General features: G+C 44.9%; 3 protein-coding genes and 2 pseudogenes across 7 annotated transcripts; 3 read left to right on the plus strand and 2 right to left on the minus strand.

Moving 5' to 3' along the window:
• Positions 1–5,384: 5,384 nt before the first annotated feature.
• On the plus strand, positions 5,385–5,501 carry LOC136642577 (5S ribosomal RNA; annotated as a pseudogene).
• A 5,277-nt stretch (positions 5,502–10,778) lies between these two features.
• On the plus strand, positions 10,779–27,417 carry M6PR (mannose-6-phosphate receptor, cation dependent). 2 transcript variants are annotated; one of them, XM_066618407.1, is made up of 7 exons: positions 10,779–10,999; positions 18,012–18,170; positions 19,754–19,920; positions 20,015–20,124; positions 21,730–21,860; positions 23,469–23,595; positions 23,962–27,417. In XM_066618407.1, the coding sequence occupies exons 2-7, from the start codon at positions 18,013–18,015 to the stop codon at positions 24,082–24,084; spliced, it is 816 nt and encodes a 271-aa protein (XP_066474504.1). In that variant the 5' UTR covers positions 10,779–10,999; position 18,012; the 3' UTR covers positions 24,085–27,417. The 2 variants fall into 2 exon arrangements, with proteins under 2 accessions (XP_066474504.1, XP_066474506.1); XM_066618409.1 differs by lacking the exons at positions 10,779–10,999; positions 18,012–18,170; positions 19,754–19,920; positions 20,015–20,124 and adding an exon at positions 19,953–20,014.
• A 1,191-nt stretch (positions 27,418–28,608) lies between these two features.
• Positions 28,609–54,874, minus strand: PHC1 (polyhomeotic homolog 1). 4 transcript variants are annotated; one of them, XM_066618403.1, is made up of 15 exons: positions 54,670–54,874; positions 46,443–46,601; positions 42,496–42,606; positions 40,783–40,860; positions 39,599–39,748; positions 38,619–38,774; positions 36,931–37,432; positions 35,518–36,278; positions 33,616–33,778; positions 33,046–33,254; positions 32,712–32,826; positions 32,058–32,166; positions 31,455–31,602; positions 30,108–30,339; positions 28,609–29,753 (listed from the first exon to the last, which is right to left on the minus strand). In XM_066618403.1, exons 2-15 carry the CDS (start codon positions 46,554–46,556, stop codon positions 29,599–29,601), a joined length of 3,003 nt encoding a protein of 1,000 aa, XP_066474500.1. In that variant the 5' UTR covers positions 46,557–46,601; positions 54,670–54,874; the 3' UTR covers positions 28,609–29,598. The 4 variants fall into 4 exon arrangements, with proteins under 4 accessions (XP_066474500.1, XP_066474503.1, XP_066474502.1 ...); XM_066618406.1 differs by having other exon boundaries at positions 28,610–29,753; positions 37,123–37,432; XM_066618405.1 differs by lacking the exon at positions 38,619–38,774 and having other exon boundaries at positions 28,610–29,753.
• A 5,942-nt stretch (positions 54,875–60,816) lies between these two features.
• On the minus strand, positions 60,817–70,045 carry AICDA (activation induced cytidine deaminase). Its single transcript, XM_066612676.1, has 5 exons — positions 70,038–70,045; positions 63,885–64,032; positions 62,163–62,433; positions 61,250–61,365; positions 60,817–60,870 (listed from the first exon to the last, which is right to left on the minus strand). Exons 1-5 carry the CDS (start codon positions 70,043–70,045, stop codon positions 60,817–60,819), a joined length of 597 nt encoding a protein of 198 aa, XP_066468773.1.
• A 40,046-nt stretch (positions 70,046–110,091) lies between these two features.
• LOC136642283 (5S ribosomal RNA) lies at positions 110,092–110,208 on the plus strand (annotated as a pseudogene).
• The last annotated feature ends 8,304 nt before the right edge of the window (positions 110,209–118,512 follow it).

Genomic DNA, 118,512 nt, shown 5'->3' on the forward strand with positions numbered 1-118,512 from the left:
TACTGGGTGATCTTTGCTTAAAAAGAGAGCTAACAGGCCTCGATGGGGCTGACTAGATTAAGATGAGGAACAGCAATATTTACACTATTGTGAAAGATCAAGTTCTATTTTTCTTTTGATTTTTGATCCTATTTTTCTTTTCATGTTTACCTGATGTTTTGCCCACTACTCTGGTGGGCATTTTCAAAGGCTGAAATAGAGCACACCAGGCCTGTCCTGCATCCTAGACAAACTGACACAACTGCCAAGAAATTGAGCTAACAAGCCCATACGAAAACTGGAAAGGAGAGAAGGATCTGCTTTCTGATTGGCTTTGTAGTAGTCAACTACTGACATCTGGTTGGTTCAGTTGTGTCTTAGCTGTTCATGTAATTGCATTCTTAAGGACCAGTATCCAATAATGGACATGAAATGTCTATTCATTTAGACAACTGAAATTAACAAACACAAACCCACAATACCTTAAACATATAACAAACAAATAATAAAAACAGAAATTGAAAGGTATATAACAATGCAGAGTCCTAAATCTAAATTACTATGTTTTTCTTCAAAGTATTGATCAATATGGGCAGCCCAATCTTATCCCATGCTGGAATGGAGAGGTCGTCTGGCCTGCCCCATATCCAGAGCAGGGTTGGGGCTGCTTGTGGCTCAGTTCAGGGCAAGGGGAATGCATTCCCCTTACCCTGGGAAATGCCGCAGCAGCCCCAATGGGGCTACTCAGATCTACGCCATCTAAAGAGATGGTGCAGATCTGAGCAGCCTGGAGCTGCTCCGGATCACCTAGAACCGTGATCCGGATCAAATGCCAGATCCTGGCCCCAAGTGCTGAATCCTGGCCCCACCCCTTCTGCCCACAGACCTGCCCAGCACCCACCCTCCCTCCTCCCCAGGCCCCTGTTCCAGCCTGCCTTGGCTGGTGTGCTATTGCAGGGCTCCTCAGGGCTCCATGGGGCTGAGGCCAGTCTCCCTCCTCACTCAGTGGTTCAAATGTACTTTATGGGAACATGTACCTGCCTATCCCAGCTGGGATTGTACCCTAAGTATCATATCTTAAACAGTCTCTTATTTCTAAAATACTTTCTTAAATTGCATTAAAAAATTTTTTATTCCTCTCATCAATTATTTAATTGTCAATTCTTTATTGTATTCTCAACAAAAATGTTTTATCTCTATATCAATTACCTGTTTGTCAAATCTGTACCCCATTACACCCATTTTCCCCTTCGCATGCAGCAAGTGGTTTTCAATTGTCCATAAAAGTAAAATAACTTAAACATTTTAGTAATAGCCTGCTCTTCTTCTAAACAGAGTTGATTTTCTAATAAAGACATTCACAGCCCAATCCTATGCATTTTTACTCAGAAGTAAGTCCTGTTATAGTCAATGGGGCTTACTCCCAGGAAAGTGTGGATAGGATTGCAGCCTCAATCTTCAAAACCATATTTTCTTATCCATTTTGAATCTCTCCAAAAGCTGTATATACTGAAACCACTGGCAACTAAATCCTTCCTCTAGTGATTCGTCTCTTTTCTTCAGCATGTATCCCCTTGTGTGAAGATTATTAAATATCTATGTAATAACCAAGTTTCTGTTGAGCCTATGCAATGACCAAAGAAAGGTCTCTTCTGTTCATTCTGTGATATTTGAAAATCTCAATGACTTCTCTGTGTAAACATGTGTAATGGTGGATGATAGTAAATAATACCTGTGTCAGCTTAAAATCCACTTTATACCCAGTTGCCACTGAATGTTCTGCAATAACTGACTTTTCTGTTTGTTGCAGACAACAGTATCTTTCATGTTCTGTTATTTGAGCATGTTCGTTCTCCACACAAAATAGGTTTAAGTTAGAATATTTACTATCATTCATTACCTTTGTTTATTACCCTTGTTTATTTCCCTAGATGCACACTGACTCAATCTACTCCTTCTGGTCCATGCTCCTATTATAAAGAGTGCATGAGAAGGTTTTGTCCAAAACTCCAGAGTGCCAGCTACAAAGCCTCAAGTTTGCATGGGTATTGGGTTATCCAGCCAGATTCTCTGACCAAGAGGACTGGGTGCAGATACTGCAGGGTCACCTGGGGCTCCACACCAGGTGCTGCAGTTCAGGTATTTAATGAGGCTGCCAGTGGTCTTCAGGCCACAACAGGTACCATGGGCTCACCAAGGGAAAATGCCTCCCACCCCAAAGTTGGCCAATCCAGAGGGGAGTGGGGTTCCACACCAGGTGCTGCTGGTTCAATGAAGCTGCTGGCTGGCTTGCTGCCTGCTGCTGTTCAACTTGCTGAGCTGGCTGAACAAACCTGCTGTTTTGGTGGAACGCAAAGGGGGATATAATCCTGTCCAAGGTTTTAATCCTGTCCAAAAGAACATTTTTCATGAGGGACCACATTTCTTGTGGCAGAGAGGCTGTCCAAAGACTTTGTCAAGTCTTTGGGAGAGACCTACCATGAGTGCTTGGCTCTTGAGACAGTTGAGCAACTGCCATTGCCAAGGAAATCAAGCCAGAAACATTCCAAGATGGGTGAAGGCTCTGAGAGAAGTTTTCTAGAGAATCAGGGCAACTGCTGCCCTATGTGGACACCAATACTTGGTTTAGAAGTCTCTGAAAAAGGCTGACGATTTCCAGTCCTTCCTTGAAAGAGGTTGGAGTTTAAGAAAACCGATGCTGTAGTGCCGCCTAGTGGCCCAAAGTGGAAACAGAAAGTGTCTCTTGAAACTGGATTTTTAAAATCTGCCTCCAGAAAACTGGTCTAATCCTGTTCATCTCAAAGTGAAGACAATCCAGTCCCTTGTCAGAGATCTGCAGCCCAAAAAGCATCCTTGTGGTTTTCCTGTCGGCTGATTGAAGCCTTTCAATGAGACAACTGGCATGAAGTATCCAGCTTGGCAGTGGGGGCTTGAGTTGGTGGAGGAGATGCCTATAAACTCCACCAAGACTAGCCTTTTCCAATTAAGGGCGCAATCCTAACAGCAAGTCCCTTGCCATAAGGCATGTTTGCACCTCCTCATGAGTTGGCTGGGCCAGCACAGGGAGGTGCACCGGCCCGTGGAGGTTGAATCCAGCTTCCGCGCTGACATGGGGAAGCAGTTCAGCCAACACAAGGCTCTGGGTTGGGTGGGAAGGAGGCGGGAGGGAGGCATTCCAGGGCAGGGCGAGGGTGAGCAGAGGGCAGCCCTGGGGGGCAGCCGGGCAGGGAGCTGGGGCTGGGACCTGGCACGTTCCAAGCAGCGTAGAGCGGCTTCTAGCTGCTCTGCCCTCCTCGGACTCCAGAGGAGGCTCAAGTTCAAGGAGACCCATAGGGGCTGCAGTGGCTTACCCTGTGGTAAGGGGAAGAGTTTCCCCTTATCTTTGACTGAGCCACTTTGGCGCCCTATCTCGTGCTGGATACAGCGCAAACATCTTGGCCTGCCTGTTCCAGTGCAAGATATGATTGCCCTAAAGCAAAGCAGGTGCAATTACCATTTGGGCCTTGAACATTGTTATTCATGTTTTATCCCAGAATTTCAAAAGTTGCTGCATAAAGGCATCGAGTAAGAGCAAGGGCAGAGGGGTGAATCACATTTTGGATTCTTTAGTTTCAGATATGCTGAGTAGTCATTTTGAGTAATCGGTTGTGTCAGATTTATAACATTTTCTCTTTTTTCCCCCCACAGCTTAATACTGTCTCCTTAGCTAGATTAGGAAGCACCACCCCATCTCATGCATTTGTAATATCTCAGGTCTTTGTATGTTTATGTCATATTAATTACCTTGTTTATGGTATTTACTTTGTATAGAGTGTCTAGGGATGCAATCACAACCTTGCGTCCCCTGCACCAGCCTAAGAGTGTCACAAATGTGCCATAAAGCACATTTATAAGGACTCTTGAGCCGGGTTGGCTGGTGTGATCCCAATCCCAGAACCCAACCAGGCACAAGGGCAGAACAGAGTCATTTTTGTGTGGAAGAGGGAAGGGCAGTGGGCAGACTGGGGGGACCAGCCTCAGGCTGCATCCTAATCCCCCTGCCTGCCAGCCCAGCATTACACATCAGTGTTCTCATTGGCTATATCCTTCCCTCCATATGCACAGACATGATGTTTAAAACACTGCTAGCAGCTATGACACTACCAATTATATGCACTGGCATCACAGATTGCCTTATCTAAGGTCTGTTGATGACAAGCGTGAGCCCATTGTAAAGTAAATAACATATTGTATTGTGAAACTCTTTGAATGGCAGAGTCCATTGTAAAGTGATTTGATTGTAAAGTGAACCCATTGTTAAGTGAGGCTCTACTATATTACTAAGGGATCAATCCAAAGTCCAGGTTGGGCTGGTGAAAGTTCCTTGCGACAGCCCAGAGGTGTCGCAAAAGTGCCTTAAGGCCCTTTCATGCCACCATGGGAGTTAGCAGGCTAGTAAACAGACATAAGCCGGCCTCCAGAGCACCAGCACCTGGTAAATTTGCACCAACCTGTCTTAGCCAGCACAGGTCTGGAGAGGGCCAGGAGAGGCCAGTCTGCGGGTATTCTGGGGCAGGGGAAGGGTGGGCGGCAGGAGGTCCTGTGGGCGGGGTGGGTTCAGGGGAGGGGTGGAGCCAGGATCCAGCACTTAGGCTGGATCCTAACCCCTCTCCTGGGTGGGGTGGTCCAACCTAGTGCCAAACTGCTCAGATCTGCACAAGTTCTTTAGGTAGGGCCCCATGGAATAGCCCTATGCGGGCCACTGCTGCATTACTTGGGGAAGGGGGAAATGATGCCCCTTGTCCCAAATTGCACTGCAGCCAGGCCCAATCCTGCATTGGATACAGCTCAGGCCGGCCAGCCCACCTGTTTCAGTGCAGGATAGGATTGGGCTGCCCAGCACCATGAGTCTCCAGTGCCTTTCAGAGTTGGAATCCTAAAATAGGCTTACCAGGAAGGAAGTTTATTGAACTCAAGGAGACTTACTTCTGACTGAACATATAACACGCTTGTAGTGCAAGCCCTGAAATCTTTCCAACCCAAAGGAATCATGATGCCGGGCTAGAGCCATCCATGAGGCAATTGAAGCTGTCACTTCAGGCTGGCAAACATTGACTTCCCTCCATCTACTCACTTCCACCACTCCTTTTCCGCCTGCTCCTGGGCTTAGAAAGGGAGGGGGGAGATAGAGCAAAAGGAGGTTTGTGGAGGACAGTGCTTTGTTAAAGAGTCCTCTTTGTGCCATTTCCCTTTTCAGATCTAGGGAGGAGGAGGAGGAGGAGCAGCTGCTGCATTTCCTGGTAAGAGGGGACCATAGCCTGGCATGTTGTCTCAGGCTCCAGAAGGTCTTGAGCCCGGCTCTGTTGGGCAGACATAAACCACATACTTTGAATTCTCTTTGACACTGCTTTGCTGGAACTTAGGCCAACAGCAACTGTTACCCTGCACATGCCCGATCGCATCTGATCTCGGAAGCTAAGCAGGGTCAGGCCTGGTTAGTACTTGGATGGGAGACCGCCGGGGAATACCGGGTGCTGCAGGTTTATACCATAGGCTTCCTTGACTGAAGGTTGCTAACCACCATCAGGCCAAGCCTCAAATTCCCTTGATTCCCACACACCCTGGGATAATAATCCCATTTGTGCAAACTCCTGTCTCCACTGGGTGCAATTATGGAAGCCTCCCAGTGCAGTTTCTATGGTCACCACTGAATACAACCTTCCTGTACTCTCGGTTTAACCTGTCTGCACATTGTCACTTGCTTTGGTGGCCTTCTGCTTTCCATAGAATCACTGCCTCCTGCCTGTGCCCCTATACCCACTGAGGAATGTGCCTGGGGTGTTTACTAGCTTAGAGTCACATTTCATTGTGACTCTCAGTGAACCCACAGAGCAGTCTCCTTTGCATAATTGTAACTCTAATCTGTGTATCTCAGCATCCCTGCAAGGGAGGGTCTCTAATTCCAACTATTATCAAAGCCACAGGGATCTACTTCAGATAGACCAATGAATGTAGTACTCTGTCCTTAGGTGTTGTCTGGGGATTGTATCTCCAGAATAGCATGCGATCCACCCCCCCAAACAGAGTGTGAATGCACAAAAAAGTCACCAAAGGTCTCTATGCCCAAATTCTTCATCAAAACAAGTGGGGTTGTGCAACCTGCATGCATACCTTGGTTCTTTTGTTGTGCTAATTATTTCCTTCAAGGAATTCAGGGCAGCAGGAGACTACCAATTTTATTCTTGCCACAAGGGCTCTGTGAACTAGTACAGGGCTGGTGCCACAGGTGAAGCCTAGTGGGGCACAGGCCCGTGGGCACATCAGGTGGGTGGAGCTGCTGTCAGGGCAATAGAGAACTAGCAATAAGAAAGTTGCACAATGATGGACTCTATACTTGCTCATCTCTGTTGGGGGCAAATTAAAGCCCACTAAATGTTTGTTTGTCTGACCATGGAAAATAATCAATGCCAGCAGCGGATAGAGACAACCAAGCTTTTGGTTGCAATTTGATAACAGAGAGAGCTGCCCGAATTGACTCACCAGCTAAATTTTTTTTTTAGCAAGGGGAGAGTAACTGGCCCACCTCAACCCAGTAGTGTCTATTTTAGTGGCTGTCTGCTGGTGTTGCATCTTTTTAGATTGTGAGCCCTTTTGGGACAGGGAGCCATTTAATTATTGATTTTTCTCTGTAAACCACTTTGTGAACTTTTAGTTGAAAAGCGGTATATAAATACTGTTAATTAATACTGTTAATAAATCTCCATTTTTACAACCAATAAATGTATACAGTTAAGCAGGATATTTCGCAGGGGGGGTGGAACCATGTAAGATCTAGAAGCAAACTGCATAAGTAAGACAGTTAACAGCGTCAGCCAATTTGTTTCATTCTTGTGTACTCAGTGCGTCATCCACCCTTCTCAGGCTTGTTTTATATTTACCCCATTGTTTAGCTTATCTCTAGGCACATTCTGACCCCTGGGGGCTGGGGGATAAGAATAGGCCCTCAGTTTGGCTGTACTTGTCGTAAGAGGCGACTAAACAGCCACCGGGTAGATGGGACTCGTCAGCCTGGGAAGGCAGCTCATCTGAGAGAAGGAAAACTCTGATCCCAAACCTCCACTGCCTTGTGGCTACATCCAGTTATGGAAAAGGCTTCAGGAGTCAACCTCGAGGCAAAATCCGGAGCCGGAGTCCCTGAGGCAGTTCATGGCTGAACACAGTCACATTCTGGCAACTCCTGCAACGCCGCTGGAACCAACCGTATTGGCCTCTGCCTTTCCATTGGACCATTTCAGCGACGTGGAGAGGGGGGATTTGCTGCATGGGTAACAGACTATCCTCCATATCTACTCTACCCAGGCTTTGTGCTCTGGAGGACACTCTGTTCCAGAACCACCATTCAGAGCCAAATACCATAGTCTTCCGAGACTGAAGGATGCCAACTAGGCACATTCTACAGTGACTTTCTCACGTAACTTTTACAATTCACGCTTTAACAGCCCAGTCTTAACAAAAGTTGCACACAGTGCAACCTCTGCTGAATCCAGTGTGCGATTAGACGCTGCTGGAGGTCACCTTGCAGTAAGAAGACTTTTGTCCACTTACCCCAGGTAAAGCCCCATCAGCCTCTATGGGACTACCTGGATCTGCGCCAGCGATATCAACAACAACAACAACAACAACAACAGTATTTATATACCGCTTTTCAACAAAAAGTTCACAAAGCGGTTTACAGAGAAAATCAAATATCTAATGGCTCCCACCCCATGGGAAAGGGCTCAGGAGGGAGAACAGGATACAGCAGAGGCTTCCTTTGCCATTCCCATCCTCTCCCAGGTCTGATCCATCCCTCCCTTGTCCCCATTCTGCCCTCCACCCGTCCCCCAGCAGAGCACCTCTGACTGGCACTGGGAGGCTGGTGCAGGCCTTTCCACCAGCACCCTGGCCCTGTGCACTGCCACAATGTACCTTACAGCACATTTGCAACAGTGTGCATACCCATCCTTCCAGCAGGGACCGGCATAGCATTGGGCCTTAAGACTCTTAGCAAAGCTTTCTGTAATTCATGCAGACCAGGATTATTTTCTATCCATACTGATTAGTTTATATCACCTCTCTATGCAATTTTATATACTGTAATTGCATAGTAGGCTGCGCAGGAGAGCAGATCCTTGCTTTGCCCCAGGGCCTGGTACCGGACCCTAATGGGTATAATGTAATTTGTGTGCATGTGGGGGGGGGGGGTGCCTGTCTCTCAGTGTGTTTGTTGAATACTAAGGAGATGGTAAATCCTCATGTTGGTGCTCCAAAGAGAGTTCTGTCTGATGCCACAGGAGCCTCCTGTGTGCTGAATGGACAGCGGCATCATGAATGCAACACCACCTTAGGCTTGCACTATTACTCAATCCCAGGCTCTATTGCACTATTACTCATTTCCAGGAGCTAACACTGACTCACAGTCCAATCCTAGGAATGTTTACTATTTAAGTCCCATTATAATCAATGGGCTTACTCCTGGGAAGGTGTGGATAGGATTGCAGCTTTACGGCCCAATCCTATCCAACTTTCCGGCACTGATGCAGCCGCACTTCAACCTCAAAGTGAGAGAACAAATGGTCCCTTACCTTGGGGAAGCCTCCAAGACTATCCCCCCACTGCAGGATGCAACACATGCCCCATTGGAACACCTGCATTAATGCTTGAAAGTTGGACAGGATTGGGCCCTGAAGGCTGCAATCCTCTCCACACTTACCTGGGAGGAAGCCCATTGACCTCTATTAAATCAACATTCAGTGTAGTTTGGTGCGCGCGCACACGCACACACACCCTGCCTCTCCACTTCCAGTGGGTCCAGCCATGTAGAACTGGTCACATGATCACAATGGCAATGGGGCCAATTACCATCTACCATGTTATGAAATACCCCTAGTACCAGCACTACTAGTTGAAAAGTGCTGCACCCGATTCAGGAGAATCAAAAGAAAATACTTCTTCACACAAAAGATCGTTCATTTATACAATGGACAGGAGATCTGGCTTAGTGGTAGAGCTGCAGTCTGATGCTCCAAGAATAACTGCTGCTGCTAACAAGATGAGTCATCCCAGCTGAGGATGACGTGCTGCCTTAAGTGAGAGTGAAGGAGCGCCATCAGATAAAATGTGGAGGCAAATGCAGCCAGAAAGATACCAGACTGTGAATGATTCCACATGGAATGAAGGCATTCTGTGAAATTAGAACTTGTACAGGTCATGCCTTGTTATCCACTGGGGTTCTGTTCTGGAACCTCAGTGGAACCCATTCTGGAATCCTCAATGGATAAAAAAAAAATCAGTGGATAACAAATCAGTGGGAAAATAGCTTTCAAGTTCCACTTCCAGGTTTCTTACTCTGTACCAATGCATTCTTGGGCAACAATGGAGAAACATGAAACCCAGCAGTTAAAGCTATCTTTAACTCCGAGAAGCTTACAACCAGTGCAGTTTAACAGCAAGATGGGATTTTGGCACTTTTTCCCTTGTTACAAGGCATTTAAAGGTGGATCCTGATATCAGTGGCGAGTCAGTGTTTGCCAAATCAGTGGCTAATGAGGCACACAAAAACCCCTACATGTGGGTTTAGAAAGCCTGCCTATGTAAACTGCCTTGGATTAAAGTCAGAAGAGAAATCCAAAGACAAGAATGGCAGTATATAAATACTGGTATTATTATTATTTATAAATCACTGCCACAAGACGTGGTGGTGGCCACCGGATCAGATGGCTTTAAAAGTGGTTTCTACACAAAAGTCTATCAATGGTCACTGACCATAACGGCTAAATAGAACCTCCCGGTTAAGGGGCAGTCTACCTCAGAACAGAAGACGTAACAGACCAACAGCATTGCCTTCGTGCCTGGCTTGATGCCTGACCAGTGGTTCCCAAACTTTTGAGCATCGGGACCCACTTTTTTAAAATGACGCTCTATTGGGACCCACCCGGACTTTTATAAAGGAGATCTAGAAATAATCTCTATTTATTTATAACAACCCGAAAAAGACCCTCAAACATTTATCTCCCTATATTGACACATCCTGGCAAACTGCAGGAGCTGAGCTCTTTATGGGCGTCATTTTTAGATTGTGAGCCCTATTGGGACAGGGAGCCATTAGTTATTTGATTTTTCTCTGTAAACCGCTTTGTGAACTTTTGTTGAAAAGCGGTATATATTGTTGTTGTTGTTGTTTATTATTATTATTATTATTATTATTAAGCAGCTACAGTAAGTGAGCTTTGATTAACTTTAGGGCTTCAGGCAATTAGTTAGCTGATCTGTCCAACGCGCTTGGGTGACCCACCAAGAAACAGGTGGCGACCCACCAGTGGGTCCCGACCCAGTGTGGGAACCACTACTTCAGACTGCTGGTAGAATTAGAAGGCCAGCTGAGAAGGCTCCCTGATCAGCCCCACAGGGGCTCTTCTGCATTCAGGCCACCCTCAGGCAGGCACCGCAGAGGAGACTCCCGTAAAGGGACCGGAGACTGAATGGAGACACGCAGGCGCGTGCCTCCTCTTACTAAGAAAGCACGTGAGGGTGGGAGGAGGCGTTGGCTCCATTTATCGCCCTCTGATTGGATCAAGAGGTGTCTGTCATGGGAAAGGCCCGCCTTACTCGATTGATGCTGTATAGGCTTTCGGGGGCGGGGCCATTTTCTCCACTTCCCATTGGACAGGAAGATTCTATAAGGCGGGGATTTCGCTGGACAGTTCCATCCCGATTGGAGGAAAGCGTCCCCAACGCGCCCCGTTTCCGCTCGCCCTACTTCCTGCTTCCGGTGCATGGGGCGGCTCGGGCGTGAGAGCCGTTCGGCGGACTGCTGCGGTGACATTTGTTTTCCTCTCTGACGTCAGGCGTCGTAGCGGGGGGGAGGGGCGGGAGCGCCAGTGGTGCGGCATGAAGCCTCGTTAACGGTCCAGCGGAGAGGGAGGGAGGCAGGCAGGCAGGCCAGCCAGCGGTGACGTCACGCGACGCGGTCAAGAGCCCCGTTGGGGCGCCACAGCTCCAGGTGAGCGAAGGGCCCCCTCAGCCTTCGGGGCGCCGTGGGAGCGCGTGGAGCTCGGCCGCCCTGGAGGCCCTCAGGAGTCCCGGGGGCGGGCTGCGCTTGGCATGGCACGTGGGGGGCAGAGCGCTGCCCCCTGCCTCCAGAAGGTCCTGCTGCTGCCCCTTCCCAGCAAGCAGGGGCCAGAGCCAGGCTCAGACTGCCCAGCAGCTGCCTAGACTGGTTCCTAGTCTGGTTGATTGACTGGTTCCCAGACTTCCTGGCACCGGGACCCACTTCTGAGAGCGACCGTCTGTCGAGACCCACCCAGTGGTTCCCACTGTTTGTGCCTCCCCTCCGCCATACCACTTTGCCTAGTCCAGCTATTGGAAGTGCCAGTGGAAGTAACTGGTTATGACATAATCACCAGTCACTTCCAGGTTGGTACGCCAGATGTGACACGACAAAGAGGCTCAGGGTGGGCAGGAGGGCTTTATCGAGCGCATCAGAGCATGCTTTGGAGCTTTGCCCACCAAGCCAAGCCTCCAACTGCTGTTTGTTGATGTGCGTTCCTGGTCTCACTGCTGGGCAGCAGGGGTCCCGTGAGTACCATCAGATCCCACCTCAGGTACCACTGGTGGTAAACATACCACTGGTTGAGAAACACAGACTAGACAAAAAATCTAGAAAGTATTTTATTTATTAATAATAAAGCCAAGAGAGAAATGCTGGGGGTGGCCCCTCTTGCTCGTTCTTAACCTCTTCTGCTCTTAAGATTTCTCCACCCCTGCTTTCTTAGTGCAAGTGGAGATGCCCTTGGTTTACAGGAACTGAATGAAATCTGCATGTGTGCGCTGAGCCTTGACTGTTTGCTACTTCCTCTTGGCCTCCCTTCACTGTTTGCAATTCAGGTACAGTGGTGAGCACTGAGAGTAGGCCTAGACTATTAAAGTTTATGGCATACTGAGCCATGTTAAGGAGTCGGCGGATTCTATATTTACTTGATTACAGTGGACAATCATCCCAAGTTAAATGTTCTCAAGTCCTATGAATATGAATTGAGCATATGCTGAACTTTCTCATTGAAATCAGCAAGTCTTTAAAGTGCTTACATTTGGCTGGATTATACCTGCACTTTAGCAGTGAGAGAGGCAGATCAGTAATGCACTATTGTACCTTACACTGTACGGTAATTGTAACCACTGTAAGTGGTTCTTGAATTTTTAGCACCAGGACCCACTTTTTCGAATGAGAATATGTCAGGACCCACCGGAGGTGATGAAATCACTGGAAGCGACATCATCAAAAGGAAGTGTTTTAACAACCCTAGCTGCAATTGTACCCATACTTACCCAGGAGTAAGTCCCATTTACTATCATTGTTCAAAGCATATACATAGTAGCCTATTAAAAGTACAGATCTGTAACATTTCCCCAAATGCATTCACATACCATGGTAGCATCAAGTCTAATATATTAAAAATAAAACACACATTGAAATGAATTGAACCCACCTGAAATTAGCTTGTAATCCACTGAGTGGTAAACATGCTGAGGCTTTCACAGCTGGAATCCATATTGAACTATAAACAGTTTTTCAGGCTGGGTTCCATGGTCTAGCTCAGGAGTGTCAAACATAAGGCCAGGGGGCCGGATGCAGCCCGCAGAAGCTTTTTATTTGGCCCTCAGGCTCTCAGCTGCTGAAATGTTACTTCTTGAAAGGGCAGCCCACTTGAAAATTGGGCTCTCCAATATCTTGAAATATGATCTAGATTTGTGTGTTTTCTCTTCTGTCATTTGCAATTGATGGGTTCCTAAGTGAGAAAAAGTGCTCATTTTTGGTTGACCTGTTTAATGACATCACTTCCTGCCTAATGACGTCACTTCTGGCCCTCAGCAGGCATCATGAATGCTGTTCCTGAAACATGAAATGAGTTTGATACCCTTGGTCTAACTTTTTTTACCTAATGAACCTAAACCAATCCTGAAAGGGGGTGGCTAACTATCTAAAACTAAGTCAAAAACTGAAAATTAAAAACTAAAACTCAATCTAAAAAACTAGCACTAAGAACTAAGTGTTACAAAACTGAAGACTAAAAACCAAAACCACACTTGAAGCTAAAAACGAAGGCTTAAAAACTAAAAATAAGGGCCAAAAACGAAAGGACTGGAAAACAAGAAGCTAAAAACTAAAACTGAAGACTAAAAACTGAAACCTGACATTTCACCCACAGCTTTGGTGAGCTTCCTCAGAGGCCACAGTTTTTCTCAGGTCCTGGAACTTGGTACTGTTCTTGTACAGACTGTGACTGTTTGCTCACTAGGAACATCCTTGTCAGCTGTTAGCCCTACCTGACTCCTTACTCTCTGGGTTGGGACCCACTAGGTCCTGACCCACAGTTTGAGAAACACTGCCTTACAGGTTTTAAAAGTTAGCCATGCAAGTGTCCTCAACAGGTATTAGCATCCAGATATCTTTAGTAACATGCCTACATTTTAATTGCCTAGAAGAAGGGGGGGTGGGAGAGGAGCTAGATGTCTTCCAGTTTGCAACACTTTCTTTGCATGTGAAAATGTCCCCCTTTTTGTTTGCTGGTAAAATCAACAACTGATAACGCAAAATGAACAACGCTGCTCCTGGTGAATTTGTGATAGTTGCATTAAGGAGGAAGAGTAATGATAGGTACAGGAAAGAAGTGTCTCTTTGCTTCTTCCTCCATGCTCCATGCTCATGGGATCTGGGTGGCACTGAATCAGTTTATAAAATGAGAAGTGCATCTGGTCATAAATCTCAAACAGAGAGACAAAGAGAAGATTGAAACAATGTGTTGGTTAGAGGAACTCTTGATTCAGAATACCGTTTGTGTGTGTGTGTGTGTGTGTGTGTGTGTGTGTGTGTGTGTGTGTGTGTGTGTGTTTGGAAAGTTTTAACTGTTCCAGCTATATCGTATAACTCTTTTGTGCCTAGCAAGGCAGACATGGAACTTTGCCCCATTATAACTTTAGTTTAGATTCAGGTTATTCCATATATCCTATGCATGCCTTTGGAGCATCTAGTCTGCTTCCTTCCTTGACCAGACCAGACAGTATTGCTAGACTTTGTAAGTTGAATAGTAGCATATTGTACTGAGAAAATAACTGCAGTGAATTTGTAGGACTAAATTTCTAAGAGCATTACTTGGTCCTGAAATACTGGTGTGGTGCTTGTGAAATATTGTTCCTCAGTACCTGCTGAGTTGAATCAGACAAAGTTGTAGCCTCAATTCTCCACTAACTTTTCTAATCTCTTTAAGCTGTCTTAAGTTAGTGATCATCCCTGTATCTTGTGACAAGCTTCCATTGCCAAAGAAATCCAAGTTCCTGTGTTCCCAGCAGTTGAAACTAGAAGTCACTTTCAGTCGTTTCAGCTGAAGCATGATATGAAGTCCTGCGCAGTCTGACACATCATTTATTTCCCTAGTTTCATTGGAGAGAAAATGTCTTGAAATGCAGTAAACAATACTTGTGATGCAAGTAAGCATGTGACTACATGCTATTGGCTTTTCCTTTACCGCCTGGAGAACTGTGTAATTTTTGAGCTGCTACGTAACCGTCAGGGAAGACCTCCTTCTCTGAACTTCCTGTCCTGGACTTTAAGCTGTTACCTGTCTAGTATAACCTCTGATCTGAGTGGGATCTGCTGAGACCTAGGAAGGAAGCTAGAGTTTAAATTACCATAAATTCCATTTCCTGTTGTAGTTCCTTTTTTTAAAGGCCTTCCTAGCCTTCCTTCTTTTCTAATGAGGTTCATTTAATTTTCCTCCTTCTCATTTTCACTTCCGTGTTCATACTATACAGCAATCAGTAATTATAGTGTTGTATGTTTTGGCATTTGTAGGTTACTTTCAGATGTTCAGAGCCCAGTGTAGGGGTGTATTGCCCATTTAGTTACTGGAACTAGGCATTTGAAACAAACCAAGTTTAACTCGTAATCTAAGTTAACTTTTAAAAAACTTTTTATGTAAAAAGCAGTTGGAATGGATTGCCTCCTCTGCTTAACGCTTGCTGCCTTTTGTCCCAGGTGTTGTCCTGATTCCACAGAGACCATATTGCAGGCTGATCCAGTACATCTCACACAAGTCAATTCCTTAAGCCTGCGGTTTTCAAGCTCTGCGGGAGTTTGTCCTTGCATGGGAAGGGAGGGAGGTGAGGGGGAGGCAGTGATGCATTCGCCAGGATCCTGTCGCTCAGGGGGGCTACAGGGATTGGGATGCACTCACCAGTCCCTGCAGCAGTCTTCCTGGGGTGTGGGGAGCCCTGCACGAGTGTCTGCAGGGCTCCCCAGCCTTCTAAAAGTGAAAGTGGAGCGCTCGCACTCCACTTCCGGTTTTGCGGAGGTGGTGCGTGATCACTCCACTTCCACTTTTGAAGATGTGGGGAGCCCTGCAGATGTTTGCACAGGGTTCCTCACAGCCAGGGAGGCTGTTGCAGGGACTAGTGAGTGCATCCCAGTCCCTGCAGCCCCATTAGCAACGCAATCCTGGGAATTGTGTTGCTGCCTTCCCCCCTGCGCCTGCCCCTTAAGGGGGCAGAGGCCAGGGTCCTCAGGTTGGGGTGTTGCGACACCCCAGTTTGAATGGTTGGCAACCTTCAGTCTTGAAAGACTATGGTATAAGCCTACAGCACCCAGTATTCCCAAGTGGTCTCCCATCCAAGTACTAACCAGGCCTGACCCTGCTTAGCTTCCAAGATCAGACAAGATCAGGGATGTGCAGGGTAACAGTTGCTGCTTACCCCAGTTTGAATACCACTGCCTTAAGCAGTCGGTTCTCTGCCCTAATGTCACGTAATTCTGGATTGTCATTTATACTGAGCCAGTGATGTTCCAAATTCCTCCCCCCCCCCCACATTGTCTTTGCCTTAATTTAGGGCTGTGTAGTGGTCACCCCAGATTGTTTTTGAAGTCTCCACCTTTTCTTGCAAAACCATAAGTGCAATAATAAGAACATAAGAACAGCCCCACTGGATCAGGCCATAGGCCCATCTAGTCCAGCTTCCTGTATCTCACAGCGGCTCACCAAATGCCCCAGGGAGCACACCTGATAACAAGAGACCTCATCCTGGTGCCCTCCCTTGCATTGGCATTCTGACATAGCCCATTTCTAAAATCAGGAGGTTGCGCATACACATCATGGCTTGTACCCCATAATGGATTTTTCCTCCAGAAACTTGTCCAATCCCCTTTTAAAGGCAGCCAGGCCAGATGCCGTCACCACATCCTGTGGCAAGGAGTTCCACAGACCAACCACACGCTGAGTAAAGAAATATTTTCTTTTGTCTGTCCTAACTCTCCCAACACTCAATTTTAGTCCCTGGTTCTGGTGTTATGTGAGAGCATCTCTCTATCAACTTTGTCCTTCCCATGCATAATTTTGTATGTCTCAATCCTGTCCCCCCTCAGGCGCCTCTTTTCTAGGCGGAAGAGGCCCAAACGCCATAGCCTTTCCTCATAAGGAAGGTGCCCCAGCCCAGCAATCATCTTAGTTGCCCTCCTTTGCACCTTTTCCATTTCCACTATCTCCTTTATGAGATGCGGCGACCAGAACTGGACACAATACTCCAGGTGTGGCCTTGCCATAGATTTGTACAACGGCATTATAATATTAGCCGTTTTGTTCTCAATACCTTTTCTAATGATCCCAAGCATAAAATTGGCCTTTACTGCTGCCGCACGTTGGGTCAACACTTTCATCGACCTGTCCACCACCATCCCAAGATCTCTCTCCTGATCTGTCACAGACAGCTCAGAACCCATTAGCCTATATGTGAAGTTTTGATTTTTTGCCCCAATGTGCATGACCTTACACTTACTGACATTGAAGCGCATCTGCCATTTTGCTGCCCATTCTGCCAGTTTGGAGATATCCTTCTGGAGCTCCTCACAATCACTTCTGGTCTTCACCACTCGGAAAAGTTTGGTGTCGTCTGCAAACTTTGCCACCTCACTGCTCAACCCTGTCTCCAGGTCATTATGAAGAGGTTGAAAAGCACCGGTCCCAGGACAGATCCTTGGGGCACACCGCTTTTCACCTCTCTCCATTGAGAAAATTGCCCATTAATGTGATACCACACTGCTTCTTATTATGCTGTTTCATTGTAGCATTCTTTGTGCAATATTTCAATAATAATAATAATAATAATAATATAATAATAATAAAAAGAAGTTACAATCCATAAAACTGTTCAGAAGTTCAGTGCAGAAAAGTACAACTGTTCTCATTGCAGTTTCAGCCAACAGAAGCTGTTTTCTGGCTAGCACTGTGGTAATCAGAGCAAATTGCTAATTGCTTGCTACCAGGAAATGGTGGGCGAGTCAATCTACCCAAGATGCCTCCTTCAACAAGAAGCCTGCAAATCCCAAAAATCAACTTGGCTCATTCTCCTGGGAGTAGCTTCTCCCACCATCTTCCACTGCTGCTGTGACACCAATGGAAGTGACACTGGTGGTGATCAGTTACATAGTAGGCTCTGACCTAATGTGCTGGTGGCTACAGTGGTATCCACGGGTGATCCATTCCAGGATACCTTGTTGATACCAAATGAAATCCATGGGGGGGAGGGGGGGAGGTGCGAGCAAACTGAAAGTGCTTTCCATTTGTGTTGAAGAGGCCTTCTGAAGCATGGGGAGACCTCAGAAGATCTCCTGGTTGTGACTGGAATGCACTTCAAGTTTGCAGAAAAACTGGAAGTACGTAGCTTCTGGTTGCGTCCCGGAGGTCCTCTGAGGCCCACCAGCTGCAGGCTCGGCATCTGTGAATATTGAAATCTGCGGGTGGAAAGCCCACGAATGAGGAGGGCCCACTGTACAGTACTGTGTACAGTACATCAGAAAGCGTTATAACTGCTCCCCTAGTGCTGTCTCATGTAGTACATTGTTTTCCAGGAATCTGTAGGAGGTATTACCATAATATACTTTATCCTTGGAATTCAGATCTCATGTTTCAGACAAAACTGTTAACTCTTCAATTGCATCTATTCTTTTCTTTGAACTGTATTTATAGGATGTTTCTGGCTCACTCTTGCCTCTATGCCATGCTGCTAGCCCTTGGAACCATTGTGATGGCAAATGAAAAGAAATGCGATCTAGTGGGGGAGGTAGGCCATGAATCTGTCAAAGAATTGGCCGTACTGAAGCGTTTGGAACCCCTTTTCGGCCAAAGGTACAATGTCTTTTCTAATAAACTCTTACAGGAATGGGGGTGGCATTGTGTTAATCAAAGTTGGGAGCAATGGCTCAGTGGAATTTTTGAGCTGTTCGGAATATATAACAATTCTAGCTAGTTTAGATGAGTAGTAATTATCTTAAGATTCCAGCTTGCTCAGGATGTTTCCACTGTAATGCTAAAACATGACTTCTGAAAGAATCTAACAGCTCCTTTACAAATCTTAGAATCTCAGTGGCAGTATTCTGTACCTTAATGAGACCTTGTAGTAACTAAGAGTGAAAGTTTGAACTCCTTGTCTAATGACCATCAATGATTACATCAATGATTAGATCAATGATTAGACCATCAATCAATGATCAATTAGATCAATGTCATTGATCTAATATTCCTGTTATGCTCTCCCACATCACTCTGGTTTTAACCTAGTCACTGCTTCTTCCAAAATTATAAAAACTGCAAAAATAACCCTTAAGGAATTGTGCAAAGTAGATATTCTTTCCTCTTTATAAGTACTCTCACTGTACAGGTTTTCACTCATCCATAGGGCACACATTAAGACCATTCCCCTTCATCCGTACCAAGATTTTTGATATAAGGTCTGGGAATGCGGGGAGAAGTGCCTCATGGAGGCGATGTCTCTCTCATTTGGATACACCTCCTCTGGACTTTCAGCTCCAGAAACAGAACAGGAATTTACCTTGTGTGTCCAAGGAGTTCCAGGAGGTTGAATTGAACTTGCATTTTTCCCCCTTGTGCAAAATTCAAGGTGCAAAAGTGCCCCCTTTTTCCAGTGTGCTCCTATGAACTTGAGGGGAAGAGCTCTTCAGGAGCTCCATGTGAGACACAGTGCCTGATGGCTAGTGCACACCCACGCTTTCAGGGCATGTGCATTACTCATTCCCTTTTACAGTGTGTTTGTTTTTGTGCTGTGTTTCTACGAAATACTGTGACTATGGGTCTTTGAAAAACAGAAGAAGATTAAAAAAAATCATGGGGAAAATGGCAAAACAGGTGAAAAGTAAGAGTTGCTCATAGTCTGCAACTAAAAACTATGCTAAAAACTCATATGTGACACTAGAACTGAAACATTTTCATCATTGACTTTTAACACTTTACTGAAGTTGTATAGTGTCAATCAACTTTGCTACTGGGCATTTAGGGTGATTCTGGGGTGCACTTAGAATGGCTTTGGAACAAATCAGAATTTTTCCCACTGAAAAGGAGTGTAATAATTGTACTTGTTATCCAGGTTTTCACTATAAGGGCTGTTTTCAGGGAATGGATTAGGTATGTATACAGAGAGAAAGGTGTGTGTGCAAAGATGCCTATCTTACATATGTTAAATGCAGTGTAACATTTGGGGCACTTCTAGTTTAGTCGAAGACCAAGTGAGAGGTCACCATGATCAGCAGAGATATTTGTTTGTGGTTGAACTTTGTCTTATGAAGGTCAGCTTAGAGATCTCAGAGGGCCTCAAGGAAAGTGCCAGTGGGCACTTTTAATTCACCCAGTGGATTTTGAGTGTAGATACCCCTAAGGTTTTGTGTCGCTTCTCTCTTTGACATCTTCCCTTGCAGTTTTGAAACGAGCGTTGATGATGGAAAGGAAAAATACACCTATAAATTTCGGGTGTGTCAAGAAGTTTCCAGTAATTACAGCAATGCTGGCCTGTTGCAGATCGATAAGCAGAATGAACATGTGGTAGTGGTGGGACGGATCAACGACACCCACATTATCAGCGGAAGTAAGACACCCTCTTCCCTCCACAGCCCTTCTTCATGGCTCTTTCAACATTACTCACACCTCACAGGCTCTCTCTTGTATTTCTGTCTCGGCAGGTGAGTGGATTATGCTGACCTATATGGGGGGTGAAAACTATGATTCCCACTGTGGGCGAGAAAGGAGAAGGGCCATTGTAATGATCACCTGCAACTCGAAGACACTAGCAGTGAGTAGTCATAATGAGGAAGGGGATAACCTTTAAAAGCAAAAAAAAAAAGTCCAATGATACTTTCAAACTAGCCTGTGGCTGGCAGTCAGTTTTTGCCACAGGACCTCCAGTGTAATTGTATTGTGTAATTGCCGAGGTACTTGTTCAGAAGACGTTTGCATAACCTGGCAGGAGTACTGCCATGTCAGAATGCTGTGTGCACACTTGAATATCTTCTCACTTAGAAAATAAGTTCATCGTGGAGATGGATAGAGCCTTTCATCCTGGCTTGCTAGGTTTCCATGTAGTGAATTTCTGAGGTCGAGGACTATTGACTTGCCATCCTTTGCCATTGGTCAAAAAAACAAGGGCTGCTACTTTCTAGATAAGGGAAAGATACACCTGGCCCTGCCAGAGAAAGAGCAGCTGCAGGGAGTCCCTGCCAGAAAAAACTCTGCTCTGTGTCAGTTGCCTCAGGACAAGACTGTTCTAGCCAGGACACAGACAGAAGCAGCTCCTTCAGGGAGGAGACTGTGAACCAATGAGGGATGCCCTGAACCTGCCACAGCTCCCACCCCCACTGAGCTGCCTCCTTCTGTTCTAAAGTCTTATTCTCACACACTGAAAGCAAGTAAGTGGAGGATTGGGCCAGTGGCATCTCACAACACTGCTGTGTCACTACTGCAAGCAATGGCAGCAACTGTACTAGAGAGAGGAGGCGGAGCAATCCTCTTGATCACTTCCTCCAAGGACTGCAACCAAGAGGATTGCCCCCACTTAACTTTTAACTGTGCCACCTTCTATCCAACCACTACTTCAGAGACACTAGCAGGTCGGAGCATGCTGGGAGCAGAGTCCTCTTCTGTTCCCACCATGCTCTGTCCAGGCTGTGTGTTCAAAGAAGTGGCTAGGTGGGAACTGGCAAGTGGTGGTGCTCAAGGTAAGAAGGGAATGGCGCAGCACTCCCCTTTCCTCCGCTCTCTTCACTCTTTGAATAGCCTGCTCGAAGTGGCCAGGCAGGTGACGAGGTGGCAGCAGCAGGGCTTGCCCTGACTTAACCCATTTTTGCCTAGCCCACAGGCGTACATATTTGTTCCCTGTTATGTATGTGCAACGTTGGGGAGAAATGGCTTAAGTATGAAGAGAAAATAAAGGGGGCAAATTAAGGCCCCCTAATTAAGGGGCAAATTAAGGCACCCTTTAGGTGCCACTTCAACTTGGGTTTGCTCTGCCTAAGAACTGCAGGCCTGAAGAGAAACGCATTTGAAGCATGCCATTAGCCAGGGGGCTACTGTTCTTCCGTTGTCAGGTGTTAAGCTATCTTGGGGGTAATCAAAGTGGGTTATAAACTTTCAAAATTCAAACATAGAACCTGCATTCTAAATGGTACAGTTCAGGAGGCTTGTACCACATGCTGCTTCTAAACATGTAGATAGCCAGTTACTTTGTGTAGTTACTCACTAGCAAGCCATCTATTTCAAGAGTGGGATCAACTATGGCAGAAGATTCTGAAGAAAGCAGAGGATTATGGCTAACAAAATTCGGGACAAGGGTGGGGGAGATTCTGACCTTGTTTGAGATGTATTTTGCTGAGCTATCATGAGTTTATCTTCCCAAACACAGAGTGGTTTCACCTTACTAGGAGAGGAGCGGGAGAAGGAGAAGGAATGTTCCTACACTTTTGAGCTAGATAGCAAGTTGGCCTGTCCTCCAGAAGACTCGCACTTAAGTGTTGGGTCTGTTTTCCTTATCACGTAAGTGTAAACATTTTATTTGAAATATTTAATATCCTGCTCATCATTATGCAGTAACTTACACACTGATGCTTACCGGCATGGGGGGCAGCAGCTACAGTGGATCCTAGTGGTAGCACTTTGTCTGCTGGGCAGACAAGATGGAGGAGAGTTCTCCTTTGTGCCACCAAAGCACCAATGGCTTCAAGGGTTGAAAAGCTGGGTCCTGTGCAATGCTCATTCCTCACTACCGTAGCAGCAGGCAGCACGCAGTTGCAGAGTTGGGCTACAACAGGAAGTTAGAGCATGTGTGCACCACTTGCAAGATCTTTAACTCTCAGTAGCACAACCCAAGCTGGTAGCAGTGACCATCACCACTGCTACTGGATGAGTAGGATCAGCTGCCGACATAGGTGTGATTGCAGGCTATGCTGCAAATAGAATTTACCAATATGCACCTACCCTCTCTTCAGCTTGCCCTTTTGGCCAGACCCTCAGCCTGTGGGTCAAGCTATCAGAGCAGTGGGCCTTGGAAAGGCTCTGGACCATCAACTGGTGCCTGACTGCTAATGCCAATTATGATGATAATGATAATGCTAATTGTTATGACTGTTGGCTTTTGCAAAGAGCCCTGATTTCTTCCTTTTTCTCTCCCCTATATTTACATGGTGCTATATATGATACATGAGAAAATCTCACAATTATGGTCACTACATTTGGGGACAGGAGTAAATTGTGCAAATTGGGCTTTGTGGTTGTAGCGTGTGAGCACTTTTCTCTCAATTAGAATTTAGAGGGGAGTGATGGACTGCTGAATTCTGGGGAGTGGAGATGTCCAGAATGGGAACTGGCAGTCATAAAGGGAAACTGTTTCAGGGTTGGTCAAAATCCACATTGTGCTCGCAGAGGGGCATATTACCACTGGGGTTCACATTGTTTATTTGGGGAATAAATCCAAGAGTGCAGTATCAGCTTCTGAACAATCACAGTAGTAAGACCTCTGCAGCCTCAACCTTCCCTATACATGCAGCCAGTGAAAGGAGGGATCTCTGGACAAGTAGCAGATATTAGTGCCTGTGGGAATCAAGGCAAGAGACTAACAAGGAAGCACATTCAAAGCTTCAAGGGATTTACTGAATGTAAAGGGTTGTAACAAGGGGCAAGATACAAGTTACCTGAGTTCATTGTGTGAGCAGAACAGCCATGCAGCTGTGCACCTCTGATTGAAGCCCTGTGCAACTTTCCTCTCTGCACTCAGGAGCTTGGCGATGATGATCTTGCTGAGTGTTCCACCGCTGCCTCCAAACTGCCACAGTTGTTCTCCACACATTCTGTAGAGCAGTGGTTTTCCAGATCTTATGAGCAGAGGACACAAGTGTTGTGTTGGAGAGAGAGAGACAGGACAAAGGGAAACTGGCAACTGAACTATCACTAGCTTCTTAGCAGTTTGCATAGAACAAGACTTCTCCAAATCTTATTTCTCCTTTTAAAGAAGGTACCAGGTCTTCAGTTTTTTGTAGCATTGGGAACCAAAGTATAATAATCAGAACTCACATCTCTGTATATACTCGTGTTTTATCTCTTCTGTTGATCTCATTGGTGCATTCTTGTGTCAACTTTCTCTCCCAGGTTTGCTTCCGTGGTTGCAGTGTACATCATTGGGGGATTCCTCTACCAGCGTTTGGTGGTGGGAGCAAAAGGCATGGAGCAGTTTCCCCATTTTATCTTCTGGCAAGACCTGGGCAACCTAGTGGCAGTAAGTAGTAAAAGAGAGACATCTGTATCTTGCAATTAGAAGGGGTAACCTATGCCACCTTCAGGGTATGTATCGGATCATACACCCATGCACTTCCTGCAGTACTTGGAAAGTTGATCAGCTGTGGCACAGCAAAGTATCAATAAGAGATTTGTTAGCTGTAAACTTTTTTCTTAAGAAAAACTGTAGATGCTACATGGAAAGTGAAGTGGTGTCTGGTGCCGCATGCTTGATGGGAAAGATTTAATATAATTTACTTCATTCTGAACATAATGAATATTTCTGTATGGATGAGGAATGGGGGAGAGTTTAATACAGCACTCATTGCTTATGGTCTGATTTTAGTATATTAATGTGTGTTTGCAGGATGGCTGTGACTTTGTGTGTCGATCTAAACCCCGAAATGTACCAGCTGCGTATCGTGGTGTTGGTGATGACCAACTTGGGGAAGAATCTGAAGAGCGTGATGACCACTTGCTACCCATGTGATTTCTCTTTTCCTGCCCCTGGTGGTGGTCACACAAGCAGGTGTTGCCCAGCTACTCTCACCCACTTTTCTCTTTTTTTTTTTCTGATTGCCCCCTTGAGCTGCTTACTTTCACCATGGCTGCCCTGTTTTTCCTTCTGACATGAATGACTACTGGAGGGGGGAGGGGTTCTGTTATGAACATAAAGCTGTCATAATGGGCAACATGTTTTTCTAGACTTACTGAGGCTTAAATTCTTCACCACTTGCAGATGAATTGTGGAGGTCTTGCTGCAGCAATGGAATAGCAAGACTGGCGTACTGTATAGGAAGTGAGAAAATAACCTGAATGGATAGGGTAATATTAGTAAAGGGATTTTATTGTTGCTGGGATTGAGTGCTGTTGCTTATGGTCTGCCATCTTTATTCTACAAAATACTGGATCTGTATTTTGAATGAGTCCGTTATACTTTTTTATTGCAAGGAGCTTCCCCAGCATTTTCAGATCCTTTGGAGGTACAGTAACCAAGACCACCTAGAGAATTGCCATCTTTTTACCAAAGCCTGATCTTTTTGCAGCCACTAGCAATGAGACTGCCACTATTATGTATATCTTGTTAAATGAGCTAAAGAGAAATGGAGGAAATGCCTTTTAAAAGGGTTAAGAGGAAAGTTCCTTTCTTACTGGTGTCCTTTTGTAAGTGCAGGCATTTAAGAGACCAATTCCTGCTATGTCACTCCATTCTTTTTTTTATTAAGATGAGTCATTCATCCTTAATTGTGAATGTGATTGTGGCATTTAAGAAGATGGATCCTGTAAATCATATGGTTAGCAGTAGAGCTAGACATGCTAGCCTAAAAAAAGCAGGAGGGGGACCTAACAGCTGTGTGAAAAATCTAAAGGTCTCTCACTCTTTGCTCCAAGCTGTATGTTTTTATTTTTGGACCCAACTATGAATTGGTACTTGAAGGCAGAGCATCAACTGAAGAGGCAATCTTCTGCCGAAGTGTTTGTTTACGACTGAGGGAATGGCTCTCTGCTGTTAATTCTTCTTAGGTGAAAGGTCAATTCTAAACTGTTCCTGTATTTGCTTTCTGGAGTGAAGGAGCAGGGCAAGGCAGTTTGCTAGCTTAGTGGGTCACTTCTTGGCAGCACCTTCTGGAATGGAGGATAGAACTGTGTGCTTAACGGCAAGATTTGAAGACAGTTCAGCAACACTGCTCACTGTTGGAGGTTAGCAGCTACTGTTCAAATAAAGTTTAAGGACTCCTGATTCACTTGAATTTGCTATTATCAGCTTTCTCTTGTGTGGCAAGAACATGCCACTTTTCTACTTGCTACCTTGGTAGAGGAATTGGAATATTGGGTGAATGGATTTGACCCATCTTCTTACACGATTTATGGAGGAGCAGGGACAGGCTCTCTTGCTGGAATGAGATTAATGCAGCCTTGTTAAGCTTCTCCAAAACAAGGGGGAGACATGGGTTATGGCAACTGTCACTTTTTCATGGTGGTATTTAAGAGACTTTGTATAAAAAAGATACAACTTTAAAATTAAAATGGCTTAAGTGCCCTAAACTGTGTATGTGTGCATAAATTGGAAACATTTAAAAAGAAACTGATGAGTAAGGCTATAGTGGGCAACTGCAGTAGCTTTTGGAGGGAAAATATAGCCATAGCTCACTGGCTTACTACGACTGATGTTGCAGTTAGTTCAGCCTTGCTCTTTGTATGCTGCTTGTCAGTCACCAAAGAAGGGGAGGGATCATGGCACACACTTCACATACAGAAGATATCAGGATCAATCCCCTAGTGTGCTTGGTTAAAAGGAACAAAGTATATTAGGCTGACTAGACTGTAAAAGACAGGGTGGTTTAGCTTAAAGGCCACCTCATACTGAGCAGCTCCATACTGCCTTAGCTTCAGTAATCCTAAAGCATTAGAAGTTCCTCTCACTGTTTGAACAAGATCAAATTAAGCAAGATGATCGACTGTTGCACATCTGTTAAACACCCTCCCTTGCGACAAATGCAGCGAGTCTCCAGTCTGAAATAGTGATCATTGCCAACAGGCTACTAGTGCATTTAATAGTCCTGCTGAGTTCAAATGAGAAGTGGGGTCTACATGCATTATAGTGTAATGCTTGAAGTTGTGCTTTGTCAATCCAGAACTTTGCATTCATCTGTCGCAAGGTTATTTAAAATGCACTGATCTAAAAGTACACCTATTTAAAGAGAATGGGTCAGTTAACGTTGTGTAAATAAAAGGGCGTTCTTTGGATCCTGTACCATGAGTTTAAGATGACAACCTTTAGCCACGTGGTAGCACCACACTTTTTGTACCAAAGAAAGAAATATGCTTAAGTCAAGCTTTCTTTCACAATAAGACACTATTTTATCTTTGGAATATGTTAACTGTTGTGACATGTGAAATCTGTACAGTGATTAAGGGTTGACTCTAGTTTTTAATGTATATCAAGAACAGCTGCATTTGTTTTACTGCAATGATCAAATCTTGTGGCATTTTACACACTTATTGCAGCATATGCTTTTCTGGACTACAGTCAACTTCATCATTGGGTGCCATTCCTGTAATAGTAGTTTGTAGGTACTAATTTTTTTAACCCAGGACAGACACACTACCAACTGGTTAACATTGATCTAAAATCACTCCACTATGCATGACCTATAGCCTACACTGGACAGGGGTCAAAAGCCCATCCTTGCTGACAGACAACCCTCCCCATCTTAAACAGCAGCAGGCACCAATAATGTTCCATATCCACTCAAGCATGGATATTATAGAATCCACAGTGCCAGTGATACCATCAAGTGTTTTCTTACCTGCTCTTTGATCACTGTGACAGTTTTGTCTAAAAGTGCAGTTGTCAATGGTCTCCAAACTGTGGGACAGCTGCATTAAGGCCTGCATGCACAGTGCTTACCATTACACACCATTCTTTTGTGTGGGCCTTCTTGGGGGCAGCATCACAGCTTTGAAACTCCCTTTTGAATGCAAGCCTGTGCTGCCCCTGCTAACATTCCGCAGGGGCTTAAAATGTTTAAGGTCAGCTTGCTTTTTCTTAGGTTTTTGTTGCTCTAAGTTGCTGTTTTGTCTTGTGTTTTTATCTGCTGCTGCTCAAGAATTGTTTTTTTATGCCGTTTTGCTGTGTACTGTTTTTATTGCTTTTACTGCTGCTGTCTTGGGTGTGTTATTGCTGGTTGTTTTTACTGATTATATGGTATTTTTAATATGCATTTTTTAAACTTACTGTGAGCTGCCTTGAGCATCACATTTGTTTGGGATTTCAGACAGGACTCAAATGCTTTAAAATAAAAGAACCTAGCAAAGTTAAGGAATTTTATCATCAGCTACCTCTTTTACAAACTGTCACTGCTTATCTGGCACACAGTAGCACAGGCTGTAACTGTAATTCTTGACTATTTTGTGCCAGTATTTGCAGTTTCTCTCTACATACCCACCCCTCCCTCTTCCTGCCAATATGCAGCACAATCCTAACCTGTACCAGTACAGCCAGGGTACATGGCTTGTGCTGTAGCTCACACAGGGTAAAGGGGATATACTTAACCTGCTCTTCCCAGCCATCCCTGTTTATCTGTCACAAATCCAGGAATCATGTGTAGGACAGGGGGTTAAGATATATAGTATGCACTGCCCCCAGCCTCCCCTGTTCTGCCTTAAAACACCCCCTCCCCATCTTGCCCAGTGCATACTTACCACCAGACAGCACAGAGAATGGGGAAAAAACCAGCAGACCAGTACATGCCTTTGTGCTGGTGCTGCCATCTCACAAGTAAGTGCAAACATGCCTTATGAAACATTGGCAACACTTGAGTGCAGAAAAGCCTGTGCCTACTCAAATGGCACATTAGGATTGGGCTGTTAAGAGTAACACTTTATGCAGCTGATGAAGTTGCCTATTAGTCACAAAAGCATATGCCACAAATGTATTAAGTGTTCAAGATTTAGGAAATACTGTGGAATAAAACTGTTCAACACCTTCCCAAACTGTAGAAGAGTCTATAGAATTTCAATTTGTGTGTGTAGTGCAGTGTTGCCAATTTCAGTGGCCTTAATTCAATCTACAGTGACAGAAAGAAGGACAATTTCTCATTCATTGCTAACTGTAGTCGTACGCTAGGCAGTCAGACTGCATCTTGGGACCTTCTCTAGTCATACAGCAGATACTGTACATTTTTGTAAACCTACTCTTAAGGAACCATGCTTCAACACAGTAATGATGGAACCTGCCAACATTGTGGATCTTATTGAGGCTTGCTCCATACAGTTTGCAATATGGGAAAATGTAAGTAGAAAAGCCTATTCTAAGCTGATGGACACAATGTAGAATTTGAAAGACACAGATTCCTGCCACAGCATTTGTTTTAACCTGTATGCCAAAGCACCAGTTAGGACAAGTTGTTCATAGAGGTGACAACTTTTAAGAGCCTCCTGATTATTAAAATGAGCAGCAGTAGTGAAGTTTGTCTTCATTCAGAGTCTGCTATAGGCTTTGCTTTGAGTGGAATTCAAGAAGCTGCCTACTGTACTGATGTCATCTACCATGAAAAATGGGGCAAGAGAAAAGCCACAAGAACTTAATTTTTGAAGCACTTTTTTTTACTGAGGAAGAGTGTATTTGTATAATAAACAAAAATAAACAGGCCTCTGACAGAGGATACAAACCTGCTAGCAGAAGCTTTGTCCCATATGTTCTCTCAAAGGGGGAGGGGGCAAGATACAAAACTGATAAAAGAAAACTTTAAAAAGCAGGATAGAAACAACTGGAGCCTCAGAACATTCGGTTTCTCCTTTGATCTTCCAACTTCAGACAGACATGTGGTATTAAAGATCTTTTTTTAAAAAAGATTCTTCCAATTCTATGCCACAGTCCGAAGTGCTCATATCTTGGGGAAGGTCCCACTAGGCATGAATAAGCCCTAATCCTTAAGTGATCTGTAATGCTTTCCCCTCCAATGTTCTGTATGAAGTAGGTTTGCTACTTACCTCTGCTCAACACTATGAGCCAGGGACTTGGGCAAACAGGGAAAGGAGTAATTTAAGAACCACAGTTCTCAGTGTTCTAAACAGAATCCTGCAGTTTCCTTCCCTCAACAATAGAAAGCATGAGCGAGTTTCAGCACTAACCAATTCCCTGGAAAGCGACTAACTCTGCCAAGAAGAGAAATCCCACAGGAAGGAGAATGTGACTCCACCAGGTGTGCTCTGAGATGAGGAAGGCCTCTCCACAGCCTTTCCTCTCAGGAGCCTCAAACTATTACAGAAGAACTCCTCTTAGTTGTGTTACTTTCAGCAACAACTCAGACGCTAGAAAGAATTTGCAGACAACACCAACTCTTGAAGTTTCAAGGCCTCCTGGGGAGCTTTTCCTCCCCTACTTAGCACCAAAACACAGGCTTACAAACGAGGTCAGTTTCCCTCCATTCACTGTTGAGAGCTTGGAAAAATATGGTCCTGGCCTGGAGAGGACAGGACATGCCAGTTTCTTATGCAATTAGGTCTCTTTGAGTATGTTTATCTTAGCACAGATCTTGAGGGCAGGACCCAGCTTGATGTTCATGGCACTCATGAGGTGCTCTTCCTTCAGTAGGAGCAGGGCCTGACCATCAATTTCCTGGGAGCGAAACTCCTCTGCAATTTCCTGGCAACCTGGAGGATTCAAGTAACAGAAACATTTTGAGAAGCGAAGAGACAAGCATCTTGCTCTATGCCACACATAAAATCTGAGAACAGTTTTCTTAAATGATTGTACAATTCCTCTAGATTTTTATTTTGAGGGTGGGGGGGGAGACTGCAAGAATAAACTCTTGCTTATTAAGGGCACTTAATTGAACTGGAACTTCCTAGGTCACAGCTCCCTTTAAGTCATTCTATGACACACGCCCCACTGTTATTCCCATCATCACAATTCCTCAACATTTAACTGTCTGACTTACACCTACCATCCCATTCCTTCCAGATATGGAGGATGGCGGGAGTTGTGTGTGTGCATGTTAAATTTACCTTGCAGTGATGCAATGAACTCGTACACTTCCTCTACACTCCAGCGGCTGGGGTTACTGGACAAGAAGACTGGGTTGATGCCATGCAGGTCAGGTGTAGGTGGAGTTATGTTGGAGCTGGCAAGGTCTCGCTCTCCATGACCAGCCCTCACCGAGAGAGGTCCTGGAGATGTAGGGGACAGAGCTTCATCATAGCTCGAGTTATCTGATCCTCTGCTAGAGTCTTCTTGGCCCTGCAAAACCCAACAGAGCAAAAGATGATCATTTATGAAAGGCAATGAAAGAGACCCAGGTTACCCAATTCCACAACTGTTCTACTGCATTAATTTCAAATAGCAAATCTTTAGGGAACAGTTGCATAACTGGGAAAATTACATAACCAGACTAGGGCAGTGTTTTTTCAAAAAGTGGGTTGGGACCCAGCCAATTTCATTTGGGTCCCCATTCATTTCAAAGTGTATTTTGAATGTATTAGACTTGATGCTATCATGGGTATGTGACTGCATTTGAAAACATGTTACAGAATGGTACTACTATGTATATGTTTTTAACAATGATAGGGGCTTAATCCTGAATATGTGTGAATAGGATTGCAGCATTTGGGATATTTAGGGGATTTTTTTTAAACAGATCAGCAACTGTTTGGGAAGGTTAGGAGGGGTTTTTCTTTAAATAAATTTCTAAACTTATTGTAAACTTTTAATTTACTTAGATTTGATTTTGTCATAAGGGGGTGTTAATGATGTCATAACCGGCCATGACATCACTTCCAGTGGATTCTAACAGATGGTCATTCTAAAAAGTGGGTCCCAGTGCTAAAGTTTGAGAACCACTGAGAGAGAGGATACACAAGAGATAATCTTGAATTGTGGATCTAGCCTGTTCTTGATGGGGCAGCACTTCCTCTGAAAGTGCATAGCTGGGGGTGCTCCTAGATTCAGCGTTGCTTCTAGAATGCTGCAGCCAAATCACTGTGGGATAGGTGTTGAGGACCATCCTGCAAGATTTACTCCAGTTTCCTTTTCATTTTTGGGTCCAATTCAGTGTGCTTTAAGGTACTGTACAGTTTGAGCCTTGGTTCTTCGAGAATCACCTTCTGCGATATGAATGTACTTATCTACTGAGATCTTTGGAGACAAGAACATTCTTTGCGATAGTGCCTCCAGATGCGGAACACCCTACCTCTAAATTTTAAAAAAGGCATTTGTTCCAGAGTCTTTTGAGGTGAGGCAAAGGTAGAAAGGAGCAAACATGGAGGTGGTCTGGTGCACTGAGTTAGACATGGTTAAACACTAAAAATTCATGGCTGTACCTAATTCCAGTCAAAGAATTAGGATTCCATCCTCACCCGGTGACGCTTGCCCTGAATCTTGGCTCGGGCAATCTCTGAGCTGCTGCGCCGAGGCCCACGTCGACGACGGGCATAGTTTGCTTCCTGGAGTTCCTTCATCTTTTTTCGTTGCAGCCGAAGCTGGTGGCTGCAGCCCACATTGTACCTGACATGATAATGAATAAAGTGTATCCTTTTCTAGCAGAACAGTTTAGTGTTGGTGCTCTAAAGCCCCCATGTATTTGCAGAAAATCATTCCAAGATCAGCTACCTAGCCAGGCCTATTGACATATCTTGTAATCAAGATACAGAAGCAACTCATAGCGTCATTTGCATATATCCCAATTTGCAATGAGTAATCCCAAATGGGAAATGCAACTAAGAGACAATACCTTTACTTGTGAAGGCAGCAGTAGAACCACTACAGTTTGGCAGATTCATTTGCAGGGAAATCATCTTGTTTATCAAATTACAGAAACAAATGAAGTATATCAAGCACTACATAAGAATAAAATAAGGTACTACCAACAAGTTAGCACCATCTTGGAGGCAGAATCACATTTGATTGATCTATAATTTCAACAGTGCACAAGACCCAAGGAGATGTCCAACTATCATTACCTCTTGGCACATGTCACAGAACAGAATCTCTTTGAACCACGGAATTGATTGGCTGGGCCATATTTGCCACAGAACTCGCATTTCAACAGGTTCCCTTTCTTGTCTTGCTCTGAGAAAATCAGAGAGAGAGACGCATTTATTAACTACTAAAGAAACCAACCAGTAGCAACAGAATGCAAGCATTAGATTTTCTAATTGAAAGCAAGTTGCCTACTAACAGAAAGCCAGCAAGTGATTCAGTAGTCTCCCAAAGAGAAATTCTAGGAACACCATTAGTTGAACATTGCAAAACTAGGACCATGCAAAGAAAACATTTCATTTTCTAGACATGCTTCTTTGAGAGTCTTAGTGAATGATCTGGCTACCCTCCCTTATAGGGACTACCAAGTGGGCAATTCTAGGGTATAAAACATTGCAACACAAAATCCCTCCAAACACCTCCATCGAGGTTTAGAATAGAGCACAAGATGTCTTGTATGCCTTTCTTTCATACACCTATTCCAGGAAGTCAGCAACCTAAGTACTTGGTCAGACTCCCAACCAACTACATGCTTCAAAGAGGGGAAAAAGTGGATCAAGAGAACATAGAAAAAAAATTAACCCTAACCAAGCACTGCTCCCTTCCTTCTACTACCACCTCAAATTAAGACTCACCTGCTATCATGTTTTCCTCTCCTGGGGAATTGCCAGGCTGATTCTCAGTCTGTCTTGGGGGAGCCCCAACCTGAAGGGGTTTTTCAAAGTCTTTTAGGAGCTGAGAGCAACCCACCTGCACATGGGGGGGGGGGGGAGAGAGAAAAAACCTCACTTAGCAAGCAGCTCTGTCACTAACGTTCATCCACCTAGTTTCACTAGGTGGAGCTGCAGGACTAAGGCAATTTCTCCCTGGCTTCAGCACACAAGTTAAATGACCAAACTGGTAGGACAAAGAGAAGACAGTGACAAAAGAGTCCTGACCCTACATATTCCAGGCCCTTGATCCTCTTACCGGGAATGGCTCTGCCCCTTCCTGAATGACAAAGCCCTCTATGATGTGTGTCAGAATCTGGGGCTTCACAATGGCTTGTGGAGGCTTAGAGTCTCCTGTCTGGCGTGACACCATGGCCAAGGTAGGCATAGAAGCAGATGGAGGAGTAACTGAGCCTGGATCACTTGAAGATGCATTTGGGGTGGCATTGGAAAGCGATTCCAGTTTCTCTGAAACACAATAAACATTAACAGTTAGGTCCAAATGAATTCTGTAATTATACAAGTCTGCATACATTTCTTAAAAAGGAAGCATTCTGCTTGCAACATTTGAATAATTTGCGAGAGTCAGACTAGGAACCTCCTGTTTCTGTTGACTTCTAGTCACAAGTACTACGCACCAAAGTGATCACACACTGCTCAAAAGCGTACACAGACTGTGCATACGCGACTCACAAGAAAATGGTTTTCCATGAACCAAGGCCTGGCCCAAATCCCTCCCCGAGAACCAGAAGCTTTAATTCAACCAAATTCTATTCTGTGTAAGGACATTCATGTCCATTTATCTAATTGCTGTGAGGAGGCAACTCACCTCTATTCTCTTCACCTCCTAGGCCACCTTTGTCTTCTGTGACTTTGGAATTCTCTGCCATAGGAGAAGACTTGGCAGGCAAGAGAGAAGGTGGTGCACTGGACTCCTCCCTCTCCTCTTCAGATTCTGCCTTGCGCTTGACAGCCAAGGTCTGGGGCTTGTTCTGGGTAGGGAGAACAAGAAGATTTGAATGGAGGCAGAGTAACATAAGGAATGGACTACTTAGCAGAGACTACTAGGGATGCACAGAGGCATGAGTGAGTATAGGGCTTTCTGATCTCTCTCATACCACAGCCCCCTGTGTGTTTACACACACACTCCAACCCACTCCTAAGGGACTGGAGACCCTCTGGAATTATACAGAAGGCAGCAAAAGACTATATGCAGATTAGGGAAGAAAGTATTGACAAAAATCTTGTGTAGAAGCACCTTCCAACTGCACAAGGGACCCTCTTCATCCCAGTCACAAACACCGCTTAATTCTGCCACTACTTGCATACTTGCCAAGGAGGAAGCAACAATGTCAACACTAATATATTCCACATGGACTACCATTTTACACCCCAGTCTCTCAAACAGTTCTGGTGAAAATCTGAACTTCACGCCCTACCTCCCCGCAACAAAATAAAAATCCAAATGCCCATTTTAAGGACCAAGCTTCTCTATATTAAACAATGCTGGCCCACAATACAGTGCTTGAGACAAATCTCTTCTCACTAACAGGAAATGCAACCCACTGGGACGTTTTCCTGCACTGCCAGCACCAAATGAAAAAAGAGCTGCACATGGTGACAGTAGTGGTCTCATACAGGATAACAACTTAGGTCAGAGTTTCCCACGAGGTGGGCTGCAACCCTATGTGCAATGGATCTGAAGTGATGCTCCTGGTGATGCCAAAATTCTTTTTGGGAAGCCCCTGAAGCCTCTTCTGGGTCACACTGGGCCCAAAACCCACCCTGTTGACCTCTATGTGACTCTGAATGGCCCACAGAAGCAACTGGAAGTCAGGTAGCTTCTGCAGGTCATTCTGAGGCCAGTAGAGTGTGTGTGCACAACGAGGAAGAGGCCTCCAGGGTCTCCCAATAAGATATTCTGGCACTACCAGGAGCATCAACTCACAACCCACCATGGATGATGAGGTGGGTCACAGTGCTGAAAAGTTTTGGAACCATGGGCTTAAGCAATGGTGCCCATAATTGCTCCTATCAGTTGATTTACAACATACATGGCTGATTGGCCATAAACTGTTCTAGACTGAGCAATATGATGAGTGAACTAAGAACCTAATTCTATCCCTCCCCAGAGCCACAGGAAACAGCAGCGCTGAAATAGCTGCCACTGTATCCTATGGGGCCAGAGAAGGTGTCAAAGGTCTCCTCAGGGTAGGGAACATCAGTTCTCTTACCCTGTGTTGTGTACAGCGGGTCCAGATAGGTCTACTCAGATCTGCACCAGCCCTTGAACTGGCGCAGAACCAGGGGGACCCATGTTGGGCTCCACAGCTCGGGAGGGGGTATAGGATCCTGCAGCAGCCTCTGCCCACCCCACCCCCCCGGGCCTGATCCGCCCACCAAACCACCCACCCCCCCAAAGGCCTCCCTGCTGAGCAGTTGGGAAACTTACTGCCTGACACCCCAACTACACATCCACTGATGCAGTGGCCCAGCACCTATGGGCGCTGGCCTCTATGCCAGCACAGCAGCCTCACTGCCCCGTGTCAGAGTACCTCACGGCACTTTTATGACAGCCAGCACTGATGGTGAGGCTGGAGCACCGATGCTGGGCAGTGCAGGATCAGGCTGTAAGTCAACAGCTAGCTAATCTTGGTTTCACTCTGAACCACCAGTGTAGGCAAGAGAGGATCCCTCACCTTCCCCACAGCATTACAGCAGTGCCACTTACAGGTAACTGAACAGGCTGCACGTAATATGCTGCTGCTGATGCCTGCGCCACAACTGGAGAGGAAGCAGAGTTCTTCACCTGTGTTGTGCCTTGGACTTGAGCAACATTGACCCCAGGAGTGAGTGGAGGAGGGGTTTCTTGTGGAGGAGGAGGGGGAGTAGAAGAAGAAAATGAGGCAGAAGCGGCCTGGGACAATGGGGGCGTTGTGTGGGTTTGTGACACTGGCTGGACGACAGCTGGCATGCCCCGGGGGGCCTGCACAGCTGTGTTTATCTGAGGCAGGCCTAATGCCTGAGCCTGGGCTGAGCCTTGCTGGCGACTGCCCACCACCTGCACTGGGATATGAGGTGGAGGCTGCTGGGATGCTGACATTTTGGCAGCACCAAGTTGAGGAGGTTTGAGAGGGGCTAAAGGTGGCTTGGACTGAATGGGGACAGGTGACTTGGTGGCTGCCTGGCAAAGACCGTCCTGCTGGAGCTGCACAGCCTGAGGCTGGGACTGCAGCATGGGTTGGACAACAAGGGTCTGGGCCTGCTGTTGGCCCTGAAGAGGTGGGGCTTGCTGCTGCTGGGTCAGAGTTGGGGTTTGCTGCTGCTGGGCCAACTGAAGATGGGTAGCAGTGTGCAAGAGCTGGGACTGGCGGTGCTGGAACTGCTGCTGGTGATGAATAGCAATTTGCTGCTGGATCACCACTTGCTTCTGGAGGTGGATCTGCTGCTGCTGCTGGATGAGCGAGTGGGGCTGGATCTGGGTATACGTGGCTATAGAGCAAAAAAGAAGTTACAGTGCACCATTAGGGTACATGGGACTTTATACAGCAACTGAAAACAGAGTAGTCAAATACTTGCCCTAAGGAGATCACAATCCAGGGAACCATGGGAAGGGGGAGGTCAGGATATCAAGGGAAGAACATGAGTAAGAGTTATTACATGAACTTATAAGCAGGGAGGATTTATAGCTCAGCAGCTGACCTCATGCTTTGCATGAAGGTCCCAAATCACTGACATCACCAGTTGAAAGCAACTCAAGTAGCAGGGCTGGCCAAGACTGTGGAGGAAGAGCCATTGCCAGGCAGTGGAGCGCTAAAAAGGCTAACACAGTCTGACTCTGAACATACAAAACTGCCTTCTGTGAAGTATGAAAACACTACAACCCAGAATGAAGACAATGGAGTGAGAAATAAGTGCTCCTTTCCAGATTGCGCTGACTCCAAGCCAGGAAGACAAAGCATGAACTCTTTCGCTCCCAAGCCCACAGCCCCACCAACAAACTAAAATAGATTACAGTCAGCCCTCTCTGTGGGACCCAGCAGAGGCAGAAAACTGTCACAGTAGTGAACCTCGATTAAGAATAAAAGGCACCAGGCAGCCACTAGAAGGTGCTCCAATGAGGAGAGCATTAAACGTCACCTACCAGAACTGATCAAAGTCTGGCTTGGGGCTGGTGTAGCCGTCCTGGTCAGGTTCATGCCCACAGTCTGTTGGCCATTGCCATCTGCTTCAGCCTTCTTTGCTGCTGCACTGTCTGCCTCTGTCTGACTTCCCTGGCTCACAGTTGCTGCCTGGGCAGCAGAAGCTATAGGTAAAGGCTGAACCACACCAGTACCTTTCCTCTGACAGCTGCCCCCTGGGCCAGAAGAGGTTGCCTGGCTCAGCCCAGTGGTAGTATGACTCCCCACAGAGGATGCCACACTCCCAGAAATGCCATTAGTTCCTGCTGCTCCTTGGCTAAGGTTGAGGGATTGGCCTACATTGCCAGAAGAGGCCTGTGTCACTGTCAAGGTCTGACCAGCATGGGTGGCCTGGGGTAGTACTGAAGACTGGGAATTCCCTGACAAAACAGCCTTTGGAACTGAAGCCTGGAGCTGGGCATTCGCTGCTGAGGTCTGCTGACTCCTGACAGCCAAATTCTGCACCTGGGAAAAAATGCAAAGAAAAAAAGCAATTAACTCAGATGACATTGTCAGAGCCTGGAATCTACTCTGGTTTGACCAACAGTTAACTAAGAAAGAAAAAAGTCATTCTGAGGCTCATCAATGTTTTTGCATTTGGTACTGCCCTCCTTTTACCGGGTGCCCAAAACTGAGTGTTTGCCAATATCACAAGGTACTACTAGGCATGAGAAACAATTGATCAAAAAGCCCACTTTTTAAAAGTAATATTCACCTGAACTTCCTTCTTCCCTCCTTTCAAGGAAAAGTTAAAGATCTCATGGCACTTTCTGGAAAAAGTTTAGAAGAAAACTCCTTCCTCAGTATGAGTTCTAATTTGAGTCTCTCTCTTAGACTTATGCTGCCAGTGCACCAATGATGGCTCACCTGTGCTATCCACTCCCAACTGAAATCAACCTCTTCCCCACCCTCCCCTTCTGCAATATTCACTAGGCTTACTTGCTCTTATCACCAGTGTTCCAATGGGTTTTCTTTCTACCGTACTTTCAGAAAAACATGAAGTTGAATTTGCTGAAGAAAACTAGTTAAGACAGAAAATGGAGGCAGAATGAAGGCGGAGCAGCTAGCTCTGAAATGCCTCTAAATATTCTGAGATGTGATGGGAGAGGACACATAGCAAGCAGCAAGTCAGAGAAGAAGTTGAAACAATACTGAATAACCTGCAAGGGTCTGATCTGAAATCCAACTATTAGTACCCAAAAGCAACCTATAAGTTTCCCTTTACCACCAAATTAATTCCCTTTTACCCCCCACCCCCATCTCTGAGAAAATTCTAGCATGCAGAATGAGGCACCTTCGGTTTCTGGAGCCCAATCAAGCTGGAAGCCAGCCTAAAAACCAGGTGTATTTGTTAATGTTCAAACAGCAGGTAATCCACCATGTATATATTAGGATGAAAACATTAAGGTACTCTACAGAAGATAACCAAAGAACAGCTGTCTGGTTGGTCTATGTAAACTACAGAAATGAACCCTGCTCTCAAGGGATGAAAGGCCACTTGCTGAAATGAGCAGCAACTAAATGGATGCTGCTATTAACCCCAAAACAGCACAAAATTAATGCTCTACACAAAGTTTGAGCTACAGGTACACACCCAAGATTGGGCCAGGCCAGGCTGGTCGTGGGAACCCCAGAAGAGGGCATCACTGACCTGGTCCGTGTCTGTGTGAACACCAGGAGAATGAGCAGGTGGTGCTTCCTGCTGAACAGCAGCCACAGCCCCGTTAGGCATCAGGATGAGCTGGGAGGTAAGAGGTACATTGCGGCCCAAGGTCCGGTTCACCTGCAATAGGTTTCCCAGCTGCGGCTGTTGGGGAGGGTTAAGTGGTGTGGAGATGAGAAGAGTAAAAGGAAGAGAAAGGAGGAAAGAAAGCGAACCACAAGCAAATAGGTTATAATGTGACATGGGGCCTGCGGTCTCTATTGATACGCATCACGTCTCAGCAGTGTCTTCTTCATCATGGCCACTTTGTAGGAGAGGGAACCTAGGAATTACTTGTTTCTAGATGCCAATCACTGCCATATCACTATAATGGAGCAGCAGCATAGATTACCTAGCAGCTGTGGGTTCATGAGTGGCAGGGGGGGGGAAAACAGGAGCGTAGTAGTTTGCTTAGCTCAGCTGAGAAACATGCTATTCATACTGAGACACAACAAGAAATGTGCTTACTACAAAGTAAAAAAGTATGAGGCTAACTAGATCTAAAGGAGATTCAGTCATTTCACAGACAAAAAGGAACTAACAACCAAAGATGAAATGGAGACAAGAAAGAGGAGGGGTATTTCTAACTAGGCTCTTTAACTGCTCTAAAGGACTTGTATTTCAGATGAATACATTAACAGTTTAAAGAGAAGGGATACATATTCCAAAGCATTACACAAAATCATACCAAGTGCCATGGGATCTTTAACATTCACAAAAAAAGCTACAAGTGAAGCATAAGTCACCCAACTACACTGATGTGCCAAGCCACAACTCAAATGTTCAAGGAAACAGAGACTGCCAACTTACAGTCTAAGCTACCTCACATTTAGTCGTGCCAAAGGTGGAAACTGGTGCAGAAACATGTGAGGCAATATAGAACAAGGGAGCCAAAGTGATGAGTCAAAGCAATTGTGTACATCTCTTACCCGAAGATACATCTGAGCTTGTGACTGATTAAGAGGTGGCGAGGTGGTGTTTCCCAGGAGCACTGACTGTGTCAGGGTGGTAGCACTAGGTGAACTCACGCTTTGTGAACGGCTGATTAACTGCGCAGCTGATGTGGTTGCCAAGTTAATCTATAAAAGGAAACAATTCGAGAAACACTGAAGTAGTTTATCAGAAGTCCTCCACTGGAAATAGTTGCAAAAAAGTTACAGTCTATCTCCAGTAATGTGACTAGAGAAACAAGGCATGCCATGACCTAGCTTCCTCAAGACTCCACCAGCCACTTTCAGTCCTTAATTTCACACCCTTCCCCCAGTTTTCCAAAAACCTAGTGAACACCTGAAAGAATTGGCTACAAAGGCTACTCTTTCTAGCAACATTGGTTTGTACAAAAAGGGCTGGGAGATAACAACTGCTGTAAAAAAAACTCTTGGCTCATAATACTCTCAGAATTGTGGGTTCTGGGAGAAAGTCACAGAAGGCTTGCAAACCATCATCCAACTATGCTTTAAATGCAGATTCCTCCTGTATGCATGGAAAGCTGAGAGCAGCACAAATTAACAGGCTCTTTCTCCAGATGCTGATTCTAGGTTTCCCCATTGCCTTTCCCTCCAGCTGCCTCCTCATCCTTATTGATGCTGCTCAGACATCGCACCCACAAACAAAAACTAAGCATCATCTCCTTTCAACAATCCTCAATCTATTCCTGCTAGCAGTACAGGTTGAGCCTACTTATTCATTGATTTTGGATCAGCCCAACCTGAAGTCTCTGGAGGTGACCGGAGGCCTCCACGTGCCTCAGAACGGTTTTTGGTCAAAAACCGGAAGTGCCCTTCTAGTACCTATGTACTAGAGTGTACTGAGTACCTGTGTACTAGAGTGTACTGTACTGTGTGCAGCCTCCACGGGTCTCAGAACGGCTCCAGACGCATTTGGAGCTCGGTGGTGCCCAAAATCTGCATGATTTGGTTTCACATGGAATTCAGCATCCATGAAGGGTCTGAGAATGGAGCCCTCATGGATAACGAGGATCCACCTGTATATCCTTCCCTCTCCTTCCATTATTTCTAGCTTCCAAATCACCAAATCCACCCAGAAGTTATCCATTCACAGCCAACAGAAAAAGAAAAGCACATCACACAAAGGAAGAAATACAGTTACTCACTGAGGCCTGTGTGGTAGCTGTCTGTTGAGAGGCGCTTGTGTTCGGAGAGCTTGCCTGTCGGCTGGCTGCAATTGTGGCCTATAACAAACAAGACAGGAGATGCATCATTTTTTTCTTCCAGAGATAACATTATTAGCTAAGTGGTAATTCTTGCCCCCCATTCCCTTTCTTCTCATCCCACAAAGGGCAAAGCACAGCAACATGATCTTAAGATTCTATCAGCAGAAATTTCCTCCAGTTTTGTTCATGTACAGTCCTTCTGCCAATGCACTGTCATTCTACCCAAAATGCTCCTCAATATAAAACCAAGAAAGTAATCAACATGCAAAGTAACTCTACTTTTCTTATATCCAACAAATTACTATATATGAACAGACAGACCTTGATTCTGTCAGGAGGGAAGCATTCACCCATATCCGCAGTTTCACATAACCACGGGGAATACCAGAACAGAACCCCCGTGGATATGGGGATACGCCTGTATTTTCAAAGAGTAAACTTGAGCAAGTTGTTAGCATTTCTGAAGGTAAGGGACCTGGAGTTCATTTATGGTGTGTGAGTCAAGACCTTCAGTTTTTCATAACAGCCATTTTTAAAGCTATGCTGCTACAAACAAGGCAATGGCAAATACCAGGCAAGACTTAATACTAGAGCTTTGTGTGGGCATGTAGATAAACAGCTGGGAAACAGCTGTTTTGTCAGAAGATACACTTAACTGGCATAAACCTATTTTATCAGTGCCCAGACATTTACCGATTCTAGAAAACAAGACCTATTCAGGCTCATATCTACAAAACCAAGCCAAAGAGTTAAAATCTTTCAGGTAATTTTCAAAATATTGCATTGATGTATAATACCTCTCTAAAATTATATGCACAGCACAAAGGTCGGAGAGTTGGGTAAGGTGTGGGGAATAAGGCCTCAAATAAGAGCTTTTTATTAAAGTGTATAAAAAAGGGGGCAAAAAGTAGAGATGTTGCCAGTGAGTAGGATAGGATTATAGCCTTAAGTCTTACTGAACACAACGGGCTTTTGTTTGAGTAAAACCAACATCATTTTCAAATACTAATAAAAACCAGCAGACGGCACTTTATTATTGTTGGGGGTGTGCATGGACTCTCTGGGTTCTTGTGATCATCCTTCTGTCAATGAGGGCTATGCCACAAAGTATGACGAACTTAGGTTAAGTTCTGCCATTACTGCAACTGTATTCCCAGTGTAGCATTTTATACGTTTTTGTAGCACTGAATTGCAACAACTTATGTAGAAGGATGTGCTTGGGAACATGATTAAGGTAGGAGCTAAGCCTCCTCTCTCTCCTGGTAACTCAAGCCATTGGTCGAGAATCAAGTCTGCTCCCATCGGCATTGTCCAAATGGGTTCCATTTCTCTAATCTAGGTACACACTAGACGTGGATATAAGACAATGGCTTATAGACAGATAAGCCTTAATCATATGTAAAAACGTTATACTGGAAAATCACCATCAATACTCCCTAAAACATTTATGTATGTTTCAGAACAGAAACACCATCCGTGAACATTAAAAAATTCCACTAGAGCTGAAAGTACTGCATTAACAGGCAACTTTTCCCACATTCTTCCCACTCATCTCTACTTTGGCCCTTTGCACTGCAAACCTGGTTTCTCTTTTCCAAACCAGATGAATTTCTCTCCTCAAGCTGCCCCATTTCAAACAACTGTTGACCTCACCTGTTGGACTGCAGCCAGGCTGTGTAGTTGAGCACTGTTGAGTTGCTGTTGAAGCATAAATTGATGGAAATACTGAGCTGCATTGGGCTGTCTCTGCAGTGCTTGAAGAGCCTGCAATAAAAAAAGGAAACCAAATTACGAAAACATAACCTAATATGCCCATAGTGATTTTCATTTAGTCTATAGAAGCCTATGTGGAAACTCAGAATCCACATAAACATCTCAGCCCCACATAAACTGATCTTGGCTATCACATCCAACAGACATCTATTAAATGGAACAGTCACCTGGATTAGAATGATCAGGAGTGCAACACGGAACAGATAAAAAAGAATTAGTATGGCTTCCACAAAGGTAAGTCCTGCTTCAGTAACCTTACAGAGTTCTGAGAATATCAACATGCATATGGTTAGAGATGATACAATTGATACTGTATTCCTGAACTTTCAAAAGCATGCAGCAAAGTCCCTCACTACTCAACTAACTTAGCTATCACGGGAGAACAGTTCTTCATGGTTAACTGGTTAAAGAATTGTCACAGTGGAGAGTATTAAGTGTGGGGTACTCAAGAATTGTTTTTGAGACTGACACTTTCTAACTTGTTCAAAAGTTAAGGGTAAGCAGAAAGACAGCCAAGTTTGCAGGTGACACCAAACAATTCAGGATGGTGAAAATCAACAGATTGTGAACAGCCCCAAAAGATCCCTTCAAATTAAGTGATTAGGCAACAGAATGGCAAATGTGGAGCAATGCTACGGTAATGCACATTGGGGCTAAAAATCTCAACTTTATATATACACATTAATGTAGACAGAGTTGTAAACAACTAACCAGAAAAGAGATCTTGACAGCTGTGGAGGAAAGCTCAATGAAAACATTAGTCCAATGCCTAGCAGCTGAGAAAAAAATTCCATGCCAGGGTACTTAGAAACGGAATTGATAACAAGAAGCTATAACAAAAAACATCACAACTACCAAACCAATTGACTCAAGCACATCAAGTTTTTCTCCCTGGCTGCCATCAACACCAGTTCTGCTGTTCCCTCACCACCACCACCACCTCAACCTTTTCATTTCTGGTTATCACTAAGAATGTGCAGTCCACATCAGGCTTTGTGCACAGGGACAGGGAACCTTTTCTTCTTGTTTACAAATTTACATATTTCTATCTAACTTAAGACAATCAGAGTATAAAGAAACAGTTACCCTGCCTGTGCACTGCAATTACAATGCCCTTATACAACTCTATGGGCTGGTCACATTTTAAGTACTGTGTGCAGTTCTGGTCAACATCTCAAAAAAGATACAGTAGAACTAGAAAAAGTGCAGAAGAGGTCACCCAAAATGATTAGGGACCTGGAGTACCTTCCTTAAGAGAAAATAACAGTACTACATTTAGGACTTTAATAAAGAAAAAAGTCTCAAAAGATGCAAGCGACTTGGAAGTTTAGAGATTTATGCATGATGTGGAGAAAGCGATAGAGAGGAGGTTTTCTCCTAAAACTCTTGCAACTCAAAAACCAGAGATCATTAAATGAAGTTGATTTGCAAGGAATTTAGGAAATACAGGTCGTCCCTCATTATCCGCTTGGGGTTCTGTTCCAGAATTCCTAGTGGATAAAAAAAATGTGGATTAAAAAAAGTGGAAAAATAGATTTAAAGATTCACTTCCAGGTTTCTTGCCCCTCCACTGCTCCTAATGGAATAAGGCCATGCTTCGACATCTGCAGGGGTTTGACTCTGGGACTCCCTGCTGATACCATAAAATGTTTTAAATAAAAACAGTTTTAAAAAATTAAAATGCATCCCTTTACTATTGTGGTTTAAAAACAGCTTTTCTTACTGTTATAGAGAGGCAGTCAGCAATTAGAAATGCAAAGGACCCCCTGCCTTTGCCTGGCTCAGCTGAAGAATGGAATGATCACTTTCATGACTGTCTCTCTACAACAATAAGAAAAGCGTTTTTTTAAATTTAAACTGTGATTTTAAGGAGATGCATTTTTTCCCTTCACCAGGGATCAGTACATTCCTTTTCATTTGCAGTGGCCTTTAGTGTTGAATCAAATCCGTGTACAACAAGGTTGGACCTGTACTTTGTATAGTGCTTAACCTATTAAATTCACTGCCACAAAAAGTAGTAATGGCCGCTAGCATGCATTGCTTTAAAAAGAATTATACAGATTTATGAATGGCAGGTTTACCTGTGGTAACATGCTACTTCCAGATTCAGAGACTGAATGCCTTTGTATAGCAGCTGCAGGGGAGCAATGGCAGGAGAGGTTTCATTTTCCGCTTGTGGGCTTCCCAGAGGCACCTGTTCAACTGCTGTGGGAACCAGATCCTGAACTTGATAAACCTTAAACCGATCCAGCAGAGCTCTTATGTAGATCTAAAGCAGCATTTCTCAACCAGTGGCATTCGTACCACTGATTGTACTTGAGGTGGTGTCTGGTGGTATCCACAGGATCCCCAGACCCCTGCCACCTTACAGCGAGACCAGAAATGCAATGCAACAAGTGTTGGTAGGAGGCTCAGTGGGCAAAGCTTCAACGTGTGCTTCTCGTACACTCAAAAAAGCCCTCTCAGTCACTCTGAGCTTCTTACTGATGTTTGTCTCATCACATCTGGCCTTCCAATCTGGAAGTAACTGGCAATGACATCACCACCAGTTACTTCCGGTGGTACTTCCAATAGGTGAACCATGCAAAGTGGTAATGTGGGGGGCAAATGTTGAGAAACATTGATGCTGAGAAATGCTAAAGAGAAATGCTAAATGCTAAAGCAGGGATCAACTGCAATGCATGGGACACATCCGAGCCTGATTATTGTAGGCCTCCTATCACTCTCTCTCATGAAATTAGGCATGCAAGGCACAGTGCAGCCTCTTAGCTGCCCGGTACTTCTCACTTCTTAGGAGGAGCAGTGCAAGATCAGGACTACCCTCTTTTACCATTAGGAAAGTAAAGGTTGCCCTAGAGCAGTGATTTTCAACCTTTTTCATCTCATGGCACACTGACAAGGCACTAAAATGGTCAAGGCACACCACCAGGTTTTTGACAATTGACAAGGCACACCATGCTGCCAGTGGGGGTTGACATCTCCCATTGGCCCTATTAATAAATGACCTTCCCCCAAATTCCTGTGGCATACCTGTGGACCACTCGCGTCACACCAGTGTGCCATGGCACAGTGGTTGAAAAGAGGCTTTTGCCTCACACCTCTAATTGATCTTTTTCCTGAAGAGAAATGTAACTGTTGGTTTTAGAAGAATGCAACTCTTAAATGCTTCATTTAACCAAGGTCAATGCTGTTGTCACACAGATGCACTTCATCACAGAGACCCCCAAATCAGTCTGTTTGTCCAATGGGAGGGGTGCCTACTGGGTGACCAGCAGCATGGGATTCTCCCAGCTCAGCTTATGTTGCAAGTGCCCTTCACCATCACCTTTTTGAGTCAGGTCCAGAGGGGAGGCAGGGGAAAAAAGATTCTGATCAAGCTACTGGGAGACAACAACAAAATGGCCAGTAGAGCTCCCCTTCGCTCAAGAAGTGCACCCCAAAACAATACCATAGGAATGCGACAACTTTGATTTATTGATCTGCAAGGTTAGAGACAGTCATTGCTCTTATCCCCATAATAATGGATATGAGTTGAGAAGATCACTGGTTATTTGGCCACAGGAGTCAGAAGTATACAGTAAATAGTCTGCTATAGGATGAAGGTCGACTAGTACAGAAAGAATCATACCACTACCACCAGTGCCTTTTCTGGTCCATAGACATAAGACTGGTCCAAGTCTGGTCTACAGACTTGGAAACATAGCATCCAATAGCTGCTAGGTTCTTCTACTATATATAAGTTGGTCATCAAAAGTGGTTATTCTATGAGCATGCCCAATATGTATCAGAAGAGTTCACACATTCCAAGAATAAAAAAAGTTTCTCACTTGTACAGCCTGCCGCTCATAGAGAGTCATCTGCGATATCTGAGGGCGTGTACTTCCTGCTGAACCCGAGCTTCCACTGGCTGAGTTGGAGTTCTGCTCACTTTCTGTCTCCATGGTGCCAGGTCCCAGAAAACCCTGTCTGAAGTTGCGTCTCAAGCTCTATACAAAAGAAGTGAGAAGGTTACCTAACAGCCACACTTGCCTTTTTTATTCTACGTACTAAACGACCTGAACACATTTCCTTCTTGGGTTTCTCATGCCGTTCAGGCAAAGTCTCCGAAAAACCTTCCAAGTTATACAGGGCATATACAGGGCAAACCTTCCATGTTATATAAGTGCACAAATTACTTATATTTAACAATTTCAACTTTTGACTTTACCAGGTGGATTTTTCATCGTCCAAATGCAGACCCTCTGATTTAACACTTGCTCCCTACCCAAGGGGCAAAAGGCAAGAAGCCAAAATACACTGATAGTGAGCTTGGCTCTTCTTGCTCAAAGAGGTTGCCCTATAAATACTGTCAAAAAAAACACATTTCACCAACTGCTAAACAAAATAGGAACACATCCTGCAGTCTTAATTTTTTGAAAAAGTTATGACTGCTGAACAAAAAATTTTAATATTTAAAGTAATCTCCTAACCAAAACAAGAGCTACTAAGCACACTGTACCTTCTTCTTGAACAGTAAGTAACTGTTTACTTCAAAAAGGACATTTTACAAGTTACTCCCTAAGGACATACATATGCACATACTTGGTTCTGAGAATAACTATACCTTCAATATGAAACTTGCTATTTGGAAATAACATGCATTTGGCATGATTATGGAGGCAGGTCCACAATGAATGCACAGGTCTACTGGGAAGCACCAATTCCAGATTACATTTGCAAACACCAGTGTCTTCAAGAACATACTGAAAGAAGCTCTCTGTTATATACAATACGTATGGGTCTTTGCAAACCAAAGTGTAAATCTGTGAGCTAGTATTAGGTTTGAACAAACAACCTGCCAAAGATTTGCACAGCAGGCCAGAGTTGATGGCACAATTTCATCCCTTCTTTTTTTACTCTGGTTCTCCCATCATTACAAAACACTCAATACAGGAGTAGAAGGTCTACAACCAGGATATCACACTCAGCTGCCCCAAGTGATCAGCTTGTGCCTTTTTATGCAAAGCAAGATCCTTCATAAACTGTATACAGACATCCGACTTCAAAAGTTGAAGATACCAAGTGAAATTACAAAAATGCTGCTTACTTCACCAAAAACACCACTAGACTCACAGCCCAATCCTATCCACACTTTCCTGGGAGTAAGCCCCATTGATACTAATGGGACTTCTGAGTAGACATGGGCTGAGTAGATTGGGCTGTGAACCAGTAATAACTTGGGTGTACTGTATTCATATCAACACTCTACCAGAGATTGTTCTGGCAATGGACTTGATTCAGGCAAGAGTGATTATAGAACAGAGACTGATGGACACTGAACGACAAGATGTCAGCAGATCTCCAGATTTTCTTGCTTCTGATGACACAAGGTATATAGCTGCCCTGGCCACTTATCTTCCATTATTACAGCTTCCTGGACAGAGAGCTCTTTTCTTAGCTAGATGGAGAGCACTTCGTTCGGCATTTGTTGAGGGCTGTTTTAGAAAGATCCCCATCTCCGAAAGACTGTGTCCCGGTAGTTCAGGGGAGGTTGAGACAATCGAGTATGTCATGTTCTGTTGCCCATTTTATCAGGGGATCCAGGACAAGTTTATTATTCCCCTGAGCAGAAAATTCTTGGGCTTGTCACAAACTGAAATGGCCAAGAAACTTCTTACAGGTGCTAATTCTCAGCTTATAAGACCAATTGCAAGTTTTTTGGTTGCTGCTTTCAAAACCCAGATGGGCATTATTAATAATGAGAGGAAATTTTCATAGCTACTCCTTATTTGTTCGTAATACTATGATGGTTATTTTATTGTATTTTAATGTTGCATTTTAATGTTGAATGTATTTTAATGTTGAAATTTTAAATTTCACCTGCTACAGGATGGTATTGTGTGTTTGTTCTTGCTGGTCTTTGACTGTAACAATAAATACATACACACATCCATGTTAACACTCTTCAGTTTTCTCCAGTTGGGCCCCTTGCTACACAGGTACTGATCTCTGTTCTGGTACTGTTCAGAGGCATTTCCTCCTCCTATGGAAGCTTTATCCCTTTATAATTGCTAAACTAGCAGAATTGCGTTCATGAATCTATACACAATGAAATCCAAAGCTCAGGCTGGCCTTGGTAGCCAGTAGTCTGGTCACGTTCTCTGGCTTAATTTGAGATAAGTCTTTCAGTTCATGCTGGGCTTTGGAGACATATAGAAGCAGAGAAAATTTCTCACTGCTAGCAGGAAGTAAATGCACGTGCCAGAGATCTTGGAAGAGGGGCAACCTCCCATAAACAGCACATAATTAAACAACCCCTCCTACATACAAGTTATCTGCAATGTGTTGCAAACTCAAGAAGAGTCTACCACCCCCTTGTAAGCAATTGGAACCGATGACTGCTAGAAAGAGATGGTCACTTGGTAACCACATTTGAGAGACCCTGCTGATGCAATATGCCAAAATATATGAGGAGGAGGAAATGGGATTGGGTAATTATCAAGTTCTAGATAAAAGAGCACACAATTCATTCATAAAAAGTAAAGCAAAGAGTTTAAAAATGAGCTGGACAGTGGTCTGGACAAGGAAAGCACAAGATTTCTGTCTGGACCAATTTCAATGATACACAAACTTCTTGCATTAAAAGTTTGGAAGCAGAGTGCCAAACATGATAGGTCATGAGTATGGTCCACTATTTTCTGTAGGAGATGATTAAAGAAACTACTAGTCTGGTTTACTGGAAAATCATCTAGTGTATTTATATTACAGCATATACAGTTGTGCATCACTTAACGGCAGGGATCAGTGCCGCAATCCCCATTGGCAACTGATGCTTGACGAAATGTGGACCCTCTGCAGGGATGGAGATGCTTCACTCCCCTCCCCTCTGGAGGGTCATCTGAGCACTTCCAAGTGCCACCTCTGCAAGGCTCAGAATGAGGGAAATCGCCTCTCTCACACGATTTCCAGTTTCATGGAGGAAGTCAGAAATCGCAAGAAAGACGATTTCCCTCAGTCTGAGCCTTGCAGAGGCAGCACTTGGACATGCGCTGTCTCTGGGAGGCTCAGACAACCCTCCAGAGGTGAGGGAAGTAAAGCTCCCCTCACATTCCGAGGGTATGGGTGCATGCCCCACGACAACCTAATGAGCACACATGGTCATCAGATATGCAATCCTGGTGTTAGCCAGAACATCACTATGGGGTATAATAATAATATTATAATAACAGGTATTTATATACCGCCTTTCTTGGTCTTTATTCAAGACTTTACTCAAGGCGGTTTACATAGGCAGGCTTTATTTAAATCCCTTATTAAATAGGGATTCTTACAATTTCAAAGAAAGTTCTTTTTTTCAAGAACCACTACATTCAAGGTCTTTCATTCCGATCTGGCTTCACATTCTGGCCTCCATCCTCCCACGCTCAGAGCAGACGGAATAGCTCGGTTTCAGCTTGTCAGCTGCTTCAAGGTTGCACGGTGCCGGTGGCCTCGAACTGGCGACCTTGTGGATGTTATCTTCAGGCAGATGGAGGCTCTACCCTCTAGACCAGACCTCCTACCCACTACTAGTAGTACACACCACTACTTTTAAATTTTGTTTATTACGTATAAAATCTGCTAAATAAGATCACAATTTAGAGCATCATAAAGTTTTCCAGAAAACCAACGTAACTGAAAATAGAGACTTATGACGGCCCTAGAATGTAGTCCACCATTATCACAAACAGCAAAATCAAGCTAATCCATGGGAGTTTCCAGATTAGATTAATCAAGGAAGCAAATCAAACTAGAGTAAAACTGAAGTCACAACACAGATTATACAAGCTAAAAAATTAAGCATGTACGTAGTATAAAGCATGAACTTATTTTACAGATCACAAATAGATCGCTCAGATACACACAGGATGTTACCTATCCTACTAACTTCCGCTGCTGCAGCCTGCTCAGTCCAACAATGGCCATTTTACTCCATGAAGCAGGCACCATCAGTGAAAATTCAATTTGTAAGATGCACGCTACTTAACTGACCCAGAGCCCACTTCCCATTAAGTAAAAATTAGAAATTGCATGATCTTTAGGAATAGATTTTCTTCGAACTAGTAAATGAAAGCCCTATGCAAGTTTCTTGAATTTTGGGCATTATCTGAAGTGCCAAAAGCACAAATTGAAAATACTGTCTATTTTGCACAGGCACAAAAAGGGTCCACCCATGACCCTTGCACCTCAGACAAAAAAATTAAACTGCTGTTTACCTTTTTTCACTGACATTTTTCCTGAAAATATGGCCAGATTATAGCCTGCAACTAGATTCACTGTGCCAGATCCAATGCTAATGAGGAAAACTGTCTTGCTTCTATAACAAAATGAATTTTCAGGCTTCAAGTTCCATCACTGCGGGAAAAGTATCAACTAAAATGCACTTAACCCACTTTAGATTTTTTGGGGGGCAAGGTTTTTGACAGTACATGTTTCCAATGAAACTTACAAGTGTGCATGGGATTACAGCCCTGGTAAACTTTGAGCGCCTAAGCATCAAGATAAGATTTGTGAAACGTCAAAGGAAATATTAAAGAGTGTACTGGATAGTTAATCTCACTTTAAAGAAAACAAAGTTCCAATAAAAGCCAATAAGACCACTACGCTACCCTGATATTTAAAGGGAACACTGGAACACAACAGAAGATGTAAGTGGAAGATCTAGGAAAAGTGTTGCTCTTCTCCAGATTAAAAAATCAGCCTCTAGCTAGGATTGCCTTGGAAGATAGCCACTTCCAATGTTATCTTCATTCAGTCTAGTGCTCTCACAAGTCACTCTAACAGGAAAATATAACCATCGGAAGAATTGTACCATTGCCTTTGTATGTACGGCTACGTTAAGGAAAAATGGCTAAAGTCATCCACTTTACCTTACTTTCCTAAATTTGGCTGAAAAATGCTTCCCAACACATGTAATCACAGCAACACACTCATGTGATTTTTCACACACCAGTGAGTTTTATAAACATTTTCCTATGAAAAAAGTGTGTTGAAATTTGGTTTTTAAGGTATTCTCCTGACCTTCTATCCGCTACAAAAGCAATTGTTTATCACCATTTTGGATGCATTCAATTTGAATCTAGGATCAGGTCTCTGCCTAGCCTTGGGGTCAGGGTCAAATCCTATGGATTTTAGGATACTGGATTCAACCCCCTGTGACTGATGGAACTACATGAAACAAGCAGCCATAATGTAGCCCTACAAACTAGTTCTCTTGCAGAATGCCACAGAAATATACAACAAAAGTGACTTCCTCCCACTAAGTCTGAAATTCTTTTTTCTTTTTTTTTTTAATCTATAGAATTGCACTTTAGGCAGGTAAGTCTGAAGGAGGCACCATTCTCTCACCCTCCCCCACAATTCAACAATAAAGTTGGTCCATATTGCTGATGCCCATAGCCCATAGCTATGAAGGGCCATAGCCAGGGAGACAGACCAGGGACAGACTGCACTTGCTCCCAGTGTGGAAGGGATTATCACTCCCAAATCGGCCTTTTCAGCCACACTAGACGCTGTGCCAGAACAACCATCCAGAGTGCGATACCATAGTCTTCCGAGACTGAAGGTTGCCAACATTAATATGCCAAAAAATAGGAGGAGGAGGAAGAAATGGGATTGGGTAATTATCAAGTTCTAGATAAAAGAGCACACAATTCATTCATAAGCAAAGAGTTTAAAAATGAGTTGGACAATGGTCTGACGAGGAAAGCACAAGATTTCTGTCTGGACCAATTTCAATGATACACAAACTTCTTGCATTAAAAGTTTGGAAGCAGAGTGCCAACCATGACAGGTCATGAGTATCCTCTACAAAAGCAATTGTTTATCACCATTGTTTATCACAATTCAACAATAAAGTTGGTCCACCTTTTTAAAGCTTGTAAAAGGATTACTGAAATATAGTACTTTAAAATACCTTAAGTTTGCAAATAAAAAGGGCCACTTCACATTTTGAGGCAACTGTGCTATAGTGATTTCACTGATATTAGCTGCAGTAAGCCCAAAGAATAGAAGGCAGACATGCTTCCCTAAAGACTCAGAAGACACATACCAAGACACCCCATTGCACATATCTGTATTGGCAACCTTCAGTCTCGAAAGACTATGGTATCGCGCTCTGAAAGGTGGTTCTGGCACAGCGTCTAGTGTGGCTGAAAAGGCCAATCCGGGAGTGACAATCCCTTCCACACCGGGAGCAAGTGCAGTCTGTCCCTGGTCTGTCTCCCTGGCTATGGGCCTTCCTTCTTTGCCTCTTAGCCTCAGACTGTTGGCAAAGTGTCTCTTCAAACTGGGAAAGGCCATGCTGCACAGCCTGCCTCCAAGCGGGCCGCTCAGAGGCCAGGGTTTCCCACTTGTTGAGGTCCATCCCTAAGGCCTTCAGATCCCTCTTGCAGATGTCCTTCTATCGCAGCTGTGGTCTACCTGTAGGGCGCTTTCCTTGCACGAGTTCTCCATAGAGGAGATCCTTTGGGATCCGGCCATCATCCATTCTCACAACATGACCAAGCCAACGCAGGCGTCTCTGTTTCAGCAGTGAATACATGCTAGGGATTCCAGCATGTAGATATGTATGCACATATCTACAGATACACATACACAGCTTGTTTACCCATCTCTCACACTAAATTTACCATGGGCAACACTAGTGTAATACCACTGTAGTTATACCAAATGCAATGGTCCTTATATAGAACATTTTAGTATAAAAGTGCTTCATAATGATCCCAGTAATCTTGACAGTGGCTCTGACAGACAAGCCTGCATTATTCACATTTGATTTTTCTCTGTACACCACTCTGTGAACTTTTAGTTGAAAAGTATTATATACTGTTATTATTATTGATCATCATCATCCCCCCATGGGACACTACAGTGTAGTGGTTGTGGGGCTTGCGTGCTTCAGTGAGACAAGGGGCTAAGCTGGTCAGGGCTTAGCCCTCACATACACCATGGCAACATCAAGTTTAATATGTTAAAAATAAAATATTGAAATGAATGAGGACACATCTGAAATTGCCCCGCCTAGTGAGTCCTGACCCACCATTTGAGAAACACTGTGCTACACTAATGATCCCAACCACAGGGTGACATTTCGAAGCATTACAAAATAAAGTGGAAGAAGGGGTTAAAATGACAGCAGGATTGCAGCAAGCCACAAGAAGAAACTGAGTTTCAAAAGTAGCAAAAATAGATGTAGAGAGATAAAGAGGCCAACCCTACGCATGTCTACTCAGACACGTCCCATTAGAGTCAATGGGGCTCACTCCCAGATTGCAGCCACAGAGAACAGTTAGGAGACTCTATCCCTGCCCCCCAAAAAGGAGGCCGATATCTTACATTTCATGTTAGTGGGAAAGCCTTCTAGATCAGCTTACATCTTCAGGAACCTACACAATGTCAAAACGTTATCCTGCATACCTACGAAGTATGAATCTATGTACATGTCTGTGAACGCAGGTAACACTCATCAGGGGACTGGACACGACTCAACCTTGCAGGGTTGGAAGAAAACCCAACTCCGTTCTGTGTTAACATGTGAAGCAGTCCAGAGAAAGAAAGAAGGGGGGGAGTCAGGCTTCAATCCTACACACCTTACCTGGGAGTAAGCCACATTGAACACAATGAGACTTACTTCTGAGTAGACCTGCACAGGAGTGGGCTCTTGGGCTGCAATCTCTCCACCTCTCCACACTTCCCTGGGAGTAAGCCCCATTGACTCCAACGGGAATTACTTCTGAGTAGACATGCATAGGACTGGGCTCCGAGGCTGCAGTCCAATCCACACTTAACTGGGAGCAAACGCCACTGACTCCACTGGGACTTACTTCTGAGTAGACATACATAGGACTGGGCTCTAAGGCTGCAGTCCAAGCCACAGTTACCTGGGAGTAAGCGCCATTGACTTGCTTCTGAGTAGACATGCACAGAACGGGGCTCTGAGTGGGAGACCCAAGACCCGGAGAGGCCCCAGAACTAACGGGCAGAGAGGCTGAGGGGCTGCCCGAGATGGTGCCCGGGCGGGCGGCGCTGGCTTACCTCCGGCTCAGCAGGGCCCAGTGCGAACGCCGAGGGGGGCGCGCCAGCGAACCAGACGCCCCCCGCGAGCAGACGGAGAGGAAGGGGGCGGGGCCGGGGCCCAACGGCAGCGGCGCGAGCGGGTGGCGGCGCAGCAGGCAACCGCGCCCCACTCGCCAGACCGCCCCCCCGCAGAGGTTCCGCCCGCGCAACGCAGCCCCGCCTCCCTCGCCCTTTCTCCTGCCGCCGCCGCGCAGCGTTTAATTTCTTTGGCGGCGAGGCTCCCCCCCTCCCCTCTTTCTACTTCCTGCCACAGGGAGCGCCAGAGGACCGCGCTTCCGGGGCACGTGACCCCACCTCTACTCTCCCCCCTCCTTGTCTCACCTCTCTGAGGTTTGCGGTTGCCATGGAGACCGGGCCTGGTCCAGGATGCCTTCCTTCTTCCAGCGGGCGCTGACGTCACCTGTCCTCACTTGCCTGGGAGTAAGCCCCATTGACTAGCATAGGACTTACTTCTGAGTAGGCATGCACAGGCTGGGGCTCCTAGCCCGCCTAGTCTCGCCAGCAAATGATTCTCTGTAAAAAGTTTTACTTGAGAGTAAAAGCCCCAATCTATACCTGTCTACTCTGAAGCAAGTCCTATTTGAGTCAATGGCGCTTACTCCCAGGAAAGTGTGGAGAGGATTGCAGCCTCAGAGCCCCAGTCGTTGCCTGTCTACTCAGAAGTAAGTCCCATTAGAGTCAATGAGGTTTAATCCCAGGTAAGTGTAGTTAGGATTGCAGTCCAAGCCTATGCATGTCTACTCAGAAGTAAGTCAATGGCGCTTACTCCCAGGAAAGTGAAGAGGATTGCAGCCTGAACCCCATCCTATGCCTGTCTGCTCGGAAGTAAGTCCCATTCTAGTCAATGGCACTTACTCCCAGGTAAGTGTAGTTAGGATTGCAGCCCAAGCCCCATCGTATTTAACTGCGCCTACTGCAGGGGATCAAGTGGGGCAACAGGTTCAGCATCTGCAGTCCCTGTTTTCCTGGCAGGACTCAGCTCACCCCCTCCATGACTTACCTGCTCATCTCCTGTTGAGTTTCTGCCAGGTGCACACCTTTCAAAGGCACATGATGAGCTCTGCTCACAAGACAGGTGTAACCTTACCTGAACTCAGGAACATTCTCTGTGACTGCAATCCTATCCACACTCACCTGGGAGCAAGCCCCATTAACCACAGTGGGACTTAGTTCTAAGTAGATGCACAGGATTGGGCTGTAAGGGCTGCTAAAGACCTTCAATATTTGTTAGACTTTTTATGATGTTTTAATTAATGCTCAGTTAACAGCATTTGATCAGTTTTGGAACAGTGGGATTTAAGCTCTTTAAAATACATACATACATATATATGAGGGTTACACTGCTTCTGTTGCAAACACAGTGGAGCTCAGAGCTGAGCCAAGATAACAGGTCCTCTTACAGGGAGAAAAGTAGCTGGACATGAGCAACACTGAATGCAAAAACAGCCCCAAGGGCTAAACAAGGTAACCACATGCAAACGAAGGTAGGCTTCCTGTACTTCTTATAGTTGAGTAGAAGAGGGAATGACATCCTCTGTGCAGAGGTTAAACGTCTGGGAGTTGCTCTTTATTTCTTACTCTCCAAGAGCAGTACCTAATCTGTGTATGGATGGCTGGAAAGCAGTTTTTTCCCAGGATTAACTTAGATGCCGCAAGATATTAAAACCACTACTTTAGACTTATCCAGTCATGATTCTTTGTAGATAATTACTGACATACTTTTCTGTATACAAAGATATATGCTACAACATGCCCAGTCCTACCCCACATTTCTGTACGAAGACAATTCACATTGTGCATTCAAAATACCTTGAGCAAATCAGCATAACTCTGCAGGTGTTTAGATTTTGCAGAAACCTGTTGAATTTGCCAACTTGTTTCTGAATTCAGTATTTGTATGTAGAATTTGGATTGTTGTTGTTGCAAACATTTGACCAGCCTTGCAGTCAGCCACTCAGCAATCATCAGACAGATGAATGAATGAAAGTGAATGCTTTGGAAGGCAGAATGGGATTCTGCACTGATTGTATGTGTACGTACATACACAGATGATGAGTAGTTTGGATCAGAGAGCACACGGGGAAAATAAACATGTTCACAGGCATATGCATCCACATCAAAGGTTCTAGAGATGAAATGCTTCTGCTTTTTTCATACTGGCATATGTGTGATTGCTTATGACAAAATGTGCTTCAGCCCATTACTTTAATGGTACAGAGTGCTGCAAACACAGTGTTTACTAAAAAGATCTTACCGCCCACTCCTGTACTCCAGATGTGCCAACATATTCCCATGTACACCAGTGCAATGACACTGGTAATGCACCAAGTCGCCATGCAGTCACCCCCAACAGGGTTCCTCTGCATATATTCTCTGGTAGCACCACTCTCCCTTGCAAACACAGAGTATGCATCTCAAGCTGAAGAATAGGTGTGAGTGATGCCACTATCAAGTTCTTGTTTCTCTCTGTTTGTTTCTTCTTACTTCCCACAGGCAGCTGTCCCATCAGTAAAGACATTGTGCAGACTCCAAGGGATGCCTATAGCCAGCCTTCCTGCCTGCAGTGACCAGCAGCCACAGCTCAGTGAGGTTGCTGGCTTGGGGCCCAATCCTGAACCTTCCCAGCACCTGTGCCAAGCACCAGCACCAGCACTGGGTGCCATAAAGGTGCCATAAAGCACGTTTATGGCCCCTGGAGAGTAGGGAGTAATAGCAGGAGGAGGACATGCTGCCACCAGGGATAAGTGTGACTGCTGGGCAGCAGTGCGGCCTCTGTGGGGGCAAGAGAGGGCGAGGCAGGAGAGGGTGGGACAATCTGCCAGATCCTGAACTCTCTTGTCAGGCTGAAAAGACTGAAGGGACAGACTGGAAGAAACCCACTGCGGCCCCCTGCACCCTTACTTGGGGGAAGGGTACAAAAGTCATGGAGTTTGCAAGGGCACAGGGGTCTGACTGAAATGAGAGGCAGCCCAGTCCTATACTTCCCAACACCCACTGGAATAGCGGCACTGAAGCAGCTACTGCTTTATCCAGAGTCTCTTTGGGGACAAAAGTTCCCTTCCCCCAAAGAGACTCTGGGTACAGCAGTAGCCGCTTTGGTGTTGCTGTTCCAGTGGGTGTTAGGAAACATAGGTTTGGGCTGCCCTTTATTTCAATCAGACCCCTGTGTCCTTGCAAACTCCATGACAGAGAGTGAACCAACTGGTGCAGCCAGACCTCATTGGCAGCTGTTATGTGGCTGCCTGTTTGATAACTTGCAATGGCACAACAGAAGGAGATGGTTGGTAACCCCACTTGTGTTATTTCAGATGCTGCAACAACATCAATTAAAAAAAAAAAAGAAACAGTGGCTGGTTCACACTTGTTGTCTTTATGTTAGCCAATAGGGATTCTCTTCCACCAACCCCAGTAGTTAACCCACCTTAGGTAGTGTCAGGATGGGACCATGTGGGGTCCACTCTTCAGCCTCCACTCCCAGGATCTGCAACATCCTCACCCATTGATTATGGGCTCCAGGGCAGACACTTCTCTATGGTCATCAGAAAAGGTTCCCTTACCCTGTGGAGACCTCCGTGACTGCCTCCATTATAAGGTGCAGCATGTACACCATTGGCATGGCTACATCAGCATGGGTGAGTCTCCTTAGGATTGGGATGTTAATTGGTTTTAGGTTTTTTTGCTGTGCAATTTGTATAGAGGAGCTGTCATAAAAGATTATTGTTAAAGGATGTTGAACTTTCTCTAGATTACTTAGGACACAATCCTAACCAAATGTCCAGCACTGGCATGGCTGTGCCAGTGGGGAATGTGCAGCATCCTACAGCTGTGGGGCAGTCACAGAAGCCTCGTCAAGGTAAGGCAATGTTTGTTCCCTTACCTCAAAGTTGCATTGCCCTTACCTCAGTCCTGGAAAGTTAGTTAAGATTGCGCCCTTAGTTACACATACTAGATTTTGTTCCAGTACTTCAACTCTTGTCTCAGCTTCTGACACTGAGTATTATTGCAAAGAAGACTGGCTTTTATATATAGTATTAAGAAGTATTTATTTACATAAATGAATAAGCAGCACAATACCAAGTTACATACAAAGGAATTAATGCTTAGCCTAGAAAATTTCATAGTCACTATGATTCTAAATTCTCCTTTCAGGAACTACAGTAATTAAACTCCGAAAAATGCTTTAAGTGGCAGGCAGAATTAATCCTCTTCCAACTATAGGTGAAGCAAACACAAACTGTGAAATACTCACATCACAGTACTCTATAATTTATAAATATTGTTGAATACTAAGTGCATATGTTAAATACAAAAATATCATTGGATGTTAAACAGAGTCAGAGATCAAATATTTGATGAAACTGGTGATCTTTGATATCAAAATTCATAGAAAATAATATTTAGGAGGACTTTGGGAAGCATTTTGGCTGTGCTTCTGACAACCATCAAGTGGTGGGGCCACTGGCTTCACAGGTAACCTTGACATAGTGTTGACAGTTTTTTTCAAGTATGCAAAATAAGGTAGTAGAGTGAGGGCCCAATCGTATCCAATTTCCAGTGCCAGTGCAGCCAGGCCAATGGGGCATGCACTGCATCCTGTGGTGGGGAGGCAGTCACAGAGGCCTCCTTAAGGTTGGGAACATTTGTTCCTTTCGTTGGGGTTGCATTGCAGCTGCACTGATGTTGGAAAATTGAATAGGATTGGGCCATGAGTTGGCAGAGTTCTTGAACTGTATCTCTTCCATCTGTAGGGGTATGTGTGTGAGACAGAGAGAGGTGCTTTGAATTATCTCCTCATAAGAAAACTAGCACATCAGGGAGAAAGGTTTGGAATAGACCCCTGCCTACTATGTTAATTACTACATGAAAAAGTTTTTCATATGTGGGAGCATTCACAAACATGGCTAATACGACGTTAGGTTGGCAAAGTTGGGTTTTGGCTGAGGACCTATGTTTATCAGAGGGCCCACCTGGCTGGTCTGATTCCTGAACCTTCAGTGCCATTGGTAGCATTTAATGCTAGATGTTAGATCTAATGCAAGAGGCAGAGCAGGAGACATGAGAGGTCTAGTGCAACCTAGTGCCAAACACACCCTTGCAGACTGAACCAGCATGATCCACAATTCTGGCACCTTATTCTGTGTACTGTGCAGAATGGCTCTTGAGTGAGAAGTGATGAAGATCAGGCACTTTATGATTCAATAAGGAACTGAGCTGCCATCACTCCCAGGAGATATTCACCACATAGTTACACAATCATGGCTCTGATATACCCTACCATTCAGCTGTGGTTCCTATTCTACCCAGCCTATCTTTACCTTTCCTTCTTATCACTGTGATATGATGAGACGTAGAAGGAAAGATTGCTAGGTTCTGTCACTTGGGAGGCAAAAAAAAACCCAGAATGCAATGCAAAACAAAGCATCCCACTCATCACTCCCAACAAGTGTATCAAACCTTTGGAGAGCATTTCAACCAACAATTACATTTGCCTGTGGCATGGATCCAGCTTAGATCCATGGCACATTGAACCCCCTGAAGCAGTTGTGTATCAGCACAAAGTCAATTCCAAATCAGCAGTGTTGGCCCATCTGGTGTAGTGGATCTCTGATTAAAACCTGTGTCTCAAGAGGCTTCACTGGTTCTATGTGCTGCTCATTGTGAAACATCAGGATTCAGATGGCACCCACCTCCTGTTCTATATAACGCCAGCATTTTCTGTGGACATTTTCTAAGCTAAGTGTCTAAAGTGAGAAACTCCAATGAAGTTGCTAAACTGTCAGACTCATTTTTCTCCAACTCTGACTGATAGCTCTTTGAATTGTCCATTTGTCTGTCCGCAATGACAGCAGTAATCATTAGGAACAAATGGCTTGGCTGACTTTTGCGGCCTACTCTGGCTCTGTCTCCCAACAAAGAACACAGAGGAAACTCTAGACAGTGTGCAAATGAAGGTCCTGTGCTCAGAGGGTCCTTCTTACTGATTCTGAAAGACACGGTTTTCTCAGGCTGTGGATATTTATAGCAGTAGAGAAGGAAGGGCAGGAACAAAGAGTTGAACACTCCACAATTGGTGTGCTTGTTGGTGTGCCATCCTCTCCCCCCGCTTTAAAGGCCAAGGATTCGGAAGGCATCTCGCAAGTCGTCAATCTCATAAAGTGGCTGTGAAAGGAGGACAAGAGCCATCAGTTTGCAGGAGCAATTTGCAGGGGTGGCGAGGAAGCACAAGAAAAGAGGACCATAAATGAATAAAAAGACAGACAGGAGGAAGTTGAGAAACCAAGGAACAAAGAAGTAGTTGGGAGTATAAGGAAAAATTGAAATTGGTGACGCAAACAATAGAAAAAACGAAAGAGATATGAAGTTAAGGAGGCCGAGAAAAGGATGACTATGAAATGGGAGAGAGACTTGATTTTCAAAAGGACAATGATGGGACTCCCATCATGGGAGGCAGGGAATGGCAGGAGAAAGACAGCTTGGAGGAGAGATAGAAAGGAAGAAGAAAACCCCACCCAGACAGTGGAAGACAACACTTTCTCACCAAGAGGATACGACGGAGCTTTCTTGCAAGACGGACAGAGTTTTCTTGAAGGCCTTCCCATGCTTTGAAGGTCCTGTTGCGGTTGTCTACAAAGGTGTTCCAGCAGTAAAAGTAATCTGACAAAAGAGGTATACGGGAGATTCAAACTCAGCATTTGGTCATTAGGCATTTAAGTTTGGTCATTTAAGCTACACTGCACTCAAGGTGATTTGATATCATTTTTAACTATCAGTGATGCTAGAAACTGTAGTTTTACCAGGAATGGGACTGAGGATTCTGTTAGAGATCCAGAAGGCTGCAACCCTAAGCACACTTACGTGGGAGTAAGCCCCACTGATTATAATGTGACTTATTTTTGAGTAGGCATGCATAGGATTGGGTTCTAGATCTCCAGTTTCCAAAAGTTATTAGTAAACTGAATTAAGAGCCCAATTCTATCTTTTTGCCTCCCACTGCTGGTTCAGGTGGGAGGCTTTGCAGGGGAAATTGGAATAAATCCCCCTACCCCTTCGTAATCCTGCTCAGCAATGGGTCTCTTCAGACATGCACCAACTCAAAGACCCCCTCTTTAGCTGGTGCAAGTCCAAAGACACAAAAGGGCCTGGAAGGCTTTAAAAAGAGGGGATAGGATCCAATGCGCGTGATTGTTGCCACACTCTCCCCACCCTCTCCCCGCTGCTGCCTGACCTACTCTGGTGGGTGCTGGCCATTCTGGCAATGTTGGAACTGTGTTCTGCTGTGCCAACTGCACATGCCAACCAAATCCTAGATAGGATTGGACTGTAAATCTGTAGTGTAGGTGTGCTCGCCATTTCAGCATAGAAGTACTTCTTTCTTTGCCTAGTTGTACTTTATCCTCTCCTCCCTCACATCTGTTTCCACCTCCTAAATTCTCTCCTCTCCCTCATCTCACCTCTGAAGCTCATAACGGCAATCTGTGCTCCTGCGCGATGGAGGCGTCGCAACCCTTCAGGCTCAGCATTGCGATCCTCACAGAAGTACAGGCGGGACGCAAAGATGCGCAGAGTCAGGTTTGGATAGGCACGCAGGAAGTCAGCCACGTGCCGGGCACAGTCGTAACAGGGGCTCCATGAGGTGAACCAGGTGATCCGATAGCAGTGCTTTGGATCCAGGTCCCAAGCAGAGATATAGCGCAGGAAGATAACTTCAACATGGCAGCCTGACTGAAGCAGTGACAAAAAGGAGGGAGGATGTGGCCAAGTGATAGACAATGAGTAGTTAGAACCAGGGAAGCATTAGAAGTTAGCCAGGTCAGGCACTGGCAGAGCTTCCTAAAGCTCCCCAAGGCCCATGTGCTATACCCTGAAGCGTCGCAGCACCCATGTTGCTATGTCAACAGCAGAGTAACATGCTCAGCCAAACAGTTCCATTAACTTCTTGCTCCCAGGGGCACTTTGCTCCCTGGGCACTCCCTAGAGAGCAAGTATGATTGGCTGGAAGGAGGGAGGACTTGGTTCTGCCTCCTTGCTCTACCTGCAGCCAAACTGTTTGAGCAAGTGCATTATGGCAAGCGCATACACTACACATGACAGAAGAGGAGAAACTGCCTGTGCAAGTCTATCAGGCAGTTCTGGCCAAACATTTGAGTTGCATACTGATGGCAATGACAGATGTAATAAGGCAAGTGGAGAAAAGTCACAGGGGGTGGACTTTTCTCTGCCTCCACTACCCACCAACTACAGAGGGGAGAGAATGGCCTTGGGGTTCAATGTACACATGCATGCTTTCTGCTAGCATAAACTATTTTATAGCTGTCACACACACAACTAGGGCATTGCGCAGGGCCTAGCCACTGCCAGAAGGGATGAGCGGCGGGGTCTATGCGATGATGGATGCTGGACATCCACCAGTGCAGGTAAACTGGTGCAGGGGATTGGAGGGAATAGGGGAGGGTGATTGAATAGGGCAGGGTGGGTGAAATGGGGTGGTGACAGGAGCAGGGGGATGGTGGATCAGGCCTGGGAGAGGGCAGGTTTGCCAGTGGCAGTGCGCACCAAATCCTGACCCCCTTCCCAGGCCCAATCCACTTTAACATGGATCAACCTGGACTTGTGCCAGCGATCAAGCTAATGCTGGTCTGAGTTGATCCATGGTGGCTGCTGGGGGTTACCCTGGAGCAAGGGAACATGTCCCCTTACCCCATGAAGGCCTCCAGTGCCCAAAATTTCCCTGTGGGATATAACAGAAGCTGCACCATCACTGCTGCATCACTGTGAAGGAATTTAGTTAGGATTGGGCTGTAAGTCACAGTGACACGGGTAGTAAAATAATGGACAAGAGGGCAAATGTTCTGATGTGCAAGCTGCAGGAGGGGAGATTCTGGTTGAATATCAGGATGCATTTCTTAATGGTAACAGTGGTTGAGCAATGGACTTGGTTACTGAAGGGACGGTTCTCCCACACTGGAGGTATTCAAGCAGAGGCTCAACAGACACCCTTTGGAGATGGTCTAGGATTTTCCTGCTTCAAGCAGAGGATTGGAGGACCAGATGGCCAGGAAAGCTTCCTCCAACTCTACAATTCTATATTGATAATTTGGTGGGTCTGTGAATGGGCAGAAGAGTGTGCCTACTGTGGTCTACAGACAAGAGCCTCATACACTCTTGCTCTGTACCTTATTGCGCAGATATCCAAAGTCCAGGGAACAGGAAGTGGCACTGTCCCGCCGCTTCACCACATAGCAAAGGTATGTTTCATGACGCCCTTTGGCCCAGCGCAGGTTCTTGAAGTGGTAGAGGAACTTCTTTTGTTTCATAAGGACGCTATGGGGGAAAAAACCCACATCACAAGGATTAACAGCAAATATTCAAGTACCAAGGATTGGTTCATTGGTGTTGGAAAGTAGTACAAAACCACCTGGAGGGCACTAGGGGGCAGTGTATTATCCAGGATGCAGATGACTCAAGAGGCTGCCTGTCTCAGACCTTTACTCTTGTCCCCATTGAAATTTGGTGGTGTGTCTCTACCTGCTTTTCTCTCCTCTGCTTTTCCAGTGTGCAAGCAGCTGTCTTCATGAGCTCTGACCAGCTGCATAGCATCACACGTACCTAGGAATAACTCTAGGATTCTCTGTTCCAAAGTTTAGGGTCTGTGCAATCAACAGAGATGTGCATGTTTTGTAAAGTGTTTTTTTCTTCTCTGAAACTTTTTACTGCCTCTCCTTTTTTACCGTTAGTAGCAAACTAGCAAGAGTTGGTGGGGAGTAAGCAGGAAAAAGGGTTTTATGCTATATGAGTCTGCTTAACTTATACTCGCAGACCCCTTTTTCCAACAGTTAGGAGGGTCTACAACAGGGGTGGCCTGTTGCTTTCAACTTTAGGGCTCCTGGATCTTTAATAATTGTGTATAGCTGCAAGATGACAAATTGCACCTGCTGAAATTCCCTCCGCTACACAATTGTTAAAGGTCCAGGAGCCCTAAAATTGACAGTTGACCACCCCTGGTCTACAGGATAGCTATGCTCTGAACTTGGAGCAGCTGTAGAAGTAAAACTGGAGGGAACAAAAACTAGACCATCTATTCACCATCTACTGGGGCAAAAACTCACCATCTACATCTCTAAAAACTCACCATCTACTGGGGCAAAGAAGTATTTCATATGCACAGTACTTGAACTTATAAAGAAAGGAAACACTTGAGATGATGGTTGATCATTAGTGAAAGTGAGCAGGTATAATCAGGTGCAGAGTGCCAGTACAGTATAAAATTTGGCAGAAGCACAGTGGAATGAGAAGGCCTCTGAACTGAATTGCTCACTGATTTTATGAAATGTCATGAGTGCATTATGTGTTGGTTAATATCTACTACTTATCATTATGAAAAGTATTCAATATAATGTTAGTAACAAAGAAAAAATTGAACTGTGTTTGGAATACCATTGAGTCTGTGTGTTTAATTTCTGTAAATCAGTGGCTCTCAACCAGTGGTACATGTACCACCAGTGGTACACCAGGTGCTGTTGGGTGGTATGTATAGCACCCACTGCCCAGCAGTGAGATCGCAAGGGGAACTTCCAATGGGAACAGGAAGCTAGAGCTGGTGGGCAGAGCTCAAATGTGTGATTTTCGAGCACAAGAAAAAGCTCTTCTGTCTGCCCTGAGCCTTTTACTGACCTTGGAAGCTCCCATTATGGTCTCCGAAACCTGAAGTAACTGGTGATGACATAATTGCCAGTTACTTTCGGTGACACCTATGAGGACAGCGCGATGGCAAGTGGTACGTCAGGGGAGCAGCGTTGAAAAATACTGCTATAAAGGAAAGTGCCAGGCCCATTTTGCCTTCTTCCCTGGACAAAAGACCTTCCTCAGAATTCAAAGTCTATGGGGAACAGTTGCAGTTATTCAATGGTTATTGATTTTTATCACATGTTCATCTTGCCTTTCTTCCATTCTGGAACTTAAGGCATATGGAGAGTCCCAGCTAGTCATCCATCCAGGCACAGAGCAGACCAAGATCTTCTTAACTTCAGCAATATGGATGGTGCTGTCACACCACCTCTTCTAGGACAATGGTGCCTAGGATGGTTTTCCCAGTTAGAAAAGGCACATTGTACATGTGAAAGGATACTTTTCTTTATTGTATAATCATATTATTCTCCAACTCTGTTTCTTTGAAGAAACACTTTACCAAAGATAGTTGTGATCAATGGATATGATTAAATAAGGAAAGGTGGGGCTATAAGACAAATGAATCCATTTTTTTTTCTTCCGCACATTCTTGAGAAAATGTTATCAGATGAAAAAATATGGGATAGGAAATTTGAGGAAATTGGATATTTCCTACTCATTTGAGAAAGAGAGGAATTTGTTTGCTTATCTTAGCAGTTGCATTACAGACAGGACAAAACTTAAAAAAAATAGATTATAGGAACAAATTTGTAGTTCCATAAAAGGAAAGAAAAATTTGAGAAAGCAATTAAAGATATTATGGTATCTGCTACAGCCTTTTTCTCTCTAACAGCTGCACAGGCAAGGGAGTGTGAAAAGGATAGCGGGGGCGTGAACAATTGTGCTCACCCAGGCAAAACATACACCACCCCCAAAGGCAATGCAAAACAGGAGTGAAAGGGTTAAAAATAATCCCAGCTCATCATCACCTCCCTTCTCTGATGAATTTGCAGTAGCAGTGAGCCTCAAGTCACTACTTTGGTTTCAAACTAGGGAGTTATTTGGTGACATTAGCTAGTTAGCTAATGATTAATGATCTGGGCACAGGGGTGCAGAATGGTAAGCACTGCTGGGGGGGGCTTTTTCTAAATCCCAGATTCGGCCTGCAGGCTGGGGTTTGGAGTACCCTACTTTAGAATGAAGGAATCAGGAGGTACAGTCAGTGACTCATGTGATATGGACTCCTGTGACAGTGAACAATTCCTACCCTTACAAACTTGAATGGTATATACAAACTAAGAACATAAACTAAGCTCATAAACTAAGAACTGGAACCACTGTGGAAATGCATTCACCAGGTTTGGTTCCAAATATCATCTTCAGTGCAGGATTGAGCAAAAGCAAATTAGTTAGGCACATTTACAGTTGAAGCTGGCTGTAAATAGCATTCATTGACTGGAACCAGCGCCATCATGAACCCTTCCCCCAGCTGTTATCAACATTAAGCAAATGGTTTGTGCTCTAAAAAAAATTAAAGCTCCAAATATATGCATGCACATGTGGCAATTAACAAATATGAATGAAAAGTGGAGAGCCCTTCTGCAGCATACGAGAAGGTGCAGGTCTCTCCATTGAGTCCCCACAGAGTACAGCAGGACTTCTGAGTAAACACACAGGATTATGCTGCATGTTACAAAGGCTGCAGTCATATGAATGCTTGCCTGGTAGTAAGGCCTACTGAACTTGATGGGGCTTCCTTCTGAGTAGACATGCATAGGATTGTGCTGTAAAGTATGTGGTACAAACACCAGCCTTTCTTGCATGAAGCCTAGAGCAGAATTTTACCATCACAATGAACCAGAGAGGTAGGCTAGGTTGAACATAGTAACTGAGTAGTGGTTTGCATGTGAATTTCAGTATTCAAATAAAACAAATCACAGAACCACTCTAGCTGACTAACAATAGCCTGCAATCTCTCATTTCAGGAAGAACCACATCTAGAGGCATGAGCCCTTACAGTTCATTCAAGGGGAAAAATTTATCTTCATCATCATCTTCTTCTTTAGCATTTGTCCCATTTGGTGGTTGGATCCACTATTTTGGATCAGAGTTGCCATATCTCTTGGTCACCGCCTTGGTCCGGGTGTAGGTGGGTGATTTTCATGTCGCCATGCAGCTGGTCAAACTGGTGCTGCTTTGGTCAGCCCTTCGGTCGTTTTGCCATTGACCTCCAACTGAAGGCCCTTCTACACCAACATATCGCTGTTGGCACCCAAAACATGGCCATACCATTGAAACCAGGCTTCTCTCAACCTGTCAGCGATTGGAGTGATGCCATACTGCTGCCAGATGTTGTTGCAGATGTGGTAAAAACGAGTGATACCACTGATCCAACCCAAATCTTTGTCTCCATGACACAAAGGCGATGTTTGACTTCTCTTGTCACCAGCCAGCATTCAGCTCCGTAGAGTGCAACAGGCCAGATGAATATCTGGTAGATCTTTGACCTGAGACAGTTGCTGATCTTCTTGTTACAAAGGACACCAGTCACCGTGCACCACTTTGTCCAGGCTGAATTTACTTGCACAGTGGTTTCGTGATTCAGGCTGCTGTCAGCCCTGATCATCGAACCAAGATATCAGAACGTCTCAGCAAGCGGCAGGTTGATGCCATTTACACAGATTGTCCCAAGCTCATTGGGGAAAGATTTATGCTCTGGCTTTCCCCTCTCATTGAAACAGCTGCAGTGGGACTTAAAAGTTCTTAGCTTTGGGGGATTGTGTCCTAGCTTTCATTCTTCTGTCAATGAGAGGGTCACACTCACAACCTGCTCCAAAAATGCAGGGTGGGTTGGGAAAAGCCACTGGTTGGGAAAGGTGCATGGTGGGAAGGTTCACACCTTTTTAATGAGTTAACTTTCACATTACCTAGATTAATCACTGAAAGATTTACAACTTTTTAATGAGGCGATACTTTTCAAAGGGGGGGGGGGGGAGTCCAAGAACTGGAGACCTAGTCAGATTGCCAGACTGCATGATAAAGTGAAAACTCTAATAACACCTTGTGCTATTTTCAGTGACAGATTGCACAAAACGAGAGCCACATTTGTGACTGTTGCGGACATACCCTAAAAAAAAACATCTAAATCACTTGTACTGCTGTTCAAAAAGAAATTAAGGCAGCAATCCTAGCAACACTTTCCTGAGAGTAAGCCCCATTGAACAACATAGGACTTACTTCTGAGTAGACCTGGTTAGGATTGTGCCCTAAGGCTGCAATCCTATTCACACATGAGAATGAGTGTCCAATCCTATGCATGTGTACTCAGAAGTAAGTCACATTAAAGTCCATGGGGCTTACTCCCAGGTCAGTGTGGATAGGATTGCAGCCTGTGTTCCATTTAACTCAGTGGGGGTTACTTCTGAGTAAACATGTGTAGGATTATTACACTCTAAAATATGGAAGCATACTGCAGATAACGTATGATTCTCCATGCTGAAAGACAAGCTCCAAGTATGTGGGTTGGCATGCTTTATAAATCATGGTTACAGGTTTTGAAATTCTTAATTGAGGAACCTATAGCTCAGATGATGAACATATAATCACAGGAGAAACTGAACAGCAAATACCTATAATTTGAGAACAAAGAGGTGAAAAGAACCAAATTCTACGCATGTCTACAGAAGTAAGCCTCACTATAGTCAATGGGGCTTACTCCCAGGTAAGTGTGGATAGGATTGCAGCCCAAGCCCCCCTCTTATTTAGTGGGATCTGCTGCAGAAGACCAGGTGGTGCAAAAGGTTCATTTCATGTGCATTTTAAATTATTTTGCTATTAAATTCTATTTTAATTGCTTTTAGCTTTGAATTTTTTAAGGTGTCTTGGAGGCCAAATATTGGGAAAAAAATATTGAGAGAGAGAGAGAGAGAGAGAGAGAGAGAGAGAGAGAGAGAGAGAGATGCTTCTGATTCCAAAAACTTGTAATTAGGCCTGTCCACCTATAAAAAGTTTCTGCCATTTTCATGATGAAATAAAATATTCAAGTTAATCATAGTGTTACATTTATTAATGTATGATAAATATAAATTAATATGAATGAATGAATGAATGAATGAAGAGTTAGAAAATTTGCAATTAGAGCCATTCTTGTATGGTCAGATGCACAGTTAGATCTCCAAAGTATAGGATATATTCATTGGACCAACTATTTTTGATGTAAGGGTGTATAAGTTTTTGAATCTTGAGTCTATTTATCTAATTAAATTTTTTCAGAGAAAGAGACATATTCTTCACATAAACTGAATGGGAATTTTCAAAAGCATATAGAGCACAAAAACATATGGAGCACACTAAATGAAAGAGGAACAAAAGCAAGTTCATAAAGTGGGGTCATCCTGGCAAATGATGCACACAAGATAGAAAAAGAGAAGAGAAAAAATGACTGAGAAAATGACAAAACATAATAATGAGAGAACATATTTGTAAGAGAGAGCGAAAGAGAGAGCGGTGACAATGTCAAAGCACTGTAGTCATGAATGAAATGGGAAGACATCTGGACTGCTGAGTCAAATGGGGGAAAAAGAGAGTACAGTAGTATACAGCAAGTTCATACCAAGTGTATTGGAAGTTGCAATGCACAGAGGGAGAAGCTGGCCATTTACCTGTCCATGACCGCACTGGACTGATGTGGGAAACCTCTTTGAGTCACCAAGCTCCTAGCTGTGTCTAAGTAGCCCTCCAACTTGAGGTACAGAAATGAGAAGTGCTTGTGGGTGGGTGCCTCTCAACCAAGCTCTCAACGCCCCCTTAGGAGTCCGTTTGTCTGGGGTGGAGTTACACACTTCACCGGAGCTGTGGGCACTGATTCTAAAAAGATGCTCGACTCTGATTGGCTGCTTCTCCCCCAATTTTAAAACTCCTTTCCCTCCTAAGAAAAACATATGAATTAAACTAAAATAAAGGTTGACATGAAAAATAGTTATTGGTTATACCAGAAAGGCCAAGAACTGGGTTGCCTGGGTTTTACTTCCAGTATTCTTTTTCACTTGTTTCATGACTATTCTTGGGCCTCAGCTGATTTATCAACCTGAGCTGTTCTTTGAAATTAGATAAAATAGGCAAATATTGGTTATGAACATGCATGTCAAGAGAAGCCATTGGGATCTAAGATGCCACAGGAGTAGCTAGCTCCAAGACAGTTTGTGACATGCTTTTCCAACCCACCCATGCTCCAGTCTTAAGTATGACTTTGTACCAGGTCTTATATTCGGATCTTACCTCTAATGTTACAGCCTTCAGATGATGTCCTTGTGGAGCACCACAAGGCTTCTCAAATTAAGTAGCCTGACGTTTCCCAGGTAGGCTCTCACAAATGGTGGTGATGATGATGGTAAGTTTGTTATAAGGTCTCCAACCAGTGTCTGTGGATTCTTGCCTGATGTAGATCTGAAATATGATTCAGGTTATATCCATGACTCTTGCACTGTTCGGCCTACTCAGGGCTTCGCACTGTAAGAACTCTCAGATTGGCTTTGGGTCCTTTTTTGGAGTTTGGATCAGGACTATAATTTTGGTTCTGCCCATTTGCCCCAGACATTTTAGTTCCTAAACTTCGCCAAGCATGCCTTCTTAAAAATATCATGAGCACAAGAAAGGCCAATCATTGCCATAAAGTTTAGCATTTAAAGTGGTGTTCAACAAACAACATATGTAATCTCAGTTAACTTCACAACAATCCTATAAGGTAGGTTAGTGTAATTGTTGCCATATTGCAGAACAGGGACTGTAGCTTGCCTAAGGCTACCTTCACTGCTGAGGGGAGATTTCAAATCAGGGACTGCTGTGTTCACCACTCATCTGCTCAGCCACTATGCTGTACTAGCTCATGCCACAAGGTATAAAAAAGCTTGCATCTCTGATCCAAAAGCTTCTCCTCGTAGAACACAAAAATAAGCCCTGTGAATTAGTTTGCTGTGCAAATTACAGCAGAGGTATTAATTCATGAATGATGTAGGACAGTGGTTCTCAAACTGTGGGATGCAACCCACAAGTGGGTCACGACCCCATTTTTGCCAGGTTGTGGGACCAGTGCAACCTGGAAGCTTCAAGGCATTCTGGGCCACGTTGTGCCCCAGAATACCTTATGGATTCCAGGTAGCGCCAACACATAACCCACTTTGTTGGCCGTGTCATGCCCCAGAATGCCCTGTGGCTTTGCATTCTAAAGTTTGACCTGGAAGCTGCAAATCATTCTGGAGCGCAACATGACCACTGCAACTGACAAAGTGGATCGTAAAAAGTTTGAGAACCGCTAACTTAGGCCCATGACAGCTACATGACCACTTTCCCACATGTGCATCTGTTTGTTCTCTGAGGTGTTTATCTGGCACTGTTCTGTGCATTTCTTTGCTTTCTGAGGCAGGGACACGTGAGAGGGCTTTTTCTGAAGTGACACCTGGATTGTGGGACAACCAATCGTTTGGAGAAGGGAAGGTAGGATGTATAATTGTCACACTTCAGTACCTTTATTGACATATTAAAAGTTTACAGGAATAAAAGCATGATGGATGTATAATTGTATAAATGAAGAAATGAAGCATGGGTAGGGGTGTTTGAAAATGTTTTTATTTGCTTGCAGATTTTGTGGTTTGAAAGGCAGAAAATTTTGTTGTATGTTTTTATTCCAAATTCTCATTCCAAGTTCTCATTTTTATTAATTTTAAGCACTATAAAGGTGTACTACGTTGGTGATATAGTGTCAGCAGATGCAGCCACAATATTGTTTCTATCTGAAATGTAATCTATTTTAATTTCTGGAAAATATCTTAAACACCAAAATGCAGTGTTTTGTGTTTATATGTGTTTCCAACAACAACAACAACAAAAACACCTCTAAGTATGGACATTTAACAGTATCTTGAAAAGACTGATACATGCATGTTTACATCAAGTGATGATTGCAACATCAAGGAATGACTTGCACATATGAATGAACCATTGTAGGTATAATACTGCAGACAGAGATTTAGTTTTGCCTCAGCTTTACCGTTGAATCAGAGCCCAATCCTGAGCTGCCCCGGGCTGCGGTGGCACCGAAAATTGCTGCTGCACACATCCTGCAGCATATCCTGCACGCATAAGGCAGCCACCAGCGGCACCTCAGGAAAAGGGGACTTTTGTCCCCTTCCCCCAGGTAGAGGGAATAGCCGCACAATGGTAAAAAGCCTGGTAAAATGGTAAAAGCCTTCGTGTCAGGTGGCGAGCCCAACACGGAGGTTCAGGATCCCTGGAGCATCACTCCACCAGTCCCTCCTCCCTCCCTCCCCGCTCCCTCCCCCAGCATGCCCCCACCCTGTCCCCACCTCCCACCTCCCTGTCATGCCTCCTCCCCCTCTCTCTGCCCTCCACCTGCCTCCCCACTCCCCGAATGCCTCCTCCCCATCTCCCCCCACTACCCCGCTTTTCTCTCCACTGCTTGTTAATCCATGCAACCGCCAAGCAGCGAGGCTTGGCGCCCTCCCAGTGCTAGCCCAGTATCAGCCATCGCTGGGCTAGCATGGGTGCTCACCTGGTGTTAGGGCTCACCAGTGGTAAGCCGGCGTGCGGAGCTCAGGGTTGAACTCTCTGTTCTCACACACACGCTCACACTCAGCTACTAAACAAGGACAGAGCAAATGGTTCAGTTGGCTACTAAAGCAGGACAGAACAATGATCTATGTATGTGTGAATCAGGCCTGAACCAGTGCTGCGCATTGCCTGAACATAGCCATTTTCAGCCTTTTTTCATCTCACTACACACTGAGAAAGTGCTAAAATTGTCAAGGCGCACTGTCAGTTTTTTTTTTTCAAATTGACAAGGCACAATGCACTACCAGGCAGGGGCTCACATCCCCCAATGGTCCCACTAATATATGAGCTTCCCCCAAACTCCCACAGCACACCTGCAGACCATTTGCAGCACACCAGTGCACTGTACTGTAGCACCGTGGTTGAAAATTGCTGCCTTAACACATCCTTTGAACCATCTGTTCTTGCAGAATGCTGTGCTGCCTGGAAGATGAGATAAAAGGGCTGGGGTAAATATCTGAAAATTAAATTGCCTGTGAAGCATCTGGGGGTGGGATGTTGCCTGTTTTAATCAACAGGAAGTGGTGCTATCTGGTTGTATAGATATAAATAACTGTTTGCTTTCCACTCATCTTCTTGCTCAGATGAAGTCCCATTTTGAATTGCGCGCGGTCAGCTTCAGTTGGCCATTTTTTTTTTCTCTAGCCGCATGTGAATATTCATTTCCTTTCCCCCAAAGTGAAAACCTCAGAGCTAAACTTTCTCTGCCTGCCCAAGGCAGTCACTGAAACTACTGCATAGCTATCCTCTGTGGTCTGATTGTTGCACTATGTTTTGTATGTCACTGTAGATCTACACTGATTTCTTTCATTTACAGTATTTTTCAAATTTATATCCTTCCCATTCTGGCTGAACGTGAGTACTCAAGATAGCCAGTGTAATCATGATAAGTCATCAAATGCCCCAATTTCAATGATAAAATGACAAAACAGCAGCAAAAAGCTGGTCAACCCCAAGGGGATTGAAGGGAATATCTCTTTTTTATTTCTAAAAGCCACAAGCATATGTGCCTGGTTAATTTCACGGGGAGCACAGAGAGAAAATATTCCATCTCTCACCCTTGTCACCCTTACTTCCAAAGCCCACAGCATTCACAGAATCAAGCCCCACTGGGTGACAAAAGTTCACCTGGATTCCAGCTACTTTTTCAGCCAGCGCAAAATGCTGATTTTCATCTTTAACCCAGGTTAAATTCACAAGTTCTGGATGTTCCTCCAGAACTTGCATAATATGTCCCTGCTTCTCCCTGCAGTATATGGGCTGCCATATTCTGTATTCAGATACCCAAGTATAGTACCCAATACATATCTGTGGGCAAGTGCAAATGGAGGTAAAATATGGTGTGTGACCCTAAAGTACTGGTGTGTGTCACTTAACAACCTTCCACTTAATGACAGACTGCATATACAACAGTGATCAAAGTACAACAAAGAGGCTCTTAGTGAGGCAGTCAGGTCTCCCATAGCCTGCAGCAGAGTGTCTGTTTACACAACAAAGAGGTTCTTAACGCAAAGATCTATCTGCAGTAGCCTGTGCAGCCAGCTAGTGTCTGGCAGGGAATGTCTGTTTTCACAACAAAGGCATTAGCCTGGACTAAATGTTCACTTAATGACCTAACTGCATAACAGCAGGGATCGAAGAACATATCCCCATTGTTAAGTAACGCACACCTGTACTCAGAAGGAAGGTGCTATTACTGTATACTCTGCTCTTAGCAGTCGCTTCGAGTCTGACCCTGAGAGGGCCAGTCTTAGGAGCTGCGGAGCCCAATTGGAAACATTTTTTGCAGGGCCCAGGTTCACAGCCAAGGTCTGTAAAATCTTAGGGATATAAAATGATAATAATTTTGACTTTATAGAGACATTATCTCTTTATGGTAGAATGGAGAGCAATCAAAATGTGTGCTTGAAAAGTGCATGTGAGTTAATGGACCAAATGGATCTACGCACATTTTAATATAAAATTGCATACATGTAAATTACATAATTCAAGTACAGCAAAAAAAATTTAAATGGTAAATGATGTAAACACACACAACCGAGTTGTTAAGAATGCAGAAGAAAATTAAAATCATTGGTGTTCTCTGTAAAACCTGCAATGTGGTGTTAGATATCCATTGCAATGTTATATTTGACAAGACTGTAGTAGAGTACAGTGCACAGGGGCACCTTAGCAGTGGGGCCCAATTGGGAGCAATTGATCCAATTGAATTAAAGCAGCCTGTGCCCGGAGGAGTGGAAAGTCAGATCCCACTGAGCTGGAACCTGAGCTCCTAAAGGAGCAAGCTCCCCCAGCGCCAGAACTTGGCACTGAGCCTGCTCCTCAGTGCTGGCAACAGGCCAGGAGAAGTGTGTGAAGGAGGAGTGTGAGCCTCTGGGCCAGAAGACTGACTACCCCTTTAAATCTCTCTGCTCTACAGGCTAGGAGGGAAACTCTGGGCCTGGGGATATTTAAGACTGTGCATTCCTTCTCTGGCCATTGTTGGAACAAGATGCTCTTTCACTTCCATCCCTGCTGCTCCTGCTCTTCCTCACTCAGAGCCCAATCCTGAGCTCTGCGTGCCGGTTTACCACCGGTGCACACTGTTCCAAAGGTGCCATAAGGCATGTTTACAAGGTTTAACGCCAGCCCAGTACTGGAGCTAGTGCAGCTAGCCCAGTCGACGCTGGGCTAGCACCAGTGGAAAGCTGGTGCTCCCTGCTCAGTGGTCGCCCAAACCACCAGGCGGCAGAGAGGTAGGTGGGGGCATAGAGGGAGGCAGGGAAGAGGCATTCCTGAGCGGGGGAGGTGGGGGAGGGTGGGGAGGAGGCATTCCAGGGGAGGGAGCGGGGTGGGAAGAGGTCGGGACTGATGGGGCTCAGATCCACTGGATCCTGAGCCCTGTGTTGGGCTGTGTGATGTGACACAGAACTCTGATTCTGCAGCAGCTCCAGAGCTGCCATAGAATTGCAGGGCTACTTCTTTTACTTGGGGGAAGGGGATAAGAACATAAGAACAGCCCCACTGCATCAGGCCATAGGCCCATCTAGTCCAGCTTCCTGTATCTCACAGCGGCCCACTGTGATGTCCCCTTCTCTGGACATCACTGTGATGTCCAGAGAGAGTCCCCTTCTCTCATGGAGGCGGCGGTAGCTGCCTGGGGCACACTGGATGCTGTGGTAGGTATTTTTGGCGCTGTGGCAGCCCTGTGCTCTCTGCATCTCAGGACTGGGCTGCCTCTCCTCACTCTGGAAGACAGAGCAGGACAAGAGGCCTGATTCCTTACCGGTTGCCACTATTGTATACTTTAAAGTACAAGGGTTGATTCAAATGGTGGTTTTAAACTCAAACCATCCTGTGCACTAATTGACATGAGCAGTGCTCACATCCTTGGCCCCTCCCTTTGCTTCCAACTCTAACATGATTTTTTTTAAAAGCCAACCATTTCATTCTAGAAGTATACACAACATACCGGCAGAAATGCACATAAATACACCAAATTTATGGTTAAAATCTATAAATTGTTAAAAAAAAAAAATCTCTGGAATGTTAACACATGGAATAAATTTATGGTCTGCCAAGGACTATTGCAAAAACCAGACATGGTACAGATGTATTAATTGAAGTTTAATGAAAAATGTATTTTAAAGGGTCTGAGTATAAAACAATATTAACACTGACACTTCATAATTAGAATCAATATTCATGCAGAAAGCAGATTAAACTTCACAGTCTCTTTGAAATGAACAAAGAATAGAATTTTTAAAAACAGGGGAAGAAACTAGGTCAGCAGTACCCATCTAGCTACATTATAATGAAATGCATATAAATGGCAAAATTAAATAGGCACAATATAATAAAAATTAATACTTAGACCAGTGTGGTCCAACACACTGCCTGTTTGGCCCTTTGTGGTGGACCCCAAAAGCCCTGCTGCAGCCCCCACCCACCACTCCTCCTGCTTTCAATCTCCCAGCCACACCATTCCAGCTTCTGGAGAAGGAGAAACTGGAACAGCATGTCCGGGAGATTTTAAAAAAACAACCCACAGCACCTACCACCATCTCCAACTTCCTTCCAACCGAACCTGCCGAGTGCCCCTTTAAATCTGGCATCCAAGTCTCAGCAGCTCAAAACCCAGAAGGAATTGGTGATGACTTCATTACATCACCATCAATTACTTCAGAGTCTGTACATTTGGGAGGGTCACGCCAGGGTTGCGTGGTCCCCCCAGCTGCCAGAAAGAGGACTACCCTGACTTATAGCCCAATCCTATACTTGCCGGTGCCCGCTGGAGAAGTGGCACTGAAACGGCTACCACTATATCCAATAGGTGCCAGGAAGTCGCTGGGAGTCTCCTTAGGGGAAGGAGACTTTTGTCCCGCACCCTGAGGAAAGTCCTGGCCCCGCCAATGGTTCTCCGCACATCTGCATTGGCTATTTTGCCAGTGCAGACACGAGAGCTTCCGTATTGGGCTGACATGGAATTCAGAATCGGTCTCACCCCCTCCCACCCTGGTTCCTGTCCCACCTTGCCCTTATTCCACCCCAACCCCCCAGAGGCCACCACACTACCCCAATGGTTTCATTTACCCCCAGCAGTGGTGCATTCACCTCTTGCCAGTACTGGGCTTGACTCCGGCCTAGTACTGGACTAGCTCCGGCCCAGCGCCAGCACCCCATACTCTCCAGGTGCCGTAAATGTGCTTTACAGCACCCAGCATCAGTGCTAGCACTGATAGGAGACTATGGGATTGGGCCCTCAAAGAATTCTTTGATTCTATGAGGATTAAATACAATGGCACACATATGTATTTTATTCTTGGATGTTGTACCCTCTGACCCTCCAGAAGCCCATTCTTCTCACAATACATTCCCAATTCACCTCAGTCAAGGCCCATCACCCCAATGTCCGCCTATTAGATGGTCCTTACTCAGCCTGCCATTTTAGATTTCAGTGGTAGGTGTGTGAGTGTAAGGAAATTACAAGGGATGAGATTCAGCAACATCCTGATCTCCAATCTTGTGTGTTTTCATTGCAAAACATCAGAGCATCAGCTGTGATTTTGAAATACATACCAACCAGTAACCATAGCAGTGTTATGAACACAGAATTACACATTTAACACTACGTCTGTATTTATGTCAGATGGATGGATAGCATGGATAGCCAGAGAGCTGACCACTGGCCAGAGACAGAGGTGGCCTTGAGGTATAATCAAATGTCATCTAAAATATAAGCCACCCTAAAAGACATCCTTGGCCTCCATGCACCCTGCCGTGCTCCAGTCCTCAACCCTTCATTCCTCCCTTGTTTTGTTGGCATCCTTCAGTCTCAGAAGACTATGGTATCGCGCTCTGAATAGTGGTTCTGTCCTCTCCAGTGCGCGAAGCCTGGGTAAAGTTGGTATGGAGGATAAGCTGTTACCCATGCAGCAAATCCCACCTCTCCACATCGCTGAAATGGTCCAATGGAAAGGCAGAAGCCAATACGGTTGGTTCCAGCGGCGTCGCAGGAGTTGCCAGAACGTGACTGTGTTCAGCCATGAACTGCCTCAGGGACTCTGACTCTGGATTTTGCCTCGAGGTTGACTCCTGAAGCCTTTTGCATAACTGGATGTAGCCACAAGGCAGTGGAGGTTTGGGATCAGAGTTTTCCTTCTCTCAGTTGAGCTGCCTTCCCAGGCTAACAAGTCCCATCTACCTGTTTAGTCTGTTTAGGCTATTTAGTCGCCTCTTACGACAAGTACAGCCAAACTGAGGGCCTATTCTTACCCCCCAGCCCCCAGGGGAGATACTTTGTACTCCACTTCCAAGCACAGAGCTGTCTGCCCTCAAAATTATGCTGCTTATTCATCACTGGGGAGAATATTCTTTGGGCCCTGGTCTACCAATAGGGGGGGAGAAGGGGCAATCAAAAGCTGCATGTCCTTGCTGCAGCACAAGTGTGGGGGAGGATGTGGTTTGCGCGGGATGCAGCCTGCTGCCTTACCAGTAGATGGCTTAGAAGCTGCATCAGTTCTTTGCAAAACAGCAATGCAAACCAGAAAAACTTGACGGGTGGATTTTCACCTAGGGGCTACTGATCTGTGGTAGAGCATGCGTGTTGCATGTCAAATGGCTCAGTTTCAACCACTTTGCAGTTAAATTACAATTAAAAAAGAATTTTAGGTAGGCATGAGAACCTGTTGGGAGCAGACAATATAGTAAGTAGACAATACACTGCAGACAAGACAGATCAATGGCCTGGCTTGATATAAAGCTGTTTTGTATGTGGCTAGATGTCACACCTCTCCCCTTCTGGAATGCAACACTTGCATTCATTTTAGTAGGGCTTGTGCCTTTCCCAGTGAATTATTGTGTGCCAGACAGTCAGATTTGCCCATCATCATCATCATCATCATATACCACTTTTCAACAAAAATGTTCACAAAGCAATTTATAGAGAAAATCAAATAACTAAATAGCTCCCTGTCCCACAAGGGCTCCAGAAAAGATGCAAAACACTAGCACATAGGCTCTGCCTGTGTGATCTGTAATTTGCATAAAATGGAGTGAGAAAATCATGGGACCAGACTGCTGGTACATGTGTAGGCGCTATGCAGAAGAGCTGATTGACATGTATCGCTTAGAGGTGGGACCAGTAGAAGTGATCCTAGTCCCACTTTCATATGTTGATTGGGTTGCCACTTTTAGTTCTCTGCACTGGTGAGTCAGCAGCCTCCTGTCAATTTTGACCCATTGCTGGCCTTAATGGTGATGAGCACAAGCAAGCACCTGCAGAAATGACATTTGCTATATAATACCTACAAGCAAAAAAACAACTCTTGAAAACATTTTACTTACAGCATTAGATACTGGAGAGCTATTTGCTATTATTTCTAACTAAAATCTCTTAATGGTAATATAATTAATGGAATCTTATAGGAATCTTCCTTAATCATCAAAGCATTGTTCTCCGGCTCCTGATTTTGCCTTGAGGTTGACTCCTGAAGCCTTTTCCACAACTGGATATAGCCACAAGGCAGTGGAGGTTTGAGAGAGTTTCCTTCTCTTAGATCAGGGGTGCTCAAACTTTCAACTTTAGGGATGCTGGACCTTTAACAAGTGTATAGAAGAGAGAATTGCAGCAGGTGCAACTTGTCATCCCAAAGATGACAAGCTACACCTGCTGAAATTCTCTCTTCTATACACTTGTTAAAGGTCCAGCACCCTAAAGTTGAAAGTTTGAGCACCCCTGTCTTAGATGAGCTGCTTTCCTAGGCTGATGAGCCTCATCTACCCGTTTGATACTGGCACCAGCTCGAACTGATTCTCACCAGACACTCCAGCCTTCGCAGCATCAAGATCACATGTAGTTATTGGTGCTGCCTGCGACACTGACCACTCCCTGGTGTGCAGCAGAGTGAAACTGCAAACTAAGCGACTGTATCACATGAAAAAGGAAGGAAGACCTCACATTGACACCAGGAAAACCCAGGATCAGGGAAAAGTGGAAGAATTTGAATGAGCGCTTGAGGAATCTCTTCCAGGCCCAGACAATGCAGATGCATCCAACAGATGGGAACATTTCAAGAATGCCGTTTACAACAACGCCTTGTCCATATTCGGCAAGAAGACCAACAAGACGGCAGACTGGTTTGAAGCCCACTCTGAGGAGTTGACACCAGTCATTGAGGAAAAGAGAAGAGCTCTAGCAGCATACAAAGCCTGTCCCAGTGAGCACAACCTGCAGGTCCTCTGAGTTGCTCGCAGCAAAGTCCAGCAGACTGCCAGGAGATGTGCTAACAACTACTGGCTCCAACCTGTTCTCAGATACAGATAGCAGCTGACACAGGCAACATCAAGGGGATGTATGATGGTATCAAGCTGGCCCTAGGTCCAACACAGAAGAAAATTGCCCCTCTGAAGTCTGCCACAGGCAAGGTCATCCAGGACCAGGCACAGCAGAAGGAATACTGGGTACAGTACTACTCTGAGCTGTATTCCCGAGAAAATGCAGTAACCAACGAAGCACTGAACAACATCGAGTACCTGCCTGTGTTGGAGGAGCTTAACAGTGAACCAACCCTAGCAGAACTTCATGTGGCCCTGGACTCCCTCACCTCTGGCAAGGCACCTGGAAAAGACAGCATCCCTGTTGAAGTCCTAAAGTGCTGCAAAGAGATCATCGCCACTGAGCTGCATGAAATCCTCTGCCTCTGCTGGAGAGAAGGTAAAGTACCACAGGACGTGAGGGATGCAAACATCGTCACGCTGTACAAGAACAAAGGCGACAGGGGTGACTGCAATAACTACTGTGGCATCTCTCTCCTTAGCGTTGTAGGAAAGCTGTTTGCCCGAGTTGCACTAAAGAGGCTCCAGGTATTTGCAGAGAGCATCTATCTAGAATCACAGTGAGGATTCTGAGCCAACAGGTCCACCACTGATATGGTATTCTCCCTTAGGCAGCTGCAGGAGAAATGCAGAGAACAACGACAGCCACTCTTTATAGCCTTCATAGATCTCACAAAGGCTTTCGACCTGGTCAGCAGGGACGGCCTCTTCAAGATTCTCCCCAAGATCGGATGTCCACCCAGGCTCCTCAGCATCATCAGGTCTTTCCACAATGACATGAAGTGCACTGTAATCTTTGATGGCTCAACATCAGACCCTTTTGACATCTGAAGCGGAATGAAGCAGTGCTGTGTTCTCACACCAACCTTGTTTCGGATTTTCTTTGCTGTCCTGCTGAAGCATGCCTTTGGAACTGCAACAGAAGGCATCTATCTCCGGACCAGATCAGACAGAAAGCTCTTCAACCTCTCCAGACTGAGAGCAAAGTCCAAAGTCCAGCTGAAATGTCTGTGTGACTTCCTCTTTGCTGACGATGCAGCTGTCACCGCCCACTCTGCCAAAGATCTCCAGCAGCTCATGAACTGTTTTAGCAAGGCCTGCCAAGACTTTGGACTGACAATCAGCCTGAAGAAAACACAGGTCATGGTTCAGGATGTGGACTCACCTCTCTGCATTACAATCTCTGCGCATGAACTGGAGGTTGTCCATGACTTTGTGTACCTTGGCTCAACGATCTCCGACATTCTTTCTCTCAATACTGAGCTAAACAGATGCATCGGCGAAGCAGCTACCACATTTTCCAGACTTGCAAAGAGAGTCTGGTCCAACAAGAAGCTGACGGAACATACCAAGATCCAGGTCTACAGAGCTTGCGTCTTGAGTGCACTTCTGTACTGCAGCGAGTCATGGACTCTTCGCACACAACAGGAGAGGAAACTGAACGCTTTCCACATGCACTGCCTCCGACACATTCTCGGCATCACCTGGCAGGACAAAGTTCCAAACAACACAGTCCTGGAATGAGCTGGAATCCCTATCATGTATACAGTGCTGAAACAGAGACACCTGCGTTGGCTTGGTCATGTCGTGAGAATGGGCGATGGTCGGATCCCAAAGGACCTCCTATGTGGAGAATTTGTGCAGGGTAAGTGCCCTATGGGTAGACTACAGCTGCGCTACAAGGATATCTGCAAGAGGGATCTGAAAGCCTTAGGAATGAACCCCAACAGATGGGAAACCCTGGCCTCTGAGCGGCCTGCTTGGAGGCAGGCTGTGCAGCATGGCCTTTCCCAGTTTGAAGAGACACTTGGCCAACAGACTGAGGCAAAGAGGCAAAGAAGTAAGGCCCATAGCTAGGGAGACAGACCAGGGACAGACTGCATTTGCTCCCAGTGTGGAAGGGATTGTCACTCCCGAATCGGCTTTTTCAGCCACACTAGACACTGTGCCAGAACCACCATTCAGAACGTGATACCATAGTCTTTCGAGACTGAAGGTTGCCAACAACATTGTATCAATCTGCCACTAGATGGCACTGTATGCTGCTTAGAAGTTGAAGCTGGCTCATGACTTGAGAAAATCAGAGTTGCTTCCACACTGGAGTCAGTTATTAAATTACAAAATAAAATTTAATTTATTAACTCTGGTTATTATTATGTCATTTCACAAAAAGTTTACTAACCAGTTTATATAACCAAAGAAGCTACACAATGGTTTCTTAGCCCAAAGGAACTCACAGTCTGAAAAAAATACGGCAGGGAGACACCAGAAACTGTCATTGGGAGGGCAATATACTGAAGTGTGGCAGATTTTTCAAGCTGGCCTAGAAGTAAGTACAGTTAAAGAACAGTGAGATTTAGATGCCTTGGAGTAGAGGGTCCCAAATTTACCCTATTCACGGCACCTTTAATGTCGGAGTAACTCTTTCACAGTGCCCCTAAGACTGGAAGGCCTACAGTCTTAGAGACGTGGCCAGAACTTCTGGAAAAATATTCCACAGCACCCCTGTGAGTTAGCTGTGGCGCTCCAGGGTGCTGTAACACATCGTTTGAGAACCTCTGCCATAGGCCATTATTTTTACTTTCAGATTGCCTGTAACCTCCTCCCTCTATTTATACTATTATTCACATGTGGGCATTGCCAACACCCAAGCTATTTCCAAAGCCTGCTTGTTTTATTCTTTCCTCCTTGTACTATTCAACACCAACACACATGCTTGTATTTTTAATGAACTCCTTTTGTGTTGGAACTCTTTACTTGCCTGCAGTTGACTGAACTCAGTCAGAATCAGTTGGTAGAGCAGCCGCCTTGTATGCCTGAAGATCTGAGGCTGCCAGTTCGAAACAACCGGAAGTACCCAAGAACTGACGACATGCTGATATACTGATGAGCTAACCCTAGGTGGCAGAGAGGAGTTGCCGTCAAGTAGAGCATGGGAGGTGAAAGGCCAGAGAGAGGCCAGACCAGGAAGGAATCCAGCTGGAATGAGGAGTTCTATGAAAGACTAGAACTATTCAATTGTAAAAATCCCTACAGGGGTTTAGAACAGCCTGCCTATGTAAACCGCCTTGGATTAAAGTCTGAGGAGAAATCGGAAACCAAAGAAAGGCGGTATATAAATACCTGTATAAATAAATAAAATCAGTCTTGATCCAGTCTTTCTCAACTCTGGGTTACACACTACAACAGCCATTTTCAACCAGTGTGCCATGGCACATTGGTGTGCCACTAATGGTCTATAGGTGTGCCGTGGGAGTTTGAAGGAGGGTAATTTAGTAGTAGTGCAAATTGAGACATGACCCCACACACACAAACACCAGCAGCCTGGTGTGCCTTGTCAATTTTAGCATCTTGTCAGTGTGCCATGAGATGAAAAAGGTTGAAAATTGGGGGGAATTAGTCATATAACTGGGTAGGAGACATTTGAGAGTGGGCTCTCTGTGTCTGGCTGGCTTTGTCATAAAGATAATGGCGGAAAGTAGACCCCACTTTGGCCCCAGCCTAGTTACAGATCAGAGAAAGATGGAAGGCACTGCCTCCAAAGCTCCTCCCTCTGTCTTCTCCCCTCCATTACCAGAGGTCAACTCACATACCACTTTTTCATGCTCCCTATTTCACACCTGCAAATAGGGACATTTTCTGTAATACCCCTTTTACCACACCAATCATTTGCTTGGAAATGTGTCGCCCATATACTTATTGGGAAGCCAGGACTATGCTCAGGTTATGGCTTCCTATTGAGGGGTTTGCCACTAGAGACTGCATGAAAAGCCTAGGCTTTGTTTTTTCTGCTGACAGAGACTTTTAGCAAACCTAGATGAAAGAAAAAGAGACAGAAACCAAAACACACACAAGTGAAAGAGTAATAGGAAATCTATTTGTCTTTTAATGTGTGTGTGTGTTCCATAAAATATGTTTATTTAATGCTCTGTTCTAGTGATTCTGATCTCTGACTCTGCATAAAGTATGACTGCCAAGCATCATATCTTACAGTCTCAAAATGTGTGAATACTTCATATATCTATAAATTGTACAATAACTATGCAATACATTCATATATGTTTACACTTCATTCTATATTTGACATGGAGAACACTTTTAAATCTATTATGTAGATTTATGTATCAGTTTTAAAAATGGATGTCTAACAACCCCTTGGTAAAAGCGCACTTTTGGGGGGGGGGATGACATACTTTTTCTGTGCAGTGACAAGTCAGTTACTTCTTTTTTTCTTTCTTTTCACTAGATTGGCTCCTGTGACTTGAACATCATGAAATACTGTAGCAAATGAAGCCTCTCCTTGCACAAAGATAAAGTGATAGGAAAAACTTCAGATCTTTATTTCTGTCTATCAGGCTCCTGCTAAAGGTTCACAGGAAATATTGACTGGGGGTGGAGGGGAAATGGTCAGCAAACCCACTAATGCATATTTCTACCAAATAGTATCTATGGGTGGGTTCAGACATGCATCTTCATCAAGTGATAGTTTGCATGTGTGAATAAACCGCCACAGATTAATTACCACAAAGAGAGTGTGTTGTTGACTTAATGTCAATTCAAGCCACATTTTTCAATAGAAACTGATCACACATTCAGCTGAACAGCATCAATCCCTGAAAGAAGAAAGACCATGTCTATGTGTGAATTTGCTGCACACCACCACAGCTCCCTCTTTCTATAGGATAATCCTCTCCTTGAACAAATGGGAAATAAGGGCTTGTTCACACAAGCATTTTGACATTCAGTCGACACCATTCATCACTAATGTTTTGGCGCAAGGACAGCTCTTGACAATATGTGATGTGCCAAATTTGTAGTTTCCTTCCTCTTGGAAGATCTTGCAAAAGTGGACTGAGCAAGAAAGTAGTGAGGCACAACCCTGACACATGTCCAAGCATCCACAAGACTGGTGACTGCATTAAAAAAAAAGCAACTCATGGTGGCTACCTCTATTCTAACCTGAATTGTTCCTGTGTTTTATGTGACCTTTCAGAAACACTCTTCCTCCTCCTCTGATTTTGTTGTGCCCTGTTACATGGGGAATGACACAGATGGTTGACCTCCCCACAGTCCTGCTTTACTTTAAATGAGACAATATTTTTCCTGCACTTATGAACTGGACACGTTAAAAACAATACACTCCACAATGATGGTGATTCTGCTCACTTCTGGGGAACAGTTGGATGCAGTTTGGACCCAGGCTGCAGTTACCCAGTTGTGGTAACAACAAAATCTGCCCCATCGACTGTAAGACATGTCATCATGCTAAAGTCAGAAATAACAGGATATATGTGAACCCTATAAGTTAGATGCTGGTTGTGATCAGCATTTTCATTCTCTAAACAGCAGCTAGTACGGGTCTGTTCCTGGGGCATAATCCATTAGAAATTGCTCTTCCACAAGCCCCACTGACATGAGCAATGGTAGTGTTCTTGGGCAGCTCCTTGGGGCTTGTCCAAGGTAATTTTCTGGAGGATTGTGCCTCAAGTAATTTAGGGCCAAATCCTAACCAACTTTCCAGTGCCAGTGCAGCTGCAGTGCAGCCCCAAGGAAAAGGAACAAAAATTCCCTTACCTGGAGGAGGCTTCCACGGTTGTCCCCCTACCACAGGATTCAGTGCATGCACCATAGACACGGCTGCACTGGTGCTGGAAAGTTGGATAGGATTTGGCCCTTAGAGATCAGGTTTGCATCAAGCACTTGGCCCATTATTAGGTCACTGATCTAAACATACTTTATGCACTATATGAAAGTGGAGGGTCTTCTATTCCCATGTGACTCAACCAAGCAACTTACTTGCTACATTCCATTCAGTGGGGACTGCCAGACCAGAAATGCGCTACACAATTACAAGTAATACAGCATTTTTAAAAAAACATGATTCTGCTGACATCAGTGCAGTTCAGAGTTGCTATATGAATTCAATGCAAAGTGTAGATATAAACTTCCAGCACCAGGTGGCAGCCTGGATCATTTAGATCCATGCTGAAACAGGGACTTAGAGCTTCTCTCCCTTTCTGAGACTTGATAAAATGAGAAACTTAGAGCCGGCTTACCACCAACACAATGGTAAATTAATGCTGTGAAGAATTGCTCTGCTATTTAAAAACTAAAGTAAGCATCACTGTTGGGCATGCTTAATGTTGGGAGCTAAAGGGCTTTAGGAAAGGAATTCTGAGTTTCCAGAGAAATAAATGAACCAATTCCCCCTGTGAAACACTATGGCTAGAAAGAAGTAACCACTTTTTCAAAGAGCTGAAAGTGGGGCAAGGAACCAGCATCTCCTGATAAAAGGGCAGCATGACCGCAAAAGACCTTGCCTGAGACCTTGGAAAAGCCTTGCCAGCCAGTGTAGACAACACAGGGGTAGATAAGATGAGAGAGAGTGGATCTATGCTCTGTAGCAGCATAAAGTAGCTACAGAGCTCCTGCCATAAAAACTATCACTTCTCAGGTTTGTTTCCGTCCCTCTGTTGCCTGTCATCCAAACAAGTAGTGCATGGTCTTAGAGCAGGGGTCTCCAAACCCTGGCCCAGGAGCCTGTTGCGGCCTGTGGTGAGCTTCTATCCAGCCCGCGGCCAGCCTCTGATCCCCTGAGAGCCTCTGGCCCACTTGACCAAACCCAACCAGAGTTGTGCTTGTGGGGTGGGGGAATGGGGGGTCCATTTAGGTGTGTGCTTTATTTCTTGGGCTATGTTTGTGCTTGGAGAAGTCCTGGACATTTGAGCCCATTCATTTATTCATTCATCTAAGTTCCATCTCCAAAGCATTTATTTAAATTTCATATTTAATTTTGTTTTCCGGCCCTCGACACTGTGCCAGATATTTGATGCAGCCCTTCGGCCAAAAAGTTTAGAGACCTCTGTCTTAACAAATGTCAATAATGGAGCACAAGAAATGAGCCACTAGTGTCATGGATACTGATGGCTGTGCCATGCCACCTTCAGTGTTCTTGTGGACTTTTGCCCCTCTCTAGCCAAAGTGTGCATCAGTAACGGTCGCCCACTGCTGTTGTCAGCAGCCTGAGGACACCTCCTATATCCTGAGATCTGTGTCTGCCACTGCTGTACTTCTTTGGGGGTTATTGTGGTTTATGTTTTAGCTACTGCCTGACTTTGTAGATGGCAGAAATCCTGCTCTTTCTCTCTACCACTGCAGTTTGGACTGCATGCCCCTCATATTCCTTTCTCTCTCCCATCAAAAGAATAGCATGATCGCCATTAGTCAATTGTTCTGGAAAGAACCCAGGACCAAAGTTGTATGTTGGACAAATCCAACTTACAAAGAGACAGCATGGGGAAGGCCAAGAAGGTGCAGAGGCATTACTAGTGGTGTACTGCAGTGATGACATTTCTCCTGGTAGCCAGATTAAGTATGGTTGTAACTATGGAGAAGCAGATGGTATATACAGAGGCTATCCACTACTGCCACACATTGGACCCAGAATGTATTCCTATTCATGCTCTTCCATTGCAGTTTGGCCATGTGCATGTGTGATCCAACCCCAACCTGTAGGGGTTCAAGTTTACACTAGGTAAAACACAGAATGGCATGACTGCAGCCGGGCTTTTTTCTCTCTCTCAGTGTTAAGAAACCACCCAGCCACCCAGAGCCCAGTCTGGTTTGATACCACAGTGGCATATTCCCAATCCTAGCACTTTAAAAAAGAAAAACAAAATTCCCATTCACCCAATCTGTGCAGCATCTAGAGTTAGGCTTAGTCTCAGAGGCAAACTACACATTGTGTTTAACACACTGCTTGTCCTTGTTTTGTATTTCTTTTTAATAGCAGTTGCATTGGGGGGGGCCATAGTAATCAGGACTGGGACAACAGGGTGGTGGTATGGAAGAGTTGTATAATTTTTTGCTCCTGTGCCAAAGGACTGGTGAAACCTGCCTCTCTCTTATTTGCCTCCAGAGCAGCTTCCTCCCAGGGCAAAGAACAATTTCGGAAGCATAGCAACATGGCCTCTAAACCATTAAACCTTAGAACTCTTATAATGGGATGGAGCTAGACTCCATTCTAGACAGCTGCAATCCCTTACTCACACTCTCCGGGGAGAAAGTCTCGTTGAGCACAACAGGACTTGGGTCTAAATAGACATGCATGAGATTGCATGAGATGTCAGGCTTCTTTCTTGGTCCTTTTAGTTGCTGGCTACAATGTAAACACGTTCAAAGCACAGGTACATTACACGTGAGTATGTGCAGGCAAACTGGAATGAGTGGAAGCATGTTGGGCCTGAAGGTGGGGAGGGCAGGCATGATTCCACACCCCCACATGTTGAGGGGGTAAGGATCCTCTCTGCAGGGATACGTACGAATATGTCAAGGGACATGTGAATAGGGCTTATATAAACAGTTGTCTTTGAGCTGGGCAAGTGATGAGTGAAAGCATAATAAGGGTTATGGTATCACATCTCAAAAGGTGGCATCAATGATGTGCTGGCAAGGAAGTTCCCTGCACTGGAGCATTTCCCCACATGGGAAATTGTGGGAAGGGGACAAACTTGTGTTGCATTGGCAGCTGTGGACTGTTTGGGTACATCAGGATTCTCGTTCTTCCCCTGTATCATTCCTACAGCGTGCTGCTCATTGAATGCCAATAGTATTCTGCTGTTGGTCCTGAGCTCGTCGGCAAAGTGGTCGTTGACGCTGACCAGAGCGGCGGAGGCGGCGTGGTGGCAGGCCAGCCAGCTGGCGACAGATCTCCTCTAAGGACAAACAAGAGAGGAAGAAGGCATTAATTGTTGGACTTCACTGTCATACACAAACATGCCCTCTGAATCAGCCCCTCCCTGTCCTCCCCCTACCACCAAACACCCCCTCCCAGCCTCCATTCTGCCCTCCCCCCCCCCCCGCCCATACACCAATTGGTGCTGGACTCACCAGCACCAGTGGCCGCAGCTCCAGATCTACTACTGGCACTCCTAGAGTGTAGCCTACTCTCAGACTAGTCCCAACATGCTTTGTGTTGGGAGCAACACCCTAGGCTGGTACAGCAGCCACTATGCTAGCACTAGCCTATAGTAGGATTGTGCTGTGTGCATTCACCCAACATTCTCAAACAGCAGTAGTTTCACTCCAGCAATTATGCAAAAATAATTAGCATTCATATGACATTTCAGGTGTTCAAAGCGCTTAACATAGTGTAATCTTGTCAAGTCTGTGGGGTAACAGCCCAATCCCATCCACACTTTCCTGGGAGTATGCTCCATTGACTCAAATGGGACTTACTTCTGAGTAGACATGCATAGGCTTGGGCTGTCTGTTATGAATTATTCTTTTTATTATTATTTGTCCTCAATTGGTGCCTATGTCATGGCCTTATAAGTGCCAGTATAACTGCTGCTGCCAAGAAACGCAAGCACCGTAATGCTATCCCAGCATGATGAACTGTTTTACCAGAACTCTCTCTCTCTCTCTCTCTCTCTCACACACACACACACACACACACACACACACACATAGAGGAAAGCAGGACACTGCCTTTCTGAGCCACAGGCTAAATTCCTGAAGAACTCTGCTCAAGCTCAAACCCCTCTGAATGTGCCTTTCCTTCCAGTCACACCCTGGAAGGAAGAAGATAATCCAATTTGTGTGACCGCCTGTCTCCACAGAATGTAATCATGCAACTCTTCCTCTGCATCTCCAGTCTGTATTGTTGCCATTGAATGTAACCTGCTTCGTTTTCCTGTATTACCTCCTGCTTGTGTTTGCATCTCCCCCACCCACTGAATGCCATCTCATGCTGTAAGACATCTTCATTTGATCTGTTTAAGAGTGCAATCCTAACCCCCGGGTTAGGCTGGCACAAGTCACGTGTGCCAACCTGGGGGTGTCACAAATGTGCCATAAGGCACATTTGCACTGACTTTGGAGTTGGGGAGGCCAGCTCAAGGAGTTGCGCTGGCCTCCCCGCACAGGATCAAGGCCCAGCTGGGTACATTTGCATTTGCCAGGCTTAGCCGATGCAGGGGTCTGGGGAGGGGGCATGTGGGGAGGGCACGGAGGAGGTGGGGAAGAGGTGTTTCAGGGCAGGGGAAAATGGGTGACGTGCATTCCTGGGGACGGGTGGGCGGAGAGCAGGAGGCGGGACCAGGATCCAGTAGTTATGCCGGATTCTGACCCTGTTCCAAGGCGGTGCAGAGCAGCCTCTGGCTCCTGAGGTGGCACAGATCTGAGTAGACCCACTGGTGCCAGTGCAGTGCAACACACGATAAGGGGAAAGTTGCCCCTTGCCTTGGGTTGCACCGCTTCTAGGCTCCAAACTTGTGCTGGATGCAGTGCAGACCCACTGGCCTGCCTGCTCCAGTGCAAGTTAGGATTGGGCTGTAAATGTCACAATGTAGCCTGCTGCTCCTACCTGCTTTTTCTATGATGCAACCCTATCCCCAAACACTTCCCAGGCATGTTCACATTTGTGTTTTAGCTTCTCCCAGGGCAACATCCTTGGGCAACATCCCCTGTCCTACCGCATTCTGATTTCTCTTAATTGTGGGCCAGAAATTGGCAAGTCAGTACTCATCTTGAGTCCATTTACCCAACAAGTTACACATCTGCACACTAAAACAGGATGCTTCAGGATGCTATCAGACATCCTGATAACATAATTAATGAGCTTAGCAGTTCTCTGACCCAGAGGAGACCGCCAGGACTGACCCTCCCCCTCCCCCCCAGGATGCAGCAGGGGCCATTTTGGCACACCTGCATCAGCGGGGGAGGGGTGTAGAATTTAGGACTGGGTTGCAATTCCCCTAAAACCAGTTCTTTGGTAACAAGTCTTTATTAATTATTATTCCCATATTGCAGATTGCTACCTAGTAAATTCATAGCAAAGAGAATGTTGCTCTATAGGCTTCCCAGTGTTGCACTTTAGCTAACATGCTACATTTGTCCTCAGTTTACTCACTGCACTGGATTGAAAGCATGTACAGTACAGAAATGGTGCTTTAATTTTTAAGTGAGCAACTGTCATTTGAGAACATAATAAGTACAAAGACACTCCAGATATAGTTAGGATTATGACAGCAGCCAGAGCTAATTATTCTGGATAGAGCAGTATGGAATTTATCAGTCAAGTTTGGCCTTCCCTTCTTCTGCTATCTGTTTACATCTTCGTAAGACTATTGTCATGTTCTCTTGTGAATTCCCTTTTTTTCCCCTCCAGGCAGAACATAGGTCAGACCCCTCGAATCTTCCCCCATATTTTGTTGCCATAAAGCCCCTTTATAATTTTTTTTCTTCTCCATTTATTAGCATTGTTCTTATTTATTTAGAAGATTTATACCCCATTTCACCCTTCAGTGAGTCGGGCAGTACAATCCGAACTTGTGCTGGAACAGGCAGACCAGCGGGCCTGCACTGTATCTGGCGCAAGCTTGGGGCTGACTACAGGCCAGCCGGGGCAAGGGAAAATACTTCTCCTTCCCCTAAATTGGTGGCGCTAATCCAAGCAGCCCAGAGTTGGCCAAGGCTGCCTGGGAACAGGGCTAGGATCTGGCATAAGTGGATCTGGTCCCACCTCCCACTCCCTACCCACCCACAGTCCTGCCCACCATCTGCCCTCCACCTGCCCTCAAATGTTTCCTCCCCACCCTTTCACTGCCTCCCCCAATGTACGCCAGCCTGGAACGGCTGGGGCAAGTTCACTGGGGCCCGCATTGCTGCATGACCTTGCACCGGCCTCCCTGACTCAAATGGAGGTGCAAATGTGCTTTATGGCATGTTTTCAACCCTTCCAGGTTAGTACAAGGGACTTGCACTGGCCCAAGGGTGCTTCAGGATTGGGTCCTAAGGCAGCTTACATAATAAAAGACAGGATAAAACCATCAATTGAAAACCATCAGTACAATGAAGGCATTCTGAACAAAGGACTGCAGTTTACATGTGGGCCTACAGATCTCCTTTGGCATCTTCACTCACCCTGCATGGCTTCATCCTCTTTGCAAACAATACGAGAGCAAATCTCCTTGTTTATCATGTATGTCCGACGAACGCTGGTCATCCGAAATAATAAGGTGGGGAGAGACAGAAATTCATGAACGTATGAAACCGATATAGGTAAATAACTGCAGCTACATTATTTGGCTAACAAAGCTACAAAGCCTTTAAGTAACAGTAGACACAATTGTGTGTAACTGAACTTGAGAAGACGATAGCTTTTCATGAAAAACAGCTACAGGAAAGCAGTGATTTGATGGAGAAAAGTGGACAAGGGTGGGGAGAAGGAAGGAATGCTTAACTCGTTACCTGCCCACTGCTTCTTGCTCCCAACAGCCTCAGTTGTTTTTCCTCCCAGAGTTTCTTTCCAAACCTTTGCAAAAATATGCTTGGAAGCCCAAGGTGGGGTGGGGGTACTTGAGAGAGGAACAATTTAGAGTGGAAAAGTGACCAATAGAGAAGGAACAAAGCACCCTTTCCCTTCCACTCCAAATTTTCCTGCAGGAGCAACTTTTCCTAAAAGGAGACATGTTTGTGTATTGCAGTTAAATCCCTTTATATATGCTTAACCACAATAAATATTTTGACCTAAGTGGCAAAAAGGACTTCTTAGAGTCAGTTCTATAAAATTCAACATCTGTTGATGATCAATCATGTTCAGAACGGCAAATAAATGACTGCATTTTGTTACACAGGTTATGGCTTCTAACATGGGCCGCAACGACTGCTGGAAAAAGTGAAATTCTCTGCACTTTGGTAGTGGCAGAGAAAGCTCCAGAGGTCATGATTCTTTCTAGGTTCCTACCCCTCTCATGGCTTCATGAATTTGTCAGCTTGGTTACCCCTTTCTGCTAAGCCCACTATTACTTTCACTGATGATTTAAACAAAAACAAAACAAAAAACCTAGCCCCCTGTCTAAAAGATTGTGCAACAAAACTCAGCATCAAGTCTAGTTTGCATAATCTACTCTAATCATACCATTTTGGATATTTTAAGTCAGAAATGAACTCATGAAACAGATCAGTCGGAGGGCACCTGTTTAAACAGAGACCAGGTCCTTGGGCTTTCCATCATAACCAAAGGTAGATTTTGACTTCTATCAAAGAAACAGCAGGCTTCTTCCTTACCTGACAACACACAGGTAACTGATACATTGCTTCACAGGCTTGTGAACAGAGTACAGCCTTGTGCAAGGAAATTGCTCTTCACGACATTCTGGGAACAGAAAAAGAGGGGCATGTTTGCATTTACATCACTGATCCATTTGACATTTGTGTGTATGGATATATCAAGTGGATAGGTGCGCGGGGGACAAAGAAACTATAAAATCGGGTGTGACATTTCCCACCCATTGACAGAGAGACTGAGGGCGCAATTCTAACCCCTTCTGTCATATGCTTTCCAGCACTGGCGTAGCGGTGCCAAAGGGACATATACTGCATCATGCAGTTGGGTGTCACTCACGGAGGCCTGCTCAAAGTAAGGGAATGTTTGTTCCTTTACCTCAAAGCTGCACTGCCCTTATGTCAGTGCTGCAAAGCACTGACATAAGCACTGACATACCATGCTGCTGGTGGGGGGCTTGCATCCCCAATGTCCACCATTAATAAATGATCCTCCCTCAAACTCCAAAGGCACACCTGTGGACCATTTGTGGCACACCAATGTGCCACGACACACTGGTTGAAAATCACTGGAGCAATGGATGGTGTAGAAGATTTCTATTCAGCTGACACAAACAAGACAGCTCTCAGAATGAAATATTTATGGGACTCCTTGTCCCATAAGAACATAAGAACAGCCCCACTGGATCAGGCTATAGGCCCATCTAGTCCAGCTTCCTGTATCTCACAGCAACCCACCAAATGCCCCAGGGAGCACACCAGATAACAAGAGACCTCATTCTGGTGCCCTCCCTTGCATCTGGCATTGTGACATAGCCCATTTCTAACATCAGGAGGTTGTACATGCACATCATGGCTTGTAACCTGTAATGGATTTTTCCTCCAGAAACTTGTCCAATCCCCTTTTAAAGGCGTCCAGGCCAGACGCCATCACCACATCCTGCGTTCCACAGACCGACCACATGCTGAGTAAAGAAATATTTTCTTTTGTCTGTTCTAACTCTCCCAACACTCAATTTTAGCGGATGTCCCCTGGTTCTGGTGTTATGTGAGAGTGTAGAGAGCATCTCCCTATCCACTCTGTCCATCCCCTGCATAATTTTGTATGTCTCAATCATGTCCTCCCTCAGGCGCCTCTTTTCTAGGTTGAAGAGACCCAAACGCTATAGCCTTTCCTCATAAGGGTGCCCCAGCCCCGTAATCATCTTAGTCGCTCTCTTTTGCACCTTTTCCATTTCCACTATGTCTTTTTTGAGATGCGGCGACCAGAACTGGACACAATACTCCAGGTGTGGCCTTACCATCGATTTGTACAACGGCATTATAATATTAGCTGTTTTGTTCTCAATACCTTTTCTAATGATCCCAAGCATAGAATTGGCCTTCTTTACTGTCGCCACACATTGAGTCAACACTTTCATCGACCTGTCCACCACCACCCCAAGATCTCTCTCCTGATGTCACAGACAGCTCAGAACACATCAGCCTATATGTGTTTATTTTTTGCCCCAATATGCATGACTTTACACTTACTGACATTGAAGCGCATCTGCCATTTTGCTGCCCATTCTGCCAGTCTGGAGAGATCCTTCTGGAGCTCCTCACAATCACTTCTGGTCTTTACCACTCAGAAAAGTTTGGTGTCGTCTGCAAACTTTGCCACCTCACTGCTCAACCCTGTCTCCAGGTCATTTATGAAGAGGTTGAAAAGCACCGGTCCCAGGACAGATCCTTGGGGCACACCGCTTTTCACTTCTCTCCATTGTGAAAATTGCCCATTGACACCCACTCTCTGTTTCCTGGCCTTCAACCAGTTCTCAATCCATGAGAGGACCTGTCCTCTAATTCCATGACTGTGGAGTTTTTTCAGTAGCCTTTGGTGAGGGACCATGTCGAACGCCTTCTGAAAGTCCAGATATATAATGTGTACAGGTTCTCCCGCAGCCACATGCCTGTTGACCTTTTCAAAGAATTCTAAAAGGTTCGTGAGGCAAGACTTACCCTTACAGAATCCATGCTGATTCTCCCTCAGCAAGGCCTGTTCGTCTATGTGTTTTGAGATCCTATCTTTGATGAGGCATTCCACCATCTTACCCGGTATAGATGTTAGGCTGACCAGCCTATAGTTTCCTGGGTCCCCCTTCTTTCCCTTTTAAAAGATCTGTGTGACATTTGCTATCCTCCAATCCTCTGTCACCGTGGCCATTTTGAGGGGCAAGTTGCACATCTTAGTCGAGAGATCAGCAACTTCATTCTTCAATTCCTTAATAACTCTTGGGTGGATGCCATCAGGGCCCAGTGACTTATTGATCTTTAATTTATCAATGAGGTCTGAAACATCTACTCTTTTAACCTCTATCTGACTTAATTCCTCGGTCAGGAGGGGCCGTTCGGGCAGCGGTATCTGCCCGAGGTCTTCTGCCGTGAAGACAGATGCAAAGAACTCATTTAATTTCTCTGCCATCTCTAAGTCTCCTTTTATCTCCCCTTTCCCTCCCTCACCATCTAGAGGGCCAACCGCTTCTCTGGCGGGTTTCCTGCTTCTAACATATTTGAAGAAGCTTTTATTATTCCCCTTAATGTTGCTGGCCATGCATTCCTCATAGTCTCTCTTGGCATCCCGTATCACCTTCTTACATTTCTTTTGCCACAGTTTATGTTCCTTTTTATTCTCCTCATTAGGGCAAGACTTTCATTTATGGAAGGAAGCTTCCTTGCCCTTTACAGCCTCTCTAACTTGGCTCATTAGCCATGCGGGCATCCTCCTGGATTTAGCGGAACTCTTCTTTCTTTGAGGTATACACCTCTGCTGGGCCTCTATTCCTGTTGTTTTAAGCAACCTCCATGCACTCTGGAGAGATTGGACTCTTTTTGCCTTCCCTTTCAACCTCCTTCTAACCAGCCTCCTCATTTGAGGGAAGTCCGCCCATCGGAAGTCAAGGGTTTTTGTGAGAGATTTGCCCGGTATTTTTCCCCCGACGTGCATGTCGAAACGAATCGCAGCATGATCACTGTTCCCCAACGGCTCCGTAACATTGACATCTCTAACCAGGTCCTGAGTACCACACAATATTAAATCCAGAATCACCTGTCCTCTGGTGGGCTCCATGACTAACTGCTCTAAGGCACAGTCATTTAGCACAGGCATTTAGATATCCCAGGATAGCATTGTGGCAAACCTACTACATTTTTCAAACAAAGGACATTTATATGAAGAACATAATGCCATTAGTAGCTGTGTTGATGTGAAAACAGGTAATGAAGGATGATTAATTTTTTTTCTTTTTTTTTGTAAAGCTAGGTGGGTTCAGATAGTGATATGGTTTAAATATAAGAACTCAAATTGAACTGGGCACTGAGAAGGGTTGAAAATCTAACTGATTTTTTTTGTGGAGGGGTGTTATTGCAGGCAGGCTACAGAGAAAATTCACTTGGTGGAACAGGGTTAGCTTCCCCTTATTAGTTTTACTTTTATTTATAATTTATTTTAATTTGCTTGATGATGTCACTTCCAGCCATGACATCACTTCCAGTGGGTCCTGGACAGATTGTCATTCTAAAAAGTGGGTCCTGTTGCTAAAAGTTTGAGAAATAAACTTCCTAAACTTTACCACTTGAATGCTCTGAGTATTGATGGGGAACTGAATCTATTGAAACCCTGCTTTATCACTCTACATGCTACTTCTTTGAGTAAAGTATAACCTGGTTGTAAACCCAGGATGGTGGCGAGATATTTCCTAAGGGTTTTTACATGGTTGTAGCAGTGGGGTCTTAATGGTCTCAGTTCCCTAATTAATTGTACTATGGGTACATCAAAGTCCAAGAGAGTAACATAGACATGCAGTGTTTTTATAAGTTAGGGTAGTTCTTGCCTTGCTGGCAGAACTAGCATAGTTATAGACAATATGGCAAGTAGAGTGAATGGGCTAGACCAGTGGTTCTCACACATTTAGTACCGGACCCACTTTTTAAAATGAGAATCTATCAGGACCCACCAGAAGTGATGTTATGACCGAAAGTGACATCATCAAGCAGGAAAATTTTTAACAAACCTGGGCTGCAATCCTACTCACGCTTACCCATTTACTTACCCATTTACCCAGATAAGTCCCATTTACTATCATTGTTAAAAGAATATACATTGTTAAAAGTACAGGCCTGTAACATTTCCCCAAATGCATGCACTTGATCATGGTAGCATCAAGTGTAATATATTAAAAATAAAATATTGAAATGAATAGGGACCCACCTGAAATTAGCTCATGACCCACCTAGTGGGTCCTGACCCACAGTTTGGGAAACACTGGGATAGACTATGATGGTCCAAAAGAAGAGGAAGAGATTGCTAATCTGTTGTCTGGAACAACTGCGCCTATCTCACAATTGGCCATAAAGGATGCATACGAATCAGAGGAAATGGCTACGGATTTGCAGACTCAACAGTTACCCAGAGGGGTCATATGCCCATACACCCAAAGGTGTTTTATGGAGGAGGACTTAATGGTCACTATGGAAGAATATCAGTGGGACTGGGAGGCAAGCGAATGCATTGTGCAACCAGGTCTTAGGACGGCAATGAGGAGAAGGTCATTAAGAGAGCAAGAAGAGGATAGAGTGAGTGCACTCATGGGCTGGAGAATAGTTGAACGATCAGCTGACCCTCTAATCACAGGGCACACGTATTTAGACTCTGTGGGTGTATGCTCAGCACAGCAGCCTGTGAATCAGGAGACGAGGAGCGTAGCTCCTGTACAGTCTGTGTCAAAACAGATAGAAATTACTATTCTGATTCTGACGGTCTATGGAAATTACTATGGAAGGTTTGATGCCCTGCAACACGGAACGTTAGAGATGAGATTACAACAAGAACAACACAGAGTAGGGGTTAATTTTGATAAGCGGATGTTTCCAAACTATCCTAAGGTTGAAGCTGATCCAATGGTGCATCTGCACTCTTTTGAAAGGATTTGTCAAGATCAAATCATAGCATCAGGTTGCAAGAGGGGACCAGGTCTGTTGCTTGTCCATCTTGGCTGCCTATAAGCCCCATGGCTGACATTTTTAATCAAGATGCTGAACTTTATGTGCTTCTAAATGTCAGTTTGCTAGAAATGTAGTCCAATACCTGGGACATGTTATTGACAATGTATCCTCTAGTTGCTGTGGTTGAGTGCATTGTCAATTGGCCTGTTTCAAAAGAAAAAAGGGGGGAAAAGAAAGAAAACAAGTTTGGGGTCTTTGGGGGCTGTCGATTATCATGGAAATATCCAGTATTCATATGCCAATAAAGGTAAATGAATGAAAATATCCAGTATTGTAATCCTTTTACTGCATCTCTGAATCTCTGGCTCAACAGATCAAGTGAACTGAGACACATCAGCAAGTTTTTGAGGTTCTGAAGAAGAGTTTGGTGAAAGCATCTGTTCTGAGAGTTTCTGAGTTTTAATGAAGAGTTTATAGTGCAAAGTGACAGGTCCTTAATTGGAATTGCAATCGCATTACTCCCTAGGGAGCATAAATTTTCAGTTGAAGAACTAGAATGTTCTGCAGTGGTCTGGAGTTTATTAAAGTTATGCTTATATTTGTGGGGAGTAAGTTTCTCCTACACACAGACCACTTGCCTCTAATGCTTCTACTTCTTTGAGTAAGGTATTGCCTGGTCATAAACCCTGGATGGTGGCATGATATTTGGTTTTCCTAAGGGTCTATACCCTGGTCTACTATAAAACACAATTTTTCTTCTACCCAGCCCTAGTTTATTGAATTCAACCCTGAGATTTCAGTAGGCCTGTTTGTGACTAGAAACCAAGGGATGAAATATTCTGTACATCAAATAACTTTAAAAGTCACACACCCCCAATGTTGATGTGAAATCAGATCCATGACGGTGTTCCATCAATAAATAAAAATGCAGCTATATAAGGAAATGTCTGTTGGATCAATGGAAGAAGCAAAAGAGAAGGTAAGATAAAACATAACTTACCAGAAGCTGTTGTGGGACCACTGTCACCTGGAATTAAAAAGAAACATTTTATACACATACACTATAAAGAGAGAGTAGATGAGAACAAAGCACAGGGACAACAAAGCACAATGGTGAGAAAATGGATCTACTCTAGAGACACAGATATCATACAAGCACACTTGGCACCGAGGGCCAGTCCACCAATTACATGGCAGAAAACCTGGGCTTGCCATTAAGTGTATATTAATTCAACAAAGAGCAGCACCCAATACTGGTTCAGGGATGAGTGTACCTGGATGATAACACATGCCTGTCTTATTCAGGAGCAGGCATGCTTAAAAAAAAAAAATCTGAGATGTACACCTAAAAACAGATTGTGTGAATCAGCCCTGATATTGGCAAAGGATGTGGAAAAATACTCACCCACGCTTGCTGGATCAGGGGCCACAGTGACATCTAGCACATCTGGGGGGAAAAAGAGACAAGGACCTTATAGGCCTCAGTTCAAATGTTTTATGTACAGCTGTGCAATTTTTGACATATTATTATTAGCAGTATTTATATACCGCTTTTCAACTAAAAGTTCACAAAGCAGTTTACAGAGAAAAATCAAATAACTAAATGGCTCCCTGTCCCAAAAGGGCTCACAATCTAAAAAGATGCAAATGAATACCAGCAGGCAGCCACTGGAACAGACAGTGCTGGGGTGAGGTGGGCCAGTTACTCTCCCCCTGCTAAAAAAAGGAGCACCCACTTGAAAAAGTGCCTCTTACCCAATTAGCAGGGGTTACTACATATCCACCAGCTACTACACTACCAGCTCTGGATGCAGAGCCTACTGGCGTGTGATGGAACCTGACTACAGAGAAGCAGCAACTGCATACCACAATGGTAACATGAAAATCAGCCAAGTTTAAGTCATTTCTACCCAACGTTGCACATATGCAACAGGGATCAAATGTGTAAACCTGTGGGTTGGGCAGAAATGGGTTTTAAAGAAATGTGGTATTGATGCAATAATGGAATGAATTAAAAGGGTCCTCATTGCCTTGTCTTGCCTTTCACTTAGGGCAGAGGCTACAGGTTTAGGCCTGTAAAATTTGGGAGGGTCTTAGGCCTGTCAAATTCTGCCTATGGATTTAGGCTCAAGTAAGGCTCACAACAGACATTCTCTTTCTCTCACCACTGTAATATCTACTAAAACATGGAACGTGATCCTGACCCACTCAAATGGTGGCTGCTTACTGGGGGGGGGGTGGATGTGGCTGGGAGATGTGCAGTGCGCTCCTCATAAGTTAAAGGAAGGGGAGGGAAAAGAAGAGGTGGGCTACAGATTGCTTCTCCCTGTTCACTTGTGCTTCATAAGCACCAGGTGGGCAGGGAGAGGCTATCTGGAGCTGCAGCAGCTTTTTTTCTGGAGGGAGAAGGGGTCAGCTACTGCTGTGACCCTCTTCCAACTTGCTCTCAGCTTGCTTGAAGAAGGTTGGAGTGCCCACCAGAGCAGCAGGCTGAAGAGGGCAGCAGACTGACATGCTGGGGGCTCGTCCATTCGCCTCCCCTTCAACTTTGCTCTTCCATGTGACCATTAGAGGTTGCTTCATGGAAAAGCTCTGGATCTTTCTCTTGATTGTTGAGCTTATCTAAAGGAAATGCTATCATTACTGAGTTGCATTGCAGAATCTCTAAATAAACACCATGCTTTCTTATATACTCTACTGAGTTTCAGACATGAATTAGGAAGTATCTCTTCTTGATGAATGCCTCTAATATCCTGGTTGAGGCTTTGAGTCTAAGAAGAGCAGATGTGAACATTTCAGTAGAACACCAACAATATTTGCACTTGCATAAGCAAATGCCCCACACATTAGCTGGAAAAGAACTACCGCAAGATTCTAAGCATGTTTTACTCAGATATCACAAGCCCCAGAGTCTCACTGGGGCTTACTCCCTAGTAAATCTGCTTAGGATTTGTATTTTCATATGGAAGCACTGGAAGCCTACCTGATGGACCTTGAACAGTCTGCTGAGCAACAACCACAGACAATAGACGATCTAGAAAGGAGGAAGAAAAGATGGTTTCCATTCTGTAACAGAAGACATTAATATAAAGAAGCATGTACAAACGAATAACGGGTTTCCCTGCTCCCTTTGGGAAGAAGGAATTGCAGGTGCCCTTCCCAGCTTGCTACAATGAGAGAGACACATAGAGAGTAAAAGTCCTGTAGACTTTATAGGAGGGAGAGGAACTGAAACTGAATGTGTATGGTTGTTGTTAAGAGTATTTATGTACTGCTTTTCAACTAAAAAGTTCACAAGCAGTTTATAGACAAAATCAAATAATTAAATGGCTCCTTGGCCCAAAAGGGCTCACAATCTAAGAAGATGCAGAAGAAACACCAGCAAACAGCCACTAGAAAAGACACTGTACTGGGGTGGGGGTGGGGGGACAGTTACTCTTCCTCTGCTAAATAGAACTGTGGGCCTCTTTGCTCAGTTAGCAGGGACATAGCATGTTAGGGATATAGCAGTTAGCATGGTTGTAGCGATGCTATTCCGTGAAACAAAAATGGGTCCCATTCTCTAGCATTTTGTATAGCTTGGTGCCTGATGGCGAACTGTAGGACTCTGATGGGAGCACCTGGAAGGACCAAACCGCACACAACATGGGAGACATGTCATCAGATTTCCCTGTATCTTTACTTTAAAGATACTTTAGTAGCAAGAAGGCTACTAATTGGGTGGGGGGAAGAGTAGTGTTGGCTGAGAAATTTATCAAAATTGCTGCTTGAACCTGATGCCCCACTGGGTGGGGGGCAGAGGTTAACTCCTCACATTCAGGTTGTGCTTCCCCAATCATATTAGCAGCCCAGGGCATATTTTGTGTATTAAGTTTAATAGATGGATATCCCACCCTTTGACACACTGATGCTCTCAGGGCAGCCTACAAAGCTGAAACATCAAAATACAAACCACAAAATACAAATATTGTTATCTGCTATGCAGAGGCCTTCCAGAGGCTGCAGGGACCTTCAGAATGGTCTGTGCCTGTGGCCAGGATGGACTCCTTTAAAATGACTTAGCAGAAGCCTCAGCCAATCATTTTAAAGGGGTCTGCAGTGGTTGTGGAAGCCATTCTGAAGGTCCCTGCAGCCTCTGGAAGGTCTCTGCAGCATTAAGAGATATTTCTGCACTTGCTGGCTTCCTGATGGTCTCTGCTGGATTCTTCTGATGGCAAGAAGGGTACCCCTTTTACCAAACCCCACTGATTCCATAGGATCAATGGTCCATTACCTGTGAATTCGCTATCCACTGAGATTCCCAGGAACCCTACCCCTAGCACAGTGTTTTTCAAACTGTGGGTCAGGACCAACTAGGCGGTGAGGCATTTTCAGGTGGTCACCATTCATTTCAATATTTTGTTTTTAATATATTACACTTGATGCTACCATGGTATGTGACTGCATTTGGGAAAATGTTACACACCTGTACTTTTAACAGGTTACTATGTATATGCTTTTAACAATGAGACTTATTCCTGGGTAAGTGTGGGTAGGATTGCAGCCTAGGATTGTTAAAAATTTTCCTGCTTGGTGATGTCCCTCCAGTCATGACATCACTTCCAGTGGGTCCTGACAGATTCTCATTCTAAAAAGTGGGTCCCGGTGCTAAAAGTATGAAAACCAGTGCCCTAGAGCAGGGGTGTCCAACGTTTTTGGCAGGAGGGCCACATCAGCTCTCTGACACTGTGACGGGGGCCGGGGAAAAAAAAGAATTAATTTATATTTAAAATTTGAATAAATTTACATAAGTTTACATAAATAAATATATTAAAGATGAACTTATATGAACGAATGAAGGTCTTGCAATAGCTCAATGCCTATAAAAGGCCTTGCACAAAGCAAGGCTGGCCTTTACTTTGCTGCCTCTACTGCGTCACGGATGTGAAACAGCAAGCAGTGGAGGGAGCCCTCATCCCACAGCTCACATGAGAGGTCAAACAGTCGCCCTCACACTGAGAGAAGTTGCGTTGGGCCAGCACAGGATTCAACAAATCTCCGGAGGGCCAGAGGCTCATTGGAGACTGGGGGCTCCCTGAGAGCCGCATTGAGAGGCCTGGAGGGCCGCAAGTGGCCCCCGGGCCGGGGTTTGGGCACCCCTGCCCTAGAGGATAAAAAGAACTGACTGTATTCTAAAACACAATGCTTGTCTTCAACCAGAGAAGACTAGATAACTGATTCTTTACGTAAACAAATCTGGAAAATTTTTCCTGCAAAGCTGACCAGGAGAAAACAACTGCATTTATTGGAAGTGGTAAAGGAAAATGTTGAATAAAAGGGGAAGAAAAAAAAGTGGAGAAGATGTGTAGCAGTAATCAGTAAGAGAGAAAAGCAGGAGACAAAAGAAACAGCCATGCTGTGTGTATGTCTACACTTCCAAGCTGTTTGACACTGGTTTAACTATCATTTCCCGCCCCCCTTGTAAAAAACATAGGAATTATTATTTTGGGGTCCTGAAATTATACCGCAGGATGGCTGACCTAGATCCACCACCTGACATCAGATCTGCTCTGCTCAACTGTCTTTGGCCTGCTTCAGGCTAGGTTGCTTCTCACTGACAAAAACACACTTGTCAGTGAGACCACATTCTGGAGGTGAGCTTTTCGCACTTAAAAAATGCACAGCAACCCAGAAGTGTTGGTGGTTCCAGGTGGTGTTTCACTACCCATTAGAAATTGGGTTGTGAACCATTTGAGGGCCACAACCCAGTTTGAGAAGTGCTGCTGCAGTGTAAACATGTGATCAAAGCATATGTTCCACAAGTAACAGCATTAGGTTTTGTCCTTTCAACCATTCTTCCCAAAAGGTTCACTGGGGTGTTCTAATCTTCAGCATTATTAAAAGCTGGAGCTCTGTACTGGGGCAGGAGCTGATTCCCTAGACAATTGGAAGTCCAGAAGCTCTGGTTCCATGAGTCAGTGGAAATTTTTCCCGAATAAAGGCATCACAAACCTAAATTGGGTTTGAACTAGCTTGACCAAGTTATCTCCCTGTAATTGCACTGGAATTTGTGAAGGTGTTAAACACTTGCAGGAATCCATGACTGCCTCACAGAAGCCAGGGGATGGGAAGCAAACTAGGGCTCAGTGGTAGAACTTGGGTAAGGTCCCAGTTTTTTTTTCCCTAGAAGCTCTTCCAGTTTCCAAGCCACAACAACAAAATCTCATGAATAGCTGCAGGTCCTTTTTATTCCCCTGGGACTGTAGAAAGCAGCAGCCAGTCAAGGGCAACAGTATTGGATTGATGGACCAGTGGTCCAACCCACCATATATAATCCATGGTCCTATACCAGGGATTTTTCAAGGAAAGCCATCACGGTTTGTCAATCAAGATGTTTTCACTGAACACTAAGCTTGGGAATACTAAGCTTATTTCTGTGTTGTGTCTCCACCTGAAGTGTGTCAACCAAGCCCATTTTTTTGCAGTCCAGAATTCTGTGGCTCTTCAGCACAGTCCAGCAGGGACATGCACTCAGGGGAGGCACAGCCTCACTTGCATACAAGGAAAATAGCCTCAGCCTCCCCAGCCTTGGACCTCATCGCATGTCACTGCTGTCCAGCTAGACCCAGTCTCAATGCCTTGATCAGATGCAAAAGGAAGGACTTGGAGGCAAGCCCCTATGTAGGCATAACTTGCTTTGCAAGAACTTAGAAAACCCAGGTCACATGCTTCTGGCCTCCCTGGCTGGGCTACCTAAGCATAGCGCACTCTCCACAATAAAGACCACTCAGGCGACATTGAAGGGCCAAATGGCATGTAAACATCTAGCTTGCTCCTTTGCTTTTATGTGTTGTTAAGTTAAATTGTACCTGGGGGGGAATCAGGATTAGGACCATGGTGCCCAGGGAGAGGGTGCTTTCCCACTGTACCATGGTCCTGATGCAAATCACATCCTTGAAGCTACTATTAGACCTGAAAGGAGCTTCCTTTCTGAGGAACAGCAGTTGCAGAGGCATGATTTTCATTGGGACTGCAGTGTGGTGGAAAGGGTTAAATATCTCTTCCTGTTTGTTTTGGACTCTGACCTGACTCTGTTGCCTGATTTAGCCTTTTAAAAAGGCAAAAGGTAGAGGATGCATTTATCATAACTCACAAGTTGCTTGGCCCTCAGTCTGGAACCTAAGCCTTCATGCACTCACATCTGCCACACAGCGGTGCATGAGAAAACTGTGATTCTATTCTCTCGCCATTTCCTGCTGTTTTCTCACAAGTCAATGAAACTGTGTACAGTACATAAGAAAAGGACTCAATGTTCCTTCTGCTGAGATATTGTTTATAGCTTTATTTTCCCTCTACACATTCTCTGACCCCTCTCATGTTCTTATGTTTGCTATTTCAGAATAGTAAAATATGGGGGTCCTTTTCACTACCTCCAAAATAACCCTGTTTTTTTCTACTTCTAATGCCCAGTGTCATAAGTCTCTCTCTCTCTCTCTCTCTCTCTCTCTCTCTCTCTCTCTCTCTCTCTCTCTCTCTCTCTCTCTTTTACAGCCTCCCTGTCATGGAGCTAGCAACATAGTGAGAAATGAATTGTTGTGGATCCTTTGGAAATACTGCTGCTGAAATTCCAAATTCTCATTCATCAGATAGATTGCTCCTGCTCAGAAAGTTTTGTGCCAAAAACAAGTTAGTCACTGCCATCCCATATAACATTTCTGCTTTTCTTCTCCCTCATCAGCTGTATTCAGTGGCTGAATCTGATTTGCTATTCACATCTGAATGAGAAGGCTTAGGACCCAATCCTATTCAATTTTTCAGCATGGATACAACCACAAAGGCAGCCTTGAGGTAAGGGAACAAATGTTTCCATAACTTAAGGAGGCTTCTGGGACTGCCCCACTGCCACAGGATGCAGCACTTGCCCCATTGGCACAGTTGCACCAGCACGGGAAAATTGGATAGCATTGGGCCTGCATGTCTACTCAGAAGTAAGTTCCACTGCATTCAGTGAGATTTGGGCTGAAATCCTATACACACTTTCCCTGAGGGGAAGCCCCATTGAACACAATGGCACTTACTTCTGACTACGCATGCATAGGATTGTGCTGTTACTTGCAGATAAGTGTGTATAGGATTTCAGCCTTATTCTTTAAGAGGCTACCAAGACCAACTTATTTTATTCTAAAAGCAGATCATTGGGTTAAATTCTGAAATGGAATCAACATCAGTGAAGGCAGCAGACGGAATGGTACAATGGAATTCCTTGGCAAAATATTCACCTTAAGGTGATACACTTTAATGTCTTCAATCAGGTTTTGTAAAAACAGACAGACAGACAGACAGACAGACAGACAGACAGACAGACAGACAGTGCTTTCAAATGGCTGTCCTCAAACAAATTATTGCAGGTGGACTGATGGAACACGAGGTGGCACAGCAATAGCCGATACCAAAATTCAATGTCTGAACTAAGGTCTCAATAGGGACTTAGAATTCACTTAGGCTGCAATCCTACCCACACTTCCCCAGGAGTAAGTCCCCATTGAAATAATTGGAACTTACTTCTGAACAGATAGGCATTAAGATAGGGTTGTTGCTGTGCTTGCTGTTTGATCTGTTTTGGCATCTAACAAAGTACGTGCAGCACATGCCGATAAAATTTAATGTTCTTAGAGTAAAATAAATGGATCTTTAAAAATAAACAAGCATAGACTAACACAATTCTTAACTTGAATTTTGTCAATACATACATGCCCTTGGCCAATTCTTGACGCAAGAGCCAAGTGAATTTGTACAGCTCAATCTATTATCCTCACAAGTCCTTATCTCACCATTCCGACTACACTCCTCTCCTCTGTTTCTCTCTTGCATTTCCTAGCTCACAAACCCTCCTTTACATGGGGCGGTAGGTTCTGTCTTGCCATAGAAAAGGCTGCGAAAATGCAGAAAGCCTTGGTGTGCCTTCCGTGGGGCAGGGGACTCACCAGATGGCAGGACAGCAAGAGCGATGAGGCACAGCAGCATCTGAGCTCCACAAGCCATAATCCCTGCAAAATGAGGAAGGAAGAGAGAAAATAAACGGGAGCTAATCGCAGATTTCGTGTGCATTTTCCTTTTTCACTGATTGCTGCACAGCAACAATTAAGGTTCTCCTGGTTTCCCCCACTCTCTGTGATGAACAGCCCGGCTTTCTCAGCTACTCCATCAGATAGCAAACAATTCAAGTTGAACTGAATGCTGCATTTTCCCTCCCATTCTCACTTTTGATGTGCTCAAAACATCTACCTGCTGATTCCCGCCCATCTACTAGTTGTGTTGAATTCTCCCTGATTAAAAAAAAAAATCCTCCGAAGATTCACCTTCACACAATTCTTTTTAAGGACACAATCCCTTTCACTCACTGTTGCTCGTGCACTCCGTTCCTTTCCTCTGCAGACACCGTCCTTTCCCCCTTCAGCTGGACCCCAACTTTGGCGAGAGCGCATAGCCGCTCCCAGTCCCTGCAAACGTTTGACTTTGGCATGCCTTCAACATTCAATTCAAGAAAGAAGTAGTAGGATTTTGTGTCATAATGCCAATGGAATGAGGAGAAGAGGAGAAATGGGCCTATTACCTCATTTCAGAGCTTATTGTAATTCAAGAGGAATCAGCTCCTCCTACTCCCTCTGGATTGGGAATGGCCGACAATGGAGTCCTCCTGTCTGTCATGCATCTGTCTCCTGTTTCATGCTGTCCTTAAGAGGATGAAGCAGCACTTATTTTTCCATGCAAATTCTTCCCAAGACCATTTTTTTAGCTGAGACAAAATCCAATAAACCAAAGTCAGCCTTAATGTCAACCTGCCATGAGGCAGAGTGAAACAACCGACCTCGAGGAACAGATCTGGGAGTACCATCAAAGGGCAGCAGGCAGTCCATTATTTTGTGTATTCTTATATTTTTACCACAAAAGGGAGCATCGCTTTTAGAGCAGGGGTGCCCAAACCCCAGCTCTGGGGCCACTTGCGGCCCTTGAGGCCTCTCAATGCGGCCCTCAGGGAACCCCCAGTCTCCAATGAGCCTCTGGCCCTCCGGAGATTTGTTGGAGCCCACACTGGCCCGACGCAGCGTGCGGGTGACTGTTTGACCTCTTGCATGAGCTGTGGGACGACAGCTCTTTCTACTGCTTGTTGTTTCACGTCTGTGATGCAGTAGCGGTAGCAAAGGAAAGGCCAGCCTTGCTTTGTGCAAGGCCTTTTATAGGCCTTGAGCTATTGCAAGACCTTCATTCATTCATAGAAGTTCATCTTTAATATATTCATTTATGTAAATTTATTCAAATTTGAAATGTAAATTAATTCTCTTTTTCCCCCAGCCCCCGACACAGTGTCAGAGAGACGATGTGGCCCTCCTGCCAAAAACTTTGGACACCCCTGATTTAGAGCCACCTCAGGAGCAGTGTCTGTCCAAATCTAACGTGGAGCCTGCAGAAAATGCTCTGTTCATTTAAGGAGTACAGCTACAGTATGTTGCTCACAAGTTCCTTGCCCACAAGCAGTACCGATCATGTAGGATGACAACTCTCAAACTGTGGGTTGGGATCTACTATGTGGGTTGTCAGTCAATTTCAGGTGGGCTAGTTTAGCTGCCACTGAAAATTCAGAGTTGAAATGATACAGAGCTGCTGGGCAGGGTGGGCTCCCTGTGGGAGAGAGGCATGGTGCTTTGCCCTGAATGATGGGATGCTAGAAAGGGGGGTGGGTGGCTGTGTGGTTGGAGAAGGAGCCATGTCTGTGTTCTGCTTTGACTTCCAAGCTGGAATATTTGAATTCCGAGCTGGGCAAAACAACAGCACGAGTGTGTTGTGTAATGGGGCCTTTGACTGATCGTGGTTTAGGTTTGAAGCCTGAATTGATGATGTCACTTCCAGACATAATATCACTTCAGGTTAATGACACCACTTCCAGTGCGCCCCAACAGATTGTCATTCTAAAAATGGGTCTCTGTGCTAAAAGTTTTGAGAATCACTGATGTAGGGTTTCAGGTCTCCACAGATCAGTGTAATGCAACCCAATGTACAATTGTGTCACCATCAGAAAGCAGGAAATATCTTCAGGGCAGATAACCCAAGAAAACGAGCCAATCAGAGACTACGTCATCAAATGCATCTGTAGTGTTCACCTATTGGTAGAGGTGTTTGCTTCTGGTGAGTAAGAGAGGATTCCTGCTTAAGTCTTACTGAACACAATGGGCTTACTTCTCAAGTGACAGCAACTGTTACCCTGCACGTGCCTGATCTCGTCTGATCTTGGAAGCTAAGCAGGGTTAGGTCTGGTTAGTACTTGGATGGGAGACCGCCTGGGAATACCAGGTGCTGTAGGCTTATACCATAGTCTTTCGAGACTGAAGGTTGCCAACCATCATCACTTCTCGAGTGAAATAAATAACACTGTTTTCAAACACATCTGCCTGTTGAGTGGATAGATAAGCCCTGAGAACATAGAGAAAAAGAAAGAGGGAGAAGATGTTTCCTTTACAAAGGCCAAATTAAAGCATGTCACAGTACTCTGAATAGTACAAATGAAGACAAAATACAATCAAATGAGTACAAGATCTGATCATAGCAGGGATAATCCACTCCTGACTAGCAGCTCTGATGAAGAATAGATCCAGCACAATCAGCATGTAAAGTAGGGAGAATTGCTCTCTGCAGTGAGCTAGCTGCTTCCAAAGTTTGTTAGGATCCGATTCCTCTGTGTCAAATTTTCTAAGGAGTTCTAATGCAGAGACCTCATGTTGGAGTCTCCCTTTGAAATGTTAAGAGTTGGAGTTCACAGATTTTGTGGTCTCCTCCACTATGATTAAAATGTCACCCTCAACACACTGTTTTCTTTATGTTATCATTTCTGATGCCTGACCTATATGCATGGGCAGCCCAATCCTAAAGGCGGCACCGCCTCCTGGTGCAGTGGCACCAAAGGGGCTACTGCTGCAACATGCAGCCCCGTGGCAGCTGCTGGAGGCCTCCTCAGGGGAAGGGGACTTTCATCCCCTTCCCCCAGGGAAAGCCTCAAGCCCTGCAATGGGGCTTTTCAAGTCTGTGCTAGCTATTTTGCTGATGCTTGAGACATCATCGCCAGTTTCTTCCAGTGATACTTCCAACAGGTGGACCATGCAAAATGGTAAGGCAGGGGATAAACGTTGAGAGATGCTAGCATAGGCCACTCAGCCCAGCTGCACCAGTACAGGTTAGGATTGGGCTATCAGCTGGTCTCATGGATGGGCCAGCTCTGCTCCAATGAAAAGTAAAGGTGCAAAGTCACAAGTATCAGCTCCTGCTATCTTGCTTCACTTTGTATGAGTTTTCCCTCCCTTTTTCCCCCAATGACTCTTTCCACCTTTACTGTTATTCTTAGCATTGACCCTTCGGCTGCTGCAGGACGAGCAAAGTTCCTGGGGAATGAGATTAAACAGTGGACGGGGCTTCTAATTAAGCCTTGCATGTCTTGGAACAAAATTACATTTCCTGATATAGCAAGATTAAGGTGCCCCTGCATGAAGGTGCGGCTGTTGTTCAAAGTCAATTTCCCCCCCCCCAAAAAAAGCAATTAACCAGAGAAGTTTATCAAGGGGTATGTTTATTATTTACATCAATGCTGATGGACAGGGTGAGAAATAGGAGCAAGCATGTTTAGATTTATTCTCGAGGAAGTTGATATTTTTTTTACAGTTCAAAAAAATTCTCAATCCTATCCTGCTCTGGAACAGGCAGGCCAAGAGGCTTGCACTGTATCCAGAGCAAGATAGGGCGACAAAATGGCTCAGCCAGAGGTAAGGGGAAACTCTTCCCCTTACCCCCAGGTAAGCCACTGCAGCCCCTATGAGTCTCCTTGAACTTGCACCACCTCCGGAGATGGCACAAGTCCTAGGAGAGTGGAGTGGCTTGAAGCTGCTCTGCGCTGTTTGGGAATGGGGGTTGTGATCCAGAATAACAGCCAGTTCCCAGCCCCACCTCCCGCTTCCCATCTGCCCATTCCCAGCAATGCCCGCTGCCTGCTCTCCTCCCACCCTACAACATCTCCCTCCCTCCTCCTCCCCTCCCATCCCAGAACCTTGCATTGGCCAAGCTCAGCTGACACAAGGCTCACTCTGCAAGCCGCCACAGAGGCTGGATACAGCCTCCATGCTCCAGTGCACCTCAATGAGCTGGCGCAGCTTGCTCCCAAGGAGGTGCAAATGTGCTCTACAGCATGTTTGCAACCCTCCTAGGCCTAATGCAAGGTTAGGATTGTGCCCTTTTAAAAAAGGCTTGTGTCTCCTTTAAAAAAAAGATTCTAGGATCAAAGAACCTTCAGATGACCAAACTAGATGCTACATTAAAGCCATGGAAGTGGTCCTCTGAAGCTGCAAGGCAGCTATAGAAGACCCACTGCTTGAAGTGGCTGCTTTAGGCTTCCTCATGGCTGGGCCAGCTCTGAGTGGATTTAATGCTTTTCCATCCACCATTTTTGCAGCATAAATCACCCCACCCCCTGTGGCAAATTGCCCACGGAACAACAATTGCTACCCTGGGGAGGCAAACAGCAGCTGGGGGGGTAATTTATGCCGCAAAATGGTGGAGGATGAAAGTATCAACTGCCCTTATGGAGCCCAGATGTCTTCCTTTGCAGGCTGCGGGCAAAATTAAAGCTTGGATCAGCAGTATGGCCAGTCTTCAATCAGATATCTGCTTTTAAATTCTAAACCATAAATGCTGACAACCAATCCTAGGAATGCTTCTGTTATGGGTAAACTTGTGTGTGTTCAACCAAAACTAAATCCAACTAAGTATACAAGCATTATTATCAGAGCAAGCTTGTTGTGCTCTGCTTGTGAATTCCAAAGATTTAATTAACTGATATTAAACAGAGCTGATCTGTTTGCAAGCCAATCCTATGCATATTTACTCCTGAATGTGGGACTGAATTGCCTCCTCCTTTCTCTTGTTCAGCTTGTATGCCACCTCAGGATGATACAGTCACATGCTCCACTGCGTATTTGTCCTCAGCTTTGTATCCCTCTCAGCGTTCTCCATCTATCAGCCTTGTTCCCCCTCCCCACCCTGATGTACAGCCTGCCAACTACTAACATTACCATTCTTCCTAACCCACATGCAAGCATACAGTGGTTTTCTTCAACCTGTGGGTCACCACCCCAATGAGGTAGTGAAGCCTTGTTTGGGGGGTCATGACAACCTTTCAAAGACCATGCAAAAGAGGACTGGGATCTAATCCAGTAATGGTACTGCCTTATCACAACTGAGTTCTTGATATAATCCTGTACAGCCTTGTCTCAGTGTCTTGCCCCACAGCTACTAAGGCCAGCCCTTTGCAGGCTGCAACCTCGCAGGGCCGTTGTGAAGACACAAGAGGTAAGGGGAAACGGCAGGTGGTGATGGGGGCAGGAGTGGGCAGGTTGGGTCCCAGGAGGGGGGAATTGGTGGTGGGTCCCCAGTCTCAATAAACTTTGTTTATTGGGGTCATGGCAAGAAAAATGTTGAAGACCACTGACATAGAGGGAAAGCAAAGGATCCATATACAGCTTAGGAGGTGTTTCATCCACTATGCAGAGGAAGAGGACTGGCGCTGAAAGACCAAGGGGCAATGTGGGTGCATGGGGGTGAACTAACGGTGTTGTGTTCTTAGAATTAGTTTGCTGTACACAGATGTCCACAGTGTGGTTGTCTATTTCTCATGGGTCAAAGAACGCAAGGGAGAGAAAAACCTAGAATAAAGATCCATGATTTCTGTGGACCTCTGACAGATGGAGGGCTTGGCTGCCAGCCAATCAGTTGGCAAAGAGTCTGATGACATCAGCTGAGAATCCATAAGCCAGATGCTTCTAAAGCTAAACATCCTCCCTTTTGCTGGCTCTGTGGACATGGGTGGGAACTGCCCTCAGGGAGTTCATCTGTATATTGGAGGAAGGGGGGAAAGCACAGAATGTACAGGTTAGGAAAAGGAGCCTTCTGTGTTCAATTTTCCTTTGCTAGCTGTTAATATAGAGAATACATGTACAGTAGAGGGGAACAAAAACAGAGGAGGTAGCAAAAGGAAAGGGAGGACTGATTGCCCTAGCTTTATAGCAAAATGGTTTCTATCTTTAAATCCAAGACAATTGCACCTTGAACTTGAGCCAATTAGGCTCCAACAGTTAGTTACGTCTTGCAATGTTTCCACGAGATGCTCAGACCTGAACATGGACTGACAAGAGAGCACCATCAGTTTATTTATTATTATTAATTATAATGTATTAATATTAAAATATATACTGCTTTTCAACAAAACTATTGTGAATTCCCAGTATGACACTGGGAATTGTGGGTAAAAGAGGGTAAAAGAGTAAATTTCTCAGGTGTGTTTAGGACTTTACATAGGGTTGCCAGGAAAAAAATGTTTGGCTGTTTTGTTTTTATTGTTTGTCTTTGGAACCAGTTTCCAGAAAAAAAACAACAACAAAGGACAAGGCAATTCTCACAGCACTATTCTATGGTTTAATCTGTATGTGGTAGTGGAATGGGCAGCTATTATTCTCAGTTCCACCTAAAGAACTACCAAATCTGCTGGCCTTCTACTCCTGGCTCAACTCCTGAACCTGCTCTAGGATCCAACCAGAGAACAGAACTACTTTATTTCAAAAGTTGGCAATTCTGCCTTTTTAGAAGTCATCAACAAAATACTCCCCCTCCATTGGAGAGCATGTATATAGAAATATGGCCATAAAGATGAACAGTTACTGAATTTGATGGCTCTTGGATGCTCTGCCACTCTTAGTAAGTTGGTGGCAGGGGGTATGTTGTGGGTGGGGAGGGTGGGGAGGAGGGAGGAAGGGGATGGATCCTGGCAGCAGCAACTTGTGCCATGATCCAATCCCGTCTTTTTGAACCCATCCCACTCCTTTTTACTCCTCAGACTTGCACCAGCTATCTAGCTGCCTAGATCCAAGGAGAGCCATAGGTCACCAGGAAGCTTACAGAGAGGTAAGAAAAATATTTTTTCTTACCTCTCCCAGGTCTCCTGATCAACCCCCACCTACACACCATTAGATGCAGTACATGCCCTGTTGGTGTGGCTGCATCATTGCCAATGGTGGGCAATATGATTGGGTCATGAATCCCTCTAATGAAAGTAGATTGTGCTATGTTGAGCATAACACATGAATAACTTATGCATGTATTGGTCATTGACCTGTGTATACACTGTACTTACAGCACATACAATGTAATGTGTGAATAGCCCTTCAGTTGGAACAAAATGTCTTCTTTCAGTGACCTGTCCAGGGTCCTGAAAGACCAGCTTTGTTATCCAAGTTCCTGACCTTGGACTCAATTCTGCCTGGTTGTTTCCTGTGTCATACACTACTTCAGTCTCTGGGAATCTTTATTATGGCTTGGGTTGTGCTTACCTAGTTCATTCCCACTCTGTCACCCTGATCTGCCTTTTTCCAGCTTGTTCATGACTCCACTTTCCCAGGACTGGACACTAATCAACAATCAAACTTTTGCTCCTCTTAAATAGTGCCCGTATCTGCCATTTGAGGCAGTCACTTTACTCTGCCTGATAGGGACACTGGGATTGTCTTCTAGCATCCCACCCTTGTATCAGGTGCCCAGCTATGTTCAACATCTGCAGAAAGTTGCAAGAAACTATCATGGGGTGGAGCCCAGGTAGTGGTCATTTGGGTAGTATACCTTAGTAAGGAGTAAGGAGAATAAGGCAAAAATGTATGGTTGACAGATCCAAAAGAACAGTTTCTCATCAGAAAAACTTCGTAAAAGGTGCCCCCCCTTGAACCCCACAACAAGGGCTTTCCAGAGTAGCCTAAGTTACTAGCCTGGATGACCTGGAAGGGCACAGTTAATCAGGGATGGGTGTCTCAATTCACCCTCCCCTCCAGTTCAGGGCCTGCCAACTGCCATTAGATTCAGTCAACTTGTCTGCATTAATCCTTGCACTTTGTGGAAGAGGCTGTGGGTAAGGCACCAAGTGCAAGGTCTGAATTTCGTAAATGCGAGAGATACAGGTACATGGTTGATCCACTGGTGTTCTCCCTCTTATTGTAAAGAACAATTCTGGATCTTCTGTCCCTCTTGCTCTGTTTCTGCACTCAGGGTGTGCACACAACATTTAAAGTATTATGTATACATAAAGTATTATGTGTACATTTAAAGTATTATGTATACATGAAGAGCTAAGATCTATTTGGGAGAGTCTGATGTATTGGTTTAATAGTCAGAGTAAATTTTGGTTAAGAACATAAGAACAGCCCTGCTGGATCAGGCCATAGGCCCATCTAGTCCAGCTTCCTGTATCTCACAGTGGCCCACCAAATGCCCCAGGGTTTATTTCTAGCAATACATGAAACCTTTCTGAGAAACTTTTGTAATCTTTTGTTACTTGCATTTTCATGGATTATGTTGTTCATCCAGCAGCGTCAAATAAGGAAGCATTATAGAGCCATTCTACTATTCTACAATAGCTATTCTACTATTGATACGCACAAACATTATATTCCTTATAATAGTTTGGTATGGAGAATCTCTTTCATCAATTGTGGACGCTGCCTTTATTTCAGAGAAATTGGGTAGGAAATGACCTACATACACAATGGACATACATTCCTATGCTTATCTACTCAGAAGTCAGTCCTGGTGTCTTCAGAGAGTTTTACTCTCAGGAAAGTGTCCATTGGATTGCGGTCAGAGTTACAGTCAATATTTTGACAATATTCGGCCTAGAGAAGGGAGGGCTACTTCTTTCCTATCATTTTCTTTTTTCTTTTTTTTTGTCAGGAAATATTATACCTTAAACTTGTACATTTAGGGTTAGTTTATCAGTTACTAAGCATACTCCATGCTGTTGCAAGCTTGTTTTTTCTGTGTAAAATAACATGCATGGAGCATGTTAGGACTGTAGGGTAGGGAAGGGCTCCCTACCTTTGCTCCCTCCATTGTCTTAATCCAAACTGTGGGCCCCCTTGTGCACTATTTGTTCTTAGAATACAGCTCTCATTGATGCCAATGGGAGGTTTTATCCCAGGTCAGATCCCCAGGTCAGGGAGGGTTTAGATCCCCCCTCCTGCCATGGTCCCCATCTGGATCAGGCCCATGCATTGGCTATTTCACACAGAAATACAAGTGCACAACTGCATAGCACATAATTAAAGTAATGTCTAATTTGCTCCTTGTCCATATCAACAGTGGCGTAGCTAACCAAGTTGCTGCCGGTGCAAAAAAAATTCTGTAGCCCCCCTCCTGGCAATGACATCAAATTTAATTAATTACATTGGGTCTTTTTATTTGTTAAAGTGAGTAAGAAATGTTAGCTAATATTTTAAAATAGCAAACACTTGTTGAAAGTACTTGTTGCACTTTTACAGTGCAATTTATTCATGTCTACTCAAAAGTAAGTCCCATTGTGTTCAGTGGGGCTTACTCCTTGGTAAGTGAAGTAAGGTAGGATTGCAGCCTTACACAGTTTGAGATGTGCAGGAGGGGACTGGAGACAATCATAGGAGCCAGCAGCTTACCTTTAGAAAGTGGAATTGAGGAATCATGTGAATAAATGATGAGGCCAAACCACCTGCTGCTCAGTGCTTCTACTGCAACTTGCCTCCCAGGTTGCTGCGCCTTGCTTGCTACCCTCTTCAGGTCCCTGCGCATGTGCAGGTAACCTATCACAGTCAGCCAACTCAGAGCCCAATCCTCTGCATGTCTACTTGGAAGCAAACCCAGTCTAGTCAATAGGGCATACTCCCAGGAAAGTGGGGAGAAGATTGCAGCCTTGGAGCCCAATCCTCTGCCTGTCTACTTGGAAGCAAGTCCAGTCTAGTCAATGGGGCTTACTCCTAGGAAAGTGGGGAGAGGATTGCAGCCTTGGAGCCCAATCCTCTACCTGTCTACTTGGAAGCAAGCCCATTATAGTCAATGGGGCTTACTCCCAAGATAGTGTGGATAGGGTTGCAGCCTCAGAGCCCAATCTCCTGCATGTCTACTCAGAAGCAAGCCCTACTGGCTTAGATTGTGGAGACAATTGGGCTGCTGCAGCCTTGCCAGGAGGAGAGAGGAGGATAAGGGGGTAGGCAAGTAGAGAGAGGACTGTGATGAGCAGAGGAGAGTAGGCTATGCAGGGTGGGGGAGTAGTGAGCAACTGGTCCTGCTGCACAAGGGGAACCCCCTCCTCAGTCCAGGCTGGGCTCCACAAAGGTCTCTGGGGCTATGCCTGCCTATGGGGGGCTCCATCTCTCTCTCTCTCTCTCTCTCTCTCTCACACACACACACACCCAGTGTCCTGATCAGCATCCAACAGCCCTTCCTCCTCACCAACTCACTTCTTCCTCCCTCTCTAAACACAAACAAGCACTGATGCACACTGCTCTGCTTCCCCAAGCGCCTCTTGCCATTTAAGCCAAATAGGGCTTCAGGGGGCAGCATGTTGAGCAGGACAGGTGGAGGAAATCACAGAGGTAATGAGGGCTGGCAGGTGCATGAAAGGAAGAATCCGAGGAGGTCTGTGCCCAACGCCAGCATCTCAGCTGCAGAGGGCCAGCTCCTCCTGCTTGCCGAGACCTCCCTGCATTACAATCTCTTCGCATGAACTGGAGGTTGTCCATGACTTTATGTACCTTGACTCAACGATCTCCGACACTC

The sequence above is a fragment of the Tiliqua scincoides genome, chromosome 2, assembly GCF_035046505.1.
Source record: "Tiliqua scincoides isolate rTilSci1 chromosome 2, rTilSci1.hap2, whole genome shotgun sequence".
NCBI lineage: Eukaryota > Metazoa > Chordata > Lepidosauria > Squamata > Scincidae > Tiliqua > Tiliqua scincoides.

Bases quoted from the DNA above. Each gene is read 5' to 3' on its own strand.
- AICDA (XM_066612676.1), bottom strand. The intron at 62,434-63,884 runs GTACAGAGCAAG...TCACTGCTTCAG, and splicing joins TTGGATATCTGCGCAATAAG to TCAGGCTGCCATGTTGAAGT. The intron at 60,871-61,249 runs GTGAGAAAGTGT...CTCCTTTCACAG, and splicing joins AGCTCCGTCGTATCCTCTTG to CCACTTTATGAGATTGACGA.
- M6PR (XM_066618407.1), top strand. From the start codon at position 18,013: ATGTTTCTGGCTCACTCTTGCCTCTATGCCATGCTGCTAGCCCTTGGA. The intron at 18,171-19,753 runs GTACAATGTCTT...CTTCCCTTGCAG, and splicing joins GAACCCCTTTTCGGCCAAAG to TTTTGAAACGAGCGTTGATG. The intron at 20,125-21,729 runs GTGAGTAGTCAT...TCCCAAACACAG, and splicing joins GCAACTCGAAGACACTAGCA to AGTGGTTTCACCTTACTAGG.
- PHC1 (XM_066618403.1), bottom strand. From the start codon at position 46,556: ATGGAGACAGAAAGTGAGCAGAACTCCAACTCAGCCAGTGGAAGCTCG. The intron at 32,827-33,045 runs GTAAGAGGATCA...CCCCATGTGCAG, and splicing joins AAGGGGCAGAGCCATTCCCG to GTGGGTTGCTCTCAGCTCCT. The intron at 30,340-31,454 runs GTGAGGATGGAA...TGGGTTTTGCAG, and splicing joins TTCAGGGCAAGCGTCACCGG to GGCCAAGAAGACTCTAGCAG.